General features: G+C 41.9%; 1 protein-coding gene across 2 annotated transcripts; it reads right to left on the reverse strand.

Moving 5' to 3' along the window:
* Positions 1-1060: 1060 nt before the first annotated feature.
* On the reverse strand, positions 1061-118035 carry ME3 (malic enzyme 3). 2 transcript variants are annotated; one of them, XM_088159331.1, is made up of 14 exons: positions 117974-118035; positions 54352-54485; positions 52816-52965; positions 35890-35965; positions 32030-32191; positions 29084-29187; positions 17726-17835; positions 6482-6579; positions 5196-5309; positions 4423-4528; positions 3728-3870; positions 2687-2860; positions 2152-2250; positions 1061-1335 (listed from the first exon to the last, which is right to left on the reverse strand). In XM_088159331.1, the coding sequence occupies exons 2-14, from the start codon at positions 54480-54482 to the stop codon at positions 1174-1176; spliced, it is 1629 nt and encodes a 542-aa protein (XP_088015457.1). In that variant the 5' UTR covers positions 54483-54485; positions 117974-118035; the 3' UTR covers positions 1061-1173. The 2 variants fall into 2 exon arrangements, with proteins under 2 accessions (XP_088015457.1, XP_014731236.2); XM_014875750.2 differs by lacking the exon at positions 117974-118035 and adding an exon at positions 117643-117940.
* Between the last annotated feature and the right edge of the window lie 26144 nt (positions 118036-144179).

The raw sequence follows: 144179 nt of genomic DNA on the forward strand, positions 1-144179 counted from the left end.
TGCGGTACAGCCGACAGGACGTTCTCTGCTGGGGTAAAGCTGTGCACAGAAGTCCTCTGCAGCCCTCAAGTGGTTCTCTTTGAATCCTACACGGTGGGAACGCGGCTGCCGGCTTTGGCAAGGAACTCGCAGGGTGAGAGCATAGCTTTGGTCCCGTAAGAGGCTCCCACCCAGCTGTGCTCCCCCGAGCCCCACCTTCCCTTCAGCCCCACTAGAGCAGGGAGTGTGTGCTGGAAGAGTTGCCAGCAATCCCTCTGTACTTTCCCCGTTATGGTCAAGAGCACCCATCCTGCTGGGACAACATTTGATGAGGCATGACAATGTCACAAGGCTGAGGGAGGCCTCCCTGGAACTCTGTGACACAGAGAGACTCCCAGGAGAGCCCTTGGCTGGTGGCAGCGCTTCCTTAGCAGTGTCCATCAGGAGCTGCACCAATGTGATGGCTGTATGTGGTTTTGGGGGTGTCCTGGTCTCTGGCTTGGCTGTCCCCTATGTGTCCCTTCACTCTTGTTCTCCTGAAGGGTCACCTGAATTGAGGAGGGGAGGGGGTCTGTTGTCCCCACGGGGTTGAGGGAGGTTTTGGGGTTTGTTTCCAAACCATGGGGTATTGCAGATGACAGTGCCAGGCTGTGTGACCCATGCACTGGTTTGGATTGCTTGAGACTCCCCAACATCAAGGACTTCAGAAGCAGAAAAAAGAGTAATGCTTCCCAAGTGTGCAACTCTCCCAGGGCAATGCACACACTTCCCATTGCATCCGGAGAGCCACAGGCAAAGTGTGCCTGTCATGTGTGAGGGGTGGCCACCTGGATTCGAGCTTCTGTGGGTGCTCTCAGTAGCAATGGGATTCTGTGCTTCTGAGGTGGCCCAGGTAGCTTATCCCAAGGCAGCTGAGAGCAGGCAGTATGTTCAGCCATCAGCAATCAGCAGTGCTGACTGACTGGGATGGGCTGCAGCAAGTCTGTCTCTCTCCTTGGAGAACCCACTGCCCACCCTGGACTCCATTTTATTCCCTACTGACATGCTCCCCCAGACAAAAATCAGTGGCGAGTAAAAAAACTACTTGGATTAATTTACTTTTATCATTTTTCAAGCCTGAAGGTGTGTTATATCAGCAATGGCATGGGCCACAGGAACTGATGGCAAAAATGAGAGAACAGTTCTCACAAAACATTATATATTTTGTGTGTGCATGGCTGTGGGGGGCCACTTATAATTGTCAAAAACAAATGAATTGTATTCAGAGCTGTACACAAACTGTTTCACAAAGGTTTCCTTGTCTGCTGGCTCAGGGTACCAAGAAGCGAGGCCTTGCTTGTAGGCCCAGTCAACAATCTGCAAAAAGATAAGCAAAATGAGCTGCTGAAACAATGCTGGCACGTTATGAAATTGAAACCAACTGCAGTTTGGCCCCGTCTGTGTTTTCCCTCTTTCTTCCTCTCAGAATTATGCAGGTTTTTTTTTTTTTTTCTCTTTGTGAGTCAGCTGCACTTCACCCTCAGCTGCGTGAGGGAATGCAAGCTGCCTGCAAGGAGTGGCTGGTAAGAAATGCACCCCCGTGCCCTGGCAGAATGGTTGAGATGTGCAGGTGAAGAAGGAGAGCAGCCCTTTGGCCAGCTCTGCTCACACCTGTAAGCTCCTCGACCATGCTCTGCATCTGTCAGTAGCTCTGATCAGGCAAAGGAGATTATCAGTGAGTGTCTCTGAATTACAGGTCTGATGTATACAGGGCACCAAACCCATAATTAGACAAGTCCAGATCTGGAATAGTATTTATATGCTTAGGTCCCAACTAAATACAGGAGGAAAAGTTCCAAAATAACAATTTGGAAACTAAAATATTTTGGCGATTTGAATCATGTTTGAATTTGACTCTAAACCTCATTTTTGAAGTGCTGAAGACTCACAGCTTCAAGCAATAAAGCAGAGCTTTGTGAGCTGTGAGGCAACCAGAATCAGAATGTATGTTTCACACTTGGGTTTTAATGATGGAAGAAATCAAAGCAGCAATTATGGCCAGAAGAATTCCTGAGAATGACTGCTTTAGACTTTAGAATAAATTGAGTTTAAAAAACACAAAATAAAAATGATTCCAGGGCAATTTCTGCCCTCCCTACCATGAAAAGTGGAAATAAGAATGGAAATACTCACTTTCACAGCAATTTTGAGAGACACTTCTCTGATGCTGGCCAAGGGGGGATAGAGTCTTCCTTCTGCAAGATTCTGCTCTGTCACCTGGGCAGCAATAGTCTAGAAAGAAAAGAATGGTGGTTTATAGGGATGGTCTCAAGCAGACTCCATATTCTCTTACATTACATGGCATGTGGCTGAAACCTCAGCAGCATCGGGGCTGGGACTAGTCCTGAGTGGGAACTCGTGACCTGTTCAAACAGGTGTGCACACATTTCATCACAGGCTTCATCACAGACTGGAGCCAGAGTGGGGAAGTGCTGTGTTAGGGCAGCAGGTGTGGAGAAGGAGAACTCTGTCATGGCTCCTGCATCTCTGCAGGTGTAATGGAAGCATGAGCTTTCCACGAGCCAGGAGAAGGCTGCAGCTTTTTGCTGAGGCTGAGCCATTTCCCCTCCATGCATTGTCCTGGGCCAGGTTCTTTAAAACACCTGACTTAGATACATGTGCCTCTTATCATCTTTTTTACAGTATCAGTTAAATGTCGGTTGGAAACCTCTGCTGTGAGGAGAAAGATTTCATCAGAGACGTGCCGGACCCCGCAGGCAATGACTCCCAGTGCCACTCCTGGGAAGACGTAGGCGTTGTTTCCTTGGCCAGGGAAGAAGGTCTGTCCATTGGGCAGGGTTACCTTTGGGAACGGACTCCCACTTGCAAATATTCCCCGGCCCTGACCAAAGAGAGAGAAAAAAGCACTCAGATTGGGCAGAGAAGTCGGATTTCTGCTGCTCATCACGGTCTGTGCTCAGGGGACTCTGGTGACAAAGTTGCCAAACCTCAGTCAGCAGAAGCATCTCCACCAGAGCCACCTCCAGCTGACACTTTGGGAGAACCCACACCCCCAGAGCCAGGATCAGGGCCATGCTGAGGGCCACCAAGCACCGAGTGTGTGCTTGTACTGCAAGTGCTCTGATCTTGCTGAGCGTGACCTCTCTATCAACCATCTATGGGGTGTGAAGAGAGACTCATGGGGCATAAAGGTCGGGTGCTGTGTGATTGCTCTGGCCATAGGCAGGTGGTGGGGAAGGCAAAAAAAAGAGTGAGACAAGGGCTCCTCTCTCATACCAAGTCAATCCACGTGACTGTAATTCTTCAGTGACATTGGGTCTAAGTTGTAAGTGGGTGTAAGTAAACAACTAGACTGGCATAACACAGGGGACAGAAACCAGAGATGGGATGGGACATCTCAGACAGCTGTGGGTGAAGGAGGAAAGCACTTTCTTTAGAGGATCACAAAGTAATTCAGGCTGGTTGGGACCCAAATTCTTGCTCACAGCAAGCTATGAAATCAAGCTGGTTTGCTCAGGGCTTTACTCAGTCCGGTCCTGAAAACTTGCAAAGACAGAGACTGCATGAGCAATCTTGGGCCCTGCCCTGCTCCACCTCCTGCCCCTCCTCACACGTGAAAGTTTTTCTTTACGCCCAGCTCGGGTGCGTCTTATTCCAGCTCCCGCGGGCTGTCCCTTGTCTGCCAGCACGCCGGCCGTGGTGTGTGGGCACAGCCAGGGCGCCGTGCTCCCTTGCCGAGCCGCGGTACCTGGGTGAGGCGGTAGCACTGCTCCGCTGTGCACTCTGCTTTGCTCGTGGGGTTGCTCAGGGCGAACACGATGGGCCTCTCGTTGAAGGCTGCCATGTCCTGCAGCAGCTGCTCGGTGAAAGCGCCCGCAACAGCCGCGACACCTGGAACAGCAAGCGCAGAGTGAGGCGCTGCTTCCCCACTGTGCGACTTCAGGGCATCGGGCTGCTCCCTCTGGCACTGGTAAATGAACTGTGGGAGGGAGCTTCACCTCTGCAGATGTAGGTGGCAATGCTACTTTCTCATATAACAGTGAGATTAAAAGCCCTCTGCCCCGCCAGGCAGAGTGGGCACCAGTGTTTGGACAGCCTGACTGCAGCACTGTGACTCCCAAAGACCTTCCTGAGGTGCCTGTTGTCATCCTCGTCCTGCCCAGCCTGACAGGACCAAATTTGTTGTTTGAGAGCCTCAGATCCTGCCTCCCCCAGCACCTCCCTCTACAGCTCTGTCTGAAAGAACTCCTACAGCTCCAAAAGTGAGGAAATTTGTGCCCCGTGGCTAATGCAAAAAGGATATGGAGAACTCAACCAACAAAATGCAGGTGAAAAAAGCTCATTTTGTTTTGACTAGGAGAACAAAAGGAGACGCTGGAAGAAAGACAGAAACTCTTCTAAGAATTGAATTTATATGAAAAGGTCATATAAAGTGAACTCCACCTATAACTGCTGTAGGCTTCACTTTTTGCACAACTTCTTCCAGTGTGTCCACACTGGGGTGGTCCTGGGCAAACATTTCTTTCTCGTGGTTCAGGTGGCTCCTGCCCTGTGAAGAAAAAGGAGTCAAACTTTGGTGAGTTGGCAAAAGGTGGACACATAACATAGTAGTTCATCTTCAGCTCATTTCATCTCTCAGTCCTCTGCCTAAAGCAGATTCCACATAGCAGGACCTTAGCATCAGCCAGTCAGGCATCGAGCAGTTGGTGTAATGTCACCCTGCATTGGCCTCTGCTCCTCTCCCCCACCAAAGTACACTGACTATGTGGAGGAAGGACCCGGCTGCCATTCACTTTTACATAAAGCACAAGTCTCCTCCAGTCTGAGGAGGGACAAGGGCAGAGGCCCTGGGTACACAGTGAGTGCAAGAATGGAGCTGGGCCAGGCTGGGTCACTGAACAGGGCACAATTCTGCTGTGATAATGCCCCATATGATGTGCAAGACTTCCAGCACTGCTTGAGGCCATGGCCAGCAGGGTATCCTTCCACTTTAGAGGCCCAGCCTGAAGCACTGCCTTTAGGGCAGCCAGTGCTGCTGGCACACTTGTCACCATGAGATCTAGTCCTCTGAAAGCAGGAGCAGCAATGCTGACACCAGTAAAACTGCAGCCTTTACTTCAGGGCTGAGCAGGGGTCCAAGGTATCTGCCTGCTCTGGCCTCTCTAGCTGGCAATGGATGGGAGGTGAGTGGAGCTCGGCTCTGGAGACAAATTCACCTTCACAATCAGTCCCTTGGAGTCCACCATCCAAATTTTTTTTATGGCATCCTCTCGTGAAACTCCTTCCTTTTCCATGGCCATGAGGATGAGATGAGCTATGCCCATTGCAGCCTGGAACAGATTATATAATCACGTCATTGGGATATCATTATCTTTTGGGGGAAGATTTTAAATGAGAGATGGATTGGGTCATCACTCAGCACTGCACAAAGCAGGGAGACTTTCTGCTCCAGGGTTGTACAGTGCCAAGCCATGGGGCTGATTTTAGCATTGTAGGTGCTGCCATAAATAAAACCCTTCACAATCATTCAGCAGAGCAAGCTGCAGGTGAGGCTAAAGAAGCAGAGGTGGTACCTTGACAAGCAGGGGCTGTTTCCATAATTTAAACCAGCTTCTGCAGGGGAGTAAAAGAGGCAGACACTTAAAAAATGGTGGTGGCAATGCCACAACAGAGGAACTCAAAGCCAATGCTGCATCTGAAATACAGCCATGAGAAACGTCTTTTCCCATTCTTGCCTGGGAAATCAGCCTGGGCATGCTGTGTGTTTGTGGTCCTACAGCCATGTCTTCCCAGATGGGGACTAACAAGGCAGGAGGGGCTCTGTGCCACAGAGATGGTGACCAACACTGACATGTCTGCCAGCAGGGGTGGAAAGAGAGCCAGAGAGCAATCTTTGTCTCAGTGAGGGGTAGACAAATAGACCCTCCCAAAGTCTCACAGGTGGGTGAGAGCTGAGACAGGTCCTGGACCAACACTTTTAATTCATGGACCAGGCTTTGGAGGGTTCTTCTTCTTCCTCTCTCTTTGAGCAAGGTGCCATACAGGCAACCTGGCTCCTGCCATGGAGTACTATGACTGACTCCAGATAGAAAGGTTGTGTTCTTAAAGGTCTTTCAGTCTGAGTCCTTTGGACTCCTCTGCTAAAGAAATTCTGGTTTACCCTAGACATCAACCCTGAGAACTCAAACCAGTCTCCTTAATCTTCCTGCCTCATGAGGGACTTCCCTAAAGGTACTTAAAGCCCCTCTGACACATGGGCAGCCTCATAGTATCCACGGAATCTGCCCAGGACTTGTGGGCCAAGAGATCACTGAAAGACTGTTGGTAACTTCCACACATCAGCAAGATCCACCTGTAGGGTCCAATCCTGCCCAGTGACAAGGAACCTGCTTCTGTGCTTCAGCCTCATAAAGCCAAACCTTGCAGGAAGTTTCATAGCTGACTTTTCTCTCTAAATTTGAAGACGCAGCATATCAAGCTACAAGCTTAGGAACATTCCTACCTCTCCAGCTCCCAGGAAAACAAACTTCTGGTCAGAGAGCTTGTTCTTTGTGATCCTTAAGGCTGCAAAGATGCCAGCGACTGCAACAGATGCTGTGCCTGAAAGAGAGAAACACCATGAGATGGACATCCTGGAAAATGCATTGTCTACCCTGCAGATATACTGTCAGAAACCTTGTGGTAGGAATCATTCTCTTAGATCCTGTCACTGGAGCATCAGAGTGCCTTCCCTATGCTGAAATATTAACATCCAAATTCTCCTGCAAGGCTGGAGAACACAAATTTTCCTCCATGTAGAGTCAAAGGGACAGCAAATCCTAGAATGCCAGAAATTGTTAATACCTAACTTGAAAGGGTTTATGATGCACCTGACTTCTCTAAGGTCACATAAGATTCCTGTAGCAGAGCACTGGTTTGAACTTGGGTCCCCTTGTCAAAAAATCCTCTGTGATCATGGAATTACCATCTCCTTCTCCTATTTACCTTCATAGCCCAGCATCACCACAGCCATCACATCCTGCTGCTAAACATTAAGGAATCATTGAGATTGAGAGCAGGAGTTGGTCCCAGATTAGTGAGAAACAATGTACATGTTTTCCAGTAAATGGAGCAAAGTCTTGCTGTATCACAGCTGCAAGCCTGCAGCTTTTCATGCATTAAGGGGGGCAAATGTCCAGACTGAGTAACCTGCCTTTACCCCATATAACTACACACAAATCACATGCAACATTCATCTAATGCCCTCTCCCAGGTGAAAGAATATGGTGGAAATAAATCAAATAAGGCACAGGCTAATAAGGATTCAGGCACTGGAAGTATCCCAGCTCACCTGGGCAAGCTGGATGCAAGTGTTAAAGGGGACCTGGGAGTGAAGGAAGAAGTTTGATCATAGAATGCGTAAAGTTGAAAAGGACCCATAAGGATCATAAAGTCGATTTGTTTCCTTCCTTATTTGAAAGCATATCAGTTTGGATATGCCCTAGTTTGGATCTGTTCCCAGTTCTAGTGCTGGTTTCTCCATTCCCATCTTTAGAAGCTTTGTGAGAAATCAGGGAGACCACCAGTAACGAGCCTTGTGGGGGTGGTCACGGCTGGGGCAGGCAATGACCACTTTTAGGCTAATACACCTGATTTCACCAAATTCCCAGCACTTCCTATTTTTCTGGCCATGTAATCAGCCGGTGTTTCAGTGTTTCAAGTAGCCAGAGCTTCACTGAGGATCTCTGCAGGGTCCTTAGGGTCTGGGGTGCTGCAAGGCATCAGGAACTTGCAGGCTGAGAAACAGCAGCTCCTGAGCAGACATGATCACAAGCAGTGACACCAGCAGATGGAGCTGCCTCATTCTGAAGGACGCAGAAAACAAATTCAACTTTACCTAATCATTTTCTTTAGTGCAAAAGCCACAGACAAGCTAGGAATATGCTGGTATATCACTGGGGAATGATTCACGCTCTTATCATTTCCTAGCAAGCAGAAAATCTAGTGGAAGCACAAGTACTCTGCCAAAGAAGTAATTTTATCAACATGATTTATCTTGTTTAGGGAATCTATATAAACTACTCTGACAAAGGAAATCTTTATAGGCCAAACCAGAAGTATTTGTCAGTACAATGTGAAACATTCTGTGATTATAACTCAGATGAATTTAGTTCTCCAAAAGCTAATAATTAGCCTCTCTTAAGAGTACTTCTGGTTTAGCAGAGGTGACAGCAGCCCTCCTGCAGCAGATGTGGTGTCCAACTGGCACACTGGTAACAGAACGGCAGCATCACTTCATAGAACCATAGAATGGTTTGAGTTGGAAGGGACCTCAAAGACCATCGAGTTCCAACTCCCCTGACATGAGCAGGGACACCTTCCACTAGATCAGGTTGTTCCAAGCCCCATCCAACCTGTCCTTGAACACTCCCAGGGATGAGGCAGCCATGACTTCACAAAGGCACTGCAAGCATTCATGCCTTAAACACAAAACAGACTAGACTGATGGTTGATAGCTTAGTAAGCTTCTTTCTTGCAATGAATCACTTGAGACGCTGACTTCTGCACCAAGGACGAATTCCCTTCATCAGCTCAGAAAAGTTTTTACCATTACATTTCCAGACCCAGACCATCTGAGTTCAGTCAGTTTAAAAGGGATCTGATGGAGAGGGAACCAGTCACTGAGCACCCTGTTGCTTCAGTATTAACATATGACACAACTGAAGGAAGTGTGCAAAGGATTTCCTCTAGCTCCTCCTGCACCAAATCTCTGCCTTTTAATGCTCTCTTTAGAGTAGTGTATTTGCCTGGTGAAATTCCACTGGACTAGGAAAATTACAGAGGAAGATAATGATGGTCCAAGAAATTGAAAAGAACACTGGATAATTGCCTAGTTTTTAGATTTTGTGTTTTATGGGTGTCATATAACCAGTCCATGCTCATTTTCTGTGTTATGGTGAGTCTATAATCAGCAGGACTGCTTGGCGTGCTGCCATGACAGATGCTGAGGATGGGACTCCTAAAAAACGTGTCTGATCCTGCTCATGCTCATAAGAAAGCAGCCATCTAAACTGGGTCCAATGAAATGCACTCCAGAAGAGTCACTACTACATGTTTTTTAGAGAGACAAGGTAACTGGAATACATGTAGATACTTCTGTTGCAGACATCTAATCTGTGTAGGAAGAGATTTCACCCTGTAAGTCTGAACTACAAAGAAATGGGAAGAGACCAGGGTTCCCAGTTTTCAGCAATGCCAAGCTTGTGACATGTGGTAGAGTATGGAGATCTATGTGTACACTGACACACGTTCACACACTATCTCCAAGGCTTACTTTGCCCAGAAATCCCCAAATCCCCGTGTGTTAAAAACATTAAAAATCCAGAAGTGAAACCATTACAGTGTCATGGTGTGTCAGGTCACAGCATTAGCAGTGATAGATGCCTGGAAAGCATTGAAAAGACTGAAATGTAACTGGAGAAATATCGTGTTTCTCTTGGTCCTGACCCAGGCAAAACTGCTTTATACCCTGTGATTGTCAAGAAGTCTGATGGGACAAATGCTGGTATTTGCAAACCCACTTAAATGGGAAATGCTCTTGAGAGATTCAACAGAGAGAGGTACTTGAGGTACTTTTTAAAGGTGTCACTAGCAGGAGTTTGACAAGTGGTGTGTATGGAAAGAAAGGGGGCATGGACTCAGTCTGCAGAGCCTGTGGGACTGGGTGTGCCATTACTCATCCCCTGCACTTGTACTGCAGCTTTGACTAACAGCAGGGCTCTGTTCAGCTCTGCCACTCCTAATCCTCCTCTCTTGTTCCAATGTGTTTCTAATCCCTCCACGTCTCCCAAATTGCATCTCACTCCCATTACTCAAGTAATAAAGTTACTGTACCTTGGCCTTAGCACAGTATTTTTCTTTGATAATTACAATTTCTGAGCACAGAACAACAGAGTATCTCTGCGGAGAAGAGTTCACAGCTGTTTCATGTAAAGAATTGGCTAATCATTGTGCTTCAGTTCTAAAAGAATCACAAAGTCAGACTGGGGCGGGGAACTCCTCACCATGGCAAGAAAAAAACAGCCATCCTTCAACACGTTGGTCTGTTTTCCAGAGAGAATATGTGCTGCTATTGTGGATAACTGCTTCCTTAAGTAATTAGCAAGAGCCAGCTTGGCTGGTCTGTATCTGAGATGAGATATGGAGGAGTACAGAGAAAAGAAAGGAAAGTGCTTGCAAACCATCCTGTCTATCCAAAACTTAAAGTGAGTGCTAAACATGATATCACAAAATAGCAAGCAGACCGCGGGACCTCTCTGGGAAATCCACAGCAACAGAACAGGTAGAAAAAAGAGGCATTTAGAAATAAGGCACAGTCAGGAACATGGCCATCTTTGCAGGAATCAATTTCTGACACTCAGGCACATTAAGAATATCGTAAAACATTAAGGAAAACCCTGCGGCGTTGATGTTCCACTTGTACTACTGCAAGTGAGAACAAGCTCCAGTAGATGTCAGTGGAGGTACGCTGGAGCACAACCCGAGGAAAGGATCTGCTCCACAGTATGGCATGGGAAAGGCTGCAGCGGAGAGGTTCCCATTCCCGGGGACCTGATCCTTCCTCAGAGCGGGGGGAGCAGGCAGAGGGGCGAGCAGCTCTGCACATGGAGTGACAGGAAGCACTGCCCGAGTCACCGGGCAAAGCGCTGCCCAGCGCCGAGGTCAGCGCTGAGCCGTGGGTGCCAGCAGCCAGTGGCTGAGCAGCGACATGGGGCAAAGTCTGAACCATGGGGGTGCTGGGGGACAGGAGTCCTCTCGTGCTGATGGCTGGCACTGCCCTGTCACCTGTCCCAGAGGGCTCACTGAGCTGAGCTGAACATCATCACCATGCTGAATCCTTCCAATAGCAGCAGCAACGGGAACGTGCAGCCACACCACTCACTGCCTGTTTCTTCACACAACACCTGTGTGAGCGATTCCCCCTTCTCCACAGTACATTGGTGGAAAAGATGACCAAATTCATCCTGATCTTCTATTTTTTACTCTTCACCTGCTTACACTTCGCCCTGTCAAAACCATGCCAGTATGAGGGCCCAGGGAACAGCAAACTCTAGTTTAACAGCTCCAGCAAAGGGCAGCCAAGGAAATATATCTAAATTTATGGATGAGGAGGAAACCTAGGGCTTTTCCAAATTCTGGTTCACATTAACTCCCTGCAGCAGTTCCACCCATTACTGGAAAGCAGAGTGGAGCTTGTCCAGATCCACTCCAAATGCATATTCAAAAGTCAAGCACAACAATGCTGGAGCAAAAAACTGCTTAGTGTTTGCAGCTCAAGGTCTTCCCCTCCATAGATGTGGGCTAGTGTTACCCTTTCCCCAGAAGGCCTCTGCAAGACATTAAGAAAATCAACTTGAAATGGTGCAGAGTTAGTCAACCAGAAAAGCAGTAAAATGCAAGGCATTGATGCACAGGGAGGAACTTTACTGTCTTCAGGGTGACCCAGAATTGATGGTGGCATGGAGAAGATCTGCCTGACAATGGAGAAGCCTAATGAGACCATGTCGAGGTTTCTGCTTTTAATCCTTCCACTGTAAAGTGCTTGGACTATACTGTGCATGTCCTTAATGATGGGTTCTGACCATGGCAGCAGTGCTCTCCCTCCTGCCTGTAGGGTGCCAGCCTGCAACCACTGTGCCAACGCAGGCTGAGCCCCCTCGTGCACCCACATGGGCAGAGGCTGTCAGGGAGCTGCCAGCACTCTGCAAGAAAGCATCCCCATCCCCATAACAGCACTGGGGACTCTGCATGCTGCTGCATACCAACAAGCTAAACCAGGTCAGAGCACTGCCCGTTCTTCTCTTCATTTTTGCCTCTTTAGCCTGGACTTAAAAGATCACAGACAGCTTAACACAGAGGTGACCCATGCAGTTCCTCACTGCAGAGGAGGAGCTGGCAGTGGCATCCAGTGAATGAGCAAAACAGCAAACAAGAAAAGCGGAAAAGGGAAGGGAAACAAATGTCACAATTCCCAAAAGTGACAGAAGATATGGGCCTGATCTTCAGAGTGCTGAACTGATTAAGCCCAAGAAACTGAGGCCCATTTACAGCCTGGAGCCCACACTGTTCTGACCTGGCTTGTGTAGCAGTCAGTGTATGAATTCAACACAAACCCAGGAGCTGGCCCTTACAAAGTTAAGGCAGCAACACCAAGGGAAAATGCAGCAGCCTCTTCCTCTGTGGAGCACAGCAGGTCCAGAGGGACTGCAAATAGTGAACCTCTGTAGGACTGAGAACACCTCCACATCTATCTCCAGGCTGGGGAAATCCCCAGGGAAAGCGTGCTGCTCAGGAGCTGCCTGGCAAGACATTGCCTGCTTTGTTCCACAGTTCAGTATGGTCCCTCACTCCCTTCCTATTGTGCTTCCCCCTCCTCAGCTTCCTGTGATAATTACCGATGCATTTGCCACGCCAGCTGAAACAACAAAGTAAGATACTGTACCATTTTAATCCGCTGAAATTAGTAACTGCTGAGCCAAGAACTCTCACTTTGCCTGCTTCTCACAGCACGTGGAAATGTGCCTGTGGAATAGGCCTCGTTTGCACATGATTGATTTCCAACTTGCCCAAGTGTTTGAAGCTGCTCAGATTTGTGGCACTGGAGTCAGCCTGTTCCCAGCCTCAGCTGAGATCTGGAGCACTGTTGCTTCAGGCCAGGCACTGCTTCCTGAAGTGTCTTGGGAAGGTTATGAAAAGGTTATCTGCTAGGATAATGAGAAAAGGTGGTTGGTGGGTCAAGAGATATTTTGAGGATCATCAGCAGTCACACATCCTACAACCAAGGGGAATCATTGCTCTAATGACTTGGAAAAGGCTCAGAGGTGTTCTGTGAAAGGGGGGACCTGAGCATTGCCCACAGACTACTTTAGATAACAGGCTTTATGCTTTTGTGCACTGTTCTCTTTGCCCTGCCTGTATGTGTGCAAAACTTTTGAATGACACAATTAATTAAATAACACATTAAAGACTTCTTCATTTTTTCTGCAATTCTGACTAAACTTGCAGAATTACTTCTGCTGTTCAGTACTGAGTAAACATCTCAAGAGGCAGCTAAGTTGGTCAGGTATGATTTGCCTTGGGAGATCCGTACTGTTGCTATCCAACTTCATGTTCCTAGGTGCACTTCCAGAAGACTTGTTTTGTAATTCCCAGATACTGTAGTTAGGCTAGCTGGGCTAAAATTTTCTGGATCTTTCTTTTTGCCTTTCTCGAAGATAGGTGTGACATTTGTTTTTTTTATTTTTTTTAGGAATTAGGAATCTCCTCAGTTATCATAACCTTTCAAAGGGTGGCTTTGTAATGTAATATGGCTGTTGGCCACATACCTCAGATGAATCCTTAGATGCATCTCATCAGGTCTCATGGACTTTGTCTCTTGAACAATCCCAGCTAAATAGGCAGATATCCATGGAGACGCTGTAATTTTGCATGCCTAAAGTTCTCATCATGGAACTAGAACTCTGGGTGCTTTCCTTGATCTGCATGATCAGAAATAATCTCCCAAAACATCCTTATAGCCAAACTGGAGAGCTACAGACAGAACAAGTGGGTGAAAAAGCCCAGGCTGGGCTGCTGGGCTCAAAGGTTTGTGGTCAGTAGTACAAAGAGGCCAATACTATTGAAGTTCTCAAAACAATATGGATTATAAAACAGAGTTCATTTCCACAAAGTTCATGGATGATTACAAATTTGGGATAGTGACTGATGTCACTATCTATCATACTAGTGGCAGTATGACAGTCATTCACAGGGATCTCAGCAGGCTGGAGCAATGGGCTCAGGGAAAACTTGTGAGGGTCAGCAAAGGCAAATGCAAAGTCCTGCAGCTTTGCAGAAGAAAACTCTGGGGTCATGGTGGACAGCAAGTGGAAGATGAGCCAGCATTAAGCCCTTGTGACACAGAAGGCCAACAGCCTGCTAGACTGTGTCAACAGTAGGTCAAAAAAAGTGACAATTTTTTCTATTTCAGCACTTTGAGGTCATCCCTAGACAAGCATGTCCCATTTGGGGCTTTCAGCATGATGACAAACTGGAGCAAGTCCAGAGGAGGGACACAAATATGACCAAGGTATACAAAAAGGACTGAGGAGCTTGGGTTTGAAAGGGCTGGAGAAGACTAAGAGGCATCTAATTTCTGTTTACAAGCACTGGTTGGAGTGTTTGTAAAGAGGCCAGATTCTTCTCAGAGGTGTACAAAAAAAGATGAGTGGCAATGAACACAAGTTGCATCTAGCAAAATTCCAATTAGGTATTAGGTAAAAAAATGCACAAGGAAGATGAGAAAACTTTGGAACGGGTGGCATAAAGAGATTGTGGATACCCATCCTTGCATATACTGCAAAGTATTTGGCTGGACAAGGCTCTGAGGAACCTGAACTAATATAAGACTTGACTCTAAGTTTGAAATCACCCTTTATTCGAGAGAGGGCTGGCTGATGTCCAGACGTCCCTTCCAAACTAATGTCTTCACTGGCTTTTTGAAATTTCTTGTATGAAGCAGAAATCCAGAGATACCTGCTTCAAGGATTCACTGGACTTGACAACTTTATAAGACTTTTAGGTTGTCTGTTTTCTGTTTATCACTGTGAACAATTACGTGGAGTAAAGTTAGAGGAAGAAGAGCAGGAGCTAAAGCATTCTCATGTACCTCTAATGTTATGTGCTTCAGAGCCTGCCCTGGTACTTCACTGGGAAAAAGGAAGAAGTGACAATCAATTTTCTCCCTTACAGCTGTAATTGAAGCTGTTGCCCCTTGCATGAACCCAGACAGAGCTGGGAAAGGACTGATGTCATCACCCCCTTAGAGGAAGGAAAAGCACTCCTTCAACGGGAGCTCCCACACTTGGGCACTGTGAGCCAGCTCCTGCCTAGATCCCAGGCTGATGGCTTTCAGAATAAGCAACGAGCACTGTGAGCCAGCTCCTGAGAGCTCCCAGGCTGATGGCTTTCAGAATAAGCAATCACCTCGTCCCAGTTGGTGGTACCTGGCAGACATCCCACTCAGCATCAGCAGGCTGGCTCCAACTGGAAGGGGTCTGAGTCACCTTCATTCTCTGGGGTTAGAATGGATTTGGAAATACAGTAATTTCAAGGACAAAAAACACAAACAAACAAACAAACAAAAAAAGTAGGTATTAATATTTTAAACTGTTTTTCATTTTGTGTAGGCCCTGGGGCAGCAACAGGGAGGCCTAAAGGATCTCAAGGGAAGGAATTTATACCTTTTTTCCTCATCTCATCTGGGTGTTTATGTGTAGGCACACTGCATCCAGAGTCCCACTAACCAATGGTCAATGAGTTTAAATTAGTGTAGCTCAGGCCTGATCTAACTTGCATTGCTTGTGCCTAAGATGTGTTTTTAATTCAACATACTTAAAACATCCCAGCTCAGAAGTTGGAATAATTCAGGCTTCAGAAGGTCTGTTCCTGTCTCACTTGAGTAAAATTAATCAGGCCTGCTTAAACAAGGCTTTGTGTAATTCTCATTAATCATTTAAACACCACTTACATTGAACTCTAACAGTTTTTTAAGTAGGTGAGCCATGAAACATCAGCACGTTAGAAAAGAGAGAGTCTAAGGTACATCCAAAGAACAGGAGGGTGTAAGTGAGAAAATGCCACCCCTACCTTTCTCATATCATCTGAAGATACAGAGGCATACATTAGGGTGGGTAAATCAGACTCCTCGTCCCAGATTGAACTCTTTTATCTCTGACATGACTCCCAGACACAGTTAACTGAGTAGATTGATGTTACTTTAGCATTCTAAAGGTCCTCAAAACTGACTACAACCTTAGCTTGGATTTCCCTTTTCTTTCTTACAGCTCCATAAAAAAGCCTAATCAGGTTCTTGCTTCCTCTGACTCATTGCTTGTTGTGCAGAAGCTCAGCAGGATTTCTTTACTTATCTACTACTGAGAAACCAGTGCCAGCAAAATGCTTTATTTGAGAATATAACCATGTTTTACTACAAAGAGGTTAAATCCTACTCTTTCAAAAGGCAGGACTTGAAAGAATTTTCAGGGGACTTGACAACTTCCATGCACTATGACATGCATCTAAGGAGGGAGAATCAGATAAGGTTCATTCTATGACAATACTGTTTTACAGCATCCTCCTGAATGTGGTTTGCTGCTCTGGGGCAGTCATTACCAGGAACTGTCTGAGGCATTCAGCTATGACCTGTGGCCAAAAGAAAATTATAAAAAATAGTCTCCTGCTTCACAATCAAAATCTGTAGTTTAGCTTTAATATTCTCTTTTTCTTCTCTGTATTATTAAAGAAACCTTTCCAATTCACCAAGAAACCTTTGCCATTCACTCCAGTTCTGCCAAGAAAACCTACATCCAGGCCCCTGATGTGTGATTTGCCACATCACCTGGCCTCTTTTTGACTGCTGAGTCCCCTTCCACTTTCACAGGGAGCAACTAGTCCAAAAGAAATCTTTACAATATTGGCTTCTTATTAGGGCCCTCATCTGCCCATCTTCAGAAAAGTCTGAGTGCTTGGTTCCCCCATTCAATACTTCAATTAAAAAACTCCTGGGTTTTCTTTTTCTGTGCTTCTCTCTCCACTGGAAATTTTTGGAGTTGGCAAGAAGATGAGTTTTCTTGTAAAGGCCTATCCATCTGCCCTTCCCTGAAATGCCTTTAGCTTCTCTGCTTCTAAACCCTCTTCAGGAAAAGGTCTTTGATCAGGTCCATGCATCCCACTACACCAACCATATTTCCCCAAACCAGGATCTTACTCCTTGTGTCATATAGGAAGAAGCTGCTATACACATTGCAAAACATTGTTAGATAAGCAGCAGATGCAGAAACAGCACTGGAAAGTCTGCTCACAAAAGAACCAGCATTGTGTGAAAAATAACATTGATGTTTCTTTCAGTCTCTTTCAAGTACAAGTGAGGATGAGCCCAGCTGACTGCAAATAATTAAATCAAACTTTGGAAATTCCTCCATGTTTCAAGCAGGACTAGACAAAAGAAGGGATGAAGGGACTCAGAGGAGAACTGGTTGGTTGTAGACACTTGGGCAGATCCTGTCCCTGTCAAATGGGCAAACAGCCCTTCCAAAGGTTCAAAGCAGAGTCAGCATCAGACTGGGATGCAGATTGCATCCCTCTGGGCATTGAGCAATCCTGCTGACTGCTGAGCCTCTCACAGCCTGGAGACTTGCTGTCACTTCTCTTGGACACTGGAAAAGTTATGTTAACCATGCTACAGGAGAACAGATCTGTTCTCAGATTACTGCAGAGTTAGCATCCACAGAGAGGAACTAAGCTGGTTTACCTTTATTTTTGTGCATGTAGTAAAGGGTATAACAATAGAGGGAAAATGCCAGGATCAGCTAATGACCACCTGGCTCATGAAAACGGAAAGCCTTGCATAAGTGTTAAAACGTCATCATTGTTTTTAGCTAAATTATAGAAAATTAATGGAACTCTCTAAGTTACCTGCATAATCTAAAGCATATGATCCATTTTCTCCCTTGAACATTTCTGCAATGAACAGCCAAATTCTTAAAAACAATGGAGACTCACTTTTCAACTCAGATGGCTGAACTTCTGTTTATATTTTTAAATGCTTCTGTGTAAACTCTAAAATTTGTCAGCATCTGACTACTGTATAATAAACAGTCTTGTGATATTAACCACCACTTCTCATGACAAGGTGAAGGTTAAATTTGATTTTCCTGACAGTACTTACCCTGAATATCATCATTGAATGTACAGTATCTGTTGCGGTATTTATTGAGGAGACGAAAAGCGTTAGCATTGGCAAAATCTTCAAACTGGATCAGACAATTCATGCCATACCTGCAAGTTAAAGGGAAATTTCAAATGGATAATTGTATTTATACAACATAGGACAAGATGGTGTGGACCTTTTACCAAGACAATGGAGCTAGAGACTCTAGTGCAGAAATAAAAGTGTCGTGACAGAACTGCAGCACAGTAACAGCAAACAGGATCACGCCCATCCCAAAGTCCACACACTGAGAAATTGGAGTCACCAGGATTAGACTGTATTCATAATTCAAGTGGCTTCTTAGTATGCATACTTATATACCTATATATACATGCATCTTTGGACTTTTGCTATGAGAAATTTTCAGTGGTGTATTTGCAGAGGAGCTTCTCAAAGCAAAGGAGACATTCAGTGTTGCAGCTGCCACACTGCATTACAGCAGATCTGACTGCAAAGGGGACACTAGCTAGAGGGACACCACCAGGGGCCCACTTCAACTGTAAGTGGCCAAGAGATGAGAAAAAAAAATTTGAGAAACACTCACTCCACACCCATGGAATGAGTATTTCATGGTGGGACTGAGTGGCTCATGGTGTGAATTCACAGCCAGACTTCTGTGCTTTGGAAATGTTTTTCTCCACTGAGTTGTTTAGTAGGAAACCAGCACACAATGACAGCTAGTGACCTGTAGAGTGAAAAGGCAGAAAATAATTGCAAACTTTCCATAATTGTCCAGTAATTTCTAGCAATTTCAAGGAGAAGTGTGCAGTTTATAAACTGGGTAATATTCAGACTGGTCCATATGTATACACATTCAACAGTTTGTATGACTCTAGGCTGCATTAAAGCTTTGCAAATAAAATCTAAAAGGGCCATAAGTACTCGTTTCTTACACATAAATGTGATAGGGCAGTGAGAGAAACTCAGGGAATGAACAATGCAACTATTAGCAACCTCTGGGCTGCAGGCAGGTGAAGGGGCTCTAAATAGCTGAACTTTGTTAGAGGTAGCTCACCTTACACATCTTCTATTCAGACTTTCCTCCTTTGCCACTGAAATCTGTGGTAGAACACTCCTGCTTTAGCATAGAAACTGATACTGGATATAACATACTCCATTTGTGAACTGTGGCTTCTGTCATGAAAAGGTCTTTTCATGACACTCACAGTGTGGGCAGTCAGGATTTCCTAGGAGGGCCTTGAATTTTTTATTATTATTATTTTCCACTTCAAACATATCTGTCAGTAAGGAGACAATGATAAGCACACGCATTGTGCTCCTTCCTTTGTCCATCATGAGAATCTTGATAAACCTCCTGGTCTCCAAAAGGGACAAGGGTTGGCTCTAACACTTGCTTCCCATTATCTGTGTTTGCTTTTAGGAAAAGGACCACAATGGGGACAGAGTTTTTAGTAGGGCCTGTAGCAACAGGACAAGGGGTAATGGTTTTAAACTAAAAGAGGGTAAATTCAAACTAGATATAAGGAAAATATTTTTTACAGTGAGGGTGTTTAAAGACTGACACAGGTTACCCAGAGAGGTTCATCCCTGGTAACATTCAGGGTAAGGGTAGACAGGGCTCTGAGCAACCTGGTCTGGGCTGAAGATCAGCTTACTAATGGATATTCCTCTTATTCATCATTTGGATATACAAGGAAAACATGGCTAAGAGGGAAATGACACAGCATCCAGAACAGCTGCTAATATCTCATAGCAAAGAATTAGCAAATCTTTATGCAACTTCAGTTGCTATAGAAACTATTTCTCTAACACCAGTCTTATTTACTGGTGTCACTGAGGAAGTGATACCAATATCAACATTACTGACTGTCTTAACAAAATCAGTGATCTCAGTCAGCATTAATGTACATGTGACCAGCTCTGTGAATTCCTTCCTCACTTCACATTTGTGATCTGTAGCATGGGGCAGTTACTTCTATTTTCATCTTTGATCCCTGTTTATTAAGCAGAGCACAAAAGAAGTATGGGAGCTCAAAAACACTTCGTTTCTCTTTCTGTCCCTCAGTATGACAGGACAGTGCTGCAGTGCAAGCTCTTCTCACTAAGGTATTTTTTGAAGTACATCTACTGAGCTTTTTTAAAGTATGAACTCAATTTTTGAGCTTATGTGAGCCTTTGCATAATGTCAAAACTAAATTTTTCATTCATAAAGACCACAAATTGGTCTGATGAGTGGATGCTTTAAATGAAAGAAGCAAGTATTTTGGATTCACAGTTAGAGGGGAATCTCAGATCATGACCTTTGTCTTGAAGGGCTACTCACCTTACTGACGTTTTGAGAGAAATTTAAAGAGCTTTGTGCTGCCCAAAGTCACTGAAATTAAACACAACTAGGCAGCTGACTTACTGAGCTGTCTTAGAAATCTACCAGTTAATCTTGCTGCCCTTTTCTAATGGTACTTTGGTGGCTGCATGCAGTGCTCCACCCTAGGGTGACCTGAGCAGGCTAAGCATAAACTTAGCAAGGAGTTTGAACATACCAGCAGCTGGGGCCATGTGCAGTAAGATCATTGTGAGCATCAATATGATGAGTCAGTTCTACTGTCCCTCCCTCACAGCACAGCATCTCAATATTTGTGTAATTCCTTTCATCCCAAAGGAATTCAGAGCACTCTACAAAAATATTTGGGTAGCACTCAAAAGTAAAATGTAGCCAACTCGGGATTGGAACACAGAAGTCCTTTAATATGCAACAATGCTAAGAAAAAGTCCAGCTCAGGTAAGAGGGTGGAGAACACTTGGTACTGCAAAGGGAAAGGGTGTCCAGAGCTGCTACACGTATTGGAATCCAGCCAATAAAATGCAACACAGAATGAGATTTCTTCCACTACCTTTACACATCTAAAAGTTGGTTGTGTAATGCCCAGCTGTGTATTGCCCATCTGGACAATTCTGACTGTCCTCTCAGACCATGGAGAGAAAGGGCATATCCAGTAGAAACTTCTTTCAACTAGTCTAAGTGCAAAACAGAAGTAGATAACATCTCTGGAGATGCCTCTTTCTTCAGAATATCTGTGAAGGCAGAGTAAGATGACCAACCTGAATTTAGATATCAAACTTTAGACACTTAAATTAGGAGAGGTAATCTAATATTATCTAATTATCACAGTCAGGAAGATCTTGTTTGGAACATCTTAAATATATGTCATGCACCTTAGGTCACTGGCTTATCACTCTTTCACTGTAATACTGTGCTGCCCTTCAATGTTTGCAATTTCTCTGTTGGTGTCTGCAGAAACTGCCCTGCTCCATCCCTTGTGTGTGGTGTCCAAGTGGTCCCCTGTCAGCAAACACAGAAATACTTGATGGAGTGACTTATCCTGGCTGTCTTCCCCCATCATAATATTTTCATTTAATAATGAAAACTGATTTTGCAAAATTGTGTTTAATTGGAAACATTGTATTTCCCAATAAGAAACAAAAATTAATGAATTCCTTTGGAGGAATCATTTCTAATGAGGTATGCTTTTGCTAAACTTTCTGTTCTGTTTAATATGTGACATCTGATATGGATGCAGTCCCAGTTAGTATGTACATACTTGCTGTCTATAGGTACAAGATGCCCTTTAATAGAAAAAGTGTTTGTAAAGTGAGTATTTGAACAAAGATTTCTGAAGATCCCTTCCAAGACGTTTAAATATTATTAAATTTGCAGCAAGAATTGATGCTGGCCCTGCAGAGAGATCTTCCAAACTGCTGTGATAGGAAGAGACTCTTGAGGTCAGTCTGCTTGGCTGGTTGTCAGTTCTCAGAGATTCTTCCACTGATCCATGTGACTCATCTCCTAACTCAGCTGAGAGCCTGAAGGAGATTTGGAAGCAGATCAGCAGGTCACATCAGGACTGAATGTTTTCCAGTCCAGGAAAGTCATGGCCAGCTAAGGTTGGCTCTCTCCAGCAATATCATCCTGACTGTCAACGATTCCTCTTCTCTAGAGCATTCGATGATCTTTTTGGCAACTGGGACACGAGTAGTTAAACATCCAAGATCTGACTGCCTTTATCTACAAGGAAAGCTCAAATGTAGACCATTAGGATTTCAGACTGCCAAGGTACATTAAAACTGAGCGAGTGCCATGGTCCAGTGTGGTTTCTCCCATTTCTCAGTTCTTTATCTCCCTTTCAAAAAAGGGAAGGTTGTATTTTTTGAATGGTTTTGGGTTCAAAGTGTTGCCATTCCTCTTGGGCACAATGCAGTTTGCATTTTGTGGGATCTCTGCATTCTGTGTCTCCCTGTGGAACTGGAGCTTTCCCCTCAGCATGAGTCATTCTTACATTTGCAGGCTGTCAAGTAGGATGCTTGGACAGAGGTGTTTTTGAAAGAATTCAGACATGCTGAAACTTGTAACTGGTTACACTACAAGAGTCATTATTTAATACTGTCACCATGCCTCCTGCTGCCTGCCAGACCACCATCTGGGGGATCTTGTTCTCTGACACCTCTGGAAATAATTTACCCATTTTATAGAATTGGAAACAAAAAGATACACTTTGTCAGTTCTTCCTCATCCAAAAAAATTCACCAGCCTTTCAAGCAAATATTACATTGCTTTCTCATTAGTTTACTTATTTCATGGTTTTATGCCATAAATAATTATGACCTAAATTCTGGCTCTCATACCTTGCAAAAATCTTCCTGTGAAAATAGCCTCACTGGGAAATTCTTTATAGAATGGTCCTGTATACTCATTTTAGTCCAATTTCCAGCCTTTGCCTAGCAAATCTTGTACAAACAGTACTTTCAATGAGACAATATATTATTCATTAAAATAACAGTACAAACTATCACCCTAATGAAGGATGACTCTAGGATCTAAACACACATAATATTATAGCCTATTCTAAAAATTATCACCTGAAAATCTTTATTAAGAAATTATCCCATCTCCTGGAAAACACACAAACATAGGATTCATGCTTTGTTTATTGCTGTATTGTTGTTCTGGTACTGTTACTATCCACCTAGACCTACACAGAACCCCTGGGCTGTGCCATGAGAAATGATGCTCCTAGCAAAGTCTGTATCCCCTACAGAGAATGATACAGTTTCCCTTGGAAGACCACCTGGAACAAGTGGTAGAATAAAAATGTGGACTGTGAATCCCAGAAAAGGAGCAATGATTACATTGCTTTTAAATTCTTTATTCAAGAGACTTCTCAGTTGCGTAAACAATCTCATTATGCAATTTTTTCTTTCATCATTTTTATGTACCTCTTTGAGTTAATGCAAACTCATTATAAGCCATGAAGTCAGAGAGGAAAAAATTCATGAGGCAGCAGTTACCCATTTGAGAGGCATCTGACCAAAACTGCCCAAGTCAGAACTTGAAGGGTGGCCTGAGGACCTGTGCAGTACCTTTGCTGACCAGTATCAAAAGAGCTTTTCATTTTGACAATGAGGATGGAGTATAATACATTCTTACATGCATGCAAAAAAAAAAAATTTGCAAGAAGATCATGTTCCTTTATGGAAAGAATCACAAGAAAGAAGTTCCAGTCTGAATTTAAAAAATTTATAGCACTGCTTTCAACCATTCATGATGCAAAGAATCTGCTTTGAGGAGCTGCAACTCCTTTTCATAGTCTTAGATAAAACCAGGCAGAGAAGAAACAACCTTGCCCTTGTCATCTTCTTATTGCTGCTTGAAACACCAGCAACCAAAGTTCTGATTTCCAAGAAAAATAACATTATCTGTAAAGAAGCCCATCACCAGAAAAATGCCTGGCAAATGCTCAGCATTTAAGATTAGAAAAACAAAGTTCACTCAAGCAAGTAAAACAAGACTAGAACCTGAGTCTGTCTGGTGTCCTGAGGTCACTTTTACTGTTAAATTGTTACTATGATACTTGTCAGGCTTCTCATCAGACCAGCAGTGGTCTGTCATATAATTCCTGGCCACAGGCTAGGGGTCAGTTTGGTCAGGCACCTCCTCAAGAGGCTGAGGGCAGCCCTGTGGAGAAGGACTTGGGGGTATTGCTGGATGGAGAACTGAGTATGAGCCAACAGTGTGTGCCCCCAGCCCAGAAAGCCAACTGTGTCCTGGGCTGCATCCAAAGCAGTATGGGCAGCAGGGCAAGGGAGGGGATTATGTCCCTCCTGAGACCCCACCTGGATCCAGCATCCAGCTCTGGGGCCTCCAACACAAGAAGAATATGGAGTGGGTCCGAGCAGGCTATGAAGATCATCAAAGCTGGAGCATCACTCCTATTGAAGACAGGCTGAGAGTGCTGGGGTTATTCAGCCTGGAGAAAAAAAAGGCTCCAAGGAGACCTTGGAGCCTATACAAACTTAAGAACTCTGGGTCCTAGGTTTAGAAATCCCGTGCTAGGGAGCTGCATCACAAACCCAACAGGACCTGCTGCCTGCCTCACCATCATCTTAGGCCACAGACAATTTCTAACATTGGGCAGGAATCTCACTGGGTTTCTGCCAACATAAACATAGCCACTATGCTCTGGGACACAGAACCTGCTGTGGATTCAATGAGTGCTGCATCAATAAAAGCGTCCCTTGAAGCACAAAGGTATCAGGAAATCTCAGAATTGTACATTTTTGGAAACTGGGGGATGTGCTAAGGATTGCTGTTCATAGTCATATGCCAGGGCATCTGCTATGAGCTACTGTTAGAAACAGGATAAGGGGGGAAATGAAGTTAAGATCAATTACAAAGGTTCTTGGGAAAAAAAGTCTTGAAAGTTCATAGTCAACTTTCATTGTATTATTTTTAAGGAAAAATCTCCAAACAACTATTTTGCACATCCTACCTCATAACTTTTAAGCACTAAGACCAGCACTAATGGCTGCTACGACCATTCTAGTGCTTTTATACAAAATGACATCATTCTGCTTGCAGCTGGCATGAGGAAGGACTGCAGCTGGAGCTAAAATGCTTCTCAGGAGCAGGGCAAAAGCAGGAAATACAACCATATTAGTGCTGACCCTCAGATGTAGCCTTGAGCTACCCTCTAGCACACAACAAGGAACAGAGCCTCACCCTGTACCTTCTGCACAGAGCTTCTCCAGATGCATCTTACTGAAACTGCTGTGCTACCTCTGGCGTAGGTGGAAAAGCCCAGACAAAAGCCTAGAGCAGAGGGCTTTGTGACATCTGTAATGGTGTTACCCCAAAGGATTGGAACTCACGGTAATAAAAGCCATAGTGATCCCTAGCAGCACATCTGGAGCTCAGTCATTCCTCAGTAGCAGAAAATCAAGCTAATGAAACCTAAATATTGTTCCTTGACTTTAAAAAATCATCCAGTGTCTTAAAGTGGATTACAAATGCTGGCTGATGATCTTATCTCACATCAAGTCAGAACAATGGACAGCTGGGGTGGCTCTTCCCATCACCATCACTTCTCCCTCATGAATGGTGTCAGAGTCCCTCTGGCCACAGGGGTAGATGGGCAAGGAGAACATCCACCTTGTATTCCATGAGGGCTGGATCTGGTCTACACAACCGGCTTTGGCAGGGCACTAGTAATGGTGTGAAAGCCTACTAACAGACACACAGATTATAGTGCTAGCAGTATATGTGAGGGCTTTTTTGAAGCCCATCAGTGCCTAGAAACTGGTGCCTAGAAAATAAAGTCTAATCTTTCAGGATCAATAAGCCAAGTTAACCAGAGCATGTGAAGAAACAACATGGGGGGACACCTGTACTGGTTATTTTGTTTCTGAAAAGTGCTGGTGAATTTGTGATCCATGACCCTGGAGAACTGCTGAAACAGAGGTTGCTTCTTTTCAAAAAGAGACTAATTTTTGAAGAGCGCATGAGACCAGCCTTGGTATGTTTTTGGGTAAAAGTACTGGGAAGGCATTAGGCAAAGAGAAATCAGGTATGAAACATACACAAGGAAAAAGAAACTCAGCAGAGATATCTTTCTTTTCCCATCTGAGAAACTGAGCACTTGATCTTCTGATGCCTTCTGTGCTCTGCCTCATGGCACAGGCTGACAAAAAGCTTGTTCCCCTGGTCACTGTGTTAATAAGCACTGATGAGAAAGGAAAGGGGAGTGAAGTTACGACAGGTTAATGAGGTTTCTGTGACATGCTTTACTGGCGTGGGGAACCGCATCTTGTAGAGTCTCAGGCTGCATGTGCCGCATCTGCCAGCCAGTGACTGAGGCTAGAGCTCAGAACGGAGGCTGCAGTTCTGGGACAGGTCTGGCCCCTTGGAGCATGATGAAAGCTACACAAGGATTACTTTGATCAGATATTCAAGCCCCAGAAATTCTGGGGTTTATTCCAATTACAGTCCTTGGACACTTTAGGTGAATGCTTATTTCAGCCTAAAGAAATGTACCAGGTTAAGAGCAAGACTGACTTTTCCTTTGCCACAGTAACTGAGCAGACGGAAAACTGAAGCTGTGCATTTTCCCACGTGAAGCATATTGCTGCTCACTGTGAGAAAACAGCAATTTGTCAGGTTGCTTCATTCAGACACAGGTAGGCTCAATGGTCCAAATTTTGCATGTAGTTGCTTCCCAAGAGGAGCAAAAGGCATAGCTTAAAGCTGTTGTTAGACAGCTTAGTCAATTCACATGTTTTACGTGAAAGAGTAATGAATGGTGGTTTAGGCAGCAGGAAAACACAGAAATTTATCCAGCTGTTCCAGAAAAAGCTTTTTTTTTCTAAAATTGCCCGGGGTGCCCACACTTTATTTCAAAATATTGGAATAGCTAACTCTGAAGCCTCTGGCACAGGCCTGGTTTCATTACAAGGTGGGTATTAATGAGTCCTTTCTACTGGCTCTAATAGGTCTCCAGCAACAGAAATTTGACATCTGTTTGATATTATTATTCCATTAGAAGATTAAATCTTCACTCCCCTGGCTTTTTTGTGGGCTCCAACACATTCCACTTCAGTGACAAACGTCCCTTGAGCCAGCAGTGCTTTGACAGGGTGGGAGGTGCTCCTGCAGAGGAACTGACAAATGGTTTCCATGAGAAGTTAAAGTACCCTCAGGAAGTAGACAGAACTTCTGCATGAATATCAGGATGAAAAGGAAACCCCAAATTTCAAGGGATTTGTGGCAAAAAACCAAAAGGTTCTCCCCCAAGTAATTGGATTTGCATATGACATTACAGACTTGCATAAGAGATTGCAGCAGCTCATAGTAACAGGTTGTCTGAAAAATGGAAGCAAGCTACAATAAAGCAGCATGTTCTTGACATACTGAACAATTTCTGCTTCCTTTCATAAGAGAAGCGAGAGCTCCTACTGGGTTGAATCCAATCATTCCAGTGGAAATTTGAGACAGAATGAACCTGTTTCATAAGAGTTTGCCAAACCCAGGCTCATAGCAGGATTATTCACCAGCCCAGAGTGCACAAGGATCACAATCCAACAACACTTTAAAGTACACTGGTGGTCAGGATGATAATAGAGGGTAATGGCTCCTTTTGCTCTAGGATCTCCAAATACTTTACAGATGTGAATACCGAAGTGCAAAGCAGAATTTCCCAGTCCCACTTTGCTGAGAACTTTCAGGGGCCTTACTCTGTTCAAGGAATTCATCCTGGTTAAGGGAAATAGAAAAGCAGGGACAGGGGCCCCAGGAACTTGACTACCAATACTTGGATGAAAGCATTAGACATTACTTCACTGCCTCCCAAGATAAGAGTTCATTGTGTCATGGTCTTCACCCTTCAATGTGGACATTAGCTCATGTAAACTAAACACAGGAAAATAACTGCCAATCCTTCCTCTCCAACAGCAAGCACAGAAAAGGCAAATTGTCTTGAGTGGGTGCAATGAGCTTTGCATTTAACACCACAAGCCTAAATCTCACAGCCAAATTTATGATGGCTGAGACCATAATCTCTGTTCTCATTCTATTGTTCCCCTTCTATCATCAACAGCAACACTGCAATACCCCCATGGTCTTCTGGCCAGAATAAAGCAGGATAGGTTTCCCTGAAGGATTAATTAGTGACTGCAATCAAAATAAACAAAACCCCCACAAACCAACCCTGATGACTCTAAAACAGTTTCTGCTTGTCTCTTGTGATTTCCTAGTTGTGTTTCACCAGCTTTCTAGCCTCTAAGAATTTCTTCTCACTAGATAATGCACAAAGCATCTAACATAATACTACAATGTAATCAAATGACATTTCAGTCAAGATTCTTTATCAAATATAAAGAAAGTCTGGCTGTGACTGAATAGTCCTCTGCATTTCTGTCCCTATTTCCTCCAACCACAGCCAGCTGGGCAATCACACCATGTGTAAACCCATCCTTCCTTCTCAGTGGATGGGTAGGTGCTGTATCAGATACTGGTCATGGTGCCTCCTCCCTCCAGGGAGACAGGGGGAACTGCGAGTTGATGACACATGTGCCACCCACTCCCTCCCCTTTGTGCAGGAACACACACACATACAGCTGGCTGGAGACACAGAGGGAGGATCAAACATAGCTTCTTCACTGGGAAGAAAAGATAGGCAGCAGTTTGGCAATCAGGCAGAGACTGCAGCTCTCTGCTGCTCCTTATCAGTATCATCTGCAGCTTTAGGAAAGGTAAAAAAAGCTGCTTGTAGTTTTTCCAAATATGAGTCTTTTTCATTAACAATTGTCCTCACTTTCCTTTTTATGATAATCTCTCCGGACAGTCATGGAGATTTAAATACGTTTTCTTTTCAGAGAGAGGTGCACAGGGCTGAGGTGGTAGTTCTGCTCTTCCCATGTTAAACTCCCTGGTACATCAGAGACCATCTATCCCAGTTAGTGAGTATGAATGGAAGTATGCAGCTGGTCTGCCCCACGTTTAAAAGGACAGTGCTTATAATCCTGGCCTTCTCACTCCACAGACTTAAATGCCAGCAGGAAAGTTCCTATTTTTGACAAAGCCATAGACAGGCATTCTGCAGACTCCACACTGTATGAAGGAATATGCCATTTCCATTTAGATGACTTCCTTGACAATGGCAAGAGCTAGAAACTTCCTTTATAAAGTGTAAACAAACCAAAGTTTAGGTTCTGACTATGCTGAATGAGACTCATAAATACATGACAGAGGCCAGATACAGCCCATAGGACACATATTTGACACCTCTGGCCTATGTGGATAGGAAGTGCTTATAAATAGTCAGTCCCATTTCAGTTCTCTGGAGACAAATATTTTTGACACAGAGTGCTCAAGTACAAAGAGTCATTTGCAGACCACCCAGGAGACTTGCATTGAAATGACCTTCCTTTGCTTGGATGATCAATTATACTAATGTTTATTTCAGGAGTTGCAACATTTGTTCTTAAATGGAAGCAGCCCAGAGGAGCCATGTATATAACCCCACTTACTTGTTGGTAACTGCCTGCATAAACTCATCAATCAGTTCGTCGTACTGTTTCCCACGAACCCTCTTGTGTTTCAGTCCAATATACAGTGGATCATTCAGGAGAGCCTAGGACACAAAGCAATTCTGTTGACATCTTCTCTTCTGCAGATGGACAGAGATTAATGTCCCAGCCTACCAAAAATCTTTGTCTGATGTAGTCATGTTAGTTTTACTTACTATGCAATGAAGGCCAGCTCACACATCTCTTCTCAATCAGGAAGTGTTTCTGTAGGAAGCTATGGCTTATCTTTTAGCATAAATAAAGTCAGAGGGATGCTACACTTCTTGATTGCCATAGGAAATGGAGTTCTGCGACCCCAGAACAACTCTACCAAAGGCTCTCTGCCTAGGTGCCTCACTCCTAGTGAATAAAACTGACCTTGTGTGGGGAGTGTTCTCTGTGCATTCAATTCTTAATTTTGCACTGAGGGCAGGATGGCTGCAATGAAGACCTCCTGATGTAACTTGAAATGATGTGTCATTTAGGCCTTTTAGGTGACAGCACAGAGTTGATCACCATCAGTGATCAGATGGCAGAATGTTCCCAAGACCTGCACTCACCTCGGTTATCCGGTAGGTATAAAGTCAAGGTATTTTCATACAATTTACATTTTGGTTCCCAATAGGAACATAAAACAGGCCATTCCTCCAACCAATCCAGGAGATGTTAAGTCAACATCCATAAGCCACCTAAAAAGGACTGGATCAGCATGGAAATAGCATATATTTTGGGTAAAATTACAGGACAAACACTAGCAGGAGACAGGTGGGCCAACACCTCTGAGAGTCACTGCAAAGGAACTCTACTTCCTTTCCAATTTCAGGAACTGAACTATCCACATGAGAGGAGGGTAAGCCATCTCAAACTTATTGTCCTGCAGCCATATAGCCCTAAATATTGGCAGGTATGCTAATATCAGATCTGTTTTTACAGCCACAGCTGTTTTCCCTTAGAAGGAAAGATGAAAGAGGTTTTCCTGTGAGTTTGATACGTAGGGCTCTTTAGGGCCATGAAACAGAAAGGAGACCCATTTGTATGATTTCACTGATTGCTCCTACAGCACTGCATGCACTGGGCCCTGTTCATGGAGAACAAAATTCTGCCACAAACAAGGTGAGAAATGCCAAGCTCTGAAAAAAGCTGATTTGCTGAAAGTGTATACGAAGTATTATGGACTGTCAGAAAGACAAGCTGACAACTGATGCTAAAAATATAATACTATGGCTATATTTACTGAGTTCTACCTGAGGTTCATGTGTTAGCAACACAGTCACCCTTGGCTCACCAGATACTAATGGGCAGAGATGAACAGGATGAATGCCTGTAATCTTATTTATGCACTGATAAATGAGTTTACTTGTAGGGCAGGATGCTCCTAGGATGTGTTTAGGGTTTAGTTTTTCTGGGTTTATGCACATGAGAAAGCCATTAAATAAATAAACAAACAAATTATTTATATGGTGAGGAAATACATTGTTCATATTGCTGGAAAACAGCGGCTTCTATATCTTAACCTCAGATGTGGAAATTGCCTTCACAGAGAAGTTCCCGATCACATAAATTACATCTAATCTTGGGCAGGAGAAAAAGGGTCCAAGACTGATCCTGTAAGTCCCTTTTTCTGATGCCATCTGACCCTTGCAGATGCCTAAAAATCATTGGTGCCACTTTGAATTTTAGTGTCTCCTGTCTGCTGAGACAGAAACAAGGCAGACGTGCACAACAATGCTTTTCATGGGAAAGGAAGCACTTTTATCCAAGTCCCTCTGGTAGAAGCTCCAGCTGGGAGGCTCAAAGCACTGGTGGCATGCAGATCAGCATGGAGGAGAAGGAAGAGATGAAGGATGCAAAGGCATGTACAATGTTCTATTGACTGGAGACTGCAGTAAGTAATTTAGAGTTCTCCCTTTTCAGGAAAGACCATGAATCAGGCTGAGATGAGCACACTCTGTATGCCACAAGTCCATGACAGGCTGCTATGCTAAAGGGGTAACATAATCCTGGGGCCAAAGAGGTAATTGAGATTCTCAGATCTCATCTATGGGCACTGATTTTGCATTCTTTCATTCTTTTCAAGGGTCCAGTGTGAGAGACTTGGGGCAGGACTGAAAGAGGTGCAGAAAATCTAGCTGTCAAGTGAGCACCAGCATGTCTAAAAATGTCAGTATTAATTTGTCTTCATACACAAACTAAAAGCTCTTATACCCCAGTTTTTTCATGTCCCTCAAGAAATGTGTGTTTGGTTTACATGGGGTCATGTGAAGCACAAGTACATTTTACAAGAAGGGCCATCACAAATAGCTATAGGATATTAATTTTAAAAAGACATCCTCACAGATGTCCATTCTGGCATTGCTGAAATGTTTCACTTTGGCCTTTCTGAGCCAGAGTCATAAGGCAAAAATCTGCAAACAGATGGAATCCTCTTGCTTGGTTATCATGTGCAGTAACATGTGCAATCTAACAAAACAGTGACATTAATCATTCCCAAACCACTCACCAGGGATTCTCCATTTCTGGAATATAGTCATCTCCACATAGAAATGAATATCTGCCTGTTCCCTCACAATTATACAATTACAGAGGAAGAATAATTCTGGGACTTCCTGTACGAAGCCTGCTAACTCACCTTGCCATGCTGAAAGGTGGAGCTGAGATTTCAGCTCCAACTGGTAACACTCTGAATCTTCTCACTTGGGGTCCATGAGTCTATTTATTGTTTATTTCAGCTCCCCATAAGAACAAAACATTCTCATGCATCAAACAGGAATTATACCTTCCCACTTTCCTGCAGTGCTGGTCAAGCCATCATCTCATCTTGGATGTCTCCACATTTAGGGAACTGGAGTAAAGCTCTAATCTTGATTCTTTCTCCCCCCATGTCAGATTTATGAAAAATTGTCTTACCTCGTTGTCCGTGCCAACATCCAGTAGGACAGGGAGACATTGCTGCGGGTCAACTCCACCACAAGCCGTGTACAAAGCAAGCTTTCCAACTGGGATACCCATGCCATAACTCCCTAGGTCTCCTAACCCAAGAATCCTCTCTCCATCTGTCACCACGATAGCCTAGGAGGATCAAAAGAGACTGTTGTATGGGGTTGCAAAGGCTCTAGAAGCAAAACCAGTTCCACTGTTTCCACACTGACGCCACTTTGCAGATGCATTGTGCAATGGACATTTACTCCTTGTCCATGACAACATGTTAATTAGCTGTTAGAAACCAGGGGCTGATCATTTTTAGAGGTAGAAATAGTGCAGTGAAGAGGTAGCAGCTCACAACAGCAGCTCTGCTGGAGAATACTTAATTCACTGTAGCAGAGCTCAAGCAGCATGCCTTTTTGTGCATCCCCAGCTGTACTACAAGAAGTATCACGAATGAGATCTGGCCTTGATTTTTTACATCTTTTTTTCTAGAAGAAAAAAGTGTGCTTAGGAACTGCATCTGTGGAAGAAACACATTTCAGTGTCCTTTCTTCTTCAACATAAACTGTAGACATACTTGAACTTTTTGCTATTTGCTTTTCCTTCTGAGTCAATTTCAAGTGTTAGCAATGAGAAAGTCTCTTTTTGGGTGGGCTCCATCTGGTTTTGGGTGTGCACTCACTTCTTTACCCCACCCGGAGGATGCAATTGGGATTGAAAGGCAGTAATGGGAATAAAGAAAGCAGCAAGCATATGCACTGCTACACTTTTATCCTGAAATTAAATGGAGTTAATATTCAAACTATGCAGAGAATAATAAAACAAAATTAAGTTCTAATGAATCAAAATATTTCTCTGGAGCACTGAATCTCCTTTCATCCAAATAAATAAGTGTTCCCAGGCAAACCTAAAAACCTCTCAATAGCATTTAGATATCCATCAGAAAGAGAAAAATTCTTCAGCCTAGAATGCTGCAGCACTCTACAGTTACCAAAGCTCCTCAAGGCAACACTGAGAAATGAATCAGAACAGAAAATACAGCATGGGAGAAATGCATTGCTATTTGTAACAGAGAGGGGAAACTGGATTCACATTTGTTTGTAGCTCTTTGGATTTGAAAAACACCCCAAAAAAGAGCAGAGTTTCTGTGAGCACCTGATACACAAGGACATTAAAGTAACGTTTTTATTCGCTCACGTTCATATGATCAGAACTCAACAAATAGGACATTAATCTCTGGATGAGCAGGGCAGACCCTTCTACCTGAAGGTAGGAGGTTACTGGTTTACAAGTTAGGAACCCGTTTTCTACCTCCATCTGTGATACAAATTTTCTTGATGACTCTAGTGAAGTCACTGTATAAAGGTTAGGTGTGCAGTTTATGACAGACATCTAAATGGTTTCTAAACTCATTTGACATCTGATAGGGAGAGACAGAAATCTTCAGAGGGCATCTCCTCTCTCCAGAAGCTGTTTTGGGAACAGATGAATAGGTTACTTCTCTTTGAAAAGCTCAGTTCCCTCTTCATTGGCACTGTAGAAGTACTTAGAATATAAGACTAGGCACTAAATCCTCAGGCAGCTGATATTAACTGAGATGACTCTGGACCATAGGCTGTACCCAGTTAACCAGTTCATGTTTGCACTGCCTTAGTAGCAGGGATGTGGTCCAGCAGAGTGATCCAGAGTGCACTGATCTCCAAGTTGCCAAGGCAATGCAGAGAGGCAAGTGCTGCTGTTGGCATTCCCAGTTCTCTGCACTGATTATACGAGGTCAGCTTTTACAGGATGAACTGATACTCTACATTGAGTGAAACAGCAGAAAACACTCAATGGGAAGGATTTTGAATAGCCCTGTACAGCAGTAATCCTGGTGGGGATTCAAGATCCTGAGTGCACTATTAGGGCAGGCATTCCACAGAAAGAGGGAGGAATGAAGGGAGGGAAGGCAGGATGGAAGGCCAGTGCAGTATCTTGCAAGGCAGCACACCTGTCTTGGAATAAAACACATGTTTCTACACCACCCTCACTTTGAGTGGCTTGAATTCATAGCTGCCAGGATGACACCCATCCTGTATAATTCTTGGCATTCTTTTTGCTTTAGCTGGGCCTTTGTGAAGAAAAGAGTACAAGACTAAGGATCCAGAAAAAAAATTAGCAAGGGAAGGCACTCCTGAGGATGGCCAGCATTTTATCCAATATTTATTCACGTCAGGATTCATTAGCCATCCTGGATGAGATACAAAACCCCCACATTCCCACATAAGTATGACCAGAAATGGTTTCTTCTCACTTGTTCTGCTTCTGGTACTATGATTGTTTCAGGGCAGCCCAGCTTTGACAGGACGGTTGAAGGTGTGCCTCATTAGAGCTTGGCTGAGGCTTTGCTATGCTAAGCAGAGCACCAGCACCCTTCCAGCCCTTCCAGGAAGAGGACTCGTGGTTTGGCCCAGATTTCCCATTTCTACAGTAAGTACTGTTGCCATGAAGTCCTAGTGAGCCAAATCTAATGAGCAAAATGTGGGTAGCATCTCCAGGTATTTCTGCACTGTCTTTAGTGGGTGGTGTTCAATGGTGGGAAGTGTTCAGCCTTTTAAATAAAAACCTGAGTCCCTCCAGGGACTTAGGTGCAGTCCAGGTGCCTCCCTACTTATCTCAAAATCTTGAGTGTTCCAGTGCCTACCAGTTCAGGCATGAAGAAGTCTGTGCACAAAGACACAGGGAACCCTGTGGTCCATAACAGCAATACTGCTAAAATGAGCTGCCTTTGTAGTCTGGCAAACCTGGAAAGTAGATAGTCTGAATCTCTTTCGTGGACCATTGCCCTTCCTATGGTCTGTTTTGGGTGCCAGAGCAGCTATTTCAATAACAATCTCTAATCTTTCTGTGCCAGTTTTCCCATCTGCAAAAACATTTCTATTAGCCATAATGAATTCTGCTCACAGTTCTGAGTTGGAAACAAATGGAAATACTGAGTTTGTTGGACACAACAGGGACAAAATACCTAGCCTGCCTCTCTTCTCCATGGTTCCAAACACAAGTTTATATGAATGTGATCACTTCTTCTGAAAATATGTTAAATTTCTTCTTTTTTTCCTCTTAGAAATGGAAAATGCTTGCAAGATTTTCTCAGCTGCCAAACCTTTGTTCTTGGAAGAAGCAGATGATTGACAGGGGACCAAAACACTGTCAATAGCCATGGAAATTCCCAGGAACATGTACTTTCAGACTGATAGAATAAGGTGAGATGACTGGCAAGACCTGTCTTAAGTACTGACTTTATTTCATGCCAGGGACTTGCCCAGCCCCAAGCTCTAGTGCATAACACTTCACAAGAACATTTTTTGGGTGGGGTGTCAGTAATATTTTCAGCTGCTGGATATCAAACATGATTTTCAGAGTTGCCAGTGTTCTTGATGCTGCATGACTCACTGGATTTGGGAAGGAGTTCTACAAGCATGTTAATTTCAGAGATATCTTAAAGAACTTTGGTACAAGTTAGCAACACAATTCTTCAAGACGCTGTATCTTACTTTTTCACTAGGACCTCTATTCTGTACAAATTTATTATCATGCACATTTTTTTTTATCGACCAAGATCCTGCTACCTCTGAAAAAGTTGTTCTTGACTGCATACATACATGATAGAGTCTCTGAAGTCCCAACTTGATTGGAAATTGAAACTGAAGTTCAGCCTGAAAATTCTCTGAGGAAGGGAAGCATTCTTTTCTTGTCCTTTTAAATAGCCAGTTCTGTAAATCATGCCAAGCAGTTCCACTAAATCTCCCATTTTGCACCAAGCTGCCTGTAATCTCCCAATCCACAGAAGACATGCCACATACCTTAACATTTTCTTCAGGCCAAGAGTTTAGCATTGTTGCAATATGGCCTTTGTCATGGATGGTGATAAACAATCCCCTATGAGAGGAAAAGAAAAGGAAAGAAAGAGAAGAAAAATAAGCCTTGTAATAAAACTAGTAACTCTAAGATAAAAGAAAACAGGTGAACTTGAAAATGGTGGGATGCAAGCTGCTGAATACAAAACCAGGCAACTCAATGATACAAAAATAAGACCTCAAGGGACTGCTAATAGCAAGGTAAATTCTCATTTTTCAAACCAAAAGGCTTAACATCCTTAATGGCAACTTCAGTCAGCAGCCACCAGTGTTGCACATTTAACACTTATGAAACATCTTTGCTTCAGGGAGAAAACTGCCTTAGTGCAAAGGAGTTTTCTAGTTAAAACAATTTTGATAAATGCAGTGGAGACTGATGGTTTTACCATAAGCCTTGTTACACATTATTTCCTGAGGAGTTTATACTCCTGGCCATGCAAACAGTGAAAGCATGATCCTTCTCATCCAGCTACCAGTGTCAATGATGGGGATGGCTACTCCAGAGCTAGATATTTTGGGTCACCTTTCTAGTCCACAGACCTCCAGTCTGACTGTATCAATATTTGCCATGACATTTGCTTTGATCAAGCCAAACCTGCCCTTGTGACAGTGCTGCTTTTTTTTCCCACGAATATCTGATCCCAGTTTTTGATATTCACCAAGTGAAAATCATGAAAAACTATGAGAAGTCAAACAGAAACTTAAATGTTTGGGCATAATTTCAGTGTGAAGTGTTTATATGGACAATAACATAGCTGATTGCATTAAGGGTAATCACTCCTCAATGAAAAGGTCTTCAGAAGTGCCTTCTTTCTAAATAAAATTAGGAGCTGGAAGAGATCATTTTTGAAACATGTTTTAGATTTGTGGCTTATTTTTTCGTCTCTCTGCTGTTGTTATCAAAAAGAGTATCCATAGCAGGGATTCTTTCAATACCCAGGACAGCATTATTTACATTGACTGATCTCTGCTCTGACACTCTGGGACTTTGCTGAAGTTCCTTTTAGGTTGCACTAAACCCAAAAGAAGCAACCTGTCCTCTATACCTATGTCAGAGAAAATTGCTTACATTGCTCACAGTGCTGTCTAATCAGCACAAATCAAGGGCTCTAACTCGAGGACTCCCTTTGGCAGGAGGATGCAGCCATTTTCCTTGCCTTGTTATCTGCTCACAAAAGCAGGAGTTGTGCCAGCAATTAGTAACAGTTGGAAAAACGGAAAGATGCATTTTTGTTGCTTACATCTCTCAACTATTGCTCAGCTCCAGAAAGTTCAGATCCGGTCATGGTTTGGGCTTCTAATGTGAAACATTAGGGAGAAGAAGCTTGGAAAAAACCTCCATTGTGAGGCCATATGAGTGATGGATAATCAGACATAATTGGGCTACTCACTCTGGCAAGGGCTTATCGCACGTGACTCTTCTAGGGGACAGATATCTTCCCACAGTCAACTGTGGGATTCCTAATGAAAATGCCCTTTACTTCGAAAAGAAGAAAAATAAAAGTGCTGACTTCAACACTGATCAAGTCACAATCACACAGACAGATCAGAAAGGCAAAAAAGGAAAATAACATTTCATTTATTCAGTGTAATTCTTTAACGCTGTGCCAATAACCAATGAACTAATCACATACACATGGTTTGCCTCAAAGACAGTATTCACAGACGTCAATCTTCATAAAAAGGGAGTACTGTACTGCTGCCATCTAAGTTTAGAGACCAGTTATTAACTGGGAATTAAAAGTGCAAATTAGTAACATCACTGCATGTATTTCAGGTTGTGATATGCTTTTAGGAAGAATGCTATTGTTTGAAGGTACATTTTCCATACATAATGAAGACACCTATTAAGTGTCTAGCCACGTGCCCCATACATTCACATCCCTTCAGTACTGAAGGGAGTTCAGTAGCTATTTAACCTTTGAAAAACATCCTGAGCTCACAGCAGAAGCTGAAGCCCAACTGTCTACCCACAGCTGGTGGTGCAGCTAGATGGAACTGAGAGTTGTTTCATATAAAAGACGAGAGGGGAGCTACCCAATGCCCCTTGAGTCTGACCTTTGAATCGGGAGGGCAGTGGGCTGGTCTTGAATTCCTGCTTGGAATGTGGCAGTTGAGAGTTCAGCTTGGGTCTTCCAAAATCTGATGACTACTCTCACAATGCTCCTTGGGAGTAGGACTCTCATGGCTGTCATGGGATTGGCTTGGCTTAGATAGCCTGGTTGGTGACTGGGAACCAAGCATGGAGAGACAGCCCTCTCAGAATTTGTGTTCCTTTCCATAATATTATGTATTTGATGCTAATTGCTCCTTACTTTACTTCAGGCAAAATCAGATGGCATAATTTTAGACTAATACCCTAATGGCACTACCAGCTTTTCAAGGGAAACCATCAGGAGGAGCAGAAATGGTGATCCAAGTGGGGAAAGTGACCTCTCTCTGTGACACAACTGCACCAGAAGTGAGCATGTATCTAAGCAAGCCTCGTATTTCACTAATGCTGAATCCGAGAGCCAAGGGCCTAGGTTCAATAAAACACCTAAATTTCCAATGCCTTTAGACAACCAGCTGAAGCAAGTTCCTGAATCTGGTTGAAGCTCTGTGGCCTCCTATTAGGTGTTCAAGCATTCAGAAGGGGATCCTGATAGTAGTGAACTGGAAATCCCTTTGCAGATGGAATATGCAATGACCAATTCTGACAGGCAGTTGAGCAAATTCATGGTATTTTTGAGATGCAAAGGGAAACAGACACATCAGACTTTATAGTCAGGGGTCACAGCTATGTCCTCATTTTGTATGATCTCCAGGAGTGTTGTGCTCTCCCTCCTGACAATTTACCCACAGAGATGAGCTGGCCAATTAGTTAAATAAACATCTGCCGAACTGGTAGAGGGTTTATCTGACCAAAAATCCCTTCTGCAAGACAGGCAGAAGGAACAGACAAGCTCCACAAACTGAACTCAGCAAAAGCTTTGTTGATGAATGAACAGGGAAGAAGAGTAGCAGCCAGGCTTGTCTCAAAGATCCACTTTACTATGAGGGTGGCAAGGCACTCAAACAGGTTGCTCAGAGAAACTGGGGATGCACCTTCCCTGGAGGTATTCAAGGCCAGGTTGGATGGCCTCAGGCAAGATGGTCTAGTGGAACGTGTCCCTGTCCATGGCAAAGGGTGGACTACATGACCTCTCATCATTTCCAACCCAAACCATTCTACGATTCCATGATTATAAGAGAGGCAACAGGAGCAAAAGCTTATTTGTGCCTTTGAGAACAGCAAGGTAGAGCTCTAAATACTAAGAGGAACAGAATGGCCTAAGTGGATGACCAGTAAATAAGAAACATCCAAGTGGCAACAAAATAAATTAACTTGACTTTTCTGTGGAAAAGATGCAGCCTAATCCTTCTAACGGAGAAATGAAACCTCAGCAACCTTTATCATCTTTATTCTGCCGTTATCATCATGTCTGCTCCAACTCCCTTGGAATTACAGTTGATAAATTGCTTCAGAGAAACAAAAATAAATGAAGCAGTTTTCCTTTAATCTTCTTGGCACTCAATAACAAGGATTCAATTAAAATGTACAGCTAAAAATGTAGATAATTTTGATCAAGCCATGTAACACAGGCATTGTGTGGGGCAGAGATACAATGTTTTTGCATACCAGAAAACTCACCTGTGCCCAGGAACCTGCCATTCTATATGGGTTCAGTCATGCATGGGGACAAAATTACAAAAACTAGAGCTTAGTAAAAATTAACTGCCTCAGCAATTTCAATCCAGAATGTAGAAGCCTCTACATTATTTCTGGTTAAATAGTAACCTTCAGAGAGCTGTTAGCTTCCTGGGGGTAATTAAAGGCGAGGAGTGTTTCAACCTGCATTCATTAGGGTTTCAGAGCTGCAGTCTCCTATTCAGTCCATTAACGTCACACGTTTCACTACAGCTGCCTTTAGTTAAGGTGGAAGTCAGGCTAGATTTTATTGTGCCACTGAGCACGTCTGTAAGAGTACAAGAAACTTCAAGAAGAGTTACAGCTTCTTAATTTGTCACTAAGGCCGTATTTCTGTCTGGATGTCAGCAAGTCTAGTCAAACTGCCCAAGCTGGACTGCAGGATCTAGCAAAGTCACTGCAGAATCCATCAAAAGGCTTGAGTATATTCACCCACAAGACCTTTTCTCATCCCTAAGCCAGAGACATTATCTTTTCTTTTCCGGTTTTATCCTGACTGAGCTCATGGCAGTACTCCAGGACTTATAAAGCTACACAGTGTACCATGTGAGCCTAAGAAGAATCCTGCTCTGAGCCCCAGTACTGGTTAGATCTTGGCCATCCTGATAGCATTCTGAAAGTCCCACAATGACAACAATCCTTTAACTACAAGGCTCATTACAGAAAAAGTTCTGAGACAAAGAAAACATGGCACACCTGATGCCAGAGGAAGTGGCACTAGGATATTGGTGATGGCTTTTTGGAATAGTATTTATATTTTTTACAAGGACATGAAGTGATAGGACAAGGGATAATAGCTCTTTTAAACTGAAAGAGGACAGGTTTAGATTAGATATTAGAAAGAAATTATTTACTGTGAGGATAGTGAGGTACTTGCAACATGTTGCCCAGAGAGTCTGGGGAATTGCCACCCCTAGAAGTGCTCAAGGCCAGGTTGGATGCAGCTTTGAGTAATCTGACCTATGGAAGGTGTCTCTGCCCATAAAACTAGATAATCTTTAAGGTCTCTTCTAACCCAAACCATTCCATGATTCTATGATTCTTTCAGACATTTGGGAAGGAATTAGTTTTAACATGTCTCAGATACTAGAAGAAAGAAATATCCTTTAATCCTTTCATTCAAGTTACTTCTTTAAAAAGGCTAAGTAGTGTTCTCCTTTCTGGTTAGCAATGCTGACTTGTGAGCTATTTCCCATTAGGAAAAACAATGGTGTCAGCAGTGCTATCTCTAAAGCACTATTGTTTGTTTACAGAGAATGTTCACTCCCCAAAGCACCGAGGGGAGTGAGAAACATTATGCAATCTTTCCTCACAGTTCTCAATCTCTCCTCACTTCCCTCCTACCCAGAAGTCTCTCTCCCTTCTCTCTCCCTCTCCTAATGGCTTTTCCTTGGCAATCACCAAGGCTCCTGTGGCTGTGTTTGCACCCCTTCTGGTGAAGTCTTGCCCCACTGCTGCCTCTGATGTGAAATCAAACAGAAATCCACTGCAATCAAATGCAATCAACGCCTTTGCTTCATCAAGCTCCATGTAAAACCTCTTTGTCCATTGCTGTGCTCTTCTTCCAGTCTTGTCCTGTGCTGTCAGTTTGGGCAGCATTCCTATGACTCCAGTTACCTGTTTACATCTATAAAATTAATGGCCTCCTTAAACCTATCATATATGAGTAACAGTCAGCAGTTATACTCACCAGTATTGACATCACACTGGTCAAAAGCCACAAAAGAGCAGAACAAATGATGGCACTGGATCACTGCTATGTATACTAGCATGAAGCAAAAGGACATCACTCTTTGATTTGCACGAACTTCCCTTACTAGCTGAGATCGAAAATGATTGCATATTTATGATCTGTGGAGGAAAAGAGAAACCACCAGAAGGACATCAAAAGCTCCTAAGCTGATGGAAATTGAAAAACACAACTCCTCCCACTCAACTATTGCAGCTTCATCCTTCTTCTCCTTGCTCACTCCTCCAAAGGACTTCTCTCTGAAGAATAAGATACTTGCTCAGTAAGGGAGCAATGTATTTGCACAGTGTTATCCAATATTTACTGCAATGGCCAGGCTTGCTCAGGATTTGCTTTATGGCAGGAAGAACATAAAAAACCTCAGCTGCAAGTTCCACAACCTTTCTGCACAGAGATAAGTCTATCAGCTTTGTTTATTCAGAAAAAGAGGTGTCTTCCTTAATGGGCTACCAGGCTTTGCATTATGCTTTTTCCTAAGAAGAGGAACTGATGGAGGGAATTAGATTAAAATGGTAGCTAAGGTCCCTAATTCTCCAGATACTTCTCAGCCAGTGAAGGAAGGATCCTTCCAAGGAGTCTGGCTACTTGTGTGTATGCTGCCATACCAGTTCAGTCAACTGCAAGACTAAAGGTAACAAAACTCAGGCTTTGTTTAATTTTCTTTGCACTAACTAACTTCTAGTCTGGGTGCTAAGAGGGGATCTTGCTCCACAAGTGAGGAGACGATAAAAACTACCATGTAAATTAACGTTAAGAAAATGCACATATTTCCAATACTTATATCAGACGAGCAGGCATCATGAGCAAGTGTTTTTATCTGGATAGGAAAGGCTCATTCTTGGAATACTAATAAAGGTTAAGTGTCTCCACTCACAACCTGAAGGTGATGAAATTCTACTCACATAAAGGTCCTTGAGTGTTTTAATTTAATTTGGCCTGGACTTCCCTTAGAAGACATAGGAAGTCCATGGGAAATCATTGCTTAAAAGAGCAACAAACAAAACAGATGAGTAAGATCTTTGCCAGCATCCCAGCCTGCATCAGGCTGCTGTTGGACAGGCATGAAAAAATTGTGAGACAGCAGCCAGAAACCTATAGTGAGTTATAAGGTTGGACAGAAAACGGCTCTGACAGGCATGGCACAAGCTGACCTTCTGCAGTGATCACAGCCATTCCTTACACAACGGCATGATGCTCTTCAGAAAACCTGGAGCACGACTATCTCAGAGTAACACCGAAATCCACGTGTCAATATTATTTTCACACTCAGGAAAGGAAGAACCAAGCTGGCCTGTCCCAGTGGAAGGACGCTGACTGCCGCTGCACGCCGCTCTGTGCTCTTTGCAGTCTGGCTGAGTTATGCCCCAGCCCAGCTGACTGGCAGGTATTTTGGCTGCCCAAGGCTGCAAAAGGGACACATGCGAGGGAGAGATCAGCTGATGGACTCGGCTTTTGCTGTGTGCTAACCACAGAAAACTCTTCCTGCCAGAGGAACAGGCTGGAGGAGCCACTCTGGATCTAAGGCCAGTCTGTGCTAGAGATGAAATAAAATGTGGTTACAGTAAGGGTCTACATTTGGTTTTATTTATTTTCACTTTCAAAACTCATATACAAAATTGACAGGTTGAGCAATATGAGCCTTTAGGGACATTTCCACCAGCTGCACCCCCACTGTTGACTTTTTTTGGTTCTGGTCTCTGCCAGAACAGGACAAAAGGCTTCAGAACAACAAAATAAACTTTGAAATTGCTTGGCTGTTTTAGGGAGCTTGAGATTACAAATGCCTGTGGGCTACAGACTTTGGAGAGAAAGTATGTGCTAGCATGCACTGATTTGTCTAAATACAGTACAATTAATCACCAGATTGGACAAAATTTCTGGGATGATTCATCAGCTTCTTTTTTTTTTCCAGATTTGTTTATAAAAAAGCCCAAGAAATTTTCATTGTTTTAGGTAATTTTCTTTGTAAATTGTAGGCTGCTGACCAGCACCCTGAGGTTATAATGAAAAAATAATAGCAACCAAGCACAATCAACTATTAGTGAAATCTATACAGAGACTTATAAGGCAATATATCTATAATTTCAGTACAGTAAGAGATTTAATTTCAAACGATCTGCAACATGAATAATTTCATGCCTACTATAAATGTCCTTAATGTTGTCACCATATATTTTAGGTAGGAAACCCAAAATTCAATAAGTGTAAGCCAGAAGATGCAGGCTCCAAGTCACAATAATGAAAGATTCACTATCCATAGAGCGTCCCCAAACCCACACTGGTAAATCTCCATGATCCCAAGGGATTGAAAGCTGCTAAGCTTTAGTAAACTGCCAAAGATCAGGAACACAGAGATTTAAGTGAGCGCATAGGGCAAGCTGTAGCTCTCCCCATGCTTTGGGATAGCCCAACCCCTGCCACAGCAGGAAGGTCCAGACCACAGCCTAAAGCAAAGCTTTTGGATCCATCTCCTACCTGCCAAATTATTAACACCCACCACTATTTTTAGCAGGGTATTTTTTTCAGGAAAAGGGCAATTATACTGTGTCCTCCATTACCTGCTAGCTCAACAAATTTATCAGAAAGGCAAAGGTCTCCAAGATGTTTGTTCCCATACCCTTTTAAGAAAATTACTGTTGAGATAAAGAGAAAGGGGTTCATGTCCTCACCACTCTAGGGAAGGGAACATAGACCTTACTCTGACAATTATTCTGACAGCTGCCCAAAAACACAGTTTGCAGCTGCACACAACATGTGCTACTTCCCACCTAGTACCCACTCTAGTACCTACTCAGCCCTCACTAGCAAAGCCTTAGAGCTTTCCTGTGCTGCAGGAATAAGCAGAAGGCGGAGAAAAGGAGGAAAAAAGGTGACTGTAGAGGAAACCAAATGAAAAAACAGAATGGTTATGTGGCAGGATCAAAAAGGCACAGATAGGAAATCAGAGGGAACAGCAAGGAGAGCACTGAAAGCTCTGCTCACTGCTCCCTAAAGAAGAGGTGAGGGAAGGGGAGGAGCACAAGCTGGTGTGGGTGGCTATGGTGAAGCACAGGTAGATATGACAAAAGGATGAAGGGGATGTGGAGAGGAACATAAGGTTTCACAGATACGAAATGTTAGGGAACAGTGGACAGAAACCAGGAGGAATCCTGGATTTACTGATTCTGCTAGTCAGGCATCAGCCTAAAGAATAAATATCCTTTCTTCGTCTCCAGGGGGAAGCTGATGGAGAAAGACCAGCTTAGTACCTATTGTTATTGGTCATTATGCAGCAATGTGAAAAGGCAGAGAGTTGGAATCAGGTCCCTAGCAGATCTCTGCTATCCACATTCTAGGATTAAGGCAAGAGGCAAGCAGACCCATGTTGCTCTTGGCTTGTCATGAGCTGCTTTTCCCTACTGTATTCTCAGGACTGGATTTTCTGGCTGAACCAGAGAACTGCCAAGTCAGAGCATAATTCGGGTATTAAATCCTCCTTGCACTTTAAAACTTGACAACTCCAAATTTCCCAGTGTCCTTTCCAGCAATGGTGTGCCAACACTGTTTAAGAGGACCTCTGAGAAGGTCTGTCCGTGTAAGGATCAGGCTGCTGGAGCCAAGGACTGGGTAAGAGTCAAGCAGGTCTGCAGTATGGGGTCTGACTCTGGCTCACCCCACGTCTCCCTTCTTGCTAGTGTGCAGGAGGGAGAGGGAAAGACCAGACTGCCTTCTGTTCCCACAAAAAAATGTACAGATGCAGCTGGGTAAGTTTCCACCATCAAGGGATTCCACCAACCAGCAAGTGTTGGCATTTCCCAAATTCAGTAACCTTTGCTGCATTTAAACTCATTGCGCTCAGGGGGCTTGATATTCTTTGTTCAAAAACAATTCTATGTGTTGGAAAATTTGACTCAACCCTGATTTTCCTCTGTCTTTTTGGAGGTTCAGTCCTACACCTGACTGTGTGCTGGAAATATCTCAGTAACTGGAAGATTATAAGATTACAAAGAGAAACACGCTGAGATGTTCTATCAGTGCTGTTGCTCAGTTGATTTAGACCAAGGAGCCCTTATCTGTTCCACCACTAAGCACACAATGTATTCTCTTTTACTTGATAGTGCAGAGGTTAAGGTGGGATCAAAAACGCCTAGGAAGTTCAATTAAGTCCTACCCTGATTATATTTCCTTCCTGTGCTATGTAAATTCTTCCAGGACCCACATCTTCCCTTTTAAAGTGCACTGCAGGGAGCTCCAGGAATGAACACAGAATTAGAACCAAGTTTGAAAAAGAAAAGAAAGATTATTTTGACAATACTAGAGAAAACAGCTTCCAGATAAATGAAATGCAATTTGGTATACTTTTAGTGAATCCACCTAATAAAAACATCTAACTTTTGCTAAAACTGCAGGAAATACAGAAAATAACAGCAGTTTTTATATTAATTCTTCCATAATCAGATCGTAGATTCATAGGATCACAGAACTGTTTGGTCTGAAGGGGACCTTAAAGATAATCTAGCCATGGCAAACCATGTAATCATTGCAAACCTCTTGCCATGGGCAGGGACACCCTCCCCTACACCAGGTTGCTCAGAGCTCCATCCAATCTGGCCTTGAACACTTGCAGGGATGGGGTATCCAGAGCTTCTCTTGGCAACCTATGCCAGTGCCTCACCACCCTCACAGTCAAAAGCTTCTAATATCTAATCTAAACCTGCCCTCTTTCAGTTTAAAACGACTGCTCCTTATCCTATTAGTACATGCCCTTGTGCAAGCCATCTCCAGCTTTCCTGGTACTCCAGGTGCTATAAGGTGTCCCTGGAACCTTCCCTTCTCCAGGCTGAACAACCCCAGCTCTCTCAGCCTGTCTTCACAGAAGAGGATCTCCAGCCATTTGAGTGTCTTTGTGGCGTTCTCCAAACTCTCTACGACAGGTGCATGTCCTTGTGTTGAGGGCCCCAGAGCTGGACACAGCACTGCAGGTGGTTCTCACTAGAGCAGATAGAGGGGAATCATCTCTCTTGCCCTGCTGGCCACACTGCTTTGCACGAAGCCCAGGACACAGTTGGCTTTCTGAGCACAATCCATGGCTGTTCCACAGCCCAATGGATACTGCTGTCCAAGGTTTTCATGACAGTCAGCATCATTTCCCCTCAAATTTACATCCTGGTATTCATTATTCTAAATAATTCTTCACCCTCCTCCCTGTCTTTGGCATTTTTTGTTTGAGGTGGGGTTGTTTCTTGTGGCAGCAGCATAGATTTATGCCAGATCAAAGGACAACACATTCTCTTGTATTTCCTTCACCAGGTCAACCTCTTTCTTTTGGACAACTCCACCTCTTCCTTTGAGCTTCTCCTGCTAAATCAGGGAATTTCAACAGACTTAAATCTAAATCACCTCTGACAGGAGCGGGAAGCCTGACCTTCATGAGATTTGCTGTTAACTTCTGTGGGTCTGACATTTTACCTCATGCCCATAAAAGTTTCTCATGGTTGTTATAGCAAGTGCATACACATTTCTCTTAGTAAATGTGAGGAAAAGAGAGAGAGAGACAAGACTGGAGATATGGAACAGGGAGTGCTGTTTTTCTAATAAAAACACAGAGCTAAGTCCTTTTTCACTCTATTTTTCCCTCACTGCAATGTAGAAACTGTGTTATAGCCTCACAATGCCAACAGTGTCCATCCCTCAGATCTCAGATCAGGGACCAATACCCCAGCTCTTCTCTCTGTATGCCCACAAATCAGTCTGTGCTTGTCTCCACATTTTGAAAAACACTTCAGTGAAGTGGAAACAGAGAAGGGACAAGGGGAGGGGTACAGCACACTGAAAAGACTTGCCTGAAGAAAGTGGGGAGAGAGAGAGCAGTGGGAACCTTTGAATTATTTTGCCAGCCCTCTGAAGTTCCAAACAGGCTGAGCCATTTTCAGCAGCCTTGGGCTCCCTCTGCATGCACTACTTTCCCCTCACTTATTCCAACTATGGCCTTTTCCTCTTCAATTAATGATCTTGTCCCATACCAATGATTGTCTCCCACCTATGTGTCCTGACAGCCTCTTCAGGGCTTCCTGACTACACATGGCCTCTGTGAGACTTTCCACAGACATTCCCTCCCCTTCAGTCAGTCACAAGACCCAGTCTTTGGGTGGCTGTGGCAATGTTACCTAAACACACTGTTAAACACATTCCTCTTCTCATGCACTGGCTTCAGCTGTATCTGCAAGAAGGCTGAATGAGGCTGGTGGCAACAAGAGAAGTTATGGTGACTGGTGTCTTTAAAAGAAGTAGAGATTTTCTAAAGGGGTTTCAAAACAAACTTTCAGGAGAATAATCCAAACCCCAGCCTTCCCACTCACTTCTGGTCTCCAACGTTTTATAGAAGAGGGAATGGAGACAATTCTGTGGTTAGGGACAAGTCTATGGGATTTACACTTTTGTTCTAATTCCCTTTGGTTTGGTCTTAAAGTGTCCAAAAATGGCAGGTAACTTTCCCTCCTGCTGCTCAGACGGCACAACACCACAGAAATGTCACTCGTCAGAGCAAGACCTGCTGACAAGACAATTCTGTAGATTGACTGATGTTTCATTTACTCATTTTTCATCAGAGACACAGGTCATTATTCTGTCAGACTTAATTTTCACACCATCTGCATCCTGTTAGCTTTCTCCAGGTTCAGATTAATCCCAACATGTTTTGCATTGTTCTGCTAGCAGTTCTCAAGGATATTCACGTTTGTAGGAAAAAAAAGTGAACTTAGGCACGTTTTTTTCTGTCCCCATAACCTTTCTCCAATGGTGATATAACCACCTTTTCCAGTCCTACTCTCAGGAGATACCAAAAGCTTTTGAGGAGCAGCTGACAACTTTATACTTTCAAATACCACTATGTTTATGAATTACTCAGTGCCTTAAGACACTGTGGTCTTATGCCACTGTAATAAACTACTCCTCACCATCACAGAAGAAATAAAACCTGCCCTAAATTTCCCTTTTACTATCTCTTTGTGAAGAAGTAGAGTCCCTTTCAAAGATACTGTCACAACTAAAAGAGATCCTCAGGCTTAAAACATACTTTTTAATAGCATTGCATGTGTTCAGTCCTGTGCTCCATAAGTACCCTCATGGCACTCATTAAGTGCATTTTACATTAAAAAAAAGAGCAAAAAAAGAAAAAAAACCCAAAATACTACTGTGCACTTTTTTTGGGTAGAGGCTTTGTATCCTTACTCAAAAGCAAGACTCTTAACCACAGCCTGAAAGCTTACAGGGGTGGTAGAAGCATTTCCTAAGGAAACGGTGACTCTGTCTGTTAGAAAGAACCAAGATTCCGCCTTCCTTCCTTCATTTAGTGTCTCAAAGTTGCAAGCTCTGCTCTTAAATTTCATTCATTCTTTCCACCAAACTTCTGAGGAGGATAAGGGATTCCTGGGCTTTGAAAAGCAAACACTTCCAAGGCCTGTATTCCTTAGTACCTAGGATAGCCTGTCCTTTGCTTGAAGCCAGTTTTGTTATCACTGCTGCTGAACATAAGCGAGCCTGTCCTCCCCACGCCTTGAGCAGCTTGCTTCTGCTTCAGCACATCAGCACAGCTCCTGTCCAGGTGAAATGGCTATTTGGATTACTGGCAGCCTGGCCCAAAAAGGACATGGATCTGCCCAGATTTATCCTTGAACCATCATTACACAGCAGCATGGACATCTATGGAGGCACAGGGGTGGTGGGAGGGAGGAGCGAAAGGATGCCAGGGATGGATTGAGGAGACAGACTGCAAAGCTGCTCATGTGCAAACATACGATCTGAAGCTGGACAACTCTGCAAGAAATCTCCCTAAAGTCTGGATCACCCTTGATCATCATACACTGCAACTGATAAATTCTTTATATGAAACAAGTCTAGTCACCTTGGGACTCTATTTTCAGTCACATCCTTTGGCATTGACAATGTGCAGACATCTGGGTCCCCTCACAACCGTTACAGATCTTGTGAGTCAAGGAGAGCAACAGATTTTCGTGACAAAACTGTAGCCACAAGACACAAAATGAGGAGGAGCATAAGCTGAGAAGTCCCCAAGAAGTGAGCATGTCTGCTTATCCTAGTCCTGTACTCCTTCTGTTACTGGCCACAGCTACAGACAGGACCTGTGCTTAGAAGATTTCTCTTTGGACATGTTACTCCTCTTTTGCTCTTATTTAACATGGTTTGATCACAGAAGAGAGATTTTTGACAGGGTTTTTAATCATTACTGTAAAAGAGGTGTTATTGCTTTTAGTACTTTAACCTGTACTTTCAAATTACATAATAATTTATATTTCTTATTTCAAAAATTCAAAATACAAAATGAAACTTTACTTTAGCCCGAAGGTTGTAATGCTTATTACATGGCTTCAAATAAACAAATATTTTTAAATCACCAGGGAGCTGGCTGGAAAACAAGATAGGAAAAATGTATTCAACACAGACACCTTCCAGCAAAAACTTCATAGCTCTTAGGCAACAGTGCCTGAATGTAATTTTTATAAATTTTATGGTACCACCTCTATTTCAGTAATTCTAAACCTCTGAGGCTTAATAACATAAGAAGAAGTCTGAAGTCAATGGAAAAAAAAAAAACCTGCCTGAAGAATTTAAAGTAACTAATAAAGAGAAAGGCAGCAGGAGTTTGGGAAAGGTAGAGAACCTGCTGGGGCATCAGGAACTATGCCTGGCCCACCAGAAGAAGAGAGGAAACTGTGGGCATCATAGAGAAGCATGAGAAGAGCTGAATGCTTGCAAGTGTTTTTGTTCCTAGTAGCTCTTTTCTACTCTTAAATATACAAAGCCTGTTCATTTAGACTGCTGGCTGGATAGCTTTTTGAAAGAGAAGAACACCAGGTATCTTATTCCAGTTGGAGCAGGTGAATCTGCTAGCAGGGAGTACACTGGAGCCTTGACCTGTAACAACTCTATCCACTGGCCCCATAAAAGTGCAGGTTAGAGAGCTTTATCCTTTAAGGGTTTGTATATAAAGACTAAGAAATGGAAAAGAGGCATTGAGTCCTCCAATTACAGCAACGGTATCTGACAAACAAAACCTGCAGCCATGTAAGCATAGATAAATGTGCTCTGATAAATGTGCTGAGAGAAGTCCTGCTGGACATCTTGGGACTGTTTTCAGATGATGGTGTACAAGAGCTGCTTTATAAGCAAGTTATGTGCACTGTAATCTTTCCAGGCTCAACCTGTATAAAGTCAAGTGCTAATGGGGCTGAGAAAGATCCCAGCATGGGGAAGAAGCTAATTGTGCCCAAAGGTTGCTGCTGCTGTGGCCACAAACACACTGCACAATAAGCTCGGCTATACGGGCACATCCATCCATGCTGGAGCACAATGTGGGGTTTTAAAATGGACATTTTGAGCAGAAGTATGGGCATACTACCTTGAACTATGTGTCTTGTAGGCCAACTCCTAATGTACATAACATGCTCCAGGACAGAAAATATATACTTCAAGAGAGTAAGAGTCAGATTGAAAAAAACAGCACATATATACACTTCCCATTTTAGTCCATCACTTTACATGATATAACAGTTCTTTTCTTTTTGCAACAAAAACATTCTTCTGCTAAAACAACCTTGATTACAACCAAATCTGAATGTAGGCTGAAATTCATTCTGTATCTTCAGGGAAACAAACTTCCCACCACAAGAAATTCAGTGGTCCAAGGACATGGTGATTTGCTCTTTCCTGAAGAAGCCATAGGCTGGAATCTAGAAAAGACCCAGCCCAAATTTAGCAGCAAAACTGCTGGACTATGAGAACAGACATTCCTATCACATTGGTAACATAATGTGGATGTAAAACATGAGAAGGACGTGGAAGGGAAGACATGGAAGACATGGAAGACATGGAAGGAAGGGGAATTCTCCAACAGAAACAACTGCAGAAAGAGTTCAGTATGTGGAAAGACATCCCTGCTTTCCTGAAGATAACAATGGATGGAAAACAAAGGAAGCAAAGCTCCCAAATATTGTTTTAACTTATTGCAAGGTAAAGGCAGCCGGGAGGCAAAGACACAGTGGGTGTACAGCAGGAATTGCTGCATGAATATTGATTACCTGAGAAACAGCAGTTACTGCATTAATATTGATTAGCTGAGAACCAGCAATGTGCTCTTCTCTGCCTGACAGCACTCACAGCTCAACACCTGGAGACACAATCTGGGCTCTCTTATCTCTCCTACATTTTATTCATGCCCAGAAGAAGTTAGTGTCCTCCCCCTACACAAAGTGCAGATCCTTCTCTGGTTTCCTCATACACAGAGGAGGAGGACAAGGGGATAACATCAAGGCTTGGCTAGATGAATGACTTCACCACAGGCCAGCAGATCCACAGGGCACAGAACTAAATTACCTGGCACAGACACAAGCCAAAAAGGAATCCTGAGGAGCAACTCATGTGAAGGAATACACTGGCTTTATTAGGAATTTTCATCACAAGCAGGAAGCAACCATGTTCGCCAAGATAATCTTATACATAAAATGTTATTAATTATCTTGTCTACACAGCCCTTACACCTTTGAGATGTGCCTCAGGGACCCCCTGTGACCTAGACTCAGTAGAACTTGCTTCAGTTGTCCCATCTGTAGCACTACTCTCAGCTGAAACTGCAGTCAAACCTCATGCTTGTGAAATGCTTCGAAAATTGTATTATTTCATTCCTTTACTTTGCAAATTTCTATAGCAAAAAAAGCTTAAATGTTCATCTGACTATTGGTACATTTCAAGGTCAAAAAAATTAAAAGCCTGCAATGAAAACTGAACTGTACCACTGAATTTTCAGGCTAAGTTAAAATGTACTTCAGAAAGCTAACAAGAGATTTATCTAAGCATTAATCATTAAAAAGAATTATGCAGAATGGGGTCTTCCAACATGGTACAGAGTGTTTAATGTTGCATGAATTTATACAGTGACTGTTCTGAGCAGAGAGGGAGGCACTGATGCACAGCATCATCTATGAAGATGATTCTAGTGGGGTAGTTTGTGGAAGTGTATACAAAAGCTCAAAATCAGCACAATGTATCCAAAACCCAACAATTACTCAAACAGCATTGTGGAGGGCACTCAGTGCTCCTGAGACAGCAGATGGGGAGGGGTGCAGCCCTAAGTTCAGCAAGCTGTTTGGGGACTGTACAGCACTGTTTGAGAACAAAACCACTCTGTTCACTGTTTATAGGAAGAAGTCCTATAAAGAAGAGCTATTCTCGACTCCCCAACTCATCATCAAATGTACACACAAGAAGCTGCTGGTTCACTTTTTGATGAGGGATTGAGTTTTAGATGTTTTGGGCCACCCACATAAAGATGGTGTCAATACAAAAGAAACATTCACATGAAATTTAAAAAAATGCAAACACAGTCTCTTCAACTCACCGTGGTCTCCTGAAAGCCAAACCATAGTGCTGACAAGCCAGGCCAACTGTTGGGGTATAAACTATGGGCATGAATTTCTCGATATCGGAGGTCAGCACTCGGTAAAAAAGCTTCTCATTCCTGTCTTGCAATGTCATAAGAATAATATACCTTTAAAGTAAAAAAAAAAGTTATGTATCAGTATTTCTGACAGTTCACAGTTTCACAAAAAGCAGTCATTGGCTCACTCAGTTTACACTCAGTTCTCCCAAGCCCTGACACTCCTTTGTGCTACATCATGAGCAGGTGCTTGGAGCAAAATTTCCCGGAGTGCTTGGCCAGCTTCACCATCCTCAGTGACAGCTCACAAAGACTCAGTAAGGCTGGACATCACACTCATGCACGACCTTAGAATTTTGAAATTTGCATCAAAAGGCAGTAAGGCTGGACATTACACTCATGCACGACCTTAGAATTTTGAAATTTGCATCAAAAGGCATCATACATAACTATCAATATATAATTTTCAAGATCAACACAGGTATTTGTGACACAGAAAAGCCAATGCAATTGGTCTACAAAGTAAGAGTCCTGCTGCCTCAGTCCTCAGATCAATGGAAGCTGAGAGAGATGGAGATGCAAATCCTACTGTTCATCACAGCAGGAACCAAACAGCATCTTCCATCAGTAACACTGATGAACGATACTGGATGCAATGAAAACTCACAAAGATTAGCCAATACAATATCGCTTCTGTTTCCTTTTTAGTTTTTCCTACACACTGACAATTTTTTTCTGTTTTTCTATCCAGCATTTTAGTGAATGTATTGGGGAGCATACAGATAGGTACATGAACTACACTACCTTCAGTGCTCTGCTTTTTTCTTGTACCCAAAGTATACAAGAACAGTCCAGTAATGTAGTAGTAGAAAATAGTAACATCAGTGGACCTTTTGGAGCAGGTTCAGAGAAGGGTCAAATTATCAGAGGGCTGAGTATCTCTCCTATGAAGACAGGCTGAGAGAGTTGGTGCTGTTCAGCCTAGAGAAGGGAAGGTGCTGGGGACAACTTCTAGCAACTTCCAGTACCAAAACAGGGCCTAAATAAAAGCTGGAGAAGGACTTTTTACAAGGGCATGTATTGATAGGACAAGAGGGAATGGCTTAAAACTGAAAGAGGGTGGGTTTAGATTAGATGTTAAGAAGAAATCTTTTGAGTGTGAGCATGGTGAGGCACTGGCACAGGTTGCCCAGAGAAGCTGTGGATGTCCCAGCCCTGGAAGTGTTCAAGGCCAGATGGAATGGAGGTTTGAGCAACCTGGTCAAGTGGAAGATGTCCCTTCCCATGGCAGGGGGTTTGGAAGCAGGTGATCTTTAAGGTCCCTTTAAACCCAAACTGCTCTACAATTCTGCTGCTGGAGAGTATGGACAGCTGGAAAAAAAAGTGACTCCAAGGGAAACGTGTACATTGAAGCTGAATCCACAATTTTTCCTTGAGGCTTTAAAGAACTGAAAAGTAAAGAGGTAAGGGAGAGGAAATAAGATGCTTTTGACATACTTGTCTAGATCATTAGATTGCTTTTCGAAGTTTTTCATCACACGAAGGACTTGAACATCTTGGCTCAGGAAGCAAGGAGGGAGGAGGCCATGAATTCCCAGCTGTAGCCTTTCTTCAAGTGTAAAAGCCATTCCCTGGGAAGAAAAAAGGAAGGCATATTCAAATGGCACAATATGCACTACCAGCTAGGATATCCAAGAAGAAAACAAGCAACAGCATGCAGTCCCTGTGGGCCTGGAGGCAGTCCCTGCAGGGATCCAGACCACTCAGACCTGCAGCTTCTGGATTAGCTGTTCAACAGCAGTTGTGCTTTCATGACTCACACTCTTTTGCCATCTGAATTTGGCTTATTTCTGCAGTGTCTTTAACTTCATATGTACATATTCTTAGTGTTTCTTTCACTTCATACTCTTTTTATATTACTTCATTAGCTCATGCCTACTAGTTTCCATGGCCTTCCTGGAAGCACAGCGATCATCCTCTACAGATCACATAACATGTAGAATCATGGAATCATTTAGGTTGGAAAAGACTTCAAAGATTATCAAATCCAACCGTTAACCCAGCACTGCCAAGTCCACCACTAAATTATGTCCATAAGCATGACATCTACATGGCTTTTAAATACCTTCAGGTATGGTGACTCTACCACTTCACTGGGCAGCCTGTTCCAATGCTTGATGACACTTCACATGAAGAAATCTTTCCTAATATCCAATACAAACCCTTCTTGGTGCAACTTGAGACTGTCCCCTCTCCTCCTATCTATCACTTGTTACCTGGGAGAAGAGACTGACCCCCACCTGGCTACAACCACCTTTAGGTGGCTGCAGAGAGCAACAAGGCCCCAGAGCCTCCTTTTCTCTAGGACAAACACCCCCAGCTCCCTCAGCCACTCCCCATCAGACTTGTGCTCCAGACCCTTCCCCAGCTCCACTGCCCCTCTCTGGACACGCTCCAGCCCCTCAATGTCTTTCTTGTAGTGAGGGACACAAAATTGAACACAGGATTTGTGGTGTGGCCTCAGCAGTGTCCAGTACAGGGGACAATCCCTGCCCTGGTCCCACTGGCCACACCACTGCTGATACAGGCCAGGATGCCATTGGCCTTGCAGGACCCAGCACTTCACTTTGTTGAACCTCATACAATTTGCCTTGGCCCATCAATCCAGCCAGTGCAGATCCCTCTGCCTCCATCAGATCAACACTCCCACTCAACTTGCAAACTTAATGAAAGTACCCTTCACTCCCTTATCTCGATCATCGATAAAGATGTTAAACAGGACTGGCCCCACTACTGAGCCCTGGGGAACACCACTGGTGACCAGCCAGCAGCTGGATTTAACTCCATTCACCACCACTCTGGGCTCAGCGATCCAGCCAGTCTTTTACCCAGCAAACAATGCACCTGTCCAAGCCATGAGCAGCCAGTTTCTCCAGGAGAATGCCATGGGAAACAGTGTCAAAGGCTCTACTAAAGACAAGATAAACAACATCCAGACTTTTTCATTCATCCACTAACTGGGTCACTGCCATAGAAGGAGATGAACTTGGTCAAGCAGGGCCTGCTTTTCACAAATGCATGCTACCTGGACAGATCCCCTGGTTGTCCTGCATGTCACATGATGGCTCTCAAGATGACCTAGTCCATGTCCTTCCCTACCACCAAGGTCATGCTGACAGGTCTGTAGTTCTGTGGATCATCCTCACAGTACTGCTTGTAGATGGGCTTCACATTTGCTAACCTCCAGATAGCAAAGATTTATATTTGGGTACTGCATAGTATACCCACCTCATCCACTTCAGTTGCCTACACCAGATACAGTATATTAATGACATATTAGCAATGCAGAAGACAGACAGGCCATGCAGGATGCTTTATCAGAGCTAACCTTCTGTTTTAAATACAAGTAGCACATAGAGTACCAAAGTCTTATTTAGTAACTGACAGCTGAACTCCTAGACTTTGTAGGATGACCCTGCTCTTACAGGACAAGGTCACGTTTCCTAGGCAGAAGCCTGAGCATGTCCTGCTCCCAGGCATGCACGGGCTGATGCTCCAGACAACCACCAGTGCCCTGTGCTGGACTCAGTCCGATGAACAGCAATGACAAATGTATTCTGCAGTCTGTGAAGGAGATTATAACAGTCTTTAATTACTGGTATTTCTGCTATGCTGATAGCAGATTAGACAGCAGGATAGCAGAAAAAAATTTCAGGAGTGTCTGAGGGGCTTAAATCCTAATGAAACCTTTACCCATAACTAAAAAACTGGCTCATATCTTGATGAACAGCTGGCAGTTAAATATTCAAAATCTGTAATTTTTGACCTACACCTACTCAATCACACAGACACATGCTTGACAAAATATTAATGAGCAGCTTTACGTCTGTATAGCTTTTAAACTGCTGTTTTCTACCATGGATTTAACATTTCTCTATGACAAATAACTGTTATCATTGCCAGAGAAAAACTGAGGATATATTGTCATGAACTTGGTTTTGGCAACCTTCCCTCCCCTCCTGTTGCTTGCTCCCATCCCTGTGCCATCCCAGTGGTTGTGCCAGTAAAAGCATGGTCACATGGTTAATCAGCAAGAGGAAGTACCTGGCTTAAAAATAACCACATCACTTGATCTCAGAGCAGCTCCCCTGGCTGATGATACCACAGATGGCTCTACAGACATTGGCAAACCTGGGCACAGCCACTGGGCACATATATCTGTGGGAATGAACTGCTGGAAGAGCTGTTCACTCAGAAATGGTGCAGACGCTGGCAAAAATGTTTGTCAAACTATCAGCAATTCCAAGGAACCTGTGCCAGGACAGAGGGAAGGACTGAAACTAATTTTCCTGTTTGCCAGATCCATGCTTTGTACATACATACTGTGCCACTCCTTTCATTAGTAAAACGTGCACTAGCACAAATTAAAAGAAAATAAAGTCTTCATATATTTTAGTAAAGTTATTCGGCCTCCAGGATAGCTGAAAATAATCTTTATCTCACAAGCTTTTCATAGGATTTTTTTTCTGCTCTGAATCAGGACAGAGTAAAGTATTTTGAAATATCTTCGCTGTAAGAGCATAGCAGAGAGAAACTGCTCCTCTTCCAGCCAGCAGATGAGGACTCAGCAGTTGCCTGGGAGGCAGGAGGCCAGGATTTTGCTGCCAAGCCCAGAAACAGCATTGAGGTCTCCATGGTTGTTGTTGAATGTTGTACCCTGGACATGCCTGTTTCTGCTGAAATACCTGATATTTCTGACCTAAATTTCCTTCCTGAACAAGAAAAACTTTCCCCTAAATGAATTTCATAGCAGAACTGGCACATTCCCACAAGATAAAGTTTGAGCTTTTCTAAGTCATCATTTCTGAATTAAAAAGAGGCAAGAAGTTTTCTGATGAGAACTTGTAATCATCTGCATTCTCCAGGCTGGAGACTTCTGAAATACTACACTAAGATCAACACTGGACATGAGCTCTGCATCAGTATTTGGCTTTACATTGCCAATATTATATCACAGCAGGGAAAATACAACTCTTGTGAATGTCAAAGTTTATCTACAGTGAATGGGTAAAAAAGAATACCATTTCAAACCATTTACTTTCTGTGACCTTTGCACATGGAGGACAGATAATGGGAGACAGAAATACGTGTCATTAAATACTCCACTTATTTGCCTAGAGAAAGAAACATCAAAGATTGGCCAGTCAGGGTATCAGACCTGTCCCCTGCTCATACCCTAGAACAGAAATGAAGCTCACAAACACAGTAAATCAGCAGTGGTTACTCTTCTGAAAAGAGTAGAAAAGGCAGAAACACAGTATCCTATGCATTTCTGCATTCAACCACTGAAAATCTACTTGTGGTAATTTTTCAATTGGAAATAAAGTCCTTTCAGTGATTTTCCACACAACAAAACAGTGAGAAGTTTTACTATTTTATCAAATAATCATATTTCCAATACAAGAAAAACTTTCTGTATTTTGGCTCATTTCTATTCAAAATAATACCACGGTGCCTTACAGAAACAACAGTCTGAATGGCCACTATAGTAACCTGTTCTTGTTTTCTGGGTTGGGCTGTGCCTGAATGACATCTCCAACCAACCTGCAAGACCAGGAGTAGCTCCAACTGTTTAAACACAACCATAGCTGTGCTTTTAATAGTCCAAGGCTAAGCATGGCAATAGTTACACACCACACCTCTTAACTCACGCAGTTCTGCATTTACTGCAGTTCTGCATTTATCTGAACCTTATACCAGTATAAGCATCTTCAAACTGGAGCAATCATAAACACGTGTGATGAGGAACTTGCTGCTTTCACAACCACTTAAATCTCCAAAACCCTTTTCAGTATAGAGCTGGTCCATCATGCAGTGCCTCTGTGGCGGGGCTGGGAGTGGAACAGAAATTGCCAGCTCCAACATTAAGGCTGCTTTCTGAAGCTTCTGGGAAGGCCTAGGAGCAGGACCCCATGGTGAGGTGGTTATATTCACTGAAACAGCACAGCGTGAAATGAATCTGGAAACACATTCTGCCCCAGATCAAAAGCTCAAATTCACTGAGGTATTGCTATGTTTAAGATTAAAGCTTTTAGCCTTAGATTTTTTATTAAGACTGCCTGAAAGCCATATTGTACCTCTCTTTTTCTGGTCTTGAAAGGTCTAATGATTAGATGATGAGCCACAACCTTGCAGAGCTGAAGTCAGGTGCTCCAATTCAATTTTAAATGTATTGGAAATGAGTTGGCATGGAGAAGGCAGATGCCATGTCACTAACCAAAAACAAAGGCAAAAATATCAGCTGCCCACAAGACTTCACGCTACACAGAGGCTAAGTGAGGGGTTTTGTTCTGAAAAAGGCTTACTGCAAATAACCTCAAATGCTTCTGTTTTCTTATTGCTGACAGCAGTGAGTCTGTTAGGTGGCAGGTCCCTCTCTGCAGTTCAATCCCATAAAAGCCACTTATTTTGGAAACTGAAGGGTGAAGCAAATTCACAGATAATGATTAGTTTTATCACTGCCTGCATTTTCTAGCAGTGAGAAAGGGGTGTTTCACTCAAGGCTGGATGCAAGCAGGGGGGATGCTGGCAAGGCTTCTGTTTATAATTTACTCATTATAGATGAGTCTTCTGTAGGTGGGAATAAGGGCACAAATCATAGTCCCTATGGTATCAGAAAACTGTTTTTAATGTAATGGGTGCCTAATCAAGGGCGGAATTACTCTTTACCTAGTGTAGAACATCCATAGTCCAGTTTCCAGCTCCTGAGCATCTTTTTGGAGCAAAGCCTTGGCTTACTGCATCTATCCATATCTCTGTGCTCTAGAGAGCAATGAGCAGCCACAGCACAGGGAGGGCTGTAGGACTTCTTGGATGACCAGGCCAAGGGGTTCATGCAGTTTATACAGTCCCAGACCATTGCCCTCTGTGATGCTGGGACTCCAGCTGCATTCTTAGGACTTTGGGACCACATCCTTCATCCATGCAAGTGACAGCTGGTTTGGCAGTCTCTGAGCTGAGTAAACAAGTGAACATCTCCAACCCTTTGGCAACAGTCCCAGGAACTGGGAACTTCTTAGTCTGACTAGAGCAGAGTGCTGGAAGGGAACACCGGGGAAATACAGACACACAGGGATCACCACTGCAGGCTGCAAGAGCAGGTGCATTTAATCTACTTCTCCTTTACAATTACTATGTTAACAGCCAGGCTAGGCAAGACCTAATAGGGAACTTAACAAGCTTATTCTATACAGATTTTTCCTGTAATGTGTTCTCCATAGATATTTGCACCTGTCCAGTTTTATGGTAGGGATGTACTTTGACTATCTGCAAGCAAAAATTCCTCCCATAAGGGGTCAGCACCAGAAGATAAATTAATTCCCACTGAGACTGCACATGAGCTGAGAAGCAGAGCAACAGCAGAAAACATCCATTTTCTACACAAAGAAAGATTTTTCTAGAGAGATCAGATCCTATGGTGACCTCCTTGACTCCAACTGACTTGATAAGCTTCTTCACAGTGCTTCTTCTCAGCTACTCAAGCTTCTCTTCCTGGTGTGGATGGACTGACAGGCACTGTACTCCACCCTGGAAAAGCTGTATTGAAAATATTATTTGCAAGAAAAGAGTAAAGGAGGGACATCAGAGGGGCAATTCTTTATTTTTGCCTTTTAAAAGTCTTGTAGCTTCATATTACCTTTAATTTGGATGTGTTTGTGCTCTTAAGCTTAGGAAAAACCCAAACCTGTGATGCTTTGGGGTATGGGGAAGACATCTCTGAATCCTGGAAAGAAGAATCCCCTCTTTGTCTTCTCAGCAGTTATTGCTGGGCACACCTTTTGTTGACTGTGATTTACAAACTCTTCTCACAGTGTCTATTCCTCTTTCTGAGTTCACAGTTACTAGTTGAAAAATCCCTCATTCTCAGCCATCCTCTTTGTGACAAAATGATATAGTAGTGGATTTCTAATCCTTTCATATTGTTCTTCCTTCCTCTCCCACAGAGCCTGGGAACACTATTAAAAATTCTATGACAAAGATAATTAAGCAACTCAACTTTGTGTTTGTTTTAGTTCCTGAGGGAACCATCTTTAATGAGATCCTCTAATTCAATTACAACATTAAGTTGTCCCTACTATTAATGAGGTTTTACCAGTAACTCTTTTGTTTTGTGCAAGTAACTTTTTTTCACTGGATTACATTTCTATTATTCTTCTCAGTGACTTTTGGTTTACACCAATGTAAGAGTGAGCAGAACAGGAACACGACAAAGCCCCTGTGCCAGAGGGATCTGATCCTGCACAGATTAATCTCACAGAAGTAAATGCTTTCCTGGTGGGGACATTCCTTGTGCAAGATGTCACAGGGTCCCAGGCAAAAAGCAGCAAAACTGTGCCATTCCCACGTGTTGCAGGAGGTTTTATTCAATAAATAAAACTCAAAAGACAAATGTCTTCAGGGATTTGTTCATTAACCCATAGGAAGAACTGCAGTGCTAAACTCCTCAAGCCCTGCACTGTGATTTCAGATTGCAGCGAAGTTATATACCAAAGTTAGTAGAGAACTCATTATGATTTCCTGAGGTTTGTCAGTCTCCAGGGCAGCAATTTGTCCTCTATATTAAAAAAATATTCTATATGCTAGAGACTTTGTGTTTTATCTGCAAATAAGTTTCTGTTGCATCGAGAGAAACAGATTTTTAAAAGATGAATGAGACAAAATTCCCTAAAGAACAGCTTGTTTGGCATACTTGCTTCTTCCCACAAAAGCAATGTTAAGATCCTCACAAAGTTCTAGCCAAGATAATGGGAATATTTCTTTGGCTCTATGGAGGGATAGGTAAGTCTGACTTTTCTTTTGATTTTGACTAGATTCACAAATGTGTTTACATGCATGATGTGTCTAAATACAATCTTCAGTGTCTTTTGGTAAAGGAGAAGAGTAAAATCACTTCAGGGAGAACAAGACTGCAGAAAAACAGAAAAATTGCATATACAGAAAAACTAGATGGAATGGGGAAGAAAAACCCCAGAGAAATCCTGAGAAATTATTAGGAGCAATAGAGCAGTGCAGAATTCCAAATGGTGTGGGACACATGGTGCATGCAAACAACAGAGTAGAAGGCCATTCCTGCCTGGATCAGCCTAAATTGTGAAGCACTTGCTGGTTTCCTTCTCCTGTGTAGCAAAATATCGTAGATAAGGGTGGCCTGATGGAGTAAGCAGTAATGAGGACATCAGGTTTTGGGCTACTGCCAAGCTGTTGAGCTGAACCCTGAGGCAAACCCCAAATTCTCTGTCCCTTATCAAAAGTATCCCATGGAATCTTGGCACACAGATTCTTGTGGGTTGCCCTTCCTAACTCCAAAGCAAATGAAGACTCCCTGGTGTCTCCTCTACTTCATTCCCAGTCTCCCTAAATTATTCCACATGAGTTTTACACCTACAACTGTCACAGCTTTTCATGCCAATTAGTGAGTGAAATGAGCTAGTCCAGGACAGAAATGGGAAGCTCATAGTCCACATGTCTATGTCCCAGGTAAGGGGGAAGCTATTATTTCTTCTCATGAGGAAAGAAGGCAGGGTAAAATCAGGTTCTGCAGGCAGTTTGCCAAGCACTAACCTAAATATTTCAGTTACTGTGATTCTTAAGACACACTTTTCTCCAAAATATAATGTTGCCACTAGACAGGAAGAATTCAGCATAAATGACAATGCTTGCATTCCTAAGCCTGTGAAAACTAGCCATCATTATCAATTTGAAAGAGCAAGTATGTCTGAGAAGAAAGATCAAGGCAATCCTAAGGTTTAAATGTGATCCAAACCATTGAGAAAACAGTTTTAAAAGCCAGTTTTACAATGTCTGGTAACTTGTCCCATTGTACGTGCAGCTGATGATGTGAATTGTGGTTGCATACAATTTGTGTCTGGTGCTATTGAGAGCACTAACTTCCTTTTGAGATCCCTTTTGAGTAAACCAAATAAAATGAGACTTGTGCACTTACTGCTTGCTCACAAACTGCACCATGCTGTAGATCTGGAGGGTGGGAGACTCTGCAATTTGTATCTCTTTTGCTATTGCCACTCCAGCAAATGGGGTTGCTCCAAAGGTAGGCTGGAGCTGGACTACAGTTCATGGATGGCTGCTGATGTTGTATTTGTATTTGTATGGTTAAACATCACTGAAAAGCACTGTCTTGGCCATACAAGTAGCTGTTTCACAAGAAAATAGTTTGGATGGAAGCTGAATCTGAATGAAACCAAGAGAAGTTTTGTTACTGACTTTACCAGAGATGTTTTCTTCACTCTAGCATTCCTATGTCCTTGTCACTGTCCTCCTTCACATGCTGCTTCTACCAAAGCTCTGTAGAAAGGAACCTTAGCAGCAGCTTCTTGAGCAGTACCAGATGTTCTTTGCACATCCTTGTCTAATCCAGGAGAAGCAGGCTCGGCTCCTGAACCACAATTTTGATAGCTGTGCATGGTGATCTAACATATGTCAGCTTCAGAACATTTCATATGCTTACAAAACATTCAGATACCCTCCCAGATAAAGGATTCTAGAGAAAGGCAATGTTTTCTTTTAAAAATTAGGAATAAGAGAAACAGACAAGGCTCCAACTAAGAAATCTGCCATCTTAGTAAAACAAACCCATTAGAAAAAACACCTTGAGCTCTCATTTAATGATACATCCACCACTTGAAGGCAACTAAACATGCAGGTAAATACAGAGCACCCCACAGGAAATCTGTGTGAGCCTCCATTTCCTATTTGAGTAATTTGCACAACTTTTGTTTTTCTCTCGCTGCTTCTGCAGTCCTGCATGTCAAGGTGGACTTCAACCCAGCAGCTTTCTCTGCTGGGGCTCAGCAGAGAAACACTATCCCCCAGAGCAGTGCCCACTGGCCCTGGGACACACCAGAGGCATACAGCAATCTCAAGAGTGTCTAGCTTCCCTTTGGAGATCTTCATGCACTCCTCATTTGGCAGCTCACCTTAGAGTGTAGCTGTGCTCTGTGCCATGGTGGTATTTTTCTTCCCACTTCTCAGCCTTCCACAAACTTAATTCTCCAGTGGTTTTGTCTCTTTACTTTCCTCTCTTTACTCTAGCATCTACGGCTACATTTCACAAAACCCTTTTTAAGACTGACAGGTAGCTAGAAGTGTATATATATATACACACATATATATATATACATTTATTTGTATGTGTATGTATCCATATACACAAAAACTTAGCTGCAGTGCATGTTCTTTTCCAATCCAGCCTCCAGCCAGTCCCAAAATGATCTCCATGCTGACCTCAGAGGCCTGTCGCTTTGCCAAGCACATGTTTTTCCTAAGCACACATGGGCCATCTAACTGTCCAAACTACTTTTGGCACCACCAGGAGAGTAGCTGGCCTATCAGGACTACCTCTGACTCATCCCCTTGTCCTCCTTGTCTGAACACTTTACTTCAAAATTTTATTCCTTTTAATGCATAGAGGAAAAAGGAAGATGCATGAAGTGCTCACATACATGCAGTCTGACCCTCTGTCTCCAGCTCTCATCACCTTGGTGTGCAGTCTCCCTGCTATCTTTGTTTACTGACAACTCTATGTGAGCTGTTGCTAAATTCTGTGCAGTTGAATGCTCAGCACTTGGCACACTTGTCCCTGATATGAAGCATCTGGGCTGCAATTTTGACAGTAACACAATACAAAATGATACATCCTTTCTATCAAACTTCCCCTTCCAAATATTCTTCCAATTATACAGTCCTTTTATTTTCCACTTTCTTTGCTCCTCAAAATTTCAGTTCTATTATTTCCATATGGTGTGAGTACACTATGTCCAAATATTCCAGGTGACAAAATACCACTAATTTCATACCAGTGCTTTAATTTTTATCACTTTCTTGAGACTGAGCTCAACCACATCAAGTTTCAAAAGGACACACTACTCTATAAACTATAAATCAAATACCTAATAAAGTTCCTGAGATTTTTAAAAAAGAAAGTTCAAAAATGAAACTCCCATCTTCCTCTTCCAACTGTTTTTAATCAAGGACAGTATGAAAGAAGTTATCCAAGTTCAGAATGAAAAAAGAGAAAGCACAATTACTCGGAGATGAAATTTGAAGATTAAACCCCTTTTGATTCCTTGAGCTCTCTTACAAACATTTCTGTGGAACAGCAATTGCAGCAAGATGTTATGAAATATTTATGTCAGTTTGTAACATGCGTGACCACATGTTGGTCAAGACAGCTGAACTGTTCATTATTGCTAGGAAGCTGTAAATCACCCCTCTGGCAAACCTTCACATGAGTTTCGAAATAAATTGGTTCTGTTCTTTATCCCATTAGATGCTATAGCTTAAAATGCAAACAATATTATTGTTGGCATGTTTGCTGCCTGTCCACCTCGGCTCAATTACTCCAGCCTGTCATAGCTTTAACAAGTATTGTCCAAGGCCAACGCAGTGGTTTCCTTCCTCCAGCAGAACATCTACTCCTCTATACCTGAAACAATTTGGCTAAATAAACAAAGATGAAGCGTGACTGAAGTAAGGGTAACAAACAGTCCAGGCTCTTTGAATACACAAATGTTATCCCAAAATAATTTGATATATGGGTGATCAGGTAAAGATTATGATTAAAGCATTGATTTCAGTCATGCACCTCAGTTAGAAGACACCAATCAAACCTCCAAACTTGCTATTCAAAGTGGGGTTTCAACTTAATAATATCTGCCTTGCTAAAAAGGGATATTGTGGTGGGGGGAGCATTGGAGGTAGAGCCAGAGTCTGCAAATACTGGGAATGCTGACATGATGTTCACTTGTGGCCTGCCATGAAAGACCTGTAGGCAGGGCATATCTTTGGGAATAGACCCCTCAAACTCAGGTTTGAGGCCAAGGTTTTGATTCTCCTCTGCCTGGCACCACAGTAATGGAGCAACATCAGAGTAAAATAAATGTAAAATGATTTTTAACTTCTCAGTGTTTGAAATAAATGATGGTCTGGATAGTCAGAGCTGAAAAGCTGGATGGAGACCTTATATTGATCTTTAAAAATAAAAAGGGCACTTATAGGAAGGATGGGGACGGAAGTTTTAGTAGAGCATGCTATGATAGGACAAGGGTTAGTGGTTTTAAACTGAAAGAGGGTAGGTTTAGATTGGACATAAGGGGGACTATTCTAGAATAACATTAATATTTTTTTAAAAGGGCATGTAGCGATGGGACAAGAGGGAATGGCTTTAAACTGAAAGAGGGCAGGTTTAGACTAGATACTAGGAAGAAATTATTTCCTGTGAGGGTGGTAAGACACTGTAAGAGGTTCCTCAGAGAAGTTATGGATGCCCCATCCCTGAAAATGTTCAAAACCACTTTGGATGGGGCTTTGAGCAACCTGGTCCAGTGGGTGATACATGGGTGTCATGTTCCACCCATGACACGGGGTTGGAACTAGATGATCTTTAAGGCCCTGTCCAACCCAGTCCAAGAGTCTATGTACTGGGGAAAACAAGGCAACAATTCACCACCAATATGATTTTGGCAGTTGTCAATGGCTATGTGGAGTTTTATCATATCCAGCATCTTCCTCCTGGGCCTGAAACTGAGATGTAAGAAGTTATCACACTGCCTATAAAATCTGACTGAGGGAGCACTCCTGAAGTTGTAGGTTTCCATTATGTTTAGCACAGAACAAAACTTAACAAGTCACACTCTGCTTTGTTATTCCTCACAGTAAAAGCATGGTTGTCAGAGTACGTGTCCATACGGCATGTCCATTGTGTGTTTACAAAAGCTTTGTCTTCTGTCCCATCACTACACAGAAGTGCTGACTTTTCCAGGTCAGTCATTAACCAGTATCACTTACTTTCAGGCAGTGTATCTGACTTGCTGCCACACAGCAGCATCCTTTCCAAACCCAGGAGAAGAGGTTGGCAGTTTTGACTGACTGATCCATTACTGGTTTTGATGAACTAAGGATTCTCTTGGAGGGAAGTCCTGAACCCCAGGGAGTTACTGAACAATTATTTATGAATGCACATACAACCGTAGCAGCAGCCTCTCCAGTAAATAAAAGCCATAGGCTGGACAACAGCCCAAGAGCCAGAGAGATGGGATCCCAGTCCTGATACTTATGTGGGTAAACAGAGGAATTTTTGGTGCAGCTCTCTAATAGTATGCAGTGGTCAGGAGGAAGCCAATGGGATACTTCAGCCCCCAGAGCAGGGTCAGGACTGCCCCAGGAGCTGACTCAGTCTTTCCAGGGCCCAAAAGGAGTTCCCAGTCACTTGGACACGAGCATTTCCAAGTTCAAGTGCATTTCCATTCGTAGAGCAGTTTCTACTGTTTCGTTACAACACAGATGTAGCATGCGTCTTCTGTCTTCTCTCTCTTTTCCGATTTTCTTTCAGAGAAAACGCAAAGAAGTTATGTGGAAAAGGTGATAACAAATGCCAGATTATCTCGTGGCTGCTGCTATTTCCAGGATGTATCACTCAGAGCTTTCAAGAACATCAGTGAACATTTTGTTTGGGCTGCAGTACTGACACACTGTCATTGTATTTCCTCTGATGACTTCCTGAAGCAAGGTTTTGTTTTTTCTAGCTGATAGCAGATGTATGTGTGCCAGAAGCTAAGGAAATGAACACCATTAGTGCCAAACCTGCAGGATGAACCTGATTGCTGCTTCAGCACACAATTAAAAAAACTTGCACTAAAAGTTGATTATTTTCACAGTTACTAATAACTTGTTATTAGTACTTTCATGATAACATTCTTTGTACAACTAATGTCAGTAATAAAGAAAGATAATCCTTAGATAGTTCCTACACATTTATTACTCTAGGCTGTGTTAGGTAACTTGGTAGACACTAACTTAAAGATCACAAAATCACTCCTGTTAGCACAGAGTGGTGACCTACTCCTTTTGGGATAGTGGCTGTTGTGAGTTCACCAGCATTCTGCTGAAGTGTACACACTGTATTTCAGCCAACAATGTTAAACATTGCTTTTAAAGAAATCAATCTTTCAAGTTGCTTCCAACCCATACTACGATTTAGTGGACTGAGCCCTTGGATACAGACTGAATTTTGACAGAACTTGGTCTTTGAACCACTGCAACGTCTGGTGTGCTGAGATAGGGCAGACACCACATCCCAAGGCAAACTGTGTGTAAGCTCCTTATATGTTGTCAAAGATATCTAGCTCTGGAAGAAGCTTTCAGAGAATGTCAAGGAGATCCTGGGTGTGACCTTCCAGAAATAACCAAAAGCCTCTCCCTTCAGCAACAGTACCCCTAACAATTCGAAACAACCTTTTATTCCTAAAGCCCTATCTCTCAACTCTTCAAAAACACAAAACACAACAGAGAGCTTAACCACAGATTGAGTCTGGATTCCCTAAAGGAAGGAGGGCGGTGTCTCCATGCCTGAGTCCCATGATGATAATCAGTGATATGAAGTCTAAAGATGACCAGTTGCTTGTCTAAAGACAAAAGCACTGAGTTAATATTTCTGCTAGAATAAATGTTAAAAATTAAATCTTTAAAACCAATTTAGAAATTTGTCTGAAAGCCATCTCTTCTGCCCAAAGCTTGCAGATTTGTTCTGAGCCTTCACTCAGCAGCAGGCTAGGGTGGAAATGATGAAGCTGACATTTAGGCCTGGCAAAATCAAACCCTGTATGTACTGAAACAGAAAGCAAAGTGGAATAAGCTTCTTTTGCTCCTTAGTCAGAGAGTCTGGCTTAGTACTTAGCCTAGCCCTTCTTTCCAGCTTAAGAGAAACTGGACTCCAGTGGTAAAACCCTGGCTTCACAGCAAAACTCAAGTTGAATGCAGAGCAGATCAGATATGATAAGTCTTTGGAATTTGTTTGCTAGACAAAAACATAGATGTAAACAATGACAATTACTATTTATTAAAAAATAAAGCCTCCTTTAAGTGAAAGTTGAAGCAATGGCAAGACATACCAAGGTTTAATCATACTAAACCTGCATGGTCCTGCGAGGTGGAGGGAGTAGGACTCAGTGATCCTTATGGTTCACTTCCAGATAGAGATATTATATGATTCTGTGATCTTACAACCTTAAGGTTTTAAAATAAATGTAATTTTTGTAGCAAAAGAAATGTTGCATTATTAAGCTACATGTCTAGTAAGAAAATCTCATGCTTTTTAATTTATGTTGCATGAACAGAGCCAAATTCAGTATCAGGTACTGCATGTAACAAATGCCAATGAAGTCCACTCTTTCAAACAGAAATCTTTTAATTTCTGCTATTCTGAAATGTCCTCAACTTAGTGTCTTTGGATTTGAATTTAGCTAGTAGGTACAGTATTTTCTCTCCATTTGGACTAGCCACAAAGTTAGAAAACCATCTCATATTTGATAAAGGAGAACTGGTTTTCCTTCACCATTCTTTTACTAACAAAATGAATCAAAAATAAAATCCATTTGGTCAAAATGAAAATGAAATGAAAATAAAATTTCACTTTCTTCATGAAAACAGAGTGCTACTTTCCAGGTGTATTTAGGTACTTGTAGATGCATAATACACCTACTTGGATTATCAAAGATATGTTAATAAAACATGTCTCTAACTTGCATTGTGTTCAGATCCCAGAGATTTAATATAGCTCTGCCTAAATACTTCCACAAGTCTGACTGAAAACATAGTAAGGAACAACATATTCTCTATTGGCTGTGTTTTATTTATTTTATAAACTAGGTTTTCTCATAACATTATCCTGCGAGGCTAGGCATATACACACACACACACACGCACACAAAAAAAAGAAGCCATAAAAAATTATTTAAAAGAGACCTCGCCAAATAGCCCTAATATAAAATCAAAATAAAAACATCTGGGACAGGAAAAGAGAATACATATGAATGGATCTACATAAGCTATCTGGCTGCTCAACCAAAAACAGTGTCTTGGGGCTGTCTTCTGATAACAAGAACTTGCTTACAGACATACACGTGCATAAGCATTGCCAGCCAAGGAGAAAGAACATAAAGGAAAATAAAGACAAAATACGAAATCAGGCTTCCTTCTCGTTACAGGTCAGACCTCAGTGAGCCAGTACTTCTCTCCAGATCATTCACTCCAGCAGGATGCTGCTTCTGAACCACACTGCTGTAACCTGTGAGTTGCTTTCACTACAGGGGTTCATTTTGTTCAGAAGGCTACGTGAGTTTTTCTAATGTGTATCTTGTTGGACAACCAAGTTCCTCACCTTCTAATTTTGAGACCTCCTCTGCAATTTCTAAGGATCACAACATCCCAGCTTATTAAAAGGATGTGCACATGTGTGGCATTGATAATTTTGTTAATGAGTCCAGAATCACTAGGAGGTTAGTATCTCTAACAAAAGCACTAAAGGTAAAATGGCATTTTGGGAAAGCCTCTACCAGTTGATTTTTCTATTTAACAAGAAGAAAAAAAAAAGTTTGAAGTGAATACACAACACATTTTTCACATGCAGTCATGTAAATGAATATTTTATGTTTTTTTTTTTTAATTTCTTTAGAGGAAAACAATTATGTGCAGGTATTAAATTGTACTGAGACAGACATATTTTGTTAGTGTGGTTTTGTCAGCAAACATTTCATTACTTGGAGCTTTCTTTAGAGCCTGGAGCAGAGCCAGGTGGTGACTAGTGGTGGCACTGAAAGAAGAGGAACACGGTGGAAGTCAGTCACCAGAAGAGACCTTTTTTGCTTGTGCTTTGCCAAGTTGCTTGACAACGTGGCTGATGGAAACAGCTTCTTTTCATCAGTTACAATGCAATTCTTTCAGGCTCTTTCTCAGCTCGGCCTTATTGTCAGCGCTGTACACAGCCCAGTGCAGAGTTTTGCAATGAAGTCACCATAGAAATGACATGATGAGCGTGTACTGACCTCCCAACTGTGTTTCCTGGTCCTGGAATAAATCTGAGCTCAGTTATTACGGCGCCTCTGATTTAATAATTGGCTTTTGGGAGACACTCAAATGCTTCAAATGGAATCTTTTCTTAGGGTCAAATCCTGTCTCTTATTGTAGCCTATGGGAATTCTGCCACTGGACTTTTAATGAGACAACAATTTGGCCATTAATCCATGAAAATTTGCTACTCTAGTTCACACTGCCCTTCCATTTAGGACCCTGTTGTTCAATTCACTCTGAACCAGCTTGTTTTCACTTTCAAGATAATTGTGGAGACTAAAGAGTAATTCAAACAACAAATTCAGCAAGAGTAGGCATTAGCTGCATTAACTGTGTGGCTGCTGGCTGGACACTGCAAAACCCCATCTTTGCAAACCTGCTAACACTCACTGAAAAGTAATTTCAACAAAAAGACAATAAAAGCACCATAAACAAGGAGTTTCTAGGTGCACAGCCTAGGACCATGAATATCTTTCACCTCTGAGAGAGAGGCACCAATTCTTTAGGTCAGGAAACATCAAGGATCAAATTCTCTCTAGTTGTATATGAGGGCTCATGTTACTGGCAGTGTACCTTAGGGCACACCTTCCAAACTGCCTCTTGCACATCCTGGTTGTGATGTAAGACATCTGTAAGCTTCTGTCTATCATAACATATTGCATTTTTGTAGTCTTGTTTGAGTCATAGGTGTCTGATAATCTTCAAGCAAGATACAAATATTCTTTTAGAAATATTTGTACAGTGCTGTTCAGCAGCTGCGCACTTGTGTTCCTAATCACTCTTAACAGACTTGCTTAGAAGCAATTCATGGACTCCTGGGGCTCACATATTAAACACCAGTGGTACAGAAAATACTGCAGATTTTCAGAGGTGACCAAGATCACAGTAACTACCACTAATTTCAAGTCTGTTAGATAACTTTTCCTACCTTGGCAATTGCTCATCACTCTTGTTCACAGCTAATTTGAAGTTATACTCCTGGACTTCATTCTTACAACATTTTGCAGCACCTAGAGAAATGCCTTTATAAATATAATGGCAGATTTCTCTGTGTGGAAGAGGACTGAATAAAAGAATATCCAATTTTCTGTGTCTCTGGTTAATAAAACATAGCATTTCTCTCCTGTTGCTTCTGATCGATCCTGTTTAAGTGGTCTGGCACACTCTGAAAATGCACAAGGGCTCTATTATGTACAGGCAGTAGGTACAGCAGGTTTCACTGGACTGTAACTGATTTGTTTCAGATGAAGGGATGCTGTTAACCACCACTGTGAATATAATTGCTTAGTTGATTTCCACATTCTTGTCATTGTTGGCCTGGCTACTGCAAGAACAAGCTGGTGAGGAATTCCCTACTGCTGGTTAAAAAAAGAAAAGAAAAGAAAAGAAAAAAGGAAGTCTTCAGGTCAAACCAGGAGTTCATCCAGACATGCCCACACCAGAGGCAATACAAATACGCCTTTTCACCACTTCACTGCTTTTCCTTTGCTCCTCTTTAGACCAGAACCAACTCCAGAAGGAGAGATTGTCCAGGTGAAGAGGGATAGGACCTGTGCATATGGTCAGAATACTGAGGTGCCACCTCTGAACTCTGGGATGAACAATACCTGATTCCTTCTGTGACACGTGGCAGGGGGGCTCAGAAGCCTTTAGCAGACTTTCAGTGCTGGTTGTTGCTCGCAGTCCATCCTTGCACAAAGCACAACTCTGCTCCTAATGTGTTGCCTCTGTAGCATGTCCTGTGCTATGAAGTTTGTGGGAAAGTCCCCAGATTTCAGCTGAAACCAGAGCTGGGTGCTTCCACAAGAGCATAAAGACACAGTTAATTTATCATACTGGGTCTTAGCAGTTCTGGATTTTGTTCCCTCCCCTCTCACAGGCTCAGAGCAGAGTTTCCATCATGGAATCCGGTAGCACCTGCAGCCTCTAAGAAAAACCAATGCCTGCCTGTGCCAGACATTATACATGCATGGGGTCCATGGGTTCTGATGTAAAGGTTCTTGAGCAGCATAGCACTAGGAATGGGAATGTTACAGGGAAGGTATTTGCAAAGGTGTAACTAGAGAAGTCTGGTAGTCCATAGGTCCCGGGTGTCCAGGAGACCTTAACATCTCTCCACTGCCAATTCCCACTACATTTTTAATCTACATTCTTTGGATTTTTGTTAACTTTGTCCCTCCCATGGAAAACTCACCTGCACATCCTTCCTCCTCTGACTTACTCTTTTCAAAACACCAGAAACGAAGGCCTGTTTTTACAGAGGTTTTTGGACATGCTTTTTCCCTCCATCTGACATATAACGTCAAGTGCACACATAATTCTTTATGTGACTCCTAAGCCTGCTTTCTTACCATTTAACTTATCACCTTTATAATTGTTATCTAAATATGGGGTGTATCATATTATCCATTTCTCAGTAAAACTCTTTGGAAAATAAGGTGGAAACACTATCATTTATAGCCTTTTAAATATTTTACTTTGTTTAGTTAATTAACCACATAAATTCTCCTTATGAAAGAAACCAAACCAAGCCAAAAATCATTATGGTGAGACACAGCCCTTTACAGAAACAGCCTGGCAGCATTAAGTATTGACAACTATGCTTGCAAGCTTTGCTTACCAGCAGCATAGACACATAAGCTCAATGCACTCCAGGTACCAGGAGAAGACTGTAACTTGCAGACAAACTGAAAGAAAAGCAGCCTATTACTTTTCAACAAATGTGAAGGTGTTGTTTTGGACTATGAACAAACCCTCAAAAACATTCATATTATGTTGAATGTTTTTCAACATTGTCATGCATCACAGCCTTAGGGTGCAAAGCCCATTGTAAAAAGAGATACAGGAGATCAAAACAAAGCAATGAAAAAAGGTGGGCTCTGCCTCAAAGAGACAACTGGTACAGAGAGGCAGGAGACAGCAGAGGAGCAGTACTGATTAGCAGGATGAGCTTCATCCTTAGCACAAGCCTTGCAATGCTCTCAGCATGCCTGCTGCCAAGTCAGTAAGTCAGCTCAAAAATATTTGTTATGTTAAAGTAATCCTCTGTGCAAGTCGATTTAGTGTAGGACGACATTCTTCTCAGAGGTAAAACACAAAGGATCTTTGGCTGAATTCTTATTGTGAGTGACACGAAGAAAAACCCCTCGCCATAGGACACCGATTTATTGCCTATGGCCCCATTGAAATGTCTGCATAGAAAATCAGGCTACTCCCATCGAGCTGCATGACACCCAGCTGGGCATGCCGTGCAAATGAGGAGCTCACAGTGCCAGCTTTGGCAGTCACCAGGCCTGCTGAGGACAGACATGGCTAAGCAGGACAATCATCCTATAGCACAACACAGTCAATTGATGCTTCCTTGGAGGGACAACACTGAACAGACCCTATGGATCTATACAGCAGAATGGAAAAGAGAGCATGTTGTTCTTTGTAAAAGCAACGAAGACCGAGGAAGAGATGCTCCAGATTTCTGTCTTGCTTCACGTAATTGGGATGCATTATCAGCTGCAGGAGGTATGTAACTAGCATAAATTACTGCATCATTAGCTACCTAATAGGCAACTCTTGCTCTCAGAATTAATTGGGTAAGCCAGGAAGGGCAGAATAAAAGTAGACAATGACACTGTAGGAGATGTTTTCCTCCTAATACCATTAGCAGCAGCATTAGACCACCCCCATCTGAAGGCTGTAAGGAAAAGTTTTGGGATGACACTACAGCAAAGGGTATAGATGCCTCCTAGTAATATTCCATCACCAGGGGCCTTGTATTGAGTCCTGTTACATTCTTTCACATATTTTGTGAATACATCATTGATCGTACAAATCTGACATGTAGTAAATAATAAGTTAAAAGATTAACCCATTTTCCCAATAGCTCACTTCCCATATACATTTTACTGTGAGCACAAAGGCATTTCAGCTTTCTGGAACTGCTGCCATGCAAAGTTCACAAGTTGAATTTCGTGGTCTACGTCTGAAATGTGCAAAATGACTTTTCAGTTTTACTGCATCAAAGGGAAGTTTCTCCAGATTGCAGAAGTGCAGTCAAACATGGATGTTTAGTTTCAGCCTCACAGGAAGGGCTGAGAAGCACACACAAAGCATGCTCCTGCCAGCACAGCCCTTCAGGGAGGTCACAGGCTAAAGGTTTACAGCACTTTGCCTAAAACAGGAAAGGAATTAAGTCATTGTTTCTATACTGGACTAAAAGTTAAAGAAAGACTCAAAGGCCAGGCTCAGTGGTAAGCAGAGGGAACCCACCAAATACTTTGTAAACTTCCTTCTCTCCTTGAAATACCATGGCACCTTTGGGGGACATCTCTGCTAGTGAGACCCAGAGCAGTTGTTCTGGAGGTGGTACCAACAGAGCCAATCCTGCCCAAACAGACCATAAAGCATAGGAATTCCAGCTTCCAGGTCCAGGCACACAGCAGGGCACAAATGTGAGCCTGCAAGATAAGCAATGATTTTGAGAGATGTAGTGCTTAGGGACATGGCTTAGTGATGAATTTGGCACTGCCGTGCTAACAGCTGGACTTGATCTTAAAGATCTTTTCCCACCTGAACAATTCTGTGATTCTGTATCAGTAGCTTAACTTTGTCAGGTAGTTGTTTTTTGAAGAGTTGGTTGAGTGTTTCAGCTTTGGTGGTACTCAAAGGAAGTTCTTTCTTATGTAGAGGAAATAGGAGAAAGGAGAAAATATGACAAAGGAACGATAGAGGCTCATGTTGCAGGCTGCTTTGAATTAGGAGTCAACATCCGACAATAAATAAAAGAAGCCATGCAATGAGAATCACCTGTGAACTGCTCTGACTGCAAAGACTGGTTAGGTTCATTACAGAGAAGTGAAGAAAGAATAGCATCACACAGAAAAGCCAGAAACAAAGCAAAAATGCTTCAGGTTAATTCAGATACAGAATTCTAAAAGGCTAGATGAAATGACAGCTGTATGACATTTCAGCATAAGAAAGACCATGTACTGGAGATGTTATGCAAAGAGATGCTGAGAATATGCAGATACACTGAGTATAACCTTGAGTGAAGCACAGTGCCTGCTTTCATTGGGATGGAGACTGCTGCAGCTTACAGTGATCCAAAAAGGTAGGGAATGAAATACCAAGTTCACCATCCTAGACTAATAATAAAAGTGTACCTGAAATAGGCTAAATTGAAGCTTTTACAGAAAGGACTGCAGTTTGGAAAGAGATTTGCATGTGGAGAAATATAAAATGTACATCACACATAGCTGATGGTAGTTGCACTTGTAGTTATGGTTAAGGTCAAGGAAAAACAAAGGGACAAATAGCAGGAGATCTACCCCCAAGAAGTCTCCTATTGAGAAGAAAATAAAAATGTGATGAGAGATGTATGAATAGAGGCAAACAGCCACAGATGGCAAAGGATGATGGGACTTCAAGAACAGAGATGTTATGGACTTTGTTGAAGTTGGCAGAGACTGGAATAGAAGGAAGGGTTTAAAATACTGTCTTTGAGGTTTTTTTTCCTAAGACAGGGAGGGCTTGTCACTAGAAATGTTTCTTCCAGCAGGAATATGCAGTATGTACCACATAGTTATTTAGACTACAGAGAAGTGCTGCATTTGAACTTTTATCAAAGAAGAGGAAACTTCTATATCACTAGGATCTGGTTCTATTCCACTAATTTCTCATTCCTGGTGTCATACCTGTTTCCTCTGAAAAAGAAAAAAAGCAAAAAAGTGATGCAAAGGATTAATGACTTTCTTAAAGCACAGCTCAGCTGCAAATAGGAGACAGGGAGAAACTTGCATGAAAAGACAGCAAAACCTCAGAAAGGGGTGAAGTAGTGACAATGGAACGAGTGCACAACTCCTGTCCCTTGAACACTGAACATTTTGATGCGAAAAGCTTATACCAGCCTTAAAACACCCATAAGGTATAAAATCCTAGCTTTCAAAAACCTTGCCAAGGAATCTGCCCTGTCCAAAAGCTCCAGGTCTCTGCATCCACTTCTACATGGAGCCTACCAAGGGGGAAACACCACTATCAGCAGCAATACCAGGGATGCCCCTGTGGCATCTGGAGGAAGGTCTTAACAACAGAGTTGAAGGCAGCTGTCAAGAGGGAAGATTCCCCACAGCTCGAGGTCCTTCTCTCTTTCTCTTTTGATTCCTTCTGAATCCTGAGCAGCTCATGAGGGCAATTCTCCTATCCAGAGTAAAAACAATTTGAACACTTACAACATGGTGGTTATTGAACATTTCCCCCAACAGCATGCATCTCTGTTTATAGTGTCCTTGAATAATGCAGGCCCTTCCCAATGCTGAACCTATAGGACTGCGTATTTTAACAGGGTATTCATTTTGTATTAAAAAATCATCCCTTAACTGTAGCCAGATGTCCACTGAACTCTGCAAAAAAGCTTCTTCTACCAGTGCCACTTGGTTTACTCTTACATCTGTTGCGTAGCTCAGGAATTAGTAGAATGTAAAACGTTTTATGAATTCCCTCTGCTCTCATTCTGTGTTAATGTATTCAACATGTTTTTCTAAAACCACATGCACGTTTTTTCCATTTCTTCTAATTTACTTGCATAACTTAACTCCCAAAGCTAACCTGGAAAATTCACAGAAATTGGAGACAAACCCCATCCACCTATATAAAAGCTTGGTCCATTTCTCGTTCAAGAGAAGATCATTTCCAAAGGGTGAAATCTGACCTGACTGAAGCTAAGGGCAAAACTTTGAGGGGCATCGTTAAAAGTAAGTTTGTCTCAAAACTACCTCCAGGACTCTTCCCTCACCCCTGTTATTTATGGTTATGACACACCATCCACTCTAGATGAACATGTTTGAATCAGTATTCAGAAGTTTAAAGCTCCTTGGACTGTACTCAAGCTTATACACACCATAATGGCATCATGGAATTATTAGCATCTCGGTTTGTTATTTTCCTAGACATTTCTTTTCTGTCTGAGACTGAACTTTCCATCTTATTTTCCCCCCTTTAATCTCAAGAAGTAAGTATTGGTGTCAGATTTGCCAAATAAATCCCAAATCATCTTGGTCTTTTTTTTTTGGAAATGAGCAAGGGAAAAATGACAAACTATAATTACCATCTTACTCTCTATTGTGCAAAGCCCAAATTGCTTCATATTCAGCATAAATAGTAATTTTGTTCTCTAAAGTAAATTCTGACCTGATTTCAATCTTCTTCTTGGTTAAAAAGGTGGTTGGTTGTTGCACAGAAGGAGGGAGAAAGCAAGTACTCAGAGTTGCCTATTGGTATAGACATAACAAGAAAGGTTAGGAAAATCAATGAGCAGGAATCTGCTGTTTTGGATGCTGCATTTGCATCATTCTGATTTCAGGCTGTGCTCACAGTGCCAACATAAATCCACAGAGAGCAGCAGCCTCTGCACATCTTGTGCTTCCAGCTGAACTTACTACTTTAATGAAAGCGAATTCCTGTGCACACTGTTCCCCAGCTGAATGCTTCAATGGGCAAATCCAGCTGCTCTCTCCTTGCCAATGTCCTGCTGACATAGCCCACATAATGACACTGCTTGTTGGCACAGGGTAGGAAATACATCTGGAAGAGGTTCTATGTCCAATTTTTAGTCATGAGCCAATTTTTTTTGCCAAATGCTTCTTGCCCTATTAGTTCTCCTGGGGTAGAGAAAGGAAACATATGATTATTGATCTGCCTGAAGAGGTTACATTCCCCACCAAGTGGCCTTGCGAGAGTATTAATTTCCTTCCTGCTCAGTCAAGCTTCCATGAGAATGTCCCACAGCCAATAATACACCCTTTGGGTCTAACGTCTGCTCAGCTGCAAATTTACTTTCTTTTAGTCACAGAGAAGAAAAGGGACTGGAGGGGGCATGAAGAGGTCCTCTGGCTCATAAGGCAAGATAAACTGCACCTACATCTCTCTGGACAGACCTTTCCTTTAGTCTTAACAATCTCCCATGTTAGAAATTCCACATCACTTACTCAGTTCACTACAGAAAACCGTGCTGTTGTCCAGCCCTCACTTGCAGTGAAGCTCACTACTTCCCAGCATGTCTCCGATAGCTACAAAAACCAATTTACCCCTCTGTGTTACTGCCCCACTTCAGATATGTGAAGACCACTGTCCTTTATGGAACACACCTCCAGTTTCTGACCAAGGGACCACATCTCTTTGGAAGTGCTGTGTGCCAGATGGGGCATGGCACCCAGCTCAATTGCACAGGCCAAAGGGAGAAGTTCACTAAATACATCTTGTAAGGAATAACCCAATCTATAAATACTCATATGAAGACAGGATTTTTTTTCACAACAGTATGAGATTGTTGTCTTCTGTTTGGTTTGAGATCCACCACAGCCTCCTCAACCCCCCTTCAGATGCTTTCCTGCAGATGTGCTCCCTGGCTGGATTTCTCCCCTCAGCTTGTGTTTGCACTGTTGATTATTGCAAATCAATCTCACATATGTATGCTTTTTCATGTAATTCCTGCAGTTTGTGCAAATCCTTTTGAGTTCTAGTTCTGCTCTTGGATATGCCCAGAGACACTCCATAACTTATTGTCATCAACAAACGTAATGAATAAATAACACAATTGCATTGCTTTAAAATCACTGCTAACTCAAACCCTACAATACACAGAAAGCAGTAAAAAGCACAGAAAATAGAGCCTTCTATTATATCACTGCTGGCATCTAAATTTCTAACAGTCAGCTTAAAGGAATGATTTCTTAGTTTCTGTGTTCTGCCATGGCAAAGTGCATGGGCATGATGGAAGGTTCTTCTGGTCTCAGTAAACTCAGGAAGGGGGAACCTCTGCTCCCAGTGCTAACAGCATTCCCACGATCCCGAGCAGCAGCTGATAAATGCAGATTGCTCAGGCCTCCTGAGTCCAGGAGAACTTAGAGGGAGCAGTGAGTCAGTGAACAAGCAGGTAACATTACCATGGAGTCATTTTACTATATAATTTCTTTATTGTTTACTGTATCATTTCTATCAAAACTACACAAAGCACAAGCTGTTCAGGCAAACAGAAAGTAAGTATTGCAACTGCCACTACCAGAAATGTTTGCTACAGCTCACATTTCAGGGGAAAACTCCTAGACTGGTTGCTCCAAAGAGCAGCAGGTTCCCATCATGAGTTACTTGGCAGCTTTAGCCAAGAGAACTACACCACACTTCTCAGGGGAACAAGGCAGGACTGGAAAAGGCAATATGGAACAAGCCAGTTGTTTAATTTGTATACCATGGTTGGTATAAAAGTGTAACAATCAGGTGTGAAAATGTCTCCAAAAACATGAAATTAAGCAAAAAATGGTTAACGGAAATACATATTTCTCTGTTTTATACATCTTTTGTTTCCTTTTTCTTCCTTCCTGTTCCTTTAAGCTTAGGCATAGTTGTTACAACATCACAGTGATGAGCATTCTTGAATTGTCATTTCTTCACACTGCCATGTCCTACATCACAGCCCTGTGCACAGCATCCAGGCAGTTCACTGCTGTCTGACATTACTGTCCATCTCCAGACATAGCTGTCAGCTGTGGCTGCAATCAGCTAGGACAGCTCAGGGCTGCAGGCAGAAGTAGCTGCCAGCTCACATCTGGAGCCAGCTGATGGCTGCTTCAGTCAGCTAAAGGATTTGTTCCTCACTGCTGACTTCCAGCAATGCCACTCACAGCCCATGACTTTTACAGTTGCCCTGCAAATCCTCTGCACTGAAATGGAAAGAGATGCAGAGGGCTTGGTGCCAGCTCCTCTCTGCACTAAGAAAAACCTTTTATATCAGCTTTATTTGCCCAGTACACAGGCCTTTTATGATCCTGCATCAGCCAACCTACAGACCAAATGCTGGGCACAGTATCATTGCATTCATGACTTGCATTGAGGGAGTGAAAACAAAATCTCCCCATTCCCTAATGTACAGCCAGGAAAGATAAACAACATAATTCAGCCTCAGAAGGTCTCCTCTTCCAGACTTGGATAATAATCTAGTGGCAGTTAAGGAAACTGGCAACAACCAAGAAGGCGTCTCCTGCCTCCCTATGGGAGCAGAATAAGTAAGAATGTTAATCTCTGTTTTCCTATTTCTCCTAGCCTCTCCAAAGGCCATATCAAAAAGGGAGTAGGAAGAAAACAACTCGGTGAAGTGATCCTGCTGCAGTACATCTGTCTTTTCAAAAGCTTGAGTCAGCAAGCTATGGAAGTTGGAGCACTTGGCTTGGAAGTACATTAACTCCATGGCAGCAGCAGAGCCTCAGAATGCCACAGCAAACTCCCCTCCACCACAGCACCTTGCTGCACTAGCAAAGTCCAGTGTCTGTGTTTCTGAAAAGCTGGACTCTGCAGTGTGGGAACACATGGGATAGAGGAAAGGCAGGAGATGCAGGCAGGATGCAGAGTAGCCACAGTGGCACAGCTGGAACAGCAATGGTGCCAGAGCAGTGACCCCAGCAACCTGCTCAGGGGAGCAGGCTCTGACAACAGCCAGCACCAGCTGCTTGAAAAAAATGGGAAATTATTTCCAAAGATGGCAAATGGGCATCTGCTTTTCATCCAGTGGGTTTCCTTTCAAAGGTCTGGGGCTTTTGCCTGAACAGTCTCTCTGCACCCACACATGTATTGGTTGAGCTGTTCATGCACTCAGTTAGTAGGCTTTGGAAGTAGAAAATAAAGATCTGTATTTGTATTATGATTCCACAATGCTCCAAACTTTCAAGTTAATTCAGTAAATAACAGGAAAATCCAGGGAACTACACCAACTCTCTTAAAATCTCAACCTTTCTGTGAGTCTCAGTTGAAAAAACAGGTGATTCTCCTCACTTCACTGCTTCTTTCCACTTCTCCCTCCATCTCATAGAGGCTACGGCTGCCTGTCCAGCATCTCAAACACAGCACAGATTCATCACACTGGTCTTACTGCCCCAGCTCCGTCCCTCCAACATGCAAGCACAGCTCTGCACAAGGCTATGGCTCAGGCAGAGAGTCCTCTACTTCTTCCAGGAGTCCAGGTTTCCAACCCAGTACCTTTACAATTTCATCTCAATAACAGTAAATACTATATTAAACGTTAGCTTCAACAATGTCCAGAATTTGATGGGTTTTATAAGCAATTTTCTTCTTGTAACTACACTATTGAAACTGTGGCATGCTGGGAAGAAAAAAAGAGAGAAAGGGCAGCCCAAAAAATGTTTAGAAATCTTGTGTTATGAAGCAGAAAATTATTTCACCAAAGCAAGGGATATGGGCTAAAACATTTGAATACTTTAGATTTCTGTACAGAGAAGTAGGAAAAAATTAGCAAACAACTCAGGTACCTACTAAACAAAGGACAGAAACGGGTCACAGTAGGTCAAATAGCTAAATCCAGCTTTTCAGACCAAACTGATCTGAATTCAAATCAATGATGTCCAATTCTGTAATTTACAGCTTAGTAGCATCTCTCTCTGGAATGTCAAAATAGTAACTCAATGCATAGTCCAATGCTTTCACACTTCCCTAATGGAGTTATTCACATGCTGAACAAAGCCTGAAAGGAGCCAGGCTAGGAGGAAAAAAGTATGAATCTCACTAAATATTCAGTATTTAAAATGCAGGTCAGAGAACACAATTGAGTTTAATTAGAAAACTCAAACGGGACCCTGCATGTTAATGCACTTGCTCACTGCTTGGGTTCATTTCAAAGTGTTCCCACTTGATTGTCCTTGGAGACATTTGTGTTTGTATCTAACAAAGAAGATAAAAAATGACAGGAAATGTTTGTTCTGGGTGTATCTGTGTAAATCTGCTCGCAGCAAAGATGTTATTGCAGCCCTCCACTACAGCACTGAGTTCACGAGACAGGAATGGTTGGACACTCAGTGCTGTGTGAACCTTCTTCCCTGGAAAACCCCTTACTAAACTGCATCCGTAGCAAAATGTGGTTTCCAGGGCACTGGGGTTTGACTTTTAGAACTCTGGCAAATGTTGTCAAGAATTAGAGCAGCCACACAGATCTGTATCACAGCCTGCCTGGAAATAAACAGATTTTCAATTCCCAGCTGCAGTGCACAGGGATGCTGCTTAAATGCACAGATGCAACGATGATGTACTTATAAAACAAAACTTCACATGCTTTTATTTAGGGTTACAAATAAAATTGCTTCTTGAAATCACTTAGTGTAATAATGCTAAACCCTAAGTGTGTGAAGCACAGTCCCCACTGAAGCCCATCATCTTCAGTGTGCTACTGCTGGTGCTACTAAAATATGATTATAGTAAAACAAATTGGGTGGCATTCCTCTAGATACATTTTCCAAACCTTTAAAGTTTAGCCATTCACTATCTGTTTTTCAAAAGTTATCAGACAATATAAATCAGCAATTTTTATTGCAGATTTAGTATATTCTATAGAACCAAAAAGAAAGATGTGTTATGCTTATGTTTCCTTTATGTTTTGTGGAAAAAAAAGTAGGGCACAAGTCAGAGCTCAATCAAACACTATGAAATATATTTTAGAAACAGTTTAGACAACTTCAGGCCAGGACTGTCTTGAGGGGTGCTAGTAGGGGTTTATTGCCAGCATCCTTATGAAGGATTGACCTTCTTCCTTGCTCTTCCTAAAGACATTATATGAAGTACATATGTAAGTATACGAAAAAAAGAAAATTAAATACTGATTGGAGGCACACAAGGTTTGCAACAGACCTGAATAAACAGCTCAGTGGGAATGGTCCAAAAAGTCTGAATGTTTCCAGACTACTCCTATCTTTCTGTTGTGTTTGCAGTCCAAAAGTTTCAATGCTAAACCAGTGCACTGGTTCTCAAATTTTCCTCACAGATCTCCTTTGCTCCAGAGAGACCTGTCCTGACTAGAAGATATCACTTTGCAAGGTGCAGTAATGGATGGAGGGCTGGAATCCTTTCTGGGGGATTGAATTGAATTCATTCAAGTGAATTGTAATCAAAACAGATTATGAACAGAAGATTAACCTGCGTAGATGCTTGTTATTTCAGCTGAATTAAATGCAACTAATAGCAAGTGGCAGCAAACACACGCATGTAAACTAAGGTTGTTAACACCAAATATAGAATGTAAATCATACTTTGGAAGAAATATTCAGGCCCATTTTAGAGCATTATCAACAGATATAGACATTAAAAAAATGAGTCACAGTAATGTAATGAGGTGAAGATCTGGAGGCTCTGGCAGACTCAAGAACAAATGTAAAGCTGGAAACTCAACACGGGATTGTCCTGTGTTGTTTTGACAGCCATCTATAAGGTGGCCAGTGTGTGTACTATGAAAAATCCTATTTTGTGTTGCTTCAGCTGGGAAAATACTGACTTAAGTAGTTGCTTATTGAAATAACTTAGTATCCAGTTCACACAGTTGGTCAAGAGTGGTGGATGTGGCTCATGCTCCTTGGTGTGACCCAGGTCCATAGGGCAGAGCCAAGGAGTCCATCCACAGTTCAGTACTCATCACTGTCCTTCCCACAGTCTGCACATTATGGAACCAGCCATGGGGACCTTTCTGAGTTTTAATCTCAGAGGATATCTCATCCTAGACAAGGTCTGCTGCTGCTAAAAGCTGTTCCATGACAGGCATTCCCTCTCCACACAGACTGAGTGAACTCAAGACCAGCCTCAATCTAAGACCCACTTTCAGCAGCTGCAGATGGGACTTGACAAAGGCACAACTCTCCATCCCATCTTCTTGCCCTTATTCTCTCTTGTGGTCATCAAGCAATCCCATGCCCATTTGATGAGTCAGTTCAGGCACTGACATCCGAAACAATTCTTCCCAGGAGGGACTAGCAGAGCTGTGGCATCTCTCCAATCACCCCTATGTGAAGAGCACACACTACTCTTCAGACAAGCAGACTGAAACATGGGACAACTGTTAACCACCTCATTTGAGTTAAACCTGACCCAAATAAAACCAGAACCTGCTTTTAAATCCCATAGCTCCTAATTTGTGACTATTTGGCTAGCAGATGCCTGTAGGCTTGTATATCGTCTAATGGGATATGTTCCCCTTCCTACCCTCAGCAAAAGACCCTGGATTTCACTCTCCATCAGTGCAACAGGAATTTGAAGGCTGCATTTTTTTTCCCAAAGTGGAGACAAAAGTTACCAAGCATCTCTACTCCTTTGAACCTTGCAGACAAACTGCAAAAAAAAAATCTCATTACTTGGGACATATTTTACCTCCTGCAAAGGGTGAAACAGGACAAGTGCAAAGAATATTTAAAAGATAGTTAAAAAACCAAACCCAGTCACCCTTCCTCCATCCTTGCAAACTCACTGGAGCCGAAAGCATTTCCAGAGATCTCCCACTGTGGGGAGCTACAGACCACAGTGCCCTCGAATCACCCAGAAAGAAATAAAATTAAGGGTCTTTAATATAGCAGGTAGGAACTGGATGTCAGGGTTTCCTTCTGGAGAATATGTAATAATTGCAGTGGTACACAGAGAGTCAAAGAGATGAATACCCAGATGCCAGAACCAAGCTGGTCCCCTGAGCAAAAAGCTGGCAGGTCCCCTTTTGCATTTGTCCATCTAAACTGCAGGTAGCTGATGCCCTGAAGGAATGTGAGCTTTTCCCTCCTTCAGAAATGCTTCAGGCTCTTAGTGTGCTGATCCTGATAGAGGAAATCCCTTCCCAACCCCCAGCAGGAGATCACTTTAGGCATGTGCACAGACAGACAGCCTGCTATGCCAGCCAAAATAGGCTTTCTTAAATCCTGAACATTGACATCAGGTCGTGAGCTGATGCCTAAGAAAATGAGTAGAAAAACTCATAGCTGTAAACAGATGGCCCCAGTTCACCTAGAAGAGAGCAATGCGAAAAATCAAACTACTGTCAGATGAACACTTGAATGAAGGGAGGCAAAGCAGCACAAAGATTTCAACATGAGCTAAACACAGCAGTGAGAGCTTAAATCTGACACGAGCCTTTGGGTCCCAGTAAAAGGCTCACAGAGAAAGAAGTGACAATGCAACACAGAAAGCCATGGCAATGTGGCAGCCTGTCTGCCCTAAGGAGATGAGAAGATGCTGCTCCTTAAGATAGCTGCAGGGCTCACTTGTATTTGAAGATTTAGCTCAAATACCCACTCACCTACAAGACTCTTGGGTGCACCAAGACACTGACCTCCCAAAAGGTCAAATTCTTAATAAGCATCAGAGTGAAGAAAGCACAAGAAATAGCCTGTTTTTCAAATTCCAGACAGGACAAATCCACCCCATCAGCCATGGAGCAGTCTGATGATGCCAAATTCAGCCCTGCTTGGGGCTCGACTTCAGCTGCTAGGCTGAATCTGATCCAAGCAGTTAAAAGACAGTTGTTTTGGTTCATCCCTCACACACTCCCAAACTACTACTATTTTCCCTCCCTTAGAAAAATTAAGACCTGGTACAAAGAACACAGGCCAGACAAATGAAAGTTGCTCCATTTGAAATCGCTAAGGAGAGAGGCCTCCCTTTCTGGCAAGGAGACTGGATCAAGATCACTTACAGGGCTGCTTAAGTTGGCTTGTTTGGATTCAGAGCAGAGGCCACAAAAAGCATTCACAGATACAGCAATGAAGGCATTATGATACCCATAGCTTATCAGGCTGAACAAGAAAGTACTTTTTTGCAGCAGGTTATAGAACTATACATTTCTTCTTGCCTGTATTTTCACTGTATCTGCTGTATTTCCACACCTGTAACAAGGGGTAAGTTCTTAAAAGCACAAGGCAATGATTCAGCAGAAGCATTGGCAATATGCAACACACATAAAATGAGGTTAAATTTCTATAAATTCCTCCTTTCCATCTGCCTTATGGCCTTTCCTGTCTCTTGCCTAGTCCCTGTGCTGTAGACCCTCACATTTACCTCTATCTGTGCATGTGATTTTGGTAAATTATCTGGAGACATCAATATCGTGAACTTTTAGGAGCTTGTTTATACACATGAAAGAAAAATGGCCCAACAGCAAAGCTGCATTTAAATGTTTGCTTTTTACTTCAGAGAGGGTGAGCACCTTAGAAAAAAGAGGTTTATTTTAAATACCTGCAGAGTCTGGTGGACCACAGCACTGCAGCATCACACCACCAATGCAAAGCCTCCCTCATACACTGTGGGTTAAGAGTTTTATTGAGTAGATATAGCCTAAAATAGGATAGCTGCATTCCTGGCAACAGCCAAGGAGCTTTTAAGTAAACAGTCTTAGGGAAAAGTTGATGGAAAGGAGACAACAAACAACCACTTTATAACATTCTGCAGTAATTCCTTTTTTTGAACTCTCCCTCTTCTTTCACAGGTCTTTGTTGAGTTGCCCTGCCTATATTAGACTCTCAGAAGATGCAGTATTCACATGCAGGATGGCCCCAAAGGCAGGAAACACTTGTGTAGAAGCACACACTAATTTCCCATTAACTTCAGCAAAACTGAAATCATGCTGACATGAGGCCACAGTTTATGTCTCATTTGAGGTCTAACTGTTATAAGTAGTTTTCCTCCCAAAATTGTATACAGACACATGCACAGCTGCTAAAGTGGATGCAGGTAGGAAACATATTTACTGTGAAACTCTCCAAGAGTTAGAAAAAATGTTTGGCTAACAGTAATTTTTTCTCTCAATATAGTTACACAGCCTGTAAATGAAAGCCAGAATAGGAAGATATAAGAGATATACCACCTTTAGATCTTTTGGTGTTAAAGCAGTTAAATTTTCAATGTTTCATATATTGGAACTCTCCTATATTTTCCTATCAAATGGCCAAAGTGGATGAAAAGCAAAGTGACAACAAATCACAGGCAAGATACAGTATAGGCAGCAGAATTCTAGATTTTAAGGTCCCTGCAGGAACTCCCTTTCTGGAGATTTTGAATGGAACCCTAATGTAAATTTAACATTCACAGTACATGTTGAGCATCTGTATTTTCAGCTTGAAAAGGAAACAAACCTTGGAACTGGCAGAACATAATCTTCTTATGCCTTAAGGAGAGCACACTCAGGTGCAACAAAGCACTTGGAAGCACAGGATTCTGGAACAGCAAAATCCTCCAAATAACACAAAGCAAGAGTGGGCAGGTGGGGGCAGTAATTCAGGACAGGATTCTGTGCCAGATCTGGCATATATGTTAGTTTATTGTGTGTGAAGCATGAAATGCCTGCAGCAAGCTCCACATGGCAAATCCAATGAGATATGTGTATGTTTAAACACCCTGGGATTCCTGAATGCTGTAAACAGGGAAGATCAGTTTGAAGTTAGAAAAGATATGGCATCTGAGGATCCCAGGACAGTGTTAGTCACACAGGCCAGAAAAGCAGAGAGAAGTCCAGTCTAGAAGCACTATGAGGGATCAGTGTTCTCCCAGATGGAAAAGGAGAAAAAAATTTCAACATACATTTAATCAAGTCCTAAAGCAGAATTACTACTGAAAAGCCCAAAACATGAAGTCTAAAAGGACAGAGAAAGGAGGAAATACCATCCCATCTACAGGAGGCGAAGTCTCACCCTGAGTGACCACAGAGTACCCACAAGGTCAAGTCAGCTCTTTGGCAGAGCTGGGTCAGGTGGCTGGAAAAGGAGGCAGCTGCAGTGAGCCAAGACACTCCTACTGAAAAAGAAAGGAATTGGCTAAATACCCCCTAGAAGGACATTTTCTTAGAATTTTCTTTTGTAGATGTTCAAAGTAGTACAATTGTAGCCTACGATCATGAAGATAAAGGTCAAATACAACTCTCTGAGTTATGGCTGGTACTAAACTTCCTAGTGATCTGACAGTTTTGGGGAACCTTTGGGAGCAGCAAAGTGAATTGACAAATTCTCTCAGAAATATGCTAACTGGTTCTCTAAAGCTGGAGATAACTCTTCACACCCTCCCTGAAGCAGCTGATTAAGGGACTGGTGGCACAACAGAGAGGTCTTCAGGTCTCTTCAGTGGGTGAGAATCCACTGCCTGAGGCAAAGAGCAGGAGTGTAAATCAGTCACTGACCCTGAAAACACTGTCTCATTCCATCATTCAGAAATTAATATGGTTAAACTAAACGTCATGGGAATAAATTCAGTCATTTGAAGGACACAATATAAAAGATACTTCGGGCATTCATGACTTTGGATTGATTTTTGAAATAATGAACTAGGCATCTTGCAAAAATACGCATTTCTGTGACCCCATGTCCAACGGTAGTGTGTTATTGAATCTAAAAGCTGGTATGTGCTTCAGAGACTACCCAAGAGTCTTTACTTGTATCTTAATTACAGATGCATTGCCCTGGGACAAGACAAACATTTCCCTGCCCAATGTGACCAACCTTCACAGTCTGATGATTACAAAATTTCTTTTTTTAGCAATTTTCATGGTCTTCAAACACAAGCACTTGCAATTATTGCATTATCTAGATCAACACTTTAATACATAAATTAAAATTACATAGTTAAGCTCACAATCTTGCCTAGCAGCATTTCCTGTTCAGTGATTCGGATCAGCGTGGGCTGATCCTTACTGGAATGCCTGAAACCTTTAATTGTATTGCACGTGAACACAACAGGATTTTATGTTCATGGCAGTGATTTAATGTCCACTCCTCTTTAGTGAAGTCTTTCAAGTGATCTATAGAGAAAAAGTTAACAGCTTTAATACTTTTGGCTTACTTAAGGAGTCCCTTTATCAATCAGCAGAAACCCCAATACTTCAGCAACAACTCTCATAGCAAATAAATGTCAGCAGCAGTTGGTCTGATTTGGAAATGAGTGCTGCTCTCCTTCTGGCAACAGTTTAAGGGCACAGCTTTCCCTTGAAATAGTAAGCCTAGTTCTCATTAAAAATCTGATTTTGATAGCACTTATCAGCAATACCTGGAACAACTCTACTGATGATAACATAACAATGGGGTAAAATCAGGCTAAGTGAAAATAAGGACTCGGGACCACAGGCAATAAAAGTTTTTCTTCTGTTTATATTGGATCCAAGCTTGGGCTGGCTGATCTAATTCTCTTGTATTCATGAAAAACAAGTATGTACAATGCAGCAGAGGTACCCAAGTAAAGCTGAAAAAGCACCCACTGGAATATTTTTGGCTGCTTCTAATCTTATAATCTTTTATTTACTCAATGAATGCTTTTTCCCCCTCAATACAGACAAACTCAAAAATTACCTTCCTCTTTCTTTTTTATTCTGGCAACATCCTTCAGAAGACTATGAACAATCTGGGGGCTGTATCATACACCTACATGAAAGAGCAGGAATTTACTGTCCTCACATTCCAATCTAAATGAACCCAGAGTCACTCTGCTCTGGAAACAAAGCAGCAGGCCACTTTGGCAGTGACTAATGTGGCCACAGTCTTCTTAACAGGAACTATGTTATTACTGGCCAGTTTTCTAGCAGAAGCAAGTAAAGTCTCTCTAGACCCATTTGCTTAGGTACAACTTGTGTCTTACAAAAAATACCCAGGAATTTGAGTATTGTGACTAATTTGGGAGTCTCATGCTGAACACTTCGTGTCTGACTTTTAGATACCAGGAGAAGACGTAACTTTATCAATCTCTGAAGATGGCCAGGACTTCAGAAACAAAATAAAACTGGAAAGACTGAAACCAATCAAATTAAATTCATGTCTCAGTTTTAGACCTGAGAAGTTAAGGAAGGCACTAAAAAATGCAGATGGAACTTGTGACATTTCAAGCTCACTGTTTTAACTCCTGGGGATTTTCTTTCAAGAGATAACTCCTGAAAATTATATCCTACTTTTCATACATGCTTGGAAAAACTAAAGTCATCTTTGTCCATGCCACTTAAAATTCTGGAACCCAAAGAATCCAAATATGGTCAGTTGTTCCTTATATGAAGCCCTGCTGCCATTCTGGTGACATTTGGCAGGACATCCCTTTTTGCAGGGCATTTACGAATGAGATGAGCAGAACAGATCTCAGCACAGATTCTTCTGGGACTTCTTTAGTAACTCCAGTCACCCTAAGCCTTTATTTCTTATCTTTTAATTACAGATATCACAATTGCTTCACCTCCCTTTGGCAAGGGCTGCATTGAAAACTTATCAAAATACATCTAGACAATACCAATCAAATCATATTATCTATGTATTTGTTGATCACTTCAGAGATGTACAAAACAAGATATTTACAACAGTCCTTAAAGCCTATGGATTCTTCCTCAGCAGACTGGATTGCCCAAGCATCTATTCATTCCATCCCTTATTAGTCTCTGCTAATTTGCTGATGTTGCAGACCTGCAGCTCCCCACATTCCCTCAGAATGCTTTAAATCTGGACATCCATCATCCACCTGGAGATCTCTAGATACTGAGAAAGTTTTAAGCAATTATACATTTCACGACAAGCAACACAGCCACTTCATGTGTGAGTCTCCTTAGACTCTCAGGTGAACATCATCATGTTTTATCATCTACTGCACCACAACTTCCTCCATGGTGGCCTCAATATTGAACATATTCTCTCATGAATTTACCCCAAAATACTCTGTCTTACCTGTTTCTTCAGTAGTGAATAACAATGCAGATAATGAATTTGGCTTCTCTGTAACGGGGTGTCCATCATATCCAGCTGCTCAGTTTTAAACTATGATCATGAAGTGATCCTACAGTCTCTGGTCAGCTTTTTGCTTTTGAGGGTTTGAAGAATTAATACTGGGTTTTTGAGTCCTTTAGCTAATTGCTCATTCTTTTTGCTTCATATTTTTGTATCTCTATATCTCCTTATGGAGATTAGGATCCTTTTCCTTCTCATCCTTTGGATATGCTTTTAACATTTTTAAAACTGTCTTTCTGTCATTTCATAACCTAATTTACTTTGCTGCTTAGCCAGTATCTGCTCCCTTTGACCATTTCCTTTCTTTTCACCCTTGTTAGAGGGTGATATGTACTAACAATTCTGGTGGGGTATCGTTCAGCAACCTCATGTCTCCTCTAAGTGTTTAATTCTCTTAAAATCCCTTTTAAACGTACTTTTATCAATTTTCTTCATACACACACACTTAATCTTACAGAGCTGAGCACAACTGCTGTGGATGTTTGTTTTTATTCTGCAGAGGTAGTGAATCTAATGGACACTGTAGTCACTGGTATGAGCTGCACTTAAAATGCAAGATTTTCAGTCAGATCTGGCACCTTACTTAGTGTCAAATCAAGGCTTTTTCTTCTTTTTTTTGTGGTGCACCTTGATTAGCTGCTGCAGGAAACAAACAGTGACACTGTCTGCCCATTTCACCTCTGCACAAATCTTAGACAAGATGTGAGGCAACAGCTATGGTGGTAACCGGATTTTCCACATACAAGAGTATTTTCTGCCTCTGTGATCCATGTGTATGCAGTTAGAGTCATGGCTTTGGTAAAAGAGACAATAGTAAGAATCCAATGTTATTCTCTTCTTATTAAACATAAAATTTCAGCCCAGGCTGCCCAGAATTCCTAACAATTCCTGCTACCTAATGTGATCTTTAATCTATTCCGAATTTTTTTTTATCTCAAGTGCTACAAATTCATGTCCAGACTTGCACTTTACTGTGAATTAAGTCCTCCCAGACAGCAGGTGACACTCACACAGTTACACACTCACACACATATTTACATGCTCACACACACACTCACACTCCCACACAGGTGATATCAAAACATTGGAAGTACAGTTGTTCTGGTCTCTCTTATTTCCAAAATAAACCTTTAACAGGTTTTTCTGATGGCCTTTAAAGAAGGAATGGCCTATGTACAAATATATTTGTTTTAATTAATAGCAAAAAAGGGGACGAGTATGAAAAAAAAGTATATAAAGTATGGATTAATTTTTGTGTGGAATTGCTATTTGTAAGGATATTATGTCAGTACCTGTGAAAGATGAGATGGCAGCAGCTATCTGTCTGCCTGGCTTTCACATACACACAGTAGATGCTATTATCAGAATTATTTTTCCACATTCTTGTAGCACTGTACCGAGCACATGGACTCTCATCTTGAGCAATGGCACAGATATTTCTAGTGGAAAACAAGTCAGCCTTCAAGTTTTAAATGAGCCAGAGACTTTCGTGTATGAACACAAGTTGTCCAAGTACTTCTTGCCATCCAAGAGTACATTTAAGTCATTTGTGAAGAACTACCTGGCAAGAGCAATGTCCTTGCTCTTCTTTGCTTCAGAGATGCTTGTATGGATGTGCACAGGTTTTTTAACTTTGAAAGCTCTATGTGGAGGAATAGGGAAGGAGAAATAAACAATAATTAACTTGGCATAGATTAAAAAAAAATACACCTTCTGCCAAAAGTTGTAGTTTAATTTTGGTCTCACTTAAAAAATAATCTTTACAGAACATTAAAATTCTACATTTTGTCCCTTAGGCAGCAATAAAGTATCAATTAGTGTCAAGCTAAATAAAAAGAAACAAACAATTTTGTTTTTAATATCTAGAAGTTAATAGAAATTAAAGTCTTCAACCCCTTAAGCTCCTGGCTTCAATCACAAGGACAGAGCCACCCTTCTTGCTGTCCAGGTCAGCAGTGAAGGCAAAACTCCAAGGACAAAATTTACTGAAGTACAATCTTCCTCAGGAACATGAGTGTCACACAGGCACTGATGAATTTAGGTAGAAAGGGACCTCCAGAGATAATCCAATCCTAGCCCTGCTCTGAGCAGGTCAGCTTGCTCACGATCATGCCTTCTTAGTGGTTTGCCAAAACGAGGTGGGTTTGACAGAAAAAATAGAATAGTGCGACTGAAGCACAGCACTGACCTAATAATTTAGAATGTAAAAACTTTTCAGAATAAAAGAGATAAAATCAGTAGAAAAATGAACATGTTTTGCATACCCTCAGTAAGCCAAGTTTTGTAGTGTAGGGTTTTTGTTTGTTTGCTTTAAACAAAATGATCAGGAACAGAGACAAGCAAAATATTTCTTGTTGCCCAGAGCTGGCATGCTGTGCAGGGTGACCTGAACCAGGCATGCCAGCCTGTCTCATCCTCCTGAAGTTCTTCACTGACAGCCACGGGGGGACCATCTGCATCCTTGCTCATCAGCCTGAAGGAACCAAAGCCAAATGCCTCTTGATCTTTAATTGCTCCTCTCCCATTCCCTGCTTCTCTCATGTGGCAGAGAACAACAGAACAGTGTTTCTCACAATTTGAATTAACCTAATTAGCACAGTGAGACCCCTGGCCACACATGCTGTACAGATCGAAACAATATAATTTCAGGAATATTTTCATTTTAAGAATGTTTTTGTTTGCATATTCCCCTTTTGCCTCATTTTTCCTCAGATGAATTACTGAAAAACTCATCTGATTGTGTTCACTGAGTGCCTGTAGGACCTTTGGAGGAGGTTGGCTTTTGTTATTCAAACCTTATTTCCTCCTCTCCTGTTCTGTTTTTCTGAAAGAAAATAATTCAGTTCTTTCCTCCTTCCACTTTAAACTACTTTTTCATTATTCTAGCTTCTTAAGTTTGAGCTATTAAAATAAAACCCTCTGCAATATGGTAACAGGAGGAAGAGCAAAAAACAGCAGGTAGGCTTTTATTGTACTTAGTGACAAAAAGTAAAACTTCTTTTAAAAGGCTAAACTAAAAACAAGAGAGTTTTAATATTCTATTTTTATTGGAAACTAGAAAACTTCTAACAAAAGCATTCAATGAAAAATTTTGAAAGATACTTTTGTAAGGGAAAAGGAACAGCAAACAAATGAAACCCCAAAGTAAGCTCTCATCTTAGAACCTTGGGGACAGACCTTTTAGTAGGGCCTGTAGGGACAGGACAAGAGATAATGGTTTTCTACTAAAAGAGGGTAAATTCAGGCTACTTGTAAGAGAGAATTTTTTTGCAATGGGGATGGAACTGGAACAGGCTGCCCAGAGAGGTGCCCCTTCCTGGAAACATTGAAAGCCAGGCTGGACTGGGCTCTGAGCAACTCTGATCATGGCAGGGGAGTTGAACTTGATGAACTTGAAAGGTTCCTTCCAACCCAAAATATTCTGTATTTTTATTTGTTCCTATTCACAAGACAGGGGGTTGACCCCTTGTCCAGCACTATCAGCCCTACTGGAAAAGCTAATTAATAATTTTCAGCTGATCCCCAACTTCTAATTAGACGTCAGGACAAAACAGCTCAGTTCCCTGCACTCTACCACAAATCAACAGAGACCTGCTGAAAGAATACCAGGTCAAATTCCCTGGATGCAAGTGAGGTGAATTATGACAACCATAACACAGGCTCCAATAACAGTCTGAAACAAAAAAAAGCAAAACGCCCCAAACAGAAAACCCAACCACATTGCTGAACAAATAGCCAGGACAGATGAAACTGCACAGACCCGCAGGGCTTCCTGCAGTAGCAACTTGGAAGTAGATGCCAGGAGAGCTGCTTAATGTACCTGGGGTACAAAAGCTGACAAAGCTACAAATGATGTGGTCAGGAAAGAATTTTAGAGCCAAAGTTGAGATGAATGCTTTAGCAGAGCTGCACCTCTCCGGAGAGATGAGCACTCCTGGCTGGCCATGCCAGTCCTCACAGGCATCTTTAAGGGCACAGAGTCTTTCTGAGGACAATACAGAAGGCTGAGTCCACAACTGCCTTGACTCCCCTCAGGTCATCCTCATGTGTCATCTCCAGCACTGTATGGCAGAAACTTCCCCACAAAAATATTCATCAAAAATTTTGAAGAAAGTGACAGGGCTTTCCTTCTCCATATTTCTCCAATCAGCAAAATGTTTCCTTGGTTCTAGGTTTTGACTTTCTTTCACATTCTCTGCAGAACTGAAGCCCAGTGTGAGATCCTCAGCACAGCTCAGAGAAACCTCTCAGTGAATGGGAGGAGTGCTCAGTAAGATAAAACAGATGAGATCGAGAGCATAAATGAGTTTTGGGATCTGCTTCTACAGCTCCACAGGGCATCCCTAGGGAGTTTCCACTGAAGCTGCAATGATGACCTGCTGGTTTTGCATTAATTCTCTTACAAGCTAATAATGAACCCTCAGACCAGCAGATGACTTCAAAATATGTGGAAATTTCAAGCCCAGCCTGTGACAGCATAGGTATTTATTTTAAATTAAAGCCAGGCTCAGAGCAAATAATTACATAAAATGGGCAGGACTGTTTCCTTAAGAAAAAGTGTATTTTATAGGGGTTTGTTTTTAAAGAAAATCAACACCAAAAAACTGTTGTAAAGACCCTTACAGCTCTACAGCTTTACCAACACAGTGGGGTTTACCATTTCACAGAGCAATTTGTACTGAAATTCTATCCTATCGATTTATTAAGTATGCTTTGAGGCTGTAGAATATGTGCTTATGTGCTACACTTGAAGTTACATTTTCAGATTATGGTAGTAATTTTAATTTCAGAGCTGTATTTTAGATATTGCTTTAGAATTCTTATTTTCTTATGAAATGAGAAAATAGAATTACTTTCTATAAATGCACATTTCAAATGAATTTTCTAGCTCTACTCCAACACAGGGCTTGTAAAAATCAAATCTCCATCTTATTTTTGAATTTTTCACTCATTCACTATGAGAATTTTAGCTGCTGGCTGAGAACCAATTACTGTTAAAAAGATATGCTAATTTTTGGTAATAATCTTTTGTGCTGTGTATTATTGTTTATTGTTTGTTTGTTATTTTTTAATCTTGGTGACACTCAAAACTAATCTGCTTCAAATGGAACTCACATTTCCTGAGTCTTAGTATTATTCTCTTCCCTGCACACACTGGAAAAAAACAAACCAGTATTGAGATTGAGGCAGTCATAAACATATGAGCATTAATAATGTACTGTATTAACAAGAAAACTTGAAAGTAAAGAAGAGAGATCCACTCTATCTAGTTAGCCCCAGTAATTGGTCCCCAAGACTGGAAACTGAATTAGACTAGTCCATGTTGTCCTACTTCAGAGCCTTCATCCCACCACCTCAAGGGCAGCATTAGTAATGACTTCATTCCATCAGCACCTCACGCTCTGAGATTCTTTAGATGTCTCTCTTGAAAAGTTGCTGGAAATCATATTTCTCCTGGAGGGACAAAGAAATCTGTGATTATTCCCAGTCTCTTCTAAGAGAAGGGCAAGAGGACATCAAACAATTGTACCAAACTGCAGGTTCAAAATAAATGAAATATTTCTTTATACAACTCTCAGTCATCACAATGAACTCATTACCTTGGATGTCAGTTTTTTGAATATGGAGTTCAAAAACATTTAACAAGCAGGAGGGAAAAATATATTGAAGGCTATTAAATGGAATTATTTAAGTTTGTAGGTCCCTGAAACAGATACTGCTGGTGGCAGGAAATGTTGCTGCTTGGTTGCCTTCCCCTATTTTTCCCAAAGCATCTGCTGCTGGCCACTCTAGGAACAGGATACTAGCATAGACAGATGGGTCTAATTAAAGCCAAATACACATATCCAAGGATTGAAATTACTGATCTACCTGAAATGCAGGAAAAATAGGATATGAACAGCCATTTGATTGGCAGAAAGCAAGAAGCTGCCACATTAGTTCATGTTGCTCATGTTTTTTCATACTATTTCTTGCTGTGGGGTTCTCCACATACATCTTTAGCATTGATGCTCCAAGCCCAATTCATTTCAGATCCAAGTCACATGCCAGGGGATCTTACCACACAGTTCATGCAGAAATCAAAATTCTGCAACTGCCAAGTAGTGGCTTGTAACAAGATCCCTTAAAAAGGCAAAAGTATATTCTAATAGTTTATAAAGCAATGAAAACAGCATTAGGAACGACTTGAGTAGAATTGTGGAACTGATTCTGACACCAACACAAGATTGCACTTTCTGAGCAGCAAACTTCACACTGGGGTGGTTATGATTCATGGTTGAACTGGATTTCCTAAAGACAGAGAACTGGGAATGAAGTAGTGGAACCTCTGAGATTTCTTCACTTTTATATTTTCCCTTTCCAAACTGTGGAACAGGGGAAAACAAATCAGAGGGTGGGTGGAGGGAGAAGAGAATAGAGTCAGCTTGACCAGCCAAACTCTGCTGACAGAGCCAAGTATCATCCAGCAATTATTGGCCAAAAAGCCCTACACTGACAAACACTGACTGTACAGCTTCTGCAATTGAGGTACATGTAGTTACAGTCAGGCATAAATACTGAAATAAACCCGAATGTGCTATAAGTAGTGCTACAGAAATAGCAACCCTGACAGAGTGAAACAGACTTAGTGAACAGCTTTAGATGAATAGGCTGTAATGAAAAAAATGCAAGAGTGTTTTGAAACTTGAAACTCCCTGGATGTAACACCACTATTAATGCAAGGCTATCAAAAAGGAAATTTTACTCTATAAAGAGGAAGATTAAAAAGAATAAAATTAGTATTTTTTTTTCTATATGTACACACACTCCTAAACATATCAAGGTGTTTCTCAAACTTCTGCTTGTGGGGCAGCTCTTTGGCTGTGAAAGGCCTTCACAGAAAAGAAGCTGACTATGATCTCTCACTGGAAAGATTAGCAAGGCACAAACATCCTTTGGAACAACAGCATAAACCCTATCACATGCTCTCTACTACTAACATGTTTACATGTATTCAGCTGGCAGTACTTAGAGGATTTATGCAGGCTTCTCACAGATAAACAGTCAATACAAAAAACATGTCTCACAAGTTTGTGAAGGCAGAAACTAAGATGTAGTGCTTCTTGAAAAATACTAAATATACTTAAAATCTGAATGCTTTTCTGAAGTGCTGAAGCATGGCAGAAAGCGTGTGCCATTCAGCTAGATCCCATCCCTGTATCAGATCTATCTGAAATATCACACTAACACCTGACAGTGCTTCAGAACTGAGTCTTGCTCAGCATAACAACAGTAGGCTTTTCTTCATATTTAATCAAAACAAGACCTGCCTGCAAAAACAAAAAAAAAAAACAACCAAAAATGTTTTGCCCTTTTATACAGAAACACAACCTTTATTTGTAGAAAGGAGACTTGACAACACTCTACAAACGAGCAGAACCCCTTCAGGGTTCACAGATGCAGCAGATCTTTCAAAACCCAACCACCCATATAGAAAGGTTTGTACTACAACAGTGACGAGGGTCCTTTGAGGGTCTGTGAACTGCTGTGATGGTAAAGCTTTTTGTTCAAGGCATGAACACTGGCTTTTGGGTAGAATGTGTGTCACAAGGCCCTGAAAATAATTGCTGCAGTGATTTAAGGTCTTTTAGTCTCGGTGGTCCAGTTTCACTGTTTAGCCTTTCTTAAGTTGATTGCTGCTGTAGTAAGGTGAGCAAGAGTCTGTCCACATAAAGCATGAAGCAACAAGGCTGATGGAGGGTCAGTGGTGGAGCACAATAGACATAAATTTTGAAGCTCCTTTTGATCTTGGCTCTTTAACTCCAGAACATCAGTTACCTAACTACTGAACACCATTCATCCCTTGACAAGAATTGTTTTCGGAAGGATGATGAACTAGATTTTGAAACACAAGTCATCACTTACTCTGGGGTTGATGAAGTAGTACTTTTCAGAGGTCCATCAGACTACTTGCCTTGTATTTGGAACATGTCCCACACAGGTATCTCTATGAGAAGCCTTTTATATGTATCTTCCAGTCCCACCAATCTTATAGGTGTTTCAGGTAGGAGAGCATTTCCTTCAATAGCCAAAATACCCCAAGAGTACTGGCAATCACTAGAAGTTTTGAGGCTTTAAGCAACCCTGTTCCAGAAATCAGACCTTATAAATGGGCTCTAGCTTTTCATTCCTCTCTAAAACATCTACCCAACTGAGGTGAGAAGCAACAAGTAAGATATCACAAACTCTCAGTGTAAATCAATTAAGAACCCAAGGTTGAAAAGACATTATTAGAGAACTAAATATTTTAAATAATAAAGTTTGAAAACTAAAAAGATCAATTCTGCTATGTAAAATTATCTGCAATTACTTTCTCAGTTTTCATGTTAATTATCATAATGAAATATTAATCCAAGAAAAAGGTACCATCCTGGGGGAATGAAAAGCTTTCCAATTAGAAATGCCAGGCAAATGGATTAACCAATCTGCACTAACCTTGAGCACTGTCATTCTCAGTCTCAGAATTATGAGCCCCTAGGATATGTCCATCATTGCCATTTAGCTTGGCGATGCAATACAGTCATGGATAAAAAAGTAATGGACAAGCTTTCAGGGGCACAAATTCTTCTTCAAATACTGGAAATTTCTGTTTACTCTAGGCCACTTAACCAAGCTATAATTTGCGGGTTTAATGCCTCATGATTCACCAACACTGAGGAAACCCACAAGAAATATAATTTTCAAAGAATTTCCTAAAAATGTGGGTGGAAAAAATCCCTGTTTGCAGCACAAGAGGTCTTTGTCTCTGCTGTGGACGAGCATAAAAATCCACAGGCAGCTGTCATACAGACCACACTGGATTCACCCTGAAAAGGTGCAGGCAGAGTGGTCTGTGCAAGCAGAGCTGCACTGACATTCTAAGGTGTCAGTGTCCTTTCCCATAGTCTAAACTTTTAGCCACAACTTTGTCCTGTTAAAGCAAGATGACATCACACACACACAAAATTCATAATTTTTTACCTTATTCCAAAGCAAATAAACAGAAATAACATCACAACTGAGTTACATCATTAAGAACAGTACAGCAATGTAGTAGAACAGTACGGCATGAAGTGTTTCGTATATTTTGTATTTTAAGACTAGAATTAGAATTAGATTCTGCTTCAAAAAGAAATTCTACTTCTATCCAGGAGTTCTTCACATGAGGACTCATGCCCCTAATTAGAAAGACTGGAACAAAAGAAATGAAAACCTGGGGTCAACACTGATGCGGAAAGAAAAAGAAACCCAACAAATCACACCAAATAAACACAAAATCCACCCCCCAAAATAAAACACCCTTAATGAAAAGTCTCTCTGGCTTAAAAAAATGAAAGACTGCAAACACTAGTTTGTGTTTTGAGATTTAAAGAAAACTGGTAACAAAAACTAAATTGTACTATTGTTAATATATCAAAAGTAGAATTGCACTTGCATAACAAATTGTATTAAAAACAAGCTTAGGAGAATAATTAATACAGGTATATTGAACGCTGTCATTACCAATACTGTATTTTACCTGCAAACTCAGGATGTTCCCTAGTAACAGTAGGTGCAAAACCCTGCAGCAGTCAGTCCTATTTAAAGGGCCAGTGATTCCTGGACTGGCCATTTGGGAGTTCCAACGGATCACAGAGCAGACCCAGTTATAAAGATTCCCTGTTGCAAAGATGAAAGCTTTAGTAGTGTGCACGCAGACACTGGAGCTGGCTTTGGTTGTTTATGCTGTATAGGTTTAATTTGTTAGTACAGATACTGCCTACATCTGATGTACATCATTTGGGGTTTCTAGAGTTTTTGCAGCAGCAGGAATCCAGTACAACACAAAACTGAAAGCAGACTGATTCACAGAAAGTGTTGACTGACATGTTCTCCTGAGACAGGGATGAACTTGAGCTACAAAGCCTGCTTTTTTAAGAGACCGTTAATCAGATTATAAATGCAAACATTTAATTATGTCATTGAAACTAGTTCAGACGGCAAAGTAGCCCAAAGTGGTTTTAAATGAGCATTGGGATGTCCTGATCAATTCGTAGTCCAAAGAAGTCTGCTAGTGATCATAACAGTATTGAGAGCTGGCAGATTACTGCATGTTGAGGATAATACATCACATTTGATTTTGATTGTAGAGGTGAAGCTACAACCTTTCTGGATATCATACACACAAAAACCTCCAATCACTTTCAAAAACCTTATGCCACCATTTCCCCAAGAGCTTATCTGCAATACTTGCCCTTTAAAACAGCACACCTCTTTCAACACCATGATGTATCACCAAAACCAATCAAAAAAGCACAGTGAAGACAGAGGTATTTCTAAGGGAAATCTTTATTTCGATTTTAAATCAGATGTTTTCCTGAAGTCTTTCTAGATGTATAAGATGGCTAAGTAAACTGTGGACAATTATGCTTACATAAGCTGTGGACAAATATGCTTACATCCAATGAATGAATTTGTTGGCAGCAGAAAGCATCTGGATTGAAAAATGGTTTCTCTATTCTTCCCATGGTAGCTGATTATGTTTCCAGAAGAAGATAAAATCTTGCAAACCTTGACTGTAAATTCTCACCACATGCTTAAGTCCTCAAAGGCAAGAGTAAGGCATATGTATCCATTTTACCTTGGCTTTCCTGAGACATATTGATAAAATAAAAAAAACCAACTCCTTGACTTCGGGGTGGCACAAGATACCTATCTCTGTGCTAATGTGCTGCAAACTCAGAGAGCTACTGACACAGAATGAGGAGGCAAAGTGCACTGTGCTGCAGCTATATGGTACTTTATACCTATAAACTACATTATGCAGACTTCACTCCTTCCCTTTGCACTGTCCAGGAGCAGGATTTGTTTTAGTCATTTTTTGAGGATTACTTTTGCTTAAAGATACAGAAAAGCAAACTAACTGGAAACAAATACACATTATACAAGATTTCAGAAACAGGAACATTTCTTCCTGAAGAGGTTTCCACAAGAGTTTCAGATTCATGAGCAAGATGAAGCTGATCTGCTTACCAAGACATATGGACAGACAGAACCCGGATCTGGTCTTCTCCATACTAGCCCAAATACAGTATAGACACAGGCAAAGCATCAAATCACTTTTGTTATCAGTCTTGCTTTTATTGTAGAGCAGAGACTTCGTTTCTAGTTTCCTTATCTCGTACTCCTGATGATAAAATCCCTTCAGTTACGTAAAAATTGTTTTCTGACATGTCATATTCAAAATAAGGTTGTATTAATAGCATGAAACATTTCATGCTTTTTTCAAAAGTGTTAAAGATTCTCCACAGAATGCAGCTTCAGATTTGAAGTTATGCCTGCATTTCCAAAGTATTTCTATTCACAATCTACATCCAATATTAATAAAAGAAGAGCTCTAAAAGGGACAGCTTTTGCAAATACATCTAGAAGACATTATTCAAAACTGTTACTGCTTCAGAGGAATGTTTTTAGTTGTAAAATACAAAATATGGATAAACACATCATTTGTAGACTGCAGAACACACAAACTGAAGTTGATGTTCACCTAACAAATTGGTTACATAACAAAACACATTCAGTCTCTTGATTTCCTTGTTTGACATAAGATAAGGATATGCCTTTGAACATTCTTAAAAAGTCCCCATATGCTGAGAGGTCAGTGTGGTTTTAGTGTGATGTAGATGCTGAAGCATTGCAAATGGCAGTAGCAATGCCTCTGCTTGCATGACAATCAGAAGAGAATTTCAGAGAACAGCAGGAGTGAATCAGAACTTTGAATAAAGAGGACAGATTCTGCCAAAAACCATGGTCTAGGCACATACATCTGATTGCTTATGGGGGGACAAAAGGGCAGTTTCAGACAAATTTAATGTAAAATTCTACTTTGATAAGCATCCACACTATATTTAAGTTGTTTAAATCTTACACTGTTGGGAGTATTTTGTATCTATGACAATCTTACTGCTGTCTAGAATGTTAAGGGTAAAGGGTTGCCCCTGCAGGTGTACATTCTAAAGTCATTTCCTATTACATGCAAATATACAGAATCTCTATTACATTGTTCTGGCCTCAGCCAAACTTTCTGCATAAAGCTGCCCTGATGCTTCTACAAGCCTTTGTCTCTCCAGACGAAATAAAGCAGTTCTGCAAAGCTTGAGGTTACCTGAATAACTCAGAGACATTTAAAAAAAAAAAAAAAGTTTTTCCTAAAAGACAACAACTTCTAAGCTATGTTTATGTTGGAACAACATTGCTAAGACTCAGCAAGAGGCAAACATTCTGGGTTTATTTTTGTCCTTACTGAAAATCCATGCCTTGGAGTATTGTTTGCACAGACCTAGGCATCCACATTCATATTATTCACCAATCTTTCTACCACTGAATTTTATCATCAAATCTCATAATCTGTGCATTAATCCGAACCTACTACCTCGGTATAAGTCTTTCCTTGTTGATCAAGGAGGTAAGATTCCACTTTCTAACTATAACCAACTGTACCTAAGGATCAGTAGGAACAAACCTCAAACATTTACACAATGTTGCTGATCTGTTTTCTTTTTAAGAAATACATTGATTTTTGGCTTGCAAAGTGTCTGGTGTATAGAAGATGCCCCAAATTTGCCATGACTATGGGTGTTATTCCTTTTATCACACTTTACAGGCAATCCTCACTATGATCTTTGTTAATGCTACACTTTGCTTTGCTTTCCCTAACTTTCCAAACCTAGGAACAAGAGAGTTGAGACATGGGATTTTTGAACCAAAATAGCAAACGTCTCAGAGTATGTTCTTTTACACCAAGATAAAGTGAATCAAAATTTAATGTCTAACTGTTTGGGGGGAATTGTTTAGAAAGGTTTGCTCTTTATGACTTGGAGGCAGATCCTGGCTCCAGACACCCTTAATGTGGCTATTTTATCCACTTTACTTTAATCTTACTGCTCAGTTACCACATAGCACATGGGGAACACAGGTAAAACTCCTGCACTAGCATTACAAAATCCAGGCTCTAAATCCACTATAATATATTCGTCTGTCATCCTGCTTCAGGATTTCTTCTTCCATGCATCCACTACACTTCTGCTTTTCTTTTTTCAAATAAAAGAAAGAAAGTGATTCAGTGAAAAAATGCCATGTAACCTTGGCTGAAGGCAGATGTATACATTCAAAAGTGACTGTGTTTTACTTCTCATTTATTTAATACAGCAAATGCCAAGTGGAGGCATGATAAGCTGTCTGAAGCTCAACCTGCAAGTTCATTTCAGTTTTGCAGTTGATATTCTTCTGCCTGCCTGGTACTGAAAAATACAGACAGATTATTGTCTTGTAGTTTTGCTTCTCTTCCCTCTGAATGCAGAGCAAAGTGCATCACCATTTGTTTACAACCCAGCTGTGCTCCTATAAATCCACTCCTCAAACAGGCGTTAGCCAGAAGACACCCAGAGTCTTACAGCAGTGGGATACTAAATCAAAAACCTATGCCCTAGTTCAGCAAAGCACTTTCTTAAACAATATGAAGCCAGTAAGATTACAACTCCACTGCAAATGGCTGTAAATACTCATTTGCTTCCCATAAAATTCAATCTGCTTTGGATCTAGTCCTAGACATTTGCTGGAAGGTGTCATTAAATGAGAGGAAAGCCAGGCCAATAATCTCTTGATTTCTAAGAAATCACTGGTTATTACATCTGCCTCATTAGATTCTTGAGCAGTAGTCACAGGGGGACCACACATCACACCCACTATCCCACTCTCTGGCCCACTAGCTTTAAATATAATTTAGTCCATTTTGGTTCTCTCCTTGAATTACTATTTTAGTTATGCAGACAAGTTAATAACCTCAAGTTTACAGGTATTGGCATCTGTAACTTAGACACACCATGATTCAAAGTTTTGAACAGTTACAAAATAAAGCCAGAAATTTTAAGTGACTAAAAAAAAAAATTTTAAAAAATGAAGTGAGCTCTGGTAAACAGAATTAAAATAACCTCCTATAACAGCTGTGTATTAGTACTCACTTCCTTTGTGCTCAGCTTTTGGAAAATATTTCACAAAATGTTTTTCCTTTTATGCAACAATGCATATTTCATGTCATGCATAGGGCATAGCAGTTGATTCACCACGTGAGTTTTTAACAGGGGCTGTGGTGGAAAGCATTGTTGGTACAGATAACAAATGCTACAATCAGACAACTGAGCAAACAGGTTTGCTGGCTGAATCGTGAGTAAATTCATTCTGAGAGACTCATATTCACCTAAAAATGTCCCATATCACCTTGGGCAAGCTAAGTCCAGCTCCCCACTGAAGTACTCCAAAACTAAATTATGACAACATGATGCCCATGACTGCATGAATGCACATCAGTGATTCAGAAATTGTCATCTATAACTGATAAGAAATGGCACAGAGATCAAAAGTGCTTGATGTGATGCAGCAGTGTGTTCGGGCTCCACTAGCCTGAATCTCATTAATGAGAAGCAGAAAGTGAATGATACATGCCTTGAAAGTGCCAAGAATTAGGAATAAGAAATAAGCCACAAATATTTCTCAGTTACATTCTTTTGTTGTTTTTTTTTTCAAGTCCCGATGTTCAAATAGTTTCTATATTTTGCCAAAATCTGGAAGCCACAGCTGGAGATTATGTGTCTAACCATAGCCTTATTGGACTGAAAAAGTAATCTGTGACTACATTCTATGCTCAAGTTGGGAGAAAATTCTACATAAATCATGCATTCTAGCTAATTAAGATGATTCTTAATTTGCAGAGCAATAAGTAAGTACCTTTACAATTTCTAGTACACTTTCTCTTCACCTGTCATTTGTCAGGTGAATTAACAAACATGAATACAGATGCTCTTCCTGAGGAATGAGCTCTGAGATCTATTCTCTCTGGTACACATATCTCAAGGCATTCCCTCTGCTTCTACCTAGATTTTCTACTGGGGGAAAAATATAAGGATTTTGGCTGTTGCTCCGTGATTTCTGAAAATTCAGGAGCTGGCTCAGAGCTTCAGTCTCACATGATAAATTAGTCTGCAAGTGGACAGTAAATCCAATGCATCCTAAATATGATGAGCCTCTGCATATGCACAGACTACATGCAAAGGAGATGCTGGATGCCTAGAAGCTCCAGATATATGGCCCATCTCATCCAGAATGGAGCCAAGGAGTATCTATAAAGCCCAAATTTGTCCAGATGGTCTAGAAACCATGCCCTCCACAGATCTGGAAACTCTCTCACAATTGCAGCTCCTTAGCCCAAGCCCTCAGCCTCACCTCTCCTAGCAGCATTCTTCTGCCTGGATAGGAAAATGCACTGCTGCCCCAAAGTAAAGGCTGAAGCCTCTTTTCAAGAGACATAAAGTGTTTTCCACAGTATAAAATTACTACAAATCTGAAAGGAAAGAGGCTCACAGTACTTCAAGTCAATTTGGTTTGGGCCCCAAATCAGGGTTCACTGCCATCAGCTCAGAGTTTGAGAAAAATTTTCCAACACTAGGAAAACTAAAACCAGTGATGAACTAACCAGTTGACTCTTTTATCAACAAGTTTATGCCTCCTACAAGCAACTTGATACAGTACTGCAGTTCAGAGAGTACATTATGATGGTGCCAATCAGACATTGAGAAGGACTTGAGAACAGTTCCAGCTGCTCACTGTATCCTAGCAGAACTGCAGCCATGTTCACCACTGCTCTTCCCTGCTCCACTGTGCCACATTTAAGCTCCTGTGAGATGTTATAGTTATTCTTTGACAAAAATAAAAACAAAACAAAAAAAAAGTTAAAAGCATCTACTTTACTGAATTTGCTATTTCTCAGGAAATATTAATTGAAAGCTTCTTGCTCTGTGCTACAAATTGCAGCACAAATATTATGATTCTGTAAGTCAAACAAGATTAATACCCCTCTTTCCCTGCAGGAAATCCTAATAAACGCTACAAAGGTTTCCAGCTTTGCAGAAAGCAAAACTGCTGGACCCTCATACTCTTTTATATTTGGCTTCAGTGGGAAACTCATTTTGCAACTCCGTCAAATACCAGTTACATTCCTACAAGGAAAACAGTCCAGCTGCCAGTCAATAGGACATTCGACCTTGCAGAGAAACCTGAAAGGCACTTCTACAAAACAACAAGATCTGGTTACAGTTGCACTGTCATTGCCAATTCCATTAAAGCTTATCTTTAAAATGTAATGAGCTTTTTAAAAGTGGCCGACACTAAACTCATTTTACAGCAGCAGCTAGAGTCTTGCTGCTGCTTTCCAGTGCCTTCCCATCACTTCCTTTTTATTTATATGAGAAATTACTTTGTTATGTTATAACTTCAAATGCAGTTAACATGCTAAATACAAAACAATAATTTGCCTCTAGGGAGAGTGGCCCAGTTTCAGCAAGCATGAGTCATGCATTCATTCTGCTTTCATAAACCCACCCCATTACCCTTGACCAGTGGACATTTGGAAGGTCACAGTTCAAAGGCACTTTTGTAAATTTTATTAAGCTACAAGAACTCTGCAGGGCACTTCAAGCTCTCCAAGGCATCTCACTTAGTGCCCTTGTTTTTCCTCCAGCAACTCTTGTGAAGAAAAAGTCCAGCTCTTCTTGCCTGCATGCCAGAGGACAGCTTCTGACTTTGGAAAGGCATCACTGAGTGGGTCACTCCAAAGCTCTTATGGAAGATGAATGAGTTTAGGCAGACGACATTAAAATAAAGAATACTAACATGCACTTTTGATTTTTAGGACACACAACTGTGCTATAGCCTTCATGGGATTATCTATCAGTAGAAATTGCTATTATTGGTAAATTCCATTTTTGCTTTGCAACTTCGGTTTAAACAATCAGTAAGCACATTTTTTCACATATGCTTTCATTTTAATTACTGTTCATTAACAGAGCAAGATGATTAAATTTGACACTCTACTACCTTTAATCTTACCAGTTTGTTATGAAAAGGACCTTTTATCCTGAATGGTGCAGCTACTTATTCCTAAAATCAAAAAAGGCTCAATGTAACGTTGACTGAAGTTAACAGAAACCCTTCCAATGACTTAAGTCTACGCTGCCACTTAGAAACCAAAGAGCAATGCTCAGGCAGGGCTCTGCTGTTGTAAGCATTTTTCCCCCCTAGACACAAACCAGGAAAAACTGCTGGCATCAGCACATGGAGTGAAAGGCATGTTCCATATCTCCTTCAAATAAATACTGCTGCTGCACATCACAACCTGGGCAAGTCACCAAACCTAAAAGGAATCTGCTGCATGCGTGCAATGAGCAACAAGTCACAGTGGTATGTACACTGAAAATCCTCACAACTTGAGACAAAAAAATTTCCTTTATTTTACCTTTACCTTTGAACAACTATTTCTGCGTTTGAATGTAATTTACAAGCTCATGAGCCACCAAGAGCAGCCAATTCACCAGTGACTATAAAGTAGCAGAGACTGCAGAACAAGCCTCTCTGTATTAACACCTGCAGTGAATTCCACTTGGAAAGTTTTCTGTAGAGTCGCCTACCTGGAGCACATGGTCACCTCTATCATTGCTTTTGATGGCTTTCACACACCAAGCCACTGTATCTGCCAGGCACCAGGGGAAAAAAGCTTTCAATTCTTCTTCCCAATATCCTCATCACTTCAAGTACTTTGGGATCCTCTCCCACAAACTGTGTGTCTCTCACCCATAAAACACTTGAACTGCTAAGTTGTGCTAGTACAAGTGTGTTTTACACTCCTGCAACCATTGCACAACACTTTTCCCTAAAACACTAGTGTCTGCTGGAATTCAGACTTTATGCATACTCCACTACTACAAATTACTTTGTCTTGCAGGTTTTTTTGCTAGATTTTAAACAGGTTCTATCACAGAAAAATAAAATCCAAAACAATGGGAGATACAATTTGTAGATTTTTTTTCTTCCCCAGTAGTCAGATTTAACACTTCAGTAAACAATTTTTGTTATTTTTCTCATTTAATGGCTAGATCTAGAAACTTTAACACCATATTGGGGGAAAGAAGGGTCTTGACCCTCCAATAATTGTGATCAAAGAACCTGATTTACAGAGGCAATTCTTTTATCACAGAATTAACTACAGACCCAAGTGACAACATGAAGACATCAAATTCCCTGTGAGGTAGGAAATGGCTAAAAAGGAGAAGTTCTTGACTTGGGTGGTGGTGGGGTTGTTTGCTTGTTTTTTTGTTTGTTTGTTTGGGGTTTTGTTTGCTTTGGTTTTTTGTGTGGTGGTGGGTTTTTTTTTTTTTCCTTTCTTTCTTTGTTTATTGGACCAAGTAATCCACCTGGGGATAAGAAAAACTGAGTTGCTAGAAGAAGGGCTATGAAAATCCCTGGACTTACTTCTTCCCTTCCCCCCCCACCTCTAAATCATTAGGCACATTAAAATATATTTCCTCTTGCTCCAGCCTCTGACCTGCTTACACCTTCTTGACAACAGAAGCCCTTAATAATCTGGACACTTCAAAAAATAACAGGATTTGTCAGTTTAATCCATTCTCTCATTTATAATAATCACAAATAATGCAAATAATCATAGCTGAAATCACCTGCAGGTTTTACATCAAACCATTCAAATGAAGATAAAACAGAATTTAATAGTTCTCATAATGAATTTAACCACTAGGCAAAGTGATAAATCCATTAGCCCAAAGAGAAAACATTCAAGACATCTTGTCCAGGAGAACACAGCACTGTTGTTTTTGAAATAATCTATTTTTTCCCAATATTTAGAAACACAATGAAGTCTTAACTACATATTTTATGAGGCTGAACACAGCTAATCCATATGGATCTACTATAAAATAGACTTAAAATAGACACTTTTTAAGCTAGACTTCTTTAAGGTGTGGAGCTTATTTTTATTTTATATTCAACAGAAAAATGTACTGAAAATCTATTTTAGTTCTATGGGTTCACAAGTTGAAAAAGGTTGTATGTGCAACAGAGAGCTGCAAAGTCGAAAATGTTGATATGCAGAAAACTTTTGCATTGGCCTTATCTTCTTTTCAGAACCACAGTCTGCTCAATTCCTGTCTTAGTTTTGGCAGCTGCAGAACTATAAAAAGCTTTGCCATTTAAAACAATTTTAGAAGAAAGATATTGTATTAGGCTGACAATACAGAAGTCATTTATCAAAATGTCACATTGTCTGGAGAGACAGATAGCAAGTGTCACCCCTGGGCCTCAAAGAGGAGGTTAAAAAATTAAAAACATGCTCATCATCTCCACTAGAGCTCAATATAAACTGAAAGTAGTCAAGTTTGCTGTTGTGCTAAGTCTTCTATTAAAAGAGAGGGAATTTCAGCAGTGTTTATTTTCCCCCGAGCACCAAGGCCTGTCTGACCTGCTTACAACAGCTCTAAAGCTAAGTCTGTCCCAAAAGAATTAATTTAGGTGACTGCTACAATAGGCTGTTCAAGGTTTGGTACCAGGTCTGTATTTCAGTGAGAAAAAGACAGAAAAGTAAGTAACAGAGGAAAAGAAAGAAACAAAGTAAAACCTAAACCAAAAAAACCCCAAAAACCTAAAAATTCCTCAGCAAAATCAGACTATCTATAGAACTGCATGTCACTTAATAAGAGAGAGTAGAGGCAAGGCTGCTCCTGTGCAAGGCAGCATCCAGCTTTCAGCTACAGCAGCCATGTGCACTGGCAGCTTCCCTATCAAACTTGAGGCCCAAACCCTGCCAGGGCCTCGGTGCTAGAAATGCCAGAGTGCTGCCTGCATGGGGGCACGTGGTGGCAGAGCTCTCTTGGAAGTGAAGAATGAGTAAAACACCTAAAGTACAGGAGAGCTGCCAAAAGGTATGCTGGCACAGCATCTCCTATCAGCCAGGCAAATGAGGTGGGGCAGAAGGTAGACCAGCATTGTTTACAGCAAGTCAGAGAAAGAAAACTATCCCAAAGCCCTGGAGGGGCCAAAATGCTATAAAAAATGGCAACTGTCCCACCATCAGCAAGGGGATCAAGAGAGCACAGTTATTCATTGAAGAACAATCTTTCCTTTCTCATGTCTGAATGAAGGTCAGTAATAGCACCAAGTGTTCTTCTGGAGGTGGCTGCTGCATAAGCTAAAGTGGAATTCAATTTACATTCTCTTAATCCAAAATCAAGTCAAATGGAATTAGCTCTAGGTCGAGTTTTAATTGATCCAGCAAATGATTAGTTAGATCTAACACACCAAAACCAAAAACTCAGTAGCCAAAATCTGCCACACAGCATTACAAGGCTGCCAGACTCATCTCTAGCAGGTACTTTACTGCATGCCCAAACCATGTGAAAGCAAAAAGGAGCCACAGACTATAGCTCTTCACTTCATCTTGGGGATCAGCACAGCCTTTCAGCACCTTCAGGTGAATCATCACTAATTCTGAGGAGCACCAATGACTCATCTCATCATAGAGCAGCACACAGTCTCTAACACCAGTGACATCGTGTCCTGCTACTTACATGGGGCAAGGCTTGGAGTGTACTGAGGTCAGTGGAGTACACACTGTTTACCCCACACATTATATGCTCAGCCTTCATGCCAACATCTACAGTGATTCCAAAGTAATCAACGAGTAGCTTACCCCATATTTCACTAGATGCAAGGAACAGGAATTTCAACAAGCTGCAATATTCAGCACTAAATCCATTCTAACTGCAACAATAATCAATTTTCATATTCTTCACCAAAGAGTTTATTTTACTTAAGTGCAAATGTTATTCACGTGCAGAAAAGCTTAGTCCATCCTATGAAACCAGAGCTACATTCCTTCTTGGCTCTGCCTTACCAAAACATGCCTGATGTAAGGATTAAGGCTGCTCCAAAAGAAAGGGCATGATAAAAAAAAAGCAACATAAGCAGTTGCCAAACTGATGAATTTCCTCAACTTAAAGGCAGTTTTAAAGGTATCTTTGTATTTTCAGAAAACAGAAAAAAGCATTTTGTTCCAAAACCAAGTTATTTTTATTAAAATCTTATACTGAGTGCAAGCATAAACTCAGCACTATAAAAGCTGCCCAACCAATGCTTCCAAGACTCTCAATCTCATTTATAAGGGCTGAAGGGAAAACAAGGACCAATGCATTACCAGATTACTACAGCACAGAGGCAGGGTCTGCTTCAGCACCCCTCTCATCCTCACAGCAACAAACATCCTATGCACTTCCAAGCTTTTCCATGGGAGTGCTACTCCCAAAGCATTAGCAGCATCTCAAAGGGGAGAGTGGCAGTGTTGGCAAGAGGTTATGCAGGCAGACAGGAAGGCAGATGGCTTCTTGGTTTGGCTATGATAAGGGAGATGAAATGGAATCCAAGCTGGGGGAGGAAAGGGACTTTTGCAGGCTGCTGCTAATACCAGAAGCACCAACAGATTCAGTTTGGGCTCAGTCTGCTGACCACACCATAATAACAAGTTCTTTGGCATCAAAACATTAGGAAATGTTCTTGCCAAAAGACAGTCTGGACTAAGAAAAATATATGATTGACAGTAACACCAAGCAAACAAAAATGAAAGTTCACATGCCAGGATGATGGCCAAAACAAATCTAACCGAGCAATCATATTTCCAGAACACCACCACATTTGCCAAAATATTTGACCAAAGCTCACCCCCTCGGACTTTGTTTCCAATCGAAGTCATGGGGGATTCATACACCTTGGCTTGACTAATGAAGTACAAACATGTAACGAATCTCTCTGCTCTCAAAGGCTCGTGCCAATGCACAGTGCTCCAGCTCACTCACATTTCAACTCTAAGAGTATTTAGAATCTGATTTGACAAAATGTCATCTCTCAGCTATAGTTTTACTTGGGTCTAAGGCTGCAGGGTTTGGCTATGAAAGTGGCTTGTTTGATATCCCTAGAAACACAATTGCACCATTAAGTCAGTTCATGTACATGAGCAGCCTGTCTCCTGCAGCAGCCACAAGCCTTAAGAAGAGCAAATAACACAGGTTAATAAGATATTCTTCCACTGTACTTTCCCCTTTTCATCGCTTTCAATTTGGAGACCTTCTAAGCCAGGTGTTTTTTTAGAGTATTTAGTAACCCCCAGTGGATTTCTCTTCCCCTAAATTAACTTGTCTAGTCTAAAATTTGTCCCACAAAACTTGCTCAAATAATTACAGGCTCCTGAAAAAATATGAGGGGAACATCTTAACTGCGCACCTCATACTCTTCCTTTGCAAAACACCAACAGATGGCAAGTTAACAAACACTGGAAGGCACACACTTAAAGCCCCATGAATCACTCAGTTGTTATGTGTCTATCCAGAACTAAAGCTAGCCAACGGAAAACTCCAGCTGCAAGAAAAACTCCAGTTGTAAGAACACAACCTTGTGGATTTAGAGAGATTCACTACTTTGAAAACAGAATTTTGCCTCTATTTGATCTTGCCAACTAATTTCAGACACATTTTTCTTGTGCTCATTACTAATTTTTAAAAAAATCCAATCATTTTACAAATCCACCTAATTTTAGCCCTCTTTCACCACAGCTGACAAGTGCAGCCGTGTGCAAGATCATACAATTTATTTCTCAGCTGCAGTGGCAAATTACTGACGCTGTTCAAAGAACTCTCAGTTAGCTCAATTTCAATCCCTGCAAAGCTGAAGGACAAACAACCTTTCTGCATTTTAATCATGTATACAGCAGCACATTCAAAAATGCTTCAGAAACCTACAGCAATTCTTTAAGGCTTGATTCTTACAGATCCAGACTAGTAATTTTGTTTTGTTGTCATTTTTTGTTGTTATTGTTTTGGGGTTTTTTTGTTGGTTTTTTTTTTGGTATTTCATTATGATACTCCATGAAAAACAATGCAGAGAATGCATGCACATCAGAAGAGTAAAGAGTATTATCCAGATGTACTCAGAGACCACAAAGTCAGATTCCTGCACTGTACTTGCAGGAAAGCTTAATGGATTATCTCAACCCTTCAAATAGGGCAATATCCTGCCACTCCAAAAACAAACTGTGACCTCTAGTTCTGCATCTGTTTGTGATGGCAGATCTCCAAGCAGGCATGATTTATCTCAAAATTAGGACTTCCAGAAAAATTCAAGAAGTGTAATAAACCCTCCGGTCAGATGTCATGAACAAAGTTACAGTCAATCTTGGACACGACAAGATTTTTGAGTCCCTGCAGGTGTGTGGTCAAACTGGGAATTGTCCAGCTCAGCCTATGTTTGTTCAAATACAGAAAAGGCACATGAATTTAGCAAAGTCCCTGGAAGAATTGGGAATCATAAAAGACACATCTGAGATGAACAGAACTGCACTAATCTTAAGAACTGGCAGCAGTGTCGGAGAGAACATGGCATGGCCTTGACCACACCAAGCATAAACTTTGATAAACAAGGTAGTGGGTAAGGGAAGCCCCTTCTTTCCTCCCAGAGTCTGAGCATTGAATTAGCTTTTCACAAGGCTGAGGCCCCACAGTAGAAAAGAATTATTTCCCAGCAAGTCCAGTTTTCATTGGATCACCACAGAACACTCTTATTGGTGCTTTGTGGTCATCTGACATTGTTAACATTTTTAGGTTTCCCAACTTGGTGGCATTCAAGGTCTGGAAAAGAACTTCTTCATGAGGCACTTGATAAAAACATGTGACAAGTTCTTCTTTACCCTCTTGTTATTTCTGAGACTCTTCAGTCAACTAAGAACAACTGCTATTGCTTTTTAAAGCTGCAAGTACCTCTCACAAGAATGCTGATGTTTCCCTAGTCTCCTGCCCTTGGATTAAACATGGATTGTCACACTTCACAGCACAAGGAAGAACAGTATTTGAAAACCACAGTAGTAAGAAATGTAGTAATGGTAAACAATGACCAAAGGGAAGGAACAACTGCAAATTTATTAAATCTATAACTAGTTTTTGGATTTATTATTTTCTTCTTCTCAGGCAGCTTTGGAAAACAGGGGACAGCCTTCTTTTACTTTTACTAGTATTTAGGATATTACAGAGGACCTGTCGGCAGTGAATTTTGAGTCTGTTTCTTCTTCAAAGCACCTTCAACCTAGTAAGCAAGCAAAGACTTGGATCAATAACCTCAGACTGTAAATCTGTCTGCAATTTTGCTGAAGGGACAGTGTTCTTCATTGAATAAATACCAGATACTTCACAGCTTCAGGCTGACAGCTATAAAACAGCCAGGACATTGAATAAAGCAGCAAAACACTTGCTACCCAAAGTCTCACTTCTAAACATTTTTTTCAGAGGTTCTTGGACAGATATAGGGACTATTCCCTGCAGAGCTGCTCACAATCAGTTGAAAATTTAGATTGCAGAAAAACAGCAATAACCCCATGCCGGCATTTAGTTACCAAAGGGGTAAAGAGCAATTGCTATGTGAGGAGAGTACAACAGCTGAAAACCTACCTAAAATAGGGATCCCTAATTTTGATTTACACCACTGCAGCACAGCAGACCAAAGGGCCACCAATCTCACGCTGACAACACATGAACTGCCTGAAACACACCCTTTCAGCTGAACACAGGTAATTCTTCAGAGGCTACAATGAACTGTTAAGAGCCACAGAGGAATGGAAGCCTGTTTAGAAAAATCTGGAAAGAGGTCTTGAGTGTTTAGTAATGATGGGTTACGTAGGTGCATACACAGGCAGTCCTGATCTCTTACCACAGATGTTAGCCATCTCTGTCTTGACTTGGATGCTCTGCAGATGATTATCTCAGTGACTGTAAGGCCTGCACTGACTGAGGAACATAGGGAACAGCAAACACCCAGACTGGAGAGCAGCTGGGAGACTTCTCATGGCAAATTAAACATGGCACATTACAGTACATTTTTCCTCTAACAGGAACAGTATTCTACCCTTCTCTCCACACGGACAAAAATTCCATTTAGATGTCAAGAGAAATACTTTATTTCACTGGGAGGAGGGAAGCCTCAGTTCTGAAAATTATAAAACAAAACAGGACATAAAAAATCTACTCTTGCATCAGCCAGATTCAACTGTTTGTGTGTTATGATTGCATTATACAGAGGAAAGGCCAAAGTACTATTTTTTCAGTTCAAATCAATATATTCAGCAAGAAATCTAGAAATAATACCTATGTCGCTCTTTGTAACTATCATGAAGCACCCATCAAAACCTCTTAATGCTGACAAATTACTGTTATTTATGACCTAGTTGGCAGTCCCTTTTCTCTTCAGCCTTACAGACAGGCACTGTATAATGATTCAAACCAGGCTGCCTACAAAGCTGTTGCATATTCCATAATATCCAGTGTCATCGCACGCCTTGGTCCTTTGGGATTCATCTCTATGGATGGTGAGATGGTACCAGAAGATGCAGCTCAATGTACAGCATCCTACACAGAAGTGGTCATCCAAAGGGTCTCCAGTCTGGAAAGAGGCTCATGGACTGGGTAACTGTGTACTAAGCATATGACAAATAGTCACTGCCCAGTCAATCAATCAATCTCAATACCATGATTAATACCTGCTCATTTTAGGTAAATAATACACTTGCAGTTATTTCTAGTAATATTAACACAAGAAAGTAGAACCCAACATAGTAGAGCCTGACATAATTTATGCCAAAATTGGAAAATAATAACCCTTCAAATAACAGAAAGGCATAGCAAAGCAGTGTAGAGTTAAATTTCGGGGTCTCACTTCACATGATTTTTAGACTTTGTTGAAAACTTTCTCCAAAAGCAATTTTTTTATTCATCTGATTATAAACGCGTTGTTAATGTTTCCACAGTAGAGAGGATAAATACATCTTCAGCCTGGTAGTGGAGCACACACACAGCTATATGGGTATGCTATGAAAGAAAGACTGAAAGCAAGAACAGCCACACACGCTTGTTTTATCATGAAGGTGTAAATGACCTGTTTCACTGCTACATGCATAAAAACCCCCATATATATATATATAAAAATAAGCCAGGCATTGGACTTTGAGGAGAAGCTGTGTATTGTCCATCCCAACTGTTGGTGCTTTAAGACAAACAGCTTCAGCTCCCAGGCAAAGGCACTTGTGCGGTACCCTGGCTCTGTGAGTGCCCCGGTGGCCGCAGGACAGCGGGCAGAGGGGAGGCAGCTGCCCGGCTCCACAGGAGGCCGCAGGACGGAGCCAGCAGCTGGACACCCATCACACATCCCGTGCTGTGTTCACTTCAGCCCACGGCCGCTCCCCCTGCCCAGCGCTGCACCCCTTTGGAGCCGCTGCCTGGGGACGGTCACGGCCGGGGCTGCCAGAGCCCCCACCGAGCGGGACACCTGCGACCCGGGCCCGTCCCCACGTCCGCCGCCCTCCCCGAGGCCCGGGCCCCTCAGCACGCCCGCACCAGGTACCCACCTTGTTGAGGTGGGGGTTCCTGGTGATGTCGTAGCCTCGCTTCTTGATGTCCGGGGCGGTGCTCCCCGCCTGGCTGCTGCAGGCCCGGGTGAGGCCGGGCAGGAGCGGCCCCCGGCCGGCCCCCAGCAGCCGCAGCAGGCGGCGGGCACAGACCCCGCCGCACACCGGCACCATCGCCGCGCTGCTCTGCGAGAGCGAGCCCGGCGGGGCTGGGCGGGCCCGGCCCGGCCCAGGCGTGCCCTGCCCAGGTGAGCCCGGCGCGGCGGACCGGCCGAAGCGAAAGGAAACCCAGGAAGCAGATCCCGCCGCAAGGCCGCCTCTCCTCCGTTACCTGTTAAGGCTCAGCCGGCGGCACAGGGGAGGGGGAGCCGGGCCGGGCCCGGGCCCGCCCCCGCCGGGGACAGCGGCACGCCCGGCCCGGGAGCCGGCGGTGGGAGAGAGCGGGGCTGCCCGGCCGCGGCATCGCGGTCCTCGCCCCTCCGTACCGCATTGTCCCCGTGAGCCGCCATAAAGGGCGCCGGGTGGGCGCTGCAGCGCCTGGGGACCCTGGACAAGGACACGGTCCCTAGCGGGACACGGAGCGGGGCAGCGGAGCAGAGCTGTTAGTGCTTAAGGAGCATCTTCAAAGAACTTTTCAGTCCAGCAGTGTGAACAACCGTGGTTGGTTAGGCTTTTCAAGCCGCATATAATCCATAAATTCCTTATGTGAAATTTATATACACCGTATTTGTACACACATAATGTACTTACTATGTATGTAGTTATATAATGTATGTAACCTGTATTTCTTTATGTTGTAATTATATATTTACTGAAGAAGCTAGGTCCTTGTACCCCTATTCTTTTAGTTTTTTTAGTTATTTTTTATTTTTTATAAATAAGCTCTTTTACCCTTTAAAATCACCATCCCCACTACCACTACCATCACCACAACCACTTCATTGGAAAAAACAGTGCTCTGATTACCCCCCAAAACAGTGGAAGATTCGTGTTCAATTTCATCTTAAGATCAACACTGCTTCTGTACCTGCATCCCTCTCATGAAGTTCACATCTGCTTTGCTAGAGGGACACTCTCCAGCTTATTGTTCCATTAGTGTTGCTGTCTGCAAGTATATTTTTAAATATGCTTTAATATATTTGTGGGTAAATAATACAGTCCATGCAGAAAAGAATAGACTGTAGAGCAAAAGACTAGATGGATGTGGTTGTTTTTCCTTGCCTTGCCTCTAGGCACTCACTAGAATAGACTAGGATAGTAGAATAGCAATTTGATTCCACAACTTTATGATTTCTCCCTGAAGAGCACATGGCTTCATGCATTGTTCTCTGTGTGTTCCAGATATTTGCACCTCTGCTGTAGGCAATGATTATACTCAAATCTCATAATTGAGGACTGTGACAACTTAATAACTACTAGAACTATGGGGGGGGGGGAAATTCCTGGAAGTAGGGTTGTTTGCCTGGTCTTTGGGTCTTTCCCTGAAAAATTGGTCATAATTGGAGACACACTTCTGGGGAGACCCAGATAGTGGAGGAATATGTGCATCACTGAGGCCAGAATATGATCAGGGATATTATTAGTGCATAGAAGAAACAAGAAGAAATGTACCACTATTCTTACTTTATTTTTGTTTAGCTATAAACTGGTCAAATCTAGAAACTTTGATCTCCTCAGGAACAATTTGCATAATCGCCAAGTCAATATCATGCCAGCTTGCCAAATCTTTCTTCCTCCCACCAGCCAGTTGGTACACCAGCCACCATGTTTTTACTTTTGAGATTTTCATGGCCTCCTCTGGACTGGCTCCACCAAGTCCTCATCCTTCTTATGCTGGGGGCCTAGAACTGGATGCAGCATTCATGAGAGTGAAGGGGGAGAATCCCTTTCCCTGACCTGCTGGTCACTCTGCTTCTGATGCAGTCCCGGGAATGTCAGCAGGGGAATGGAGAAATCGTTTGCCTTAGGCTACACAACAGGTCAAATGGCAAAGGTGGGAATTCCTACACAGCCCTTCTACAATGGACTGGCAAAAAGTGCAAATTGGGGGAGTAAGGGAAGTGCAGTATCTGTAGTGTCTCGTTTCTAAATGGGCTGCAGAGATGGTTACATGTGTGATCTCCCATCATTGACTGCTGAGGTTATTGGACAGGGCTATTTTTAACAAGTGCACAGGATTATAAGCATTTTTGGCTTACTGCCACAAGAAGATATATACACATACGTATGCTTTTGACTTTATTGTTACTGTGTGGACTCTTTCATATACTTTATTTCCTTAATTTAAAAATTCTAGGTTATGTGCTTCTAAGAGCAGGAATGTATTATATAACAGTAAAATTCAATTTTTGTCTGCAGCCACAAATTGTCTCCCTACTTTTGTGCAGCCACTGAAGAGTGTCTTGCAGGGACCATCTCATCTTTTACCTCGTATTGGCTGACAGTAGACATCAAACTGACTTTTTCATCTTTGTGAGAAATAAATTACAAATGCTGGGCCTCTAAAATTTACCTGGCACTGCAAAATAAAGCTTGAATCTGATTTAGATTCATTATCTCCAAGCTGCAGAGTGCTTGCTGTCAGATGCACATGAATATACTTCGTCTAATGTGCAATCCGCTCTTGAATGCAAATTGAACAATAGAGATGGTCAAATTCTTGATTAAAAAACTAGAAACAACATTACCAAAAAAGCCATAAAAGCAATGAAATGCACACTTATATTCATCATTGAGGTCTAGGATTTTTTTTAAGCTATTTTTCAGGAGCAGGAAGGAAACAATGGTTTGTGGAGTGGGATTACATATACACTTGGAGATTTGAGAGTTGCTACAGGATGCAATTGAAACTACAAAGCATGTTGCAAGACCCAATTTATTCCTCCAGTAATTTAAGAAACCTCTTTGTGCTGTGGCCTTGCATTTAATAGTTCGGCATCTAAAAGAGTGCCAATGAAATACTCTTTAAGCTTACCAGAGAATGAGTCTGACATAAAAACCAGAATTGTACAGTGTCTATTCTTCTATGGCATTATCTCTCCTCTCATGAAATGAATTGAGCTGCAGTTATAAACTTTCATTGTAGTGATTTTCAAATCAGATACCTTGAGAATTCCTGGCATTGTGCAGCCATGTGTCCCCTGGTTTATTAGATTTTGCACAGACTATATACACTATCCAGACTGTTAATTTAAATGCATTGTGACATGAGAAGCCTAACACAACAGGAGTAATGAGTTTTGGTTGGGACCCCTCTGTATAACAAATAGTGGCTAGAAAAACTGTAAGTGCTGTAGAAGAGTCTGGAGCCAACTGATTCAGAGATAGAATCACAGAGTCATGTAGTTCAAAAAGACCTAAAATCATTGAGTTCTAACTTGAACCTAACACTGCCAAGTCCACCACTAAACCATGTCCCTACACATTACATCTATATGACTTTCAAATACCTTCAGGGATAATGAGTGAACTACTTCACTGGGCAGCCTATTCCAGTTCTTGATCACTTTTCAGTGGAGAGATATTTCCTAGTTTCTAATCTGGACCTCCCCTGGTGCAACTTGAGGCTGGTGCTGTCACTTGTTACTTGGTAGAAGAGACTGATCCGACCTCACTGCAGCCTCCTTCCTGGCAGTCCCCCCTCAGCCTCCTTTTCTCCAGGCTAAACACCCTCAGCTCCCTCAGCCATTCCCCATCAACTTTGTGCTCCAGACCCTTCCCCAGCTCCGTTCCCTTCTCTGGACACGCTCCAGCCCCTCCATGTCTTTCTTGCAGGGAGGGGCCCAGAACTGAACACAGGATTGGAGCTGTGGCCTCAGCAGTGCCCAGTACAGGGGGACAATCCCTGCCCTGCTCCTGCTGGGATTTGAAGACACCACAGGGATCATTGTGCCAACCTTCCCCAAGTGCAAGCAATGATATACTTGATGTTTAATCCACAAGGATTCACAAAAGTCTTTTTTTTGGAGATGCAGCAGCTTCAGAACCCTTCTGTTCACCTCTAACAAACACAAGACCCAGTGTTACAGACAGAATGCCACACATGATCACATGCTGCCATAAAATATCAGATCCCTGCAATGGGAGAACTCTGGTCATAAAAATCCATATTACTGCAGCCTGTCCTATGCAGTAAAGTTCAAGGTTTTTTAAAATATAAGTAGGGTTAATGCCACTGTGCTAACTCCATATTTTCTCAGACACATTACAGATGGAGGGACATGCAGAGGATTCTTATTCATGGTCACATAGTCACACAGTGACGGAGCTGGGGACAGGATCCATACATCCTGGCAGTCAGTCCCTTGCTTACTCTGTCTTCTATCACTAGGCTGCCTTTGTCACAGTTTACTTCCTTGAAATATGCTCTCATGGTGTTATTCTTCAGCAGTGAGAGACTTCGCTGTCATCCAGATATAAAACCTCTGCAGTTATGCAATTATGGCCTTAATCAGACTCCTGGACCTCTTTCTTGGCTTGGCTAATTTTAAGTGATAATGATGATGATTTATACTTACACCTCTTAAAATGAATTACAAGGATGAAAATAAACATACTTCAGTCAATAAATTTTCCCTTCCTCTCCAATACAAATGCTGTCTTTTTGTTGTTATTATGTTGTTTTACTCCTATCTTACTATATACATCCTGACCTGTACAGTAACCCTGTGGAGCACATGCATGATCCTCAGTGTCCAAAGTTTTGAAGAGTACAGAACAGCAAAGACAATGCACTGTTATACGTCTCAATCAATTTATAGTGATATATAAGCATTTAAGGTAGATTTATTTTAAAAATAATTTTTAATATGCATATCTATGGCTTCAAGCTTCCTGCCATAGATTTTACAATTGGCTTCAATAGGACTTAAATACTGCTATAGTCCAGCTATAAATTTTAGCCGTATATTAAATATAAAAATGTTTCCATATACAGTGCAAGGGCACATCTTTTCACCTATCATGGTAGTACTATTTTTGAGTAACATTGTACCTATCTAAACAGAAAGTTCTGAAGTCAAAAAAGCAGCTGAAAAATCTTGGGGTTTTTTGGTTTGTTTGGTTTTTTTTTGGTTTTTTTGTTTTGTTTGTTTGTTTGTTTGTTTGTTTTGGGGGGGTGGGTTTTTTTTTTTTGTTGGTGTGTTTGCTATTTGAAGGAGCACATCTGACTGACATCCAACTGGTAATGTGGCACAAGTCTGATCTGGACCATTATTTTCACTAGAAAACTTTGAGCAGTTGGAAGGTAGAATTAACAGTATGGATTCACTAAAATTGTGCCACGTGAGACTTTGCAGCTTACCCAAACAAAAAAAAAAAGGTGTCAAGTGGGTGATCAAAGACTCAGACACATGAACAGAAGCTATTATACAAGTTACTGAGGGATAAAATTACTGTGTCAGCTGGTCCACCCGTGCACATCCTCACTTACTGCTGCTGTGAGGGCAGTTCAGGATGGGTTAACTATAAGTGAAAGTGCACTACAGTGGTCTGTGTTCCCTTCAGCCTGACTGAGGCAAACACACAGACAGTTAAGGTTTTTCTGAATAGTTCACATTTGTCATGGTATGGAAACATGTACATATACAGCTGATACGCAGCAAGTTTAACAATTCCACACATGGCCACCAAATTAATTGTTTAACATGGCCACCAAAGTTTTAACAGTCCTCTCTGGCTTTAAAGCAATAAAATATTTATCTTCATACTACAGTTTGGTCAGAGGAGCTTTAAATAACAGCTTGCTACCAAAAAAGTGAGCATAATGTGTTTCTGAACAATCTTTTTTAAATTGCAATTAACATTTGGTCAATTCAATTTGGTTAGTTTCAGACGAATATAAGGGAAGTATTTTTTTATTATGAGGGTGGTAAAACACATGAACAGACTGTTGAAGTGGTGGATGCCCCATCTCTGTAAACATTCAAGATCTGTTTGGACATGGATTGAAGATGTCCCTGATCACTGCAGGAGTGTTAGTACTAGATGGCTTTTCAAGGTTTCTTACAATTCAAACTGTTCTATCATTTTATAATTCTATTTATTTCAGGTCATATTCTGACATTCCTAAGTGTTCTAGGGCAGTATGAGCCTATATGATGAAAAGACAAAACTGTTTGAGAAGCTTTAAATCAGAGAGGATAGTTTTACTTTATATGTGTATTCATTGGCATAAAATGTTTTAATTGTATATGTGAAAAGGCAAGGTTTAAAAATAGCTATTTTTGAACATTGAAAGATGAGAAAATATTACCAGGTTGTTCATAAGTGAACATTCTGAAAATTGTTTCAGAGCCAGGTAAACCTGGATATCACAAAAAAAAATATAATTAAGAAACCTGCATGCCTACATGCAATTTCTTCACTCATCTTCTACAGCCAAGCAGTTGTCATCTCTTCATTTTTTAATATCATTCCTAGAAGACAAGGCTTACTAATGTTAGGTGGAGCACTCTCCAAGTGTTATATTTATATAATGCTCTTTACACTCATCCCTATCCCAAAGGATATCTTAGTGGGCAAGACTCCAATAAGAGCTGTAGTAAGAGTAAGGAATGGAAGAATTCATCAGCTGAAGATTTCTCAAGCTCTTAGAGAAACTGGTGCTGGTGTGGTACAAGACCCCCTTAGAAATCTGCTGTAACTTGACTGGCCTTGGTATAATTGTATTAGCTCTGCCATTAACAATCAGGAGCTATCAAGTGAAACTGCAACCATGGCCTCCTGGTGAAATCATCTCATTAGTGAAAGTGTGCCTCCTTTAAACTCTTTGGGAGAGGGAAAACACTGGCACAAAATTTCCAAGCGATAACCAGTTCACAGAGGGCAGCAGCCTCTCTCTGACCTTTGCTGTGCATCCAGTTATGCATGACAGAGCTCTTCAGAGCTCTATTGATGAAATACAGGACTGATAAGCAAAGCAAACAGCTGAAAGTGAGAAGTAGCTTGAAAGGTCAGCTGCAGAACAGGTACTGATGTACTCAGCTGCTGGCACACCTCCTACCTGGAGCAGAGCTCTCAGGCTTGCTGCCGTTTAAAAAAATACATGTAAAGTCAGTTTTGCAGAGTCCTATGCAATCATAAAACAATCTTTTAAAAAAAGTAACAGGCTTCAAATCATGTGGCATAAAAACGTGTTATTTACATAACTAAAGCAGAAATGTTTACTGGTTTTCTCATTAAGTGCTCTTTTTCAGTAATACAAAGGTTTTCAAAATTTTTATCTGCCCATCAAGCCTTCAGTTAATTCTCTAACCTCCAAAATAATCTTCCAAAAAGCCTTTGGGTCTGATTTTAGGAAACTTTGAGTCTCTTATGTATCTTCAAATAAATGAGGGCTAACATTTTTAAGTCAATGGGCCTGTATTTTTGACTGATATAAATCAGCATAGCTTTTTTGACATTCCTCTTATTTGCACACTAGCAGAAGCTTAGCAACCTTGTATCACTGATCTTATCTCTTCACTCCAAACAAACAGCATTTCTCCAGAGTGCTTGTAATTAGAAGTCCCTATTTATTGCAGAGACACAAAAACCAGAAAGTAGGAAGTAAACACTTTAAAAGGCCATCTAATAAAACTACAGGAAAACTTGCACTGATAAAAGTAAATTATTTTAGATGGTTCACTGAGAAAAATCTCAGATACTCTGCTGAGAAGATTTGAGAGTTTTGGTAATAACTTTATTTCATGGAACCTGCATGCATTAAACAGCCGTAGAAAAGAATTTTAATTAGTGTGATCATTTTCTAATCAAAGCTGCTGCCCATCATTAAAAATAGTGACCTGCCAAGCTCCGGCTGAAGCCCAGGCTTGCACTGAGGCTGCTGGGAGCTGGGCAGACTCGTGCTTCTGCTGACTCTGCTCTGAGAAATCAACTTCTGGCAAAGGAGATGGACAGCAGCTGGCTCTGCTGATGTTGTAAACTTCTGTGGCACAAGTTGCCAGACCTGTGTGTCAGAGAAGGGTGGTGGTTTTTTGGGGGGGTGTTTTTTTGTTTGTTTGTTTGTTTGTTTTTGGTTTGTTTTTTTTTTTGGGGGGGGGTGTTGTTGTTTTTGGCTTTTTTTTCTTTTTTTAAGAGGAGGGAGAAAACAGAAGTTATAACATTGGACCAGGCAGAAATTAGTTTGGGTTGGGTTTTTTTTTTTGCAAATAGACATACTTTAGGTCACAGTGGGGAATTGTGACATTGCAAATGGGATGAATGAATTAGTAGGCAAAGTAAGAAGTCTGTGCTTGTAGCTGTAATGTGCAGATGCTGCCAGCATACATCCATACAGGCTATTGGATCCATGCAGAAGTCTAGGAAGCTTCCAAAAGCTTTTTAACCCATGGAAAATGCCACATGTGAAAGTTAATGCGTTATGAATTGCCATTTAAAACAAGAGGAAAACATAGATCATTGTAATGGCGAACATAATTTATGCCATAATGAATCTTAAATGATGAACTAATTTGTGTTGCTTCTGAATGAGGAGGGAAGGATATAGAGAGCCACAGGCCCATCCCTAGGGAGCTCAGACTAACTGCACTAACACCTATTGGCATGTGCCGTGCTGATGAATGACCTTATTCTCTAGGGCTGAATGGAGACAATCCATCACTGATACAGAGAAATCTGCAAGCAGGAAAGATTGCAGTGAGCCATTTTGTAAGTGAGGAGACACTTCCCAGGAATCACAAAAGGCAATTTGATAACAAAACTTCATGTCCAAAACTCCTATCAAAATCAATGTAAAACTGTCTGTTTCCCAACATCACTAGAGACAGCAATGGAAAGAATCAGAGGGGAGAAAGGTAGAGACATTCCAAGTCCAAAGTACATGCATAAATTATAGATACTCTTTAAAATCTGAAGACCTGCAAAAATCCAAACATTTCCACAGGATACATCATGCACCTAGCAGCAGTGTGTGGATGGACAGTTTGCAGTAGTGCATATTTCGCTGAAAAGGAGCTGTGAATGTCAACATGGACAACTCATAAGAGCTCTCTTTTGTCACCGCAGCAGAATATGTAAGACTTCACTGCAGGGAGCAGCTGAGGTTTAGAGGGACAGATCTTCAAAACTGAACGACCAGAATAATAAAGAGGAAATGGATACCATCTTTTTATCACAAGACAAACTATCACTTGCACAAGTGTGAAATTGCCAATGCAGTGTAATAAGAAACTGTATAACACAACAAAATGAATGAAGGACCTTTGAAGCCCAAAATGATACAAAATGCTCCTAAGATATTAGATATTGCTTAACTGCTGAAAACAGGAGGGGTAGTCTAAGATAGGTGAGCAGAATCTAATCTTGAGCAAACAGAGAAAAGGTATCACCAGAGGCCACTTTCTCCCATCCTAAGATAAGCACCTAAGGGGCTGTGAATCACCAGCTGGGAAGTGCCTGACTCCTCTCATCCTAAAGAATGGAGGGGTATCCTCAAGCTGCTGTCTAATATTTAAACAGGCAAAACAAACTAGGATTAACCCTTAGAATCCACCTGTAATGAGCCCAGTTTGTATGGCTTGTTCACTACAGTTAATAAACTATTTATAAACAATTTATAAACAATTATTTTCCTCTCACTGAAGCTGGCTGCTTCCGTTACTCTGTATCCACATCAGTATTCCCTGGGAAAAGCTAAACTTTTCCTGCAGCGAGAGAAGAGTCTCTACTGACAGCAAACTCCCAGTTAGATGCTGTACCTGTAGCAATGGCATCTTGATAACTCAAGGATGAAATCTGAAAAAGAAGGGTCTACGTGTGTGCTGAAAGGAGGCTGGAAGAGAAGATGGAATACAGAAGCAAAATTGCTTTGGAGTACTAAATGTGCTGGAGTCTCTGGTATGACAGTCTGTGTACCAACAACCATAGCTAAAGTGCAGATGTATCCTTGCAGCCCGCCAGGCTTCTCCCCCATCCCAGCACAGGCAGATATATTCCCCTTCCCACTCACATTCTCTAAAACCTGGATGCCTATTGACACTTGGCTGTATTTCAGAGCCTGTGTGAGTCACTGAGCGAGGGTTTATTACTCATTGCTGAGCAATAGCTCAGGAATTAGGAGCTCTGGGGTTCATGTGTCGGTGGTCACTGTGTATGTGATATTAAATAGGGCAGGTTTGCCTGGGAACCCTCCGAGTCATCCCTCTTTTCTTGTTATTTATTTATTTATTTTAGTTTTCAACAGGGTTCAGGGACAGGGTGTTCCTGCTTTCTGAGTTGTTTTGTTACCCGAGGGTGAGGAAGAAGACAAACTGTGCAAGAAAATGGATTTTATTCATTGTGGGAAAGTCAGCGTATACGGGGGAAAAAAATGTGTTCCACATTCTCTCCACATGATGAATTTAAGATTCATGTGGAGATAAACCAAAAATACCCATGAAACAGCTTCGGTTTTTGCATTTCATTTCCACGGGAGATTCCCAGAGTTGTTTGTTTGAAATAAACAACATAAAAGGAGACCCTCTGCCCACTCTCTGATGTGAAGCAATTAATGACTAGATCAGCATTTCCACTGTTAATTCTGCTTTTCATATGGTTTGTTTTAAGAATTTGCTCCAGTCATGAACTTACCATGTAATAATACTTTGCATTCAAAAAAGTCTTTTATCTGAACAGCACAAAGTGCTTTGAAAATGTTAGTCAATTAGTATTCACACTAGCATGAGAAATACAGGCTTTTTTCCCCCAAGAGAAACTGAGGCTTTTGGGGTGAGACACCCTGGTGACATTTCACGTGGTGATATGACAGAGTATCAGAAACACAGATTTCTGTTCATTAATTCTGATAATCACTCGAAGCCATCACTCTTTTGATATTCTACTTAAAAACAATCTTTTTCGTTTTCATACTGAGAAGAAATTTTAAACAGTTACTAAATTTTTTTCTACTTGACTACATGTAGATTTAGGATATGAGGTAATAATAAATAATAGATGGTAAAAAATACCTTGTATGTATAATCCTCATGAATGATTGTAGGACTTCATTGATGAAGCAGAGGAAGTCACCTGCTGTTGATCTGCAGTCATCTTACTTGTGTCGAGCATCAAATATTAAAAGTGCACTACATCTGCACTGCAGCAGAGCCTGCAACTCATAGTGCACATGGGAAGAGGAACTGTAAATTATACTTATCTGGGGCAGAATTTGCCCTCGGTCTCATGATCACTGACAGTCTGGATGGGGTAAGTGTAGGTAATTTAGGCAACTAATTTACACTCTAAATTTCCAAAACTGAGTAAAACAGCTCTTGTCCATTACAGGCTGTGTGTCCATTTCCAAATGCACTGCCACCTTCCAATGGCACTTCTCTCTTTTCATTGACCATACAGACCATGTGGGTTCTGAGGTTCTGACTTTTAAAAGATTGCTTCTTAGCTGGATACAATTCAGGGTACCACTTGGTTGCTTCCATTAGGCAGATTGGATGCATGTCTCCTTATGATGTTCTGCAAAGATTTCAGTGGGACCTACAATGCCTAAGTCTCACCTACTGATTTCAGCACTCACTGCAGCATTTAGGACTTGCCTAAGGATCTTTCAGCCCAGTTTTTGGAGCTGGTCTTCTCCACGAGAATATCTAAGTTCACAACACAATTCAAACAAACTCAATGTGAAAATCTTATTTTTACAGCACAAGAAACAACTCTAAAGGTATAGGTTTTACTTCTTGCTCATTTTGCTCAGGTAAAACAGCTGCTAAGATGTTCTGCACTGTGGCAGACAAGATTACCCAAACATACCCTGCATGATGGGACACCCAGCCTAAGCCTGTGGTTGCTCTGTGTATTATGGGAACGACCTATAAAGAAATAAGCCAGAAATTACCCTTGTCCTTTACAACCTTGCTCCCTGACTTATGGAAGATGGCAGAAAGTGGTTGTATCATGCAATCAGGAGGAAGGGAGGAAAGAAAAGAAATTTTATAGGAGACCACAGGATTACACTGCTCTATTGAATGCCATAACAAGTAATTTCAAGTAAAGTAGTTACAAAAGAGTGAAGTATATGAAGGAGGCATAAAATCGATGAAAGGGAGATGAGATGCCTCTCCTGACCATCTGCCCACCTGCAAGCTGGAACAGCTTGGCACAAAAAGTAGTGGCAGGTGTGGGAAAAGCTGACAGAGAAGCTGGAGGAACTGGAGCTGGAATTGGGCTATTGAGGACCTAATAATCTTGTGAGGCACAGAATTCAGAAAATGAATGTGGACAGTAGCACTCTGATATCTTACTTGGTTTGTGACATTCGGTTTGAGCTTGATACCTATTTTGGAACAAGACAATGACATTACCTTAGCTGAGAAACTAGAATCCTGGAAAGAAAACTGTAGTGGGCTCCATTTGAGGTACTGCAGAGAGAAGTATGGAGGGAGGAGTTAAGTCCTCATTAGTCCTATTAATTCTATTTCTCTTTCTGAACATGTTTTTTCCACCAATTATAACAATTGATCAAATTTCAGTAGTCAAGGACCACCATATCTGCTCCTCTCACTATTGAACCTGCAATGCAGAGATTAATTACCCATGTTTTATACTTAGTTGCATAACTAAGAACAATAACTATCAGTATATCAGTAAGTTTCCATCCAAACAAATAAATTTAAACTTTGTTTTAACGATGAAATACCAAGTTGGCAGAGACCTCAAGGATCATCTGTTCCAACCTGTTCAAATCCCCTGGAGACTATTGTACCAAAGTCTGCATATAAACTGGTTCCCTGACCTTTATGAGGAGAAAATGTATTTCAGCTTTATCTCTGGAGAGGCAAGAGTAAGGAACTTGTGTGACTGCTAATAAGCTATGCACCTCACGATGTTCTGGGAGGATTGCAGAGTCATGAATTACCCTAATGACTCCTGAGAGGGAGTGACAGTCCTGCTCCACAGTGTACTGATCACCAGAGCAGCTGCCAAACAAAACAGCAGTGGCACATCAAATATACATTGAACTTGGCTCTATTTCTCACAGAATCTTGTTCCAGGGTTTGTAACTGAACAGCTTGGGGCATGAAATGGTCCTGTTTGCATTAACTGTGTGTTCCTTCTGGGGAGATTTCTGTAACTATGGTGTCAAAATCTTTCCCATCCTCTGACACATAGTTCTTGCTCCAGTCTCCTGTGATTCCCATTTTTCAGAAGACAACGTGCACCATAACTGAACAGGGTCTTTTTTAGGATCTCATGGGAAATGTGTGTCAAAACAGAGGTGTTTCACCTCTCCATCACAGTGGCCTAAGAGCAAAGCCATATTTCAATAGGTCCTCAGGTATAATCTTTTTTTTCTGCCAAACTGTTACAATGCTGAGTGCCATAGGTCTTCGGATTGCAAGTGCAGTAAATGAAAATAGAAATAATTCTTGTGGCACTAAACAAGAAACTGAGGAAGCTTCAGACAGTAACAAGTGACTCTAAACTGATGTATTGCACCGAGCATGGTGGCAGCAAAGGGAATGATGTAGGGATTGTAACAAGAAGGTACATCCCTGCTGCAGACAGGGCTTAGGCTTTTGTTTTGTGTGGAAGCTTGTTATGTTGCAGCTTCTCTTCTTTTTTCTTTTTGGATTAATCTAGGGCCATTGTTGGTGGTATAAAATCCTTTTAACAGATTGCTTAGGGCATGGCCCACTGTGATCAAGGGCAGCACATTCTGTCCCTGTCACTGAACAGTGCTGCCTTTAATCCCCAGAGGTGAATGACGTTACATGCTTTTATGATGTGGCAAATACATATGGCACCGTTCAGACATTGGCTATGAGAGGGCGTTTTTTACAGGCATGAATGCAAACGTATAAAACTCCTCTGAGCAAGGTCAGAACAATTCGTGATACTTTTTTTTTTTTTTTGCTTGAGGATCATCAGCAAAACCTGTGTACAGAAAATAGGGGGAAAGACTAATAAAAAATGTAATAGTTTGTTATGATTTGGTTTAAGAGCCCTTTCAGCTGCTCTTTCCTCATGCCAATAAACATTTGCCATTACCTGCCCATGTACCTTTGTTTAGCTTGCCGTGAACCACACTTCAGAAAAGACACTACAAGAAAGCTTTAGAGGAATTTTCTACAAGGACATGTAATGATAGGACATGGTGGAATGGTTTTAAACTGGGGGAGGACAGGTTTAAATTAAATATTGGGAGGTAGTTCTTTACTGTGAGGGTGGTGAGGCACTGGCACAGGTTGCATAGCAAGTTGTGGATGTCCCACCCTGGACATGTTCAAGGACAGGCGAGGTGGGATTTTGAGCAACCTGGTGAAGTGAAAGGGTCCCTGCCCATGTGTAAAGACTTAGAGACCACAGTTGCCTGTCTCGAACACTGTGAAGGTCACAGAAGTACTTTGCCATGAGAGAAGTACAGAAAGGAGAGACAGGATGGCACTACCTCCAGTCCTGGTGGAGGTGAGATCTGGTTAGCACATACCAGGTAACACGTCCAGACAAAAAAAATTTACACTGTGATAAACTGTATAAAGAAATAACTACTTATACACATATCACTGGTCAGACAAAGATCACTCGAAGTTATGGGACAGATGGCATCTGTGACCACCAACGACCACCAAAGCCCCCTGAATACACCTGGAACCTGGACTGTAAATTAAGCTGCCACAGCAGGAACCTGAAATAAGATAAAGGTGGTACTCTTGTCTTGGGTGTTATCTCAGACCCAGGGGAAGGTTAACAAAGTTGGGGGAGAAGAATGTATCACTGATAATGGACACAAAAAATGCAGAATTTATGGCCCACTTGGAAAGCCAACTCAGCTGAAAGCAGCTCAGATGGGGTAAAAGGCAGCTCTGGCAGGGGGAGATCATGACCCCAAACTCACAGACCAGCAACCCAAGAAAATGACTGAACTCATAAAAAGAGAAAGACAGAGCTAATTAGTGGACTAATTAGCATTAGAAGTGAGGGAATAATTTAACCAATAGAATAAGAGAACTATGTAGCCAATGAGCATTAATTCCTTTGTTTGCTAAGGTGTATAAAGAGTGAAGTTTTGAATGACCTCGGGACCTCCACCACCAAGAAATTCAGGGTGAAGAAGGATGAACAGGACAGGATGCTGCTGGATCCGGGGGTTGAGACTATCTGCTGCTTGATCCCTCTCTCTCTTTCTTCTCGCTTTCTCTCTCTCTACCTCACATTTATTGTTAAATAAAATTGAATTATTGACTTCCACATATGTTCTTGTTTGCACCTTAATTCAGACAGAGGCATCTCTCAGTAGTTGGATCTTAACACAATGGCAGGGAGTTTGAAGCTAGATGATTTTTAACAGCTCAATCCAAAACCATTGTATGATTCTATATGGGAAGGATGTTTGTGTAGACACTCAATGGTCTGTAATCCAGATTTGGTATTTTATATCCACACCCAGAAGAATTACATAGGAGTCACATCTCTGTGTCAAAAGTCAGTTTCAAAACACAGTCTTGTTCATAAACTATTCCTTTTTAAGGTTAATTCCAGAACATTAGATGTCTCTGGGTAGTTTCAACTATTATTTTATTTGTCTGATAAGAGTCCTACTTGAATATTTGGGACTTATCCTGGGGAGCACACTAACAGGACACGGTCACATCAACATCTGACTGGAAGGTTCACTCGCCGTGAACTTACAAAACCTCAGCTATTTTGTGGAAACAGCCCTTGCACGCTTGATCCCCTGGCGCCAGGGAACAAGCTCCCTGGATCAGACCACACTGACCATGGAGTATGCTCCAGCAGCTACCGGGATGCTCCAGCAGTTACCGGATGCTCTGTGAACCCACATCCCAATTAACCCCTCCAGAACCCGTTCACAGGCCTAAGCACAAGACATTTAATCTGCAATGTACAGTAACAGGGACTCTTCAGCATCAGGTAGAGAATGTTCTTGTCATGTGAGAGATTTTGGATGTTAACAGAGGGTAGAAGCAACGGCTTTGCCAGCGAGTGGGTTTTGAGACAAGCTTTAAAGGAAGGGAAGATTCTTAGAGTGCTGAAAGCCTGAAAAGCAAGGACTCTTTTCTCCTTCAAATAACAAACAAAGCTGAGACCACAGAGTCTGCCCATCCTGAGTCCCAGGATACTGGAGGGAGATGATGAATGATTAGAAACAGCTGAAATACTGTTTTAAACCTCTATTAATTAATCCTGTAGCAATCCCACTGTCTTCAGAACTTCCTTCAGCAGGAAGTTTTCCTTCCATTCTCTGATGGCTGGTGACCATTTTTTTTCTCATTATTATATGTCAAAGACTTGTTTTGAAATGAATTTGTCAGACTGCCCTGAGTGACGCTGTACCTACCAAGTAACCCTGCAAACGTGAAGAACCACCACAGAGCATTAAACAACTCACTCCACCTATAGGAAACAGCCTGTAGTGCACTAACATCCTCCCCCGGGCAGGATCACATCTGCGTTCCCACTGTCAGGTATCCAGCTTGGCAGGGCACCAACATTCGGCTTCTAAAAACAAACCTGTGACAGCAGCAGGAGCCTGTCACGGGCTCTCTCCCACAATCAGTTTTAGTCGTCTTCCAAAGCTCGGACTGGAAAGCAGCCTTTGAAAAGGTGCTAAGAATGAGAATTTTCCTAACTATCCTACAGGTCGAGTCTGCACCTCAGGATGTGTGTGGATCCCATCAGTACTGCTGTACAGCTAGGACACCCAGGAATCCTAGTGCTGAAAACCCCAACAATTCAAGATCCTCATCTGCAACAAAAAGAGGCAGGAACACACATGAAATAGGTGTTAATTGTGTTGTTCTTGCTCTGCACAGCACTGACTCATTCCTTCCATTTTGACAGGTTATATCTGGAAAAACAGCTCTCGGTAATGGCTGGTGCTGCCTGCAATCCTGGCAGAGATACAGCAAGAGTGATCACACCTGTTTTTATAGGTGTAAAAAGGCCAACATCGAGAAACAATCAAGATGGAAGAAGGCATTTTTGTTTACTCTGCAAAGCTGTTTAAGAAGTGGGCACATGGTATTCTGTCCTTTCCACTTTTCCTGGATTACTTTGTCACTGGACAGGTGTGTTGGTTTGAAAGTAAAACCAGTGCGAGACTCCAAGTCAGTAATACAATTTAATAGGAGAAAAGAGAAAAAAATAAAATACATGCAATAATATAATAGAAACAACCACCAACACAGTCAGAAATACAACCTGACACCCTGTCAGTCCGGGTGTTGGTAGCAGTCCCTATAAATGGTGGCTGCAGTCCTCCTGGATGACAGATGTGGTTCTGTTGAAGCAGTGCTCCTGTAGAAGGTGCAGTTTTCCTCCGAAGATCCAGCAATGATGTGGAAAAAGGTCCGACTTTCCTCTGGGATCCAGTAGAAAGGTCTGCCCTCGGGTCCCAAACCCCAGTTTTTTATCTAGGTAGGAAAGGCTTGGCTCCTGCCCCTGGTTGGGGCATCTCCCAATGGGGTGATGTAATCTTATCAGTCACACAATAGGACTTAATGGCCCATTAACAGAATATATCTTCTGGAGGAGGGATGGGTTGTGAATAGATAACGATGATCATCCCCCCATCTTATCAGATGGCACATCAGCAGAGGATATCTCCCACAGAGATAAGGATCACCACCCCTCCCACATTTTAACAGATGGTGATAGAATACACATTTTTGCATTGTACCCCAGGACAACAGGTTCTGATCTCCCTGACATGGAGATAAAAACACAGGGGCTGTGTAAGTAACCTGGCCTTGCATCTGTGAGTTCTGCTTGCACTAAGCTTGCTTCACTCTTGAATGTGTCAGCTACGTCTGTGTCATCTGGGAAAACCAGAGGATTTCTCTGAGACTCTGAGACACAAAACTCTCATGGGAATAATTTCCTAAAGCAGAGCCACGACCTCATAATGGATCTCTAGACAAAGAGGGGAAGAGTGCTGGGTAGAATGCTGGGATTGGGAGTGGTAACTGAAAGATGCAGCTGATGACAAGAGAAGGGAAGAGAGTCCCAAGAAGCTTGAAAGAGTGAACCTCATGTATCAAAACACGTTGCTGCTGTCCTGCTCTGAGGATAACCTAACTCAAATGCCTGAGACAAGACTGCCAATTAAGTGTGGTGTGGTCCTCTGAAAGCTTGTGGGGTATAAAGCAGCCTGTGGGAGAAGAATGCTATCCCTTCCCATTGCACAGTGGTTTTTCCATGACCATGTAGGAAGTTCTGGCAGAGCTGGACCTTGGACATGGTCTGAGAAGCCCCAGCAGCCACAGCCACCTCTGCTTGCTGGTTGCATGTTCTGAGCTTCTCTCAGTGACTGAACAAGGACTGAACGTCACAAATGTCCAAAAGGCAGAAGTGTTAAACTGGTATTATCTCACAGAGTGAAACAAAAAGAAGCACAAACATAGAATAGTGTAAATCCATGGGATTATTAACATTTATAAGAAAACAAAAATGACCCAAAAAACTGAACCTACTCAGTCCCAGCTCCCACTGGAACATGTTGCCATGTGTTCACCTTTACCTGCAGGGAAGGGATGGGAGAACAAATACCAAATGCCAGATGTTTTATTGCATAATGTATTACTGGAAAATGGAATAAAGATGAATATATAGATCAGTGGTGAATAATACAAAATAAGTAATAACAAAATTCACTCTCATGCAAGAAGCACAATAATTATCCATAGGAACTAGAGGAAACTCCATCCCTTGTCGGAGTTTCAGCTAGACCTTGACAGAGTACACTCATCAGGAATATAACTGGGAAAATGATAAATCATATTATCTGGACCAGTTTACCATCTCTAAAAAACATCATACTATAGAAAATTCTGGTTTAATATATTTGATTCACAAATGGGCTGTTTTTCTGCTTGGTAAGATAACTTGGCAGAAGCTGACTGCCTTATTTATTCACTTGAAGATTTTCCTATGTTAGATAAGAATTAAGAAAATATCTTCTTTAGTTCATTGAAGAAAAAAATATTTACTTTAATAGTGACTGCCTCTCTTCTTCCAAAGACTAGAACTCATTGTAAAACAGGCCTATGATTAATCTCTTGGTGTAAATCTACTGCATATGCCCAGGCCACCAACTCCTACCAGATGGAACCTGAACTCTGAGTCACAGAGTTCCGTGACACCAACAGCTAACAGGGACTCTCCTGGCTGCTTTCTCTGAGCCACATGTTCATCCATGCTGTGAAATTTTAAGTAACTATAGCTTGAAGGCAACATCTGTTCTGAGAAACTTCAGGGAAAGGGACGAGCAGGTACTGAGATTGCATTTTAAGAGATGATTTCCTGGGTTCCTATGCCGCCTACTTCTAAAGAGCAAGGTCCATGGCATGCTTTAAATGCTAAGAAATTACTTACACAGAGGCAAACAGCTTGGTGCAGCATAGGCTATCTTTCATCAGAACTGCCGAAAGTCACTGGTTGTTTTCCTCACCTCTACTTTTCTCCATACCTTGCTCCTTCTTACTGTTTCCTGACTCCAACATCACAGTTTGAATACATCATGAAACCACATACTGAACCTGAGACTATTCCTAGAGAAATGCTTGTGATACCTACTGAGAAAGGGTATGGCAATAACAGGATGGTGGCAGATGCCTGGAAGAAGGCATGGAGAGGGAAAAAAAGACAGGTAAAGGTACAGAAAGTAAGTTTCTACATATTGTCTTGATGAATGCAGTAGAAACACCCTGAAGAAGTGTAGGACATTGGAAGTGCTGATACAGAGAGCCAGTGCAAGCAAGTGGACAAAGACCCGTCAATTGAAATATATCTCAATATATCTCAATAGCTTCATCCTATAGCTAGGGAAAGAGAAGGAAAAGGGAAGGACAGGCTTAGATAATGGTAGTACTAAGGGCTTTATCATCTGGGCATCCTTGCACAGAGGCTAAAGTTCATGGTTTCATTCTGTAGAACAGCACTGAGGCATTGAACTTGGGGGTTTGGGAGGGAAAATGTGGTTGTCATTTCAGGCATCCAAACCAGAGAGCAGGAATGCAACAAGAAGGCTGTGCTACTACAGTCTGATGAATCACTGCCCATCAGCTGTACATACCAACATAAAACAACTTCACCTTTCATATCTGCCAGCCAAAATGTATGAACTGACCCTGAGATGAAGGTGGATCCCTTCCAAGGCACTGTGAGAGGAGTTTCAGCAAATGCATGTTGATTGTTACCTGAGGTGCATCTTATTGGACAGATGGCAAAGTCACAGTATTCACATTGGTTTTATTTAGATAGTCATATAAATTACCAAGGTTTTGGCACTGATAGTCTGCAGTTTCAGTTGTTTCCCCATATATTTCATGGACTTTTCTTATAAGACACACTGAAAAACTGGCCAAAATTATTTTTTCCTTTCTTGGACCCTGTATTAAAAAGAAATATGAATATTATAAAACTACCCTGGGAAAAAGAGGGAGGGCTGAGTTTCATACCAATAGCTATAGGTTGGTTTTGTTTTTTTTTTTTTTAATCTAAGTCCAGATGACAAGGCATTCCTCGTGTATTATAAAACACTCCATGTAAATAAATCATAAGCCTCTTAGGTGGAGGAGGAGTTAGGGACTACTAACCTTTCACTTTAGGGTCCGTGCACTGAGCAGTTTAGGAAACCTCCCTTTTTTTTCTGTGCTGCAGGCAGATGTTTGAACTCAGCTAAGCCATTCCAGCAGATATTTCCCAACATTCATGTACTTTATGGATACCCTCCATCCCAAGCCAGCAGTCATTGGCATTGCTGGTGTACGGTGAGATCACTCACCCACTCTGTTAGTAAGGGAGTAGTAGAAGTGTAAGGGACAAAGCCAAGAAAGCAGCTAAGGCACTAGGCCTTTTTTTAACATATTCATTCAGTTTATTATGCAGAGGTAGTTTTAAAAATCATCATTGCATTGTTCCTCAGTTTAGGGAAGCACCAAAGCTGCAGGATGTCCAGTAGTAATCTTTCTCATGGCTAAATAAAACTTTGTGTTTACATGCCCTTTCTGATGTGAAAAAGACTCTGTCATTCTTCTGTCCATCTAAGGATTTTGATCCTTACATATTCAAAAACCAGTGGGTTCCAATTCAAACTGGGCTGCTGCATAAAAAAGTACATGTGACCAAATGCAATAGAGGCTGTGTAAACATTGCACACACAAGCACACTCACAGATATGTGGGAAATGTACATGTAAGTAGTGTAAGTGAGGCATATGTATGCTTAAATAGTGGGTTTGTGTGCCCTGGAAACTGTACACTTGAGTGAACTTTCCCTCAGAGCAAAAGTGTAGTTTTCCATCTTATAATTTTTTCCCCATAAAAATATTTTAATGATTTAAGTCCCACAAGCCCAAGAGCTCCAGATGCATATTTTAGTTGTTTGTCATAAGAACTATCCAACATAAAAAATGACCACCCTTTCAGCCAGAATGAGTTTGCACAATGTTTAATGTTAAAGTGAAGTAGAAGAGATTTTCCCTGTAGTGAAATAAGTCCTTGTAAAAGTGTCATTTGTGAAACTTTAAAACCAGCAGTGGAAAAATAAGATTTTTTTTTTTTGCCATCTGAGATTCTTTAAAAGGAAACAGGTCTCTAGGAGGTAAACTTTGGTTCCTATCAAAGGCAACAATAACCTTCCAATTGTTTTCAGTGGTGCTTAAGTTTTAGAGAGAGATACATCTTTTAGCTTTTTCACTTTTTTTTGTTTTTTGAGTCTTCAGTTATCACCATCCTACTCTTTTGGGAAGAACTATGTACCTCCCATATTAACCAAACTCTCCTACAAGAGTAAGTAAATAAAAGTCATAGATGTTTTTCCTAAGCCATCCTAATAGATGAATGAAACAAAACACTGATTTTCCAGAGGGCTACACAACACACTGCTCACCTGCCTGTAACTGTTGCTAAATCAAGGCAAGGTATGGATCCATCTGTCTGGCTCCTTATTTCTTCTGCTGGATGATCCATCCACTTTCCTGGGGCCTGGATTTGGATGCAACAGGGGAACCCAACAGAATTCCATGTATGGATGGAAATGGATGCATGTTTCAGAGCAAACTGGATTTGCACTGATTTCAGGAGGCAAAATTCACTGTCATCTCCTGAGGAGCAGGATCTGGATGTATCTCTTAGGACCTTTTCTCCCAAACATACCTATCTCTCTATCTCTTGGTGGAAAGTGCTTGCAGGGGCACATGCCAGAGGGAGCAGACTGCTTCAGGTCAGATGTGGTTAATGGAACATCCACTTCTCATCTCTGTATAAGACAGTGTCATCCATTTCCCAATTCTTTTTCAAACTGCTTATTTTTCACTCTGGGTTAATGATTTTCCCATAAGCAATACTCTTTGTTTCTGGAATTACTTGGGTGATGCCCACTTAATTGCCCTCTGCCCTTTTCACCTTGGGGTGAACTCAGATATGGAGAGTGATTTACCTAAAAGGGAAAGTTCTTGCAGTCTTCAGTTAAATATTTACTTATGCCTTTTTTGGTGTGCTTTGTCCTTGGTATTCCCAAGTCCTCTGAGACATCAGTGTCAATTCCCACTGACCCTACAGACACTCCCCTCCTCAAGGAGGGTTACTCAATACTGTCTTGGACACATTTTCTGCTACTTAACTTGACTGCAAATATTTTTGTATTTGTGTTACTAAGGTCAATAGAGACCTTGTGGACAATTTCCTCCTGTTCTTAGAAAAATATGTGCAAGTGTGGTTAGGATGCAGACATTTCAAATTGGTTCAGAGAGGACTGCAGGACCAGGCTGAGGAGCCTTGTGGCACTCAAAGAGGTGTCCCCTGCCTCTGTGAAAATACCTGTGTGCTGTCAATTTGAAGAGTGCAGTTCAGGGTGGCAGCTGGCTGAGGCAATCCAAACCCTCCCATTTGGATACTCAGGTAAAAGCACCTCAGGTGAGACGGTTTTTGTGTTTGTCTTGAAGATGACTGATCAGCTTTAAGCCAAGCTGTTTTGAACAAGCCTTGAACATGCCTGCAGGGATGGGAGGTATTTGGGAGGGACAGTGCTAAGCCTTCTTTGAGCATGTTTAATCTTAGGTCGCTGATAATGTTTGAAAAGTGTGGCAAAACCCTCATTGCACAGCATGTACTTTGACACAGCACCAAGTCCTCGGTGGAAATGTTGTCTTCTTCCCCGAAGGTGATCAGGCTACTATGTACATACCATGAGATTTCTTCAAAAGCTACCCAGTGATGCTTTTCCCAGTGTGCTTAACTGGTCCATGGAGCTTGTTATTTACAAGTCCCACTGGCTGCAGCTGTACTACTAAATGCAACAGAGCAGTGTCTGCTGCCTGGCACCAAGCCAGAGGCATGTTATGATTCATACCCACCTGACTGAACTCTTTTACCCCTAAAAACAGGGTGATCACACCCAGCCTACCTTTTGGGAATGGTCCCAAGAATGTGCTGTTCTCTGCACTGTGCTAACAGGTATGTATTTTCTGCTGGCTGATGCTAATCCATGTCAAGGGGCCATGAAATAACATAGAAAAGCATGGAGCAGTGTCACAAGTGGTGCTGTGGCTCTGTTTAATTTAGTGGTCTAGACACAGCCATTAATACCAAGAGTTTAGCAGGATTCTTGGAAGGGCAAGTGCATTTATATAGCCAGTGAGAATATCCAGAGGAATGGGAAAAATATTTCAAAAGCCAAAAAAAAAAAAAAAAAAAACCCAACAAAAAAAATCCAACCAAAATCAGATTTTTGGAACTGATAAAGTATTAAGTTCTTCTGGGATCAGATTACACAGAGTTTCTGGTATCCTCCCTAGCAGCATCTGGTGCTGCAGGTTTTGGGGAAGAGGATGCTGGACATAACAGCTCTCTGTCCACTCTGGTATGCCAGTCTTGGTGCTAACTGCCACTCAATGTTACATTCGTGGTAAAATCTATGGGGAAAATGTGGAAATACCTCTCACGCCCTCCGATTTTCTTGGCTCACTCTCTGATCTGAGCAGGGAAAAGCCTGGAGCTGGTAGCTGACAGCTGGCTTCTGCCCAGGGCCCCAACGAGATTCGGGGGCCTGAGTGCACCAGCCCTGCTGAGTGAAGCTGTTCTGCTTCACACCTGGGATGGTGCATTGAAACAAATGTGGATTTAGTTTCCAAGGGAGTTTTACTGCCTAATATCATTATACTTGTGGGAAGTATACATCTTAGCTGTGTCTGTCACGATTTTTGCAGTGAATTCTGCAACTGATCCCCCACTTAAGCCTTTTCTCTTGTTTTCTTATTTAAACCTATCTAAACAAAGACATTTAGCCTCCCTCATGCACACATACCTTAGCTATCCCTTCTCTTACCTCCAGGATTCAACTCGGTATCTTGTTCCAAGCATGCCTGTGATGTGATGAGTTGGGGAGTTTCAGCTTCCAGTTGAGCTTCCTTTTGTGAAAGTCCATGAGAAGCAGCAAATGTAGAAGAGTGAGCTGAAGCAGCTGTGTAGAAATGACACCATGGGCAAACCCAGTCACTCATTCTTACAGGAGCCAACCCACATGATTGCCCTGGCTGGAAATACCAATAGATTATGGGAAGTTCAGAATAGCCACAAACATCATCTGCACCCTCTTCCCTGAGGGCAGAATCTGGGACACAAACATAGCCATTATAGGCAAAAACAAAGTGATACCTGAGTGAAGAACCAGTGTTGGCAACTCATCTGGAGTCCCAGTAGTTTCTGTAGCAAGATCCCAAGGGAATTTCATGCACAGATCAGTTTGCATGGCCATGGTACAGGCACATTAATTCTTAGTCTGGGAATGAAGATATGGATGGTGTAGCCCCTATGAGAGACCCTGAGCCAAAATTACTCATGTCACACCATTTCTTTCAGGTGAAACTTTCCTTCGTGTCATACTCTCCTTCAGGTGAGTGGCACTGTCTTTGATGGGTGATAGTAGGCCTGCAGATATTTTATGTGCAGTGTCCTTTTACCTTGAAGAAATATTATCCTGGATAATATATCTGTATGGCCCTTTCATTATGAAGGCAGGTTTCAGGTATGAGGTGAAATGTAAAGCCACATCCTATATCTCATGTTGACTATAAATTCCCACAAAAAAGAGCTTTGAAAATACAGAATCAGACCCAGGGAAAATCTAAATGCAGTTTGTCCCTGTTCTTTCTTGTGGGTGATATTCCATCCATTACTGAGGCTCAGCACAAAGCGTAGCCAACACTTAAACCCTCAGCAGGATGTTAAGTGGTGTCTAGGCTTTGTGCTGGGTCTCTGCACTAGCATGAATTTTTACCAGTGAGGAGAAGGATTGCTTTGTCCATATTGAAAAGTACACAGCCAGCCTTCTCTGTAGTATGCTATTTAATTTAGTTTTGATTTAATCCTTTGCACTGAGGGGATGCTGATTGCCCTAAAAGAATAAAAGCTGCCACTCTGAGGCATGTGCCTTTTGCTAGTCATGGGATCCAAATAGTTACATTGAAATCAAATCAAAGCACTTCAAGGGCCAAATGTAGTGCAGTTTGTCTTACTTGGCATATAAAGTTTTAGTTTATTTTTAGAAAATATTTTAAGGCAAATTAAAGCAGTACTATAAATGCTGATATTTAAGGACAGTAGCCTCATACATGCAAGTGCTCCCACACTTCTTACTTCGTAAGATTTTCCAGCAGCTGTTTTTTTGGATGCTGGGACATCAGATGTAGCCATGTTTCCTTTGCATCACAGGTTTCTAGTGAACGACTCAAGGATTTGAGCTGTGAAATAGCTATCAACTAAAAGGAGGAGCTGAAAAGCAAAATATAAAAACAAAGTTTTGGTTCAGTGGCTTGGTAAATATTCCAGGAACTACTCTCTACTCTTCTTTCTATGGTATTAGGGAGGAAATCCTCCCTCCTTTTCCCTGTCTCCTTGTGGAGGCTGATGTATCTGGTCCTCATTAGGGGGTGGTTATAGCAGTGGGATCAAACAAGCTCACACTACAGTTGAGAGGCACTGCAGTCTCCTGGTTCAGGCAGGGGGTGGTGGCTCAGACATCCTGACTTGCATTCCTGGGTTTGACTCACATTCAGACGATGGACAACTCCCAGGTACCCAGAACCCTTTTAACCTGTGTATCAGGTACACACAGCACTCTGCAGCTGTGTGCAGAGGCTGGGAGATGTATCAGGTTCTCTTGAGTTCCTTTGAAGTATTTAGTTTATATAGACTTAGCCTGACAACTTAGATGTTGGTCTATCCTTATTTCCTAAAAAGTAGGATTGCCACATGGCTACAGGATGGAAAGAGTTAGCCCCATCCCTCACATAGCTGTGTTGTCCTAGCACATCTCAGCTAACTTCAGAAACTTATCGCCTACATCTAAGGGTGCACCTCCACTGTTAAATTAAACAAGCCAGGGAATGCTGCAGGGTCAGGATTTGGAGTGCTGCTGTGCTGTCAGAAGAGCCCTTGACACTGGTGTAGGGCAGGGCACCAGCCGTGCTCAAACAGTGCCCTGTCACCACCTGGGGACCTGCCATGCCCCAGCACAGACACCTTGATTAGCAGAGCAGAGTTACTTGACTGGCAACTGTATGGTGCAGTCTGGCCTCAGGCCTG

Source organism: Sturnus vulgaris, chromosome 2 (assembly GCF_052056855.1).
Source record: "Sturnus vulgaris isolate bStuVul1 chromosome 2, bStuVul1.hap1, whole genome shotgun sequence".
Classification (NCBI taxonomy): Eukaryota; Metazoa; Chordata; class Aves; order Passeriformes; family Sturnidae; genus Sturnus; species Sturnus vulgaris.

Excerpts from the sequence above, each read along its gene's own strand:
- ME3 (XM_014875750.2), bottom strand. The coding sequence starts at position 117,816 with ATGGTGCCGGTGTGCGGCGGGGTCTGTGCCCGCCGCCTGCTGCGGCTG. Across the intron at positions 35,966-52,815 it reads TTGGCTTTCAGGAGACCACG|GGGATTGTTTATCACCATCC; the intron begins GTGAGTTGAAGA and ends TTCCTCTCATAG. Across the intron at positions 2,861-3,727 it reads AGTGCTACCGCCTCACCCAG|GGCCGGGGAATATTTGCAAG; the intron begins GTACCGCGGCTC and ends CTCTTTGGTCAG.